This window comes from Centroberyx gerrardi, chromosome 6 (assembly GCF_048128805.1).
Source record: "Centroberyx gerrardi isolate f3 chromosome 6, fCenGer3.hap1.cur.20231027, whole genome shotgun sequence".
Lineage (NCBI taxonomy): Eukaryota > Metazoa > Chordata > Actinopteri > Beryciformes > Berycidae > Centroberyx > Centroberyx gerrardi.
This window is the reverse complement of record NC_136002.1, coordinates 17,839,368-17,983,546: the sequence shown is the minus strand read 5'-3', so window position 1 is coordinate 17,983,546 and position 144,179 is coordinate 17,839,368. Positions and strand designations below refer to the sequence as shown.

General features: G+C 43.5%; 5 protein-coding genes across 6 annotated transcripts; 1 reads left to right on the top strand and 4 right to left on the bottom strand.

The window, feature by feature from the left end:
• Positions 1-24,502: 24,502 nt before the first annotated feature.
• On the top strand, positions 24,503-34,420 carry LOC139912729 (septin-5-like). The gene is made up of 12 exons (XM_071900610.2): positions 24,503-24,628; positions 26,240-26,572; positions 27,125-27,221; positions 27,373-27,459; positions 27,627-27,750; positions 27,926-28,060; positions 29,167-29,284; positions 29,414-29,515; positions 30,633-30,729; positions 31,347-31,509; positions 32,035-32,134; positions 33,767-34,420. Exons 1-12 carry the CDS (start codon positions 24,503-24,505, stop codon positions 33,833-33,835), a joined length of 1,551 nt encoding a protein of 516 aa, XP_071756711.2. The 3' UTR covers positions 33,836-34,420.
• A 1,920-nt stretch (positions 34,421-36,340) lies between these two features.
• Positions 36,341-55,731, bottom strand: mnta (MAX network transcriptional repressor a). Of its 2 annotated transcripts, XR_013504947.1 has the most exons (7): positions 55,520-55,731; positions 50,404-51,037; positions 50,063-50,104; positions 49,583-49,694; positions 40,407-40,599; positions 38,805-39,955; positions 36,341-38,760 (listed from the first exon to the last, which is right to left on the bottom strand). XR_013504947.1 is itself a non-coding variant. In XM_078284366.1 (6 exons), exons 1-6 carry the CDS (start codon positions 55,590-55,592, stop codon positions 39,138-39,140), a joined length of 1,872 nt encoding a protein of 623 aa, XP_078140492.1. In that variant the 5' UTR covers positions 55,593-55,731; the 3' UTR covers positions 36,341-39,137. The 2 variants fall into 2 exon arrangements, 1 of the variants encoding a protein (XP_078140492.1); XM_078284366.1 differs by having other exon boundaries at positions 36,341-39,955.
• Positions 55,732-57,969: 2,238 nt separating this feature from the next.
• mettl16 (methyltransferase 16, N6-methyladenosine) lies at positions 57,970-81,444 on the bottom strand. Its single transcript, XM_071900670.2, has 10 exons — positions 81,314-81,444; positions 80,768-80,904; positions 71,921-72,108; positions 70,759-70,899; positions 70,402-70,517; positions 70,175-70,317; positions 67,852-67,921; positions 65,962-66,051; positions 59,752-59,925; positions 57,970-59,061 (listed from the first exon to the last, which is right to left on the bottom strand). Exons 2-10 carry the CDS (start codon positions 80,893-80,895, stop codon positions 58,357-58,359), a joined length of 1,755 nt encoding a protein of 584 aa, XP_071756771.1. The 5' UTR covers positions 80,896-80,904; positions 81,314-81,444; the 3' UTR covers positions 57,970-58,356.
• Positions 81,445-82,144: 700 nt separating this feature from the next.
• On the bottom strand, positions 82,145-119,737 carry LOC139912761 (lissencephaly-1 homolog A-like). The gene is made up of 11 exons (XM_071900659.2): positions 119,582-119,737; positions 110,382-110,691; positions 99,466-99,550; positions 95,899-95,973; positions 95,359-95,565; positions 91,925-92,093; positions 89,686-89,788; positions 89,334-89,562; positions 86,529-86,630; positions 86,184-86,340; positions 82,145-85,381 (listed from the first exon to the last, which is right to left on the bottom strand). Exons 2-11 carry the CDS (start codon positions 110,411-110,413, stop codon positions 85,308-85,310), a joined length of 1,233 nt encoding a protein of 410 aa, XP_071756760.1. The 5' UTR covers positions 110,414-110,691; positions 119,582-119,737; the 3' UTR covers positions 82,145-85,307.
• A 2,084-nt stretch (positions 119,738-121,821) lies between these two features.
• On the bottom strand, positions 121,822-142,175 carry cluha (CLUH binding protein of NUMT mRNA a). Its single transcript, XM_078284105.1, has 27 exons — positions 141,848-142,175; positions 135,469-135,662; positions 134,975-135,146; positions 134,085-134,228; positions 133,722-133,849; positions 132,977-133,131; positions 132,166-132,291; positions 131,495-131,642; positions 131,309-131,401; positions 130,039-130,473; positions 129,559-129,818; positions 128,998-129,458; positions 128,209-128,310; positions 127,748-127,848; positions 127,401-127,553; positions 126,981-127,043; positions 126,637-126,881; positions 126,296-126,380; positions 126,037-126,190; positions 125,667-125,806; positions 125,469-125,549; positions 125,238-125,363; positions 124,940-125,061; positions 124,759-124,852; positions 124,524-124,658; positions 124,350-124,423; positions 121,822-123,774 (listed from the first exon to the last, which is right to left on the bottom strand). Exons 1-27 carry the CDS (start codon positions 141,978-141,980, stop codon positions 123,648-123,650), a joined length of 4,251 nt encoding a protein of 1,416 aa, XP_078140231.1. The 5' UTR covers positions 141,981-142,175; the 3' UTR covers positions 121,822-123,647.
• Between the last annotated feature and the right edge of the window lie 2,004 nt (positions 142,176-144,179).

Sequence of the window (144,179 nt, the reverse complement as noted above, 5' to 3'; positions counted from 1 at the left end):
TTGGGAAGCATTCTCAGTGCATCTGATTTTTTTATTGAATAAGCTAAAGCTCTGACCATCGATGGTCCCTGCCCTGCTTAGCTGAACGCAGTGACCTAAATGTACATTTTTGTTAACTTTCTGGCTCACCTGCCAAGCTGGTAGACTAAAAAAAATACCTGCTAAGAAAACGATTAATTGGAATATGTCACCCTACTCTTCTTCAGTGCTATTTGAGATTAGAAGCTACCTTACTGCTTTGTGTAGAGCCAGAGAAACAGGCAGCCGATCAGTCTGCCAAAGACCAATTTTACCAGCATTTGGCGTTTGGTGGGTGTTAATTTCGGACCTTGGCCGAATGTTTTAATCATAGTTATTGCAGTAGTAGTACAGGCAAGCTGTGTGAGTGTGTGTGTGTGAGTTCATGTCCATGCATGTGCACACAGACATGCATAGCCCCCGCTGAGTTGGTTTCCCTTTCATCCATACTTATAGTCAACCTCATACTGTGCTGCTTGAAGAATCCCTAGAATTTGAAGTGTTTGAAAAAGCCCCTCAGGCTCCTGCAGTCTCCCACCGCAGAGCGGATTGTTCCGCTGGGCAGTAAACGAATGCCCCGAGCGTCTTATTGCAGGGATCGTAGCTGCCCTCCTCTTGTCCTTGCCCTTCCGCTCCACCTGTTCCACCGCTGCCATCGCCGCAGCAGACTGGCACCCGCCCTCTTGTGCCGTCTGTCTGCGATATTTATGTTACCTAGGAATGTGACATATTTTAAGAGTGCCCCGGAGGAGGTGGAAATGTCTATAACTTGTGATCAAATTACAATATGCATGCTGGGGACATAAAAAGTGGTTTGAAATGCCTGACCTTGTAAAAGGCTAGGGGCACAGTGACACTTTTTTTTTTTTAATGGGGTCTAAATATTGTGACTATGAATGTTTTTCGGTTATGACGTGGCCAAGAGTTTTACCAACTTGTGTATTTGAGGTTAGTCCATTGTCAAAGTTAAGTACAGTCGTTTTTTCTCATTTTCTTTCAAGACAATAGGAAGAAACATTGTAGGCGGACAATAAGATGTAGCTCTGAGACCACGTTTATCTAAAGTGACAGCTGTGGCCTTTTTTTCGCTCAACCACAATGGCTATGACATTGTTTTCATTGGGAAAATCTACAGCACGAGTGGGCCTGGAGAAAGAGATCCTGGCATTGCGTAACATCACAAGACAATGTGTGTCAACCCCGCAGCGCTTTAAAGAAAGCAAACTTCACACCAGCACATCACCAGAATTCCTGTGTGATACCAACAAGCTGAAACGGTTTTCATTTCTGTCACAGTGACGGAACACATGGAGACATATTTTATAGCATTGTGAAAGTTTGGCCTGCCCAAAGACACATGTCAGAAGTCTGACTCAAGTTGTTGTTGTTTAACTTTTTCTGGATTGCTATAGGCAAGTTTAACAGATTTACAACTAGCTTCTGTTAGTGTTGGAGCCACACTACACCACACTACTGACAGCGCTGTGAAGTTTTTCAGTGCCTGTGGAGACAAAAGCCCACTTCCCCCTCTCTGAATGAGCAGTCTGGTTGTGGCATAGCGGTGTCTCTATCTCGCATTGCTGCCCGGTTTCCCTGGGCACCGTGCCAAGAGGGGTGCCCCTTTCCCTGCAGCATTACCATGAGAGGGAAATGGTGAAGGCTCGTGCGTTGTCATGTTGTAAGCATACCATTCTGCTTAAGAAAGACACAGATTTGATCTCAGTGGAATTGCAGATAAAGATATCTCAGAATGTGCATGCCAAGGATATTGACTGAAACTCAATATCTTTGGCATGTATTGGACTTTTCCTAAACAATGCAGAATGATCGTGCTAAAACATATTGTCCAAAATCCTATGTGTATCCATTCAGCTCGATATCCAGCGGTCCCACTAAAGTCTGGACCTTATAATAAAACAGTAGCTGTTGCAGCATTCAGCTGGCGCTGTGAGGAGTTGAGAAGGCGAAGCAGCAGCATTGTTTTTCTTCCTAATCTACAGTCTAGTCCAGCTAGAGCCAGGCTAAAGCACGGCCTGGCGAGCGAGGTCTGCTCGCTGACTTAGGAGTCTTGCGTTAGCTGGTGTCTGGGCTATTAATAGAGCTAGCCTGAGAATTCAGACTAAGGTCAGCAATCAGATTCCTGCTCCCAACTAGTAGAAGGGAGCAAGTAGGAAAAGTCCCTCCCTGAAATTATGCATTTTTAACATTTCTATTCATGTATGTAAACTTCCACTCATGCAGGACTGTCTGTATAGGGGAGAGGTAGATGTATCCATTCCCACTTTTGCAATTTCCCTGCAGAAAGTACCAACTGTTGGTGTCCTGCTGCCTACATTAACTAGCTGCTCCAAGCTTTTTTTTGGTGTGATTCACACAGTGGAAAGTACTTTAGCCCATGTGATGTGTCCTCAAACGACTCAAATAAATCATTTAATTTATGAGGTGAAACTTTTGCAAGCACGTTGGAAGTGTGCTTCACTGTAGTCTGTGGAGAGGCTTAAAGGATGAGTGAAAATGTCAAAGTGGGAGAGATGTCGCTCCTGAAAGTAGTTATTTGCAAGTTGTCTAGTTTGGTGGCTTGGAACTGAAATGTGCTTGATTTAATGTATACTTTGAACAGTCTTAAATTGTCCCTTGCCTTAGTATGAGCTATTCCAAGGTTTTTGTTTCAAACTGCACACCCTTGATATTTCTCTGAGTGCATTGACACAATCAAGAATGATTTGAAATACCAACCAGCAAACTTTCTCTACAGCTAGGCAACATTAAAATTTGCCCAATGATCCAATATATAGTCTAAGTGAATTATCAGATGGTAGTGCTTAGTGACTTGTAGAAGTCTCTGTACTTTCCGATGTTTTATTGTAGGTAAACCTGACAGAGATCTGGATGCAAAAATACTTAATGTCAAAAAAATACTAAAACCAGCTTGTTAACATTGATTTATTTTAATAAGGGAAAGAAAAACACTCACAGACACCATCACAGTCTTAGAATTTTATTGCCGAGAAAGCAATTTTTTTAAAAAGTTAGAGGTAAGATGGTATTTCGTTTATTTCTCTCCTAAAATAGTTGTGGTCCTCTTTACATTACAGATGTGGCAGACTGGAATATTGCTCCGTCTCTTATTAACACAACACTGCTGCTGGCTAGACGAAGGCTGCTTTGTCAGCAATCTGTCCGCTCACGCAGACGGATAGATGAACACGCGAGCATCAGTGAACATAAACACACACACACACACACACACACACACACACACACACACACACTTAGAGTTAACAGCTTGACTCAGAGCCACACAGGCTCAACTATCGCACACTCATTTTAACAAATATGGACATGCACATACATACACTGACAACAGGGACCTCCCTAGTTTTTCTGCAGCTCTCTGATGACTGTTTACTGCATATAGGCCCTACCAGATTAAATCAGTCACTGACTCTCTCCCCCTATTGGTACAAGATATTTCACCCTCCCATTTGCAGCTTGCTTTGCAGATTACAAACCACTTAAAAACTACACTGCTGAAGAGTCAGATGTGATCGTCTGTTTGCATCAGATGATATTAGGCTACGTCACATTTGACCTCCTTATCTGTGCATTTTTAGCCCATGATTTACTAATATACTGTTGTGTAATAACATAGTTGGGATTTGTAATGCATGCTTGCAGGCTAACTGGTTTGTGGTCAAAATTTGTTTGAGTTGGGACCTTTTACATGAAATGCATGATAATATAACATATACTCTCCATATCAGTCATGCCATAGCATTTGTAGGTTCACCATCAGTTTATGACTGTATACAGCGACAGTAATGTTTTCAGGTCATTCTGGATCATGTATTGCTTTGGTCACTTTGTGTAAAATAAATCTGCTATTTTGGGTTGTGGAGATTATACTGTGAACATCTGGTCGATTGGCTTTTTGAGTACCACACTGTTGTAAAAACATTTTAGCTGGTGCTACTGCAACAGATGCAGCACCAAAAAGCTTTTTTAAAGTCACGAATGCCTTTTGCTATGTAAAGCTCAACCTCTTCTTTGCGAAGCAAAGTCTTAGAGGTTATTATATTACAGCCATATTCAACATTTTCAAATGGAGCAGACTTGAAGTGCAGCATCAGGGCCTTACTGTATATGCCTCTTACACTGCACTTCATAGGTAAGCTGATAGTTTCTCTGACGATAGATTGAGAAGAGCCAGAGAAAAACAAAAAACTCCCCCTGTGGATAGTTATGGGATGTTCTTTGGTTTCTGGGCCTCCATGTATCAGTCCTTACCTCGCTCAAAGCTTTCTCTCTCCTTTCTCGCTATCTATCTGCTGTCTTTAATTCCTCCTAACTCTCACTTTCCCCAGCCTCTCACCCCCACCCGTCTCTCCTCATCACTGTCATGCTGTGCCATGGTGGCTCACTGACTGCTATTCCCAGCAGGCATGAAGACCCAGGGCCTAATTCTGTGTAACATTGGAGTATATCACTCTATTGAGTTTGACTCGGGGAACCGAGAGTTTCCGACTGTGGCCCCCTTGAAGAGGCTTCTTACAGTCCCTGCTGAGTTGGAAAGTTTCTCTAGTGAAGAAGCTCTGTGCCACTTAGCGTTCTCTCCATGCCAGCTGTTTGATGGGGAGGTTACTTAGAGGCCAGGTCAAATTCAGTTTATCTCCAAACTCTGCAGCCATGCCAGGTTTGTATGTTTGGACTTGGCTGCAAAATAAAAGCAGCAAAGGAGTGTAAGAAACAGTTGACAGCCAAACAGAGGACTGGACTGAGGGAGGGAATGAGAGAATAAACTGCAGAGTTAAACAGAGTAGACAGAGTAAATAATGGATTTACTAAACTGTATTACAATCTGCTACTAAGTCAAATTTATTCATCCATCGTTATGAGAAATAGATTTCTGTCCCTGTGCACAGCAGATAAAAATCAATGTAATAGTCTGCATACCCTGTGTGTTTATTCAACACATTCATCCATGCTTACCACTTATTTTCTTTCGTACTTGATCTCAGTGACCGGCCTTGTCAAAGCTCACAGTTCTTTTCTGATGGTGCAATGACCCAATTTTACAATGCGGATAACTTTGGATTGTTTTCTAGTCTTGACTCTTGTTTCCACAGAAAGATTGCCATGACAGCTGCTGACGTACCCTTGGCAGGCAAATACGTAGCTCCTAGTAAAAGGGCTAGCTACTGCCTAGCATTTATCGCTCGAGCGTTTTTCACATCCGCAGAAGTCCCGGTATGAACCTCAGTCTGTCAGTACACCAAACCAGCGGAACGTCTGTCCACATCAAAATGTCGATGTTAAAACACTGTATTTCCTAGCAAAGACTTGGCAACTTTAGTCAGTTGCCAGTTTAGAGTCCAATACAATTTTAATGTTTACTGTTTTATGCACTCAAACCTATACATGAGAGTGCTGCAGCAGATGGCTGTATGTACATGTTGACTTCAACACCAACGGAAATAAATTGGAAAAAAACCCAGCAGAAATTACCTGTATAATATCTGAATTTTCTAATCTAACTTAATTGTTTTCCTTTATTGTACAATACATTGGCTTCACTGGATTAATAATGGCAGGGTTAAACGTCACGCTGGGTGACACCCTGCAGGATGCCAGGTGTCTCACTGAGCCTGTGCCATTTCCTTCTGACGCCCTTTTGACACCTCATTTACTTGAGGTGTGACTTGTGGTGACGCACACCATGTGCTATACATATTTAATGCTCTCTGAATGGGATTCAAGAATCGTGCAGCATCTTTCAGAAATCGGCAGCAGCAATCGTCTCACAGCCTGGTGTGCAGTCATGCTCTTTTTCTCTGGTTCATAGATAATTGAATAGTAGAGCTCAGTGGAAATGGTGACAGTGGATATTGAAGCTCAATGGAAGTGTCAACAGTGAATACCATCAACAAAGGAAAAGTACGCTCCGCACTGCTTTAGAGCTACAAGCCCAGTTAGACTTGGACAGTTGTGCTAACTTGGACACTGCAGCATCAAAGGCTGTCGTGCTCAGCCGTTCGCTACTGTGCTGTACATGTGTGAGTGAGGGGGCAGGCGATGCCCAGCCTAAATAAATATTATCATGCCCCACTGAATGTACCCAAACACACTCTACCCAGGGTGGCAGTTAGCTAAACAAACCAGAGGTGACAGCCCTTTGCTCAAATTTAAAACCATAGTGGCTAAAGCTGACGGTTGATGCTGTAGAAGGCTGCAGTGACCCCACTGCTGCAGAGCCTCCAGTTTATTATTCACTCAGGCTTTCAATAAACCATAAAACCACCTGCCATAGTTCAGAGGTGAATTACTTAAGATAAAAACAGTTTTTCAGCATGATTTGCAATCCATACATTTTATTGAATCTGTCAAAAGACATACAGTCAAGCCGTATTAGCTCTGTATGTGATGTTCTTGGCGTTTCTGGCTATTTCCAAGTGAAGCTATGCAATTCAAAATTTTATCGGTAGTGTCTGTGATATTTAGCATGACAGCACACAAACAAAAACCATACTCTACACTATACAAGCATTGGATAACATAATTTTAAATGATTAGCCCAAACAATAATGGCACCATGTGTGGGGAGGACATGTTTACTGTTGCCTTGTTTATTGTTTGACACTTGTTTTATTGTTTACTGATTCTAATTTTCTTACAGTTAAACCCTCTTGTAGCCGCTTTCTCTCCTTATTTCCACATCCTGAGCCCAGCTGTGCCTGGTGTTTAATATCCCAACTCCCACCTGTGTTTCCTGAAGTCTGTTGTACTAGTAAGTACGTGAGTAAGCTCGATCTCCTCTATCCAGAGCTTTTCCTTTCTGTCTCTCTGACCTTCACACTCCTCTAAATTCTCTCTCTCACGTTCTACAGCTCTGTCCTTTTCCCATAGTCCATGCTGCTCCTTCTGCAATAGCACCAGCCGTCGAGCCCAGGACGCAGCATGTGTCTGTGTGCTGCATAACACTATTAGTGTCTCGGTGAAAGACTGCGTATCTCTACTGGAGCTGGGGGCGCAGAGGGTTTGCCTGTAGAAAACCTGGAGCAGCTCGCTGTCCCCGTCCTCTACTCAGGCGTGTGTGTGTGTGTGTCTTGGCAGTCTGCAGAATGGTAAGTGTAGCGTGTCATCTGTCTTGTGATGAGAGGTGAGATAAGCTAGGCTGCACAGTACAAGCCTTATGTAGCCATTTAACCTCTCTTAGCTTGTAACGTGAAGGGCACCAGACGGAGCTGTGGCGTTTTCGTCAATCTGCCTTTTGTTTTTGACATCGACTTAGTCTGATGCTCCGATCAATTTATCACTGTGTCTGCCTGCCTGTTATATCCTCCATACCAATCAGAAGTCTTTGATAGAAAGAATGTACACATGACTGTCTGAATTCACTCAGTTTGTGTGCTCTATCTGGAACATGTGTGTCTTGAGAGTTTTATCTTCTTGGTGGCACAGGAGGTCAAAGGGATGGACTACTGACTGCAGCGGGTGGTTGTTGTCTGTTTGGGACCGCTGCTCTTAGGCCGATGTTGTTGTTGTTAATATGTGGTAGACAGGAGTGTGAATCCCATATGAATGGGGTACATAGAGTTTCTGCATGAGCTAGCACAACGTACGTTTGAATTTCATGTGTTAAAATCACTGGCATCACAGATGAGTCATTTGGCGAGGCATCCAAGCACCGGCCCACTGTGTCTGTGTGTGTGTGTGTGTGTGTGTGTGTGTTTATGGGTACATGTGTTGAGGTTTCCATGCTTTTTTTTGCTGTGCTGTGTTTTTATGTGGCTCTTGGTGTGTTTGGGCAGCGAGATTAGAGAAGCGGATTACATCCGGGAGGAGGAGAACAGATGGAAAGAGTAGGAGGAAGAGGACAATTATGTCTAGTTCACGTTGGAGCCCAGGCCAGCGAGGCCCCACCCCAGAAGTCACCATCGCCATCTGTTGAGGCTACAAGTCACACATTCAGCAGCATTATCTGAGTCCTTGTTAAGAGTTTGTACAAATTATTTACTTCACCATCTCTCTGGGTTTGTCATTCAAATTGTTTCCAGGTGTATCTGAAATGTTTCTCTTTTTATATATGAAAGAAAGCACAACGTGGATTTATAACCCACCTGTGTGACGAATGGGCCTACTGCTCAACTACTTGTTAGATATGAGAGATGTGATGCTGACTGCTGAGGCCACATGGTGGGAGTTTGGCTCTTCTTGGCTCATTCACAGGTGAAGCCCAGATGTAACGACCATGTTCCTCGATGAGGGCTTTGCAGTAGGGCTGAAACGATTCCTCGAGAAACTCGAGTAACTCGATTACTAAAAATCATCGATGCAAATTCTTTGCATCGAAGCTTCGTTTAATCCATATAACTATATACACGCTCAGTGTTTCGCACGGATGATTATTACTGTTGCACAACGCGCTGGAGAAAGAGAGAGAAAATAGCGAGGGGCGAAGAGAAGAGACAGGCCAGAGAAAACGACAGAAAGTGTCCAAAGTTTCGGATCCAGTGTTGCCAACTTAGCGACTTTGTCGCTAGACTTAGCGACTTTTCAGACCCCCCTGGCGACTTTATTTCTCAAAAGCGACTAGCGACAAATCTGCCGACTTTTTCTGACCATGGGAAGCAATGTTAATGTGTTGAATCCCAAAGCATTTGGCAATAAATTGGTTCGGCTGATGCCGGTTTTCTCTACTTGCTTGTCTAATCCAGAGAGGTCTGACGGTCACAGCGCTTCCCACACACAGCGTAGCTCCCTCCCTCCGCTGAGAGCAGGGACTGTAGGATAGGGTCCACTTGTAATTGCTACCGGCGTACGCCGAAACTGGCCCGGGTGGGTGGAGTCAGCACTTAATATTAAAACGGGATGAGATGAAGGCTAGTAAAGAATGCACGTTAATTATGGCTATATGTAATGGCTAGTTAAGAACGTAAATCAATATGGTGGCTAGTTATGATGTCCCTAAGTTAGCTAAGTTTTGCTCAAGAAAATAACCACAGAAAATAAAATGCTGCAGTCAATTTGTGAAAGCCTGAGCTTCATTCATGTTATTATTATGATAGTCACACACACATACACACACACACACACACACACACCCACACACACACACACACACACACCTACTGCCCTCACAGTGATGCATAAAATACCCCAGAAAGCAAAATATCAGGTGGTGTAAGTAGCAATTGGAGCCTAAAATGCACCAGTCCTATACAGCAGGTATATTCAGTTTAGTTTGATTGCAGTGAGTAGGGTCAGCAGGTGTAGGGCAACCCTTCAACATAGTAAATAAATGTACATTAGCCAGTCTTATGAACTTGTATGATATTTAGGCCTAGTAATAAATATCAATAATAATTATTATTTCACCTCGTTTTCAGTAAATCACAGTGTCGTATGGACAGCTTCGTGCGGACAGCTTTTCTCTTTTGTATATTTACTATTGCTCTTTAATAAAGCAAAAGTATTTCTTATCCGATTACTCGATTAATCGATGGAATAATCGGTAGAATACTCGATTACTAAAATAATCGATAGCTGCAGCCCTACTTTGCAGTCAAACAACCTCAAGTCTTTGCAGCAGCTTTGAGCCTCAGGGCGTCGAGACTTTTGAAAACTTTAGAGGTCAGCTGCAGACTGGACCTGAGCACTCCTGCTTATTATGCTAACAGCTTCCTAATAGTGAGCGCCCAGGGAATCCTCATGTGGTGTCTGGAGTGTCAATCACAGAGGCAGGGAGGCTCATTTTGAGCTCCTGCGTGTCACTCAATTATGCTGTTATGAACATAACAATCTTTCACTTTGGAGATAACCCCTAAACAGGTCGGTCTCTCGGGAGATGACCCCAGACGCCCCAGGAGGCACGGCAGGAAACCAGGGGGTCAGGGAGCAGGGTGGGTGAGCGACGAGCTCAAAACAAGACTGAGCATGGAGGATAAACATTAAGTCTTTGCACTTGACAAATATTTGAATTATGGGATCCAGATTTACTGTTGTTTGTTGAAGGATGAAATGTTTACGCAGTGTTTGTTTAAGGAAGAAATGTTTACCCAGTGTATATTTATCCCATTGGTCATCCGATACTTTATTTATGAAACTCACTAGAAGAAACCATGTCTGTTCAATAGATCTCTAAAATGGAGTTACGTCAGAAGACTCCAGCACAGAGGATTACATCCTGTTCAGTCACATTGAATTGGTGGTTTAGAGAAATTTAGCCCATTCAGACTTCTGGTTTGTTCTCACTTGAATAAACATTTTGTCATCAGCAGCTATGTGGTTTGAACTATTCTGTAATGGCTGGACTGTGAGGGACCGTGCATCGCTCTGTACCAAGGGTGTCTTAGACCATGCATCTGCTACTATTGGGTCTGGTGTGTGTGTGTGTGTGTGTGTGTGTGTGTGTGTGTTACTTGGTACTGTAAGCTCAAATATACATTGGCTTCTTATTAGAGGAAAAGGGGACTCAATTAAGCCAGATCTGCTGGCAAGCTCCTATTCTACAGACAATCACTATCAATATGTCCATAACTGATGCTGTATGTCTCCTCTTCATAAGTGAGTATACTAAGAGCAAATTCTGGACTAGGGTGCACTTCCTGAGAGATAATCTACTAATGGTTCAATTTAAATCTTTGAAATCCTACCCCAGGAGACAATCTGAGTTATTAAAGATGGTGGCGGTTTTCCTGTGAAAGGACACCATCATGAATATGTTCTGCTTGTGGATCATACATGTCTGCACTGTGTGATCATTTGCTGGGCAAAGAGCGTCATCATTGTCATAATAATGTCATAATATGTGTATCTAAGTAAATCCTGTATCCCCAAATGGCATGATGCAGAACACATAGACTATTGACCAAATCAATGTTAAGCCCACATCCTTTCAGTCACTGTAATTTTTTGTTCATGCCCTTTTCAAGACAACTTCTTAAAAATGAATAATGGACAGATTCGAATCCTTGTTAAGAGTTTGTACAAATTATTGACTTCACCATCTCTGTGGGTTTGTCATTCAAATTGTTTCCAGGTGTATCTGAAATGTTTCTCTTTTTATATATGAAAGAAAGCACAACATGTGGATTTCAAACCCACCTGCGTGAGGAATGGGCCTACTGCTCAACTACTTGTTAGATATGAGAGATGTGATGCTGGCTGCTGAGGCCACATGGTGGGAGTTTGGCTCTTCTTGGCTCATGAAATGGAAATGTGTTCTGCTTGTGGATCATACATGTGCGCACTATGATAATTTGCTGGGCAAAGAACGTTTGACAATTTGATCAAGGTTAGGGTAAGGTTTTGGTCGTGGTTAAATAAGAAAAACCTTTGCTAAAATCTCTGCTTCTCGGAATGATTTGGGAATTTAACCTGGTTTGCTGGAGTTTGCCCTTACTCACCATGTTATTTCAATGTCAAACTGCTGCCTGTTTCTAGTCTTGTCACTTTATCACAATCCTATAATATATTTCTCTCTATAATGGTATTTCTCTCACTTTTCGTGCACGGAGTACATGAATATCATGCTCACTGCACAAAATTTCAGGAGACCAGGCTCAAATTTTACATAATAGGATCATCTAGGCTATAGCGTTAATTTAGTTGATAACTAATTTAGTTCAGTTGTTAAATTTTACAGATCATCTAGATTTCCCCCAGGAGTGTGTTTTTGCCTTTAGTGCAAAGCAATATTTCTACTTGCCTTTTTTAGGATGCATATTGCATATGATGTAATGAACAGTCAACTCCAGCGCTGCCTGCCCCAGGGACAGCCGACTGAGGTTGCTAAATCTACTGTTGCAAAAGTAATGAATCTGGGAATAGCTTACTTTGTGTTCGTTTCCAGTCGATTGGCACCTTTGGCAAGACAGGAAGTCTAGTCCAGACGCTGACATCAATTCTCTTATTGAATCTGCTCAGCACACAATGCCAACACTGTCTCAGCACATCCATGGCTCTTCATTCTTCTCGGCCCTCCTCGGTAACATTTTGATAAGGCCGTGCAGGAGCCAGAAATCACACAAGGTGGGTTTGTTTTCATGTAATGTGGGAGATAGACAGGCTGGAATGCAGTGTTGCAGAAGTGAGGCCACACAACCCACTGACTTCCCTTTCACTGGGGCAAACAGAGTTCACCGCCCAACAGATGGTGGGCTTGTTTTGTCTGTCGTAGCTTTTCGTCTCTCAGGTGTTGGTTTTTCCCCGCTCTGTTTGCGTGCAACACACCAGCCTAAATAAACATTAACATCACCTTTCTAGACTGGATCAAAGGTAGGCGATTTGTTCTGCGGTTTGTTCGTCATTCAGCGCCAGTTTACACAGCGATGTCGGGGTCACTGAAAACCAATAGACATAATAATCCCTGTTTCTCATTTTAGGTAATGGCTGGGAATAAATGGCAAAGGTAGTTTAAACGTCCAGGTCTCTGCCAAAGGTGGAGGGATAAAGTGCATTTGCTGAGCTGAATGGAAAAACAGAGCCTTTGTTGTGGCTTCTGAAATAGAAGTAAAGTGTATTTTCAGCATCTTGTGAAGTCATTCTGGCGTGTGTCTGCAGCTGGTTTATTTGAACGGTGATTATATATCTGATAAGCTCTAAATCTGCTTGAAATTTTAAACCATTCTTTCTTAATTTGGGCAGGTTACATTACACTATCCATGCTTCTGCTAATGATGCAGTTCAGCCCTCTGTGCTGTTATCTTAACTGTAGAGTTGGAGCAGATTAGAAACGGAGCAGTACAAACACCCCAACATTATAATTCTTTTATAGCACTTATTATGAATACAGTTCTCATGGCCATAATTGCTCATGTTTTCTGCTGTTTTGCCTGTGACTCTTTGCTCATTCCTTTTGTAGCTCCCTCAAGAGGAGTCAGCAAAATGAAAATGCAGCTAAAATGAGCTCCAGACAGCTTTTAGCCTAGCTGGAAATCACGCTCTCTGCTGGGCCACGAGCACAGGGGTGTAGCTGGTGAGAGTCCATGTTCGTCAGTGACACACAGTCTTGTAAAGGCAGGACATGGATGACGACGTTCGTACTAACATACCGTTTGCAGTGACAGAGATGCCAGCCAAGGAACTGGTCTAGGAGGAGTCCTGCTTAGCTGTGATATAAAATAATTTAATTGTTTGTCTCTCAATAGAAAGATAGAAAGATCTTCGATGGCCTCTTGTTTTAAGGGCTTGATCCTATAGAGCTTAAATGTCATGTGGTACCGTTTTTTCTCCCATGTTAGCCAACCATTCAACATAATTCTATTTATGATAATTGCCAAACAGTATCAAGTAGGCTAATTCTCTTCTGCTGGGTAGGAAAACAATTCCCAGTTTCCCTGTTTGACTGTAATTGTCATTGATTATGAATGTTTCAACCTCAGGTGCTGACGTTTCCATGACAACTACTACAATACCCATAAGTCTAGCTAGCTCTCAACCAATCACACAATCAGAAGAGATCTGTGCCCTGTAATACCTGATTTAAAGCTAAGTTTTTGCTAATGACACTAGTGTCAAACCTCAAGGATGATGAAAAGTGTTAACATCAAAATCATTACAAATCTGGACATGTAGAGCAGTAGCGCTTGTTATATGTGGTGTAGAGGCTAGATAATGAACAAGCTAGCCAGGCTTGTTTGGTCCTCCAGCCAAAAATAACTTAATACATTGCAATCTGGTACAAAATATTGCACCATTGTTGTGCTGTGGCCCAAAATTATGGAACCTGTGGTCCAATTAAAGCAGGCACAAGTGTGCAGCTCTTCTTCCACTTCACCTGCTATATCGGTTAATCTCATTTTGATTGTTGATTTGATTGTGACTTTTGAGGCACGTGCCTCACTTTTGAATCATTTTCAGCAGAGCTCATACTGAATGAGGTCATTATGAGGCCACTGGTTGTGGACTTGAAGGCTACCCAGACTTTCATCAAGCCAGTCAAACCAACCCCAAATATGAAAAAATACTGGTCACTGTTAAACAGAATATGCACGGCATGATGAAAATGACTTGAACAATGGAATTCCTCACTCTTAATCTGGAATACCTTTTCCCTTTCTTCAGTCATCCAGAGGAAATACCCCCCGCTCCAGAACCACAGGAGCCATTGTTGCACCATGCCACCTTGTGAGGGGGAAAAAACAAAGTGAGGGAATGCTTTAGCTCCTTTCCAACAGGAATCTTTCTGTGTCAGATAAAGAGCCTTAATTGAATGGAGGAGGAAGTGTAGGAAGTGTAAGTTCAGCAGATCCAGCGGCTCCCCATTCCTCGCTATTGTGGAACAATATTTATGTTCCTGCAGAGGTGCTGGATATCTGCTTAAGGGGGAGTCGGTGTACACTGCATGTTACTGTATAGATGCTGCATCCAGTTTCTCAGACAGCTCCGGAGGAAATTTAGGTGTTTTTAATGCAACATTTCTGCATATTTTCTGTCTTTCACACCAATTTTTTTCATTCCAATTAGTTGTTTTTCCTCTGTTGGGTTTTCCTGCTGAGCGTTCACTCGCACAGTACAGCCTGCTGTAGACAAAGTCACATGACTGTCCATGCTTGGGGTGAAAGTTGTCCTTGTGTTCAGCGCTGGTATGTATGCATGTGCTCGCAGTAGGAGACCACGGCAAGACCAGTGTGTGAATTACAATAATTTGCCCAGCGTTATGTAATGAAGCTGTCATTAGAGGTCGCAGCCTGCTCACGGTGGTTTGCACAAGGCATCGGCACTGGGTTTTCTTTCATGACGTTTTATATCCGTCAGCATTCAGATCCTCCACTGTCCTTGTTTGTTGGATGTTATTGTCGCAAGTTGCACATAAGCATCGCACACACAGACTTTTCTGCACATGTGAGTCAAGCTGTTTCCAGTCTTGTCAGTAGATGGCACTACCCTCTCTCCAGTGTCTGGTCCCACGGGGAACATTTGCACTGCTGCATCCACCGCAATGAGCAAAATGAAATGCTGTACTGAGATAGTGCTGCCCCATAAACACGTACCACAGAGACACAAGGAGACGTGACCTCATGTACTGTCTTTGTTGACCGCTTTAGATGCAATTAGTACGGCAGATTCCCTTCTGGTCGCAGGGTGAAGCCTTTTTTTGGGGTCTTGAAACATTTTGGAATACCAGTGTTTGCCCTGGCTCCTGGTCTGTGTGCAATGGCTTTTATCAAGGAACTGGTTCCAGCCCCTCTGGCCCCGCGCCAGATGACCTTACAACATAAACAGGGACAAAGAGACATTTTAATTACGGCCTGGAATATGATCCTCAGAGGCCCAAAGACAGCACTTTATTGTCATGTCTAGTCTGTCCGAGCAGTGTGTGTGTGTGTGTGTGTGTGTGTGTGTGTGTGTGTGTGTGTGTGTGTGGTGCCTTCATAGAGTACGTGTGTGCGCACAGGTCTATATATAATGCATGTACGTGTGTGTGTGCACGTGCGCGTGTGCCTACAGTGTGTCTGTGTGTGTAAGTGTGTGTGTGTGTCTGCGTGCAGCATGTGTTTGTATATCAGAAGCCATCCCTCAGGCACCGTCAGCTCTTTCAGACTATCCATGATAATCACCCTCATGATGAGGGCCGACCGCAGAGGATTAAAGTGGACCTGAAGTCTTCTCCCCAGACACCATGTTTCCTAACAGGAACTAGTAGAAAAACGTCTCCTGTCTGTGAATCTGTTTTTTTCTTCTGCCCCCTCTCATCCAGGCCAATGCTGTACATTTGTCAGCTTTAAAGGGATTTCAGTGGGATTTGCCTACTGTGTGGCTGATTGGACTGCCACGGCTGTTGACCTGAGACTATTTGTGTATATTTTTGTTGCTCTCCGTCTACTACTTATGGTAGTTATTACTGTTGTATAAATTGGCACACTTGCAGCGAGGGCTATTAAGATTGGGATCGAGTTACGTTCAGTTCTTCCTCCCATAGGCAGAAAATGAATTCTCAGCTGAATTCTGCCTCTGTTTTTCCTCTCCTCTTCTCTCTCATGTTAAACTAAAATGCTAAGATTAGATCCCAACCCAGACACGAGTTGTGCCTTTCAAACTAGATCTCTGTCTTTGTAGCATAGACAGTGTAGGGCTACGGCAAGCCGGTGGGACTGTCAAAGTCCACTGGATGCAGGAACACAGATTCATGTAGTGCTTTGTTTCACTCCTGCTTGGCTTTTTACAAAAAAAACTGCAGCAACAGACGTTGCTAAGTCGAAGTCACTGAGCCCATTCACTTTACTTAAAGCAGACATTCTGTACAAGACCCAAAGGAATAGCATAATCACAAAATCCTAATTCCTTAAGAATGAGTGATTATTACAAGACTAGCAAAGCATAGTGATCCAGTCAGATTATGGGAAAAGCTTTGTACTGTGGCCCAGTTCAGAGGTTGTATGTGTGTGTGTGTGTGTGTGTGTGTGTGTGTGTGTGTGTGTGAGAGAGAGAGAGAAAAAGAGAGAGGATGAGAGAGAGAGAGAGAGAGAGAGTTTGTGTATGTATCAGATGAAAAGATTTTTTGTAGCGTGCAGGCCACATGTCATCTCTCCTCCCTTTCCCCCACACACACACACGCACCCACACACACACACACACACACACACACACAGGCAGGATTCTTCTTGCCTGCTGCGGTGCCACTCCGGCCCTGGTACTGCCAGCTGAGAGGCCTGGGGTGGATGTGACGGCCATTGTGAGGACTTGTGTCCATGTTGTTGTTTTTTTGTCGTTTCCCATCCTCAGATGGTCGGCCACTCAGAGCTAAATCAAGTCAAACCATCTAATCATAATTTATCTTATTATTCCAGTCATAGGCAATTCCAATTATTTCTGGATAGCTTGAGCAGTAGCTGTGCTGTGCGTGTTCGTTCATGCATGTGTGTGTTAGTGACCGAGATTGTGCCTGTGTGTGTGTGCGTGTGTGTGTGTGTGTGTGTGTGTGTGTGTTTGTGCGAGAGATCACAAATGCGTGGCTTTCAAGAATGAGGGCAACAGAGGCTTGTTTCAAGGCGACAGGGCAGATGTTGTCAAGCTCCCTGCAGAGCAGCATCTCTTCTGAAGTGCGGACGGCTCTGCAGACACGAGCTGCCACTGCTACAGCTGCCTCTCATCTGCATACCAGACACACATTGGCCAAAACGGAAGAAAGGGGCGGGGCTATCGATGTGCTCCACATGCAGAGTGGTTGAAACGGAGCCAGAAGGTGTATCTATTCCAAAAAAAAAAAGAAGTTCCCAGACCAAGTGGAGGGAACGTGGCTAGGCAAATTTGATGCCGTCTGATTGGAGAGGCAGGGGAAATAGGTGTGCATAAGTAATGAGGGGTGTCCTGAGGCTGACGAAGTGATACTCTGTCTGAGGAGCTGTTCAAGGCCTTTTCACCGGCACTCTGTTTGTCTTTTCTTTTGACTGGCTGGTGAAACTGAGGGGATACCACTGGTTCTAAAGGGATAATATGGCAGCAAATTCTGAAACAAACAGTGACTCAGAGGTATGTGTTTGCCGCTTTTCAGTCTTGCTGGCCCTGCTATTTGTGTGTGTGTGTGTGTGTGTGTGTGTGTGTGCATGTGTGTGTGGTAAGATAATTGCTTGCTGTATGATTTCTTCCCTCTAGCCTTCCATCACAGAGACAGGAGCGGGAATAAAGCCAGCTGTCTGTGGCTGCAGGTTTCTCTTGTGCATACAGAAAACGTATCTGGGAATGTTTAGATACTCTTCATGATGCAAGGCTGGGATAACACACATGATCGGTCTTTCATCTGAATGCATGTGACTTGGCTCCGTACTCAAACATGACTTTGCATCAGGAATGACATTTTCTCCTAAGCGTCTGAGAGGAACGTGAATACCTCGTTTCCTCAAGACTTATTAATGCAGTTGGTTTGATTGGTTTCTGAGCTTTCCCTGCTGCCCGTCTTTCTTTAAGAGGTTAAGACACATGTATTGATCAGGTGCGACAGCTTAATGCATTGAGATTGTGGTGAGTGCCTTTAGCCTCTGAAGGTAGCCAGCTGTTGTTGCTCTATAGTTGACATAGACAGGAATACTTTTGGGGCAGGGACGCACTTGTGTCGTGGTAGTTGCTGTGAAAGGACACTGGCACGCAAATCCTTGTGGTTTCAACTTCCTTGGACTGATATAACGGCAAAGTAGAGGAATCCGTTGTGGAGAATGACAGAAACTGTGAGTCTTAATAGTGTTTTCTGTTGTATTACATATGTAGAGTTGGTGCAGTGGAGTTTGTTTGCTTCAGTAAACTTGATTTCAGTTGTATGGCGGCAAATTTGTATGAGCTCTTTAGTTGTGTGTGCGGGGGGAGTGTTTGAATCATCTCTCTCTCTCTCTCCCTCTCTCTCTCTCTCTCTCTCTCTCTCTCTCTCCCTCTCTCTCCCTCTGTGTAGTGAGCCAGCCTCACACAGAGCCCTGCTATAACCATCCAAACAACCACAGCATTCACACAGAGCACACATGCTCACTTCACCACCTGCTACTGGCCTCGCCACAAGGGGAAACCTCACTGGTATTCAGCCTGTGCATTCCGCAGCGTTCACATCTTAAAGAGGAATAAAAAATTAAGCGGAGCCTCTGGTGCGAATGCTTTTGAAAAGCCACGTTTATGGGTTTTTCTTGAAAAATGGTCTAAAAATTCAAGTGGGGTTCAAGACCACCGTGTGCATGGATGGCCAATTATGCAACCCCCCCCCCCACCCTGTCTGCTTTTGCAAAATCTCTCACACTGTTCACTTCACTGACATTGTAAAGTAAGCATTTTCTGCCAAAAGGGGCAGGAAAATGCAGAGCTTGCCAAAGGAAAATGATTTAGCATTCATTGAATAATAGTGGCGTAATTATTGTAGCTGGAGTATAAATGGCTCTGTCGACTGAATTTTCCCCCCAAGTTGAAACCTGCTTTCATCATACCAGGTCAATAACAACACACTGCATGGTTTCTTTATGACTGTCGGCAGCTTCTGATTGCATTTCCCATGTCGTATGGAGAGCATTTGAAGTGGGCTTTCCCCCGAGAGCTGCATTTCTAGCTACAAATCATCATCCATCAGCACCGTGGCAGCCAAACCCACTGCCAGCATCCAACATTAACAAAAGCAGCATATTGTCAGCCACACAATTTGTTTATGTTGAATTGGGTTTCATGTCCTTCAATTGTTTCTCAGGGACTGCCTGGGCTTAACCATAAACTTTTTAGTCCCATCATAAAACAAGTCCCTCCTCTCTCTGACATCCTGAAGAGCTTCCTTTTATTTATTCTACTGAGCTGATGCTAGCCACAGTGCTCTTCCTGATATGCTTCAGTTGAAAGACTGTGGAGGTTCGCATTTGCTTCAGTAATCATGGACCAACCCGCCACTTGCCCTTCAAACTGCTTATTCATTAAAGATTATTAGATTCCTTTTTGTATATGGTCTACACTGTGTATGCAATAAACCGCTCTGTGGTCAAATTGTTGCTTTACCTCCGCTTACTCATTACTCATGACAAACAGGACATTCCACGCCAACAGCTCTGCTAGGTTGGAGATCTTAGATTTGGCCACTAGCTGAAGTTCAGCATGTGGGTCCTGTCTGTTTGGAGGCATCGACACACAGCTTGAATTCCCTGCATGGGCTTTTCAGTGTTGCAGAAAATGCCAAAAAAGAGGCTATGGACAAAGGAAGATATGTGGTCAGTACTGTAATATTCAAATAATATTCCTGCTTTCCATGTACTGCAGTTTAATTTTACCTGTCTCATTTGTTTGGCAATACTGTAGTAGTGAATCTGTAGAAGTGAGTGTGTCCATACTGTAGTAGTGAACCTGTAGTGTGAGTGTATCCTTTTGTAAGTAATGTGAATAATTCTTTAAAAGACTTGCGCTGTGCTATAAGAAGGCTTATTTTGTCACATATTGTTCTTCAGCTGCTGCGTTGCTTTAGCAGCAAGCTTGTCTGAGGCGTTTCCACTCATGTGTGTCGCTCGAGGGCCGCAGCTGCTGCGTATGCCACCTTGGACCTGAACCAGCCACCATCTGGTTTCATCTGGTCTGAAGCATCCAAGTGACCTGCTCATTTATTTCTTCACGACATCACTGACAGACTTTGACAACGACAGCATCACTAATGTTAAAGGCTGCCTGTCAGTCATGATGAACTCACCCTCAAGATGAACCGAAATGTCAGTTTGGCCAGTTATGGAAATTGTAATTGGTGCAGGTCTCAGCTGAGACCCGCTCCCATGGGAGACTCACTGTGAAATGGTTGCCTAATAAAAATGTGTGGAATTGATGTCAGAGCCCACTAGGTTAAACTCTAGTTATAGAAGATTGTTTTCAAATGTAATTGGGATTGAAGAATAAGGATAAGGGGCCATTTTTGTGAGTCTTACATGAAGTTAGACTTGTTTATTGGTCCACTTTCCAATTATTTAAAGAAAACAACACATTTTCATGGACTAACCTGAAATACTGTGCTGGTATTCATGTTACAGTTCCCTCTGAAAAACAGAGAGATTGAGATTGCTGGCTGTGGTGTTTCATCAAGGCCCAGTGGAGGAAGTTGCCAAATTCTTGATAATGAGTCTTTCTAATGGGCCTTTTTGCTGCTCTGAGACACATACAGTACATATTGTAAAAACCAATAGACCGGGAACAGGGACAAAGACATTCACCCATATTCTAACATTCTACATGTGACACTTGATCAGGTCAAATCATTCTGTCCTGCAATTTTATGATGTAATTCTATTTTTTGTTATAACTTTTTGAAGAGTTGAAGAGTTAGAATGTGAGACCCTGCGTAGTCGGACTGCTACCTCAAAGTTAAGCCCGGCCTGAACTGCCTGAATTGCATTGAATCTTTGGAAAAAGTGGGGTTTGGTGGGTGTGGCTGACATGCAATTCAGGGGATTGGATCCAGGCGAAGGATCTAGTGCTACTGCTTTTGTCTGGCGGGAGAAACTCATATGGCTTAAGAACGTTGGGATAGATGGTAGCGGAAAAGTTTGTATGTGGAAAAATTGCAAACAGTAAAATCTGATGCTCTCTGCTCTGTTGAACTGCCATGATTATTGAAGAGCAATAACTCTCCAGTCGCCCCTTTCCCTGCTCTGAAGCAGGGAGCGGCAAGACGGGACGCTAAACCCGAGGTTTGCCTACTTCAGAGGGTGGTGTGCCAGGCATACCAAGTAGCTCCGATTAGATGGTCTGTCCGGCTGGAAAGGATGATGTCATCGATATAACTACTCTCCATTACAAATGCTTTTGTTCTTGAGCTGTTTTAAGCTCTGTTCTGTCTGGTGTATCTGCTTTCTTTTGAGATCCATTTCATCTACTTTCTCTTTTTCCCTCCAGCTTACTGTCATAATATCAAATAAAGAGCTCAAGAGAAGAGTAGTGTTGTGTTTTTGGCAAGTCAGGCAGCCATGCAGTCATTTGAAAAAGGAGAGAGATCCCATCTACAATGAAATTCCTTCCTTTCTTGTATGCCTTAAATCCTTTTCAGCTGTGGCTGTGGTTTTACCTAAGACTTTAATATCAACGATAATCACACCATGGAGTGATAGCCTGATTGGTGCAGTGGGAGAGGAAAAAAGCTGTGCTGTGTTCCAGTTTCGATTTTGTCAATTCACTTTACCAAAGCTGCTTTTAGGGTGCTTAGTGGAAAGTGAGTCTAGTACCTACCTGCACACAGCAATGCCTGCCTCATCACTTAGGTTTAAAGATGGTGTAACCAGATATGTGTGGCTTAGAGAAGAAAGCTGCGCTCCAGCTCAAAAGGTGGGGTCAGCATTCGGGAATGGCACTGAGGGAAAGTGTGCGGATTTCTGAATTTGGTGAAAATTATTGAGACATGTTCCACAAGAAGGTAATATATTATGTAAGTTTATTACACATAATAAACGAATTAGAAGAACTCTTAAGAGGGCTGCCCAAATATTAGATCTGGTGAGGCCGTTTTAGCATTTACATCATTTTCTGTGTCGTATTATGTTCCACCAACGTGGTACATGCTGCCATCTGTGTGTCGACACATTATTTTGAACACAATAACTCAAGAACAATACATGATAGAGACGTCATACTTATAGCACAGGTTCTCCCTCTAGAGTAGATGATCTGATCTGATTTTGGAGCACCTTGCTGCATGCATTTGCATATTAATGAGGAAAAACTGGGAACTCTGTAAGATACGAGTTCATATTAATCCTGACCATGTGTTATGTGAAGACAAGTATGTTGGCATAGAATTGGTGATTATGGTGGGACATTAGGCAGCTCAAGTGTCTCTTGTCTCATGGTGTGATTGACATGATGGATGTGCCGACAATACAGTTTGATCTGCACTTTTCTGTTATAGCCCAACTGTTAGTATTGTTGCATTGAGCCATGGATGTTACAGCATGTTGAGTGGGTAGTGCATGGTCACAACTGAGATCACCAAAACAAGAGAATCATGGGTGTATATGGCGTATATTGTGTGTGGTTGTTGTCACGTCTGAAACATACCTTGCTCTATGGCTCAAAATGTTAAGTTGACACACCAACAGAGTAGATTCACCACTGGAGCATGTACCTACTGTGTGGATTCTGCTGTAGGTTCAGGGTCGGGCTGTAGCCGGTGAGCGGTGACGTGCAGCTTGTCGATGCTGCTGATAAGGGCCCTGGGGCGCCGGGTAGCTCGATGGGGCTGAAGGACGCAGTGTCCTCTGGGATGGAGGCGTATAAAGGCAGGAGCTGCTGCTCTCTGTTCCTGGCTGGAGGCTGGACTCGGCACGAAGAGAAGCTTTTACAGAGGCAGGAAGACGAGGCTTTTTGTTCTCGTAAAGAGTACCACAGGTGAGGCGCTGCAAGAGAGGAGGTGAGGCTTCGTCTGGACGGTGGGGTTTTGTGTTTCTGAAAGTTATGGTTTTATTTTTAATCAGGTTAGTTAGAAGTGATGCAACTGGTATCAACTTTGCTGAGGAACAGTGGGTTTGTGTTTTAATGTCCTTTCTCCATAAGCTGGAGTTGTTGGACTTTTTGTAACAGATTGCATCCTAGATTGCTGAAGGCCCGTTTCTCAAGCTTTTCAACACCAATGGGCAAAATGTAGCAATATGTATTAATGTGAATGAGCAACATGACTACATCTGTGCTCCTAAATTGTCAAAGGGTTGCTATTGACCAGCTCTCCTATGTAGGTCACAGGACCTACCATGTTGAAGAGGCAATTGGACATTGATCCATGTGGTTTGGCTGTAGCAAAGGAAAACAGGTCACTGGCCTCCTAAGCTGTGAAACTATCAATTTCTTCTCTGCCCCTAAGCTCCAAATCCCAGTGTGATTAAAACGGTAGGCCATGGATGGATGGCATAGAAAACCTTACAGGGATGACATAGAAACATTTTTTAGGATTACATAAGAAGCCTTTTTAACTGTGGCAGAAGGTAGCAATGATGGAAAGATGTGAAATGTAAAATGTCAAAAAAGTATAGCATATTGCATCAGACTCTGAACCTAAATCCAGTGAGGATATGAAGAAATAAGGCAGCAAACCAAGTACTGACATTAAGATACAAGTAAATCCAACAGGGACAGTAAGCAATGATCATGCAAAATAATGTTTTCTTTTTTGTATTTCTATCACACAGAAATAATGTTGCACACACAATATATGTTGGATTAAAGTTAACAGTTTTGCCAATATGGCTCTTCTAACATGGACAGCCAAGACCCCAAAAAGTTTCTATCATGATACATGGGTTTTGTTTTCTTTGTTACAGTGATTTCCTGTATTTAAGAAAAATGGATGCCTTTTAGGTCTGAATATGTGTGCACTGACTCCAGTGTGGCTCTACAGATAAGTGAAGTCTGTTTGGGCAGAGGTGCGTGTCGGTGCGCTCTGCGTCAGTGTTCCAATTTTCATCAAACTTTCAATGACTCTGCATTATGTAACTCCGGCCGGGCCAGATAATCTCATCCGCTGGCACCGACATCGTCTAGAGTGGTGCGTTTTTTGGAAGCACTGAATGGGACGATATCAGAGGATGTTAAACTAAGTGCACTGGCACAAAACAAATAACATTAGGCAGCGCTGTGATGGCAGACGTCCAGATCGGACCAACGTGACATTTGGAGACTGTGGAAACGACTGTCCTGCAAATGCCATTAGGCCTATGTGTAGTTCAATCATCCTGCTGATTACTCAACTACACAATCTTGTTTCCTACTTTGGCATCTGCAATCATGCCATTTCCAGTAGTCTCGTGTCTTATTACTTTGCCTTTATTTAATCATTTCATGTTTTTTTTCTTCATCTACCTTGTCGTCTTCATCTGTTCTTCGTGAACCCTGAACGCGACGCTCTCCTCTTGTCACACCGTCCCCCATTCCTCCACCCCTCCATGCACCAAATCTTCCCATGGCGGATTCTCTCTGGGTCTTGCTCCTTCCTTTCCTTCCCTGATGCGTCTGTTCCTTGCCCCGCTGAACCTCCGTTTTCCACATTCATGCTACTTCCTGGTTGGAGATGGCAGAGTGCACTGTAGCCCCAGTTGCGATGGAGGACAGTGACCACGAGGCTAACTCTTCCTCAGATGAGCAGCACTCCGGCCCCGCTTCCCCTGACCACAGCAGGGACCATGAAGCTGAACAGGTACTGGTGACAATACGAAGAACTCCCCGCCCAACTCCCCCTCAGTCTCAGTCTTTAATTATACATGATGAGTATCGCTGCCGTCAGCAAACGCTTAATTGATTCACCAGTAACAAGCATACTCTCCAGTTATCTGTTGAACCACATGCAGTAGAAGGTAAATCTAAGGTTCATGCTAACCAGGGAAGACAAATCCTCCTCCTCATGGTCAAAGCATCCTTTCCAGTTCAACTTAAACTACCTGTCGAGCCGCAAGTATTGGTGAGGGTTTTTCTACTGAAAACAAATAAAGTAATAACGTAAAGTAAATAAAATTTGTTTTTTCACTCGGCCCCAAAGCTCTATCCTGGCTGGTTTTGCCCCACTTTAATCATTCTACTCTTGCATGTTCTCTCAGCTGGTGTAGACTGCATAAACATAACATCAATACGGATTCACAGTATGGGCCTACAAGCAGAGTTAAATGGCCTCATTGCCCTCTCAGTGCCACTGCATAATTTATCTTTGTGCTAGCTTTGCCTGGGAGGTTTTTAGTCTCTCTGGGGCCGGGAGAGCTTTGGTAATCGGAGTACAGAAAACACACAGCAGCCTGAACTTCTGGAGCATATCCTCTTACAGGTACGGCTACGCACCAGAGTTCACTTTTATGTTAGCGGTGGCTTCTTGGCTGGTTGGATTGAAGGATGAAGGATGTGATGTAACGGCAGAAACAAGTTGTAGTGTCAGAACATGGAAGGTAAATTGGCAAAAAAACAGCAAAGGTTTGGTTTTGATTGAGCCCTTGACCTAACCTTGATTGACACAGCCATAGGAAAAGTCTATTGGCACACAGTAGCTCCCAAAATTCATCCATTGGTCAGGGGGATTTATCATCCATGATGGTGGAAAAAGTGATTTCAGATCACTCCCTGCCTCTAGGAATGTACAGTGAAAGTGATGTCATCGTATTGCAGTCTCATTCTGTATCAATTTTCTAGCAATCAAATAACATACAAATCCACTTTAACTGAATGAACTCTATTTACTCAGTTGTACAAGATGATGATTTGCCTCCAACAAGGTCTTTCATCAATAATGATGAGGAGTAATTGCCACCTGACATGTATCCCACATGTTGCATTGTGTCTCGTTCATCAGTATTCAGTGCTGAGCAAGAATAATCCTTTTTAGTAAAATCAATTTCCAACAAGTTTGGGAAGGTTGTTACTAATATGAGAGTGCATCTGCTTAAGTGGAATATCCTCTGACATCTAGATCATATTTTGAGCTTAACATCAGAAACGGTTAATAGCATGTTCTCTGACGTTGGAAGTGAACGCTCAATATTTCCTTGTTGACGGCCTTTCAAGGATTTCTTCCTCTTTGACTTCAGAATTTTGCCCATCTGCGTTAGGCTCAATATTCACCGTCCCTGAAACGTTTTTCAACATTGTTACTTTGCTTCTGCGACCCATTCTAAAAACTCTCTTAATCTCTAATACTGACCTTGTATATCGGCACCTCACCTTTCCTCTACCTATCTTTGCCTCCCAACCGCTCTCTCTCTTTCTCCGCTCTACCTGTTCCTCTGCACCGCCTCATCCATCCCCTTCAACCTTGGCCTCTCCTTAGCATTCAAGCCATTCAGATGACTCAGAGCTGGAGAACATTATGCAAGACCCTCACCACCATGGAGGGCACCAGCACCACCACCATGACCATGACCACAAGCACCACCCTCATGGCCACGATCCCCGTGAAGCAGACAGGGAAGCTGAGGGCGAAGACCGCCCCCACACCCCGTCTTATTTGCGGCCCCCTGTGGCGGGTAGGGCGCAGTCGGATTTGGGCTCAGATCCCAGGTTGCCGCTGAACAGTGCGGTGGAATTTGACTTTCCGCCCCCCATCAGCCCCACCAGGTCCAAGAGCCCCTGGGGTCGATTTGACCCCTACGACGCTACCGAGGTAACTCCAGGGGGGACAGCCAGGAGAACCAGAGAGGCATTACAGCATCTCTGTCTGTGGGTTAGGCTGAGACAAGGCGGCGTGGTTTGTGTGCTGTAGCATGTCGAACTGTGTAAACTGTGCATCTGCAGAGACGGACTGATACAGTTCAAAAGCAGTGCCAGAGCTTGTAAAGATTATACTAGTTAGATTCAGAAATAATACGTTGTTTATTCTGGTAAAACGGGTAATTTGTGTTCATGTTCCTCTGGTGGTATGGGTTGTGATAGGTGCTCTGTGTTGATATCTAGGTGGCCTTGCTTTGTGCTTTTTTGTTTACACTGGATTTTACTTGTATTTAGGTGCCGAAATACAGAAAAAATACAGTTGAGATTGCCTAATGATACATACTGTATATTGTACTGTGTCAGTGTGAGTGGGACAACCAAATCTTTTGAGTGGCTGATTACAGCATTGAAAAATAATTTTTACATAGCCAAATGCACAATGCATAACTTATTATGCTTTCCTGATGTATTGAGTGACCTTCCCTTCTTTTTAATGTGTTTTTAGGACCAGGATAAGGAATACGTGGGTTTCGCCACACTGCCAAACCAGGTGCACCGCAAATCAGTCAAGAAGGGATTTGACTTCACCCTTATGGTGGCAGGTGAGTTTGCATATTAGTGGACATTTGATCTTACATCTTTACGGGATTGCAAGCTAGTAAGCCCACTTATGACTTTGAAGAGATTACTGACGACCCTAACTGTAACCCGAACCACATCACGGCCTTAACCTCACTCATTCTTTGTTTCAAGGGGAGTCTGGTCTGGGCAAGTCCACCCTGGTCAACAGCCTCTTTCTCACAGATCTTTACAAGGACAGGAAGCTGCTCAATGCTGAAGGTGAGGAGGCCACAGCTTTTCATGTAGTTTTGTTCATTGTCTGAAAGCAAGATTGTCACAGTCTATTACTTGTGACTTTTCTTGCTTGCTTTTCTATAATACGTCTTTCAAGCACTGAATATTGAAATGTTTACATTAAAAACAATGTTTCGTGTCCCTCCTCCCAGAGCGAATCACTCAAACAGTAGAAATCACCAAGCACACGGTGGATATAGAGGAGAAAGGCGTCAAACTGAAGCTCACCATCGTGGACACGCCTGGCTTCGGGGATGCTGTTAACAACACCGAATGGTACATGTCAAAAAAAACCCTCCTGAATAAAAATGACCTCAAAATGAAGCTGTTAATCTTCACAGAGCACAACCGGATTAAAACTTAATTTGAATTCTGTTGTCGTTGAAAAGTCATGCGTAACAGTTTAGCTGTTGTACAGTCTCCATTGTTTCCCTGCGTGTTTCTGCTCCAGCTGGAAGTCCGTGGCCGACTACATCGACCAGCAGTTTGAGCAGTACTTCAGAGACGAGAGCGGCCTGAACCGCAAGAACATCCAGGACAACCGTGTGCACTGCTGCCTCTATTTCATCTCACCCTTCGGACACGGGTATGACGCAGTCCTCTTCTATTGCCTCCTTTGCCTTCTCTCTCTCTTTCACTACTACTGATGGTGGGGAGAATGAATACTTGTCTGTGATGCCTATGCTTGATATTTGCATCAGATCAGCCACCAGTAAAGGAAGGGAAAAAAGCAGAGGAAGCTAGTTTTTTGTATTTAGACAAGACCACAGGCCCATTACCTTCACTCCCCCCCCCAAAAAAACGATAACACAGCACCTTAAATTCTCATGCACCCTTATAAAAACATTCTGTCATCAGCTTTTGTCCTCTCGCAGCCACCGGAGTAATTGGGATTTACAGTAAATGTCTAGTGTACCAGTATTTACTAGCAGTGCATTCAGCCCCATAAATTCTTAATGCACAGGCCGTTCTGCCCTGCCTTCAGGAAAAGTTACATCTGGTGCAATGCTTAAGCGCCCCACCAATCCTTTGTACTGAGTGCTGAGGTGGGACTTTTCAGTGCATTTGTGTGTGTGTGTGGTGGGCATGTGTTCTGTTTCACATCATTGTGCTCATTGTGGAAGAAATGTCCCATAAACTTAGTGCTGCAGTGCATCCTCAAAGTCACAATGATAGGGAAACTGCTCCCTCTGTTGACCAGCCTTAGGCATTACCCAAGATGGGGAAACTTCATCAACTCAGCATCTTTCCTATCACTTAAATTTTAGGTGAAATTGATGTTGTGACCCTGCAGTCATACCCCTAAGATTTTGAAGTCTTTATCTCCATTTGTTTCATATGGCTAAAAAAAAACGATCATCTAATGGAAGAAATCCCATATTCATATCACCACCAAAATCTAATCAATTGTTCCTTGGCCTGACGCCGATCTGTCCAGCAAATTAAATGGAAATCCCTTCATAAGTTTTTGAGTCATCCTGCTGACAGACAGACTAAAGGATGGAAAGATAACTTCCTTGGCAGAGGTAATTCTAGTCATAGTAATGCAACAGATCCAATAAAAAACGACATATTTCAATCATGCTGAAAGCCTGCAAGACTGTGGGTATTGATTGGGCGTATGCACTTTTCTAGATTGAGAGTGTGTTGTGTCTCGGTGCGTTGCATATGTATGTGTTGTATCTCCTCCAGCCTGCGGCCTCTGGATGTGGAATTCATGAAAGCTCTGCATGAGAAGGTCAACATCGTCCCCATCCTCGCCAAGGCGGACACACTCACCCCGACCGAGGTCAAGAAAAAGAAATTCAAGGCAAGACTGGTCCCGATCAATATACTGTTGATCTGTTCATGCATTTCATTGCATAAATGAATGAATGATCACGGCAAATGTGTGTTTTTGGGTCCATCAGTCTATACGCTCTCCTCCCTGTCCCTGCAGATCCGAGAGGAGATTGAGCAGTATGGGATCAAGATCTACCAGTTCCCTGACTGTGACTCTGATGAGGATGAAGATTTCAAGCAGCAGGACCATGAGCTGAAAGTGAGAGCCGGAGCTCCCAAACATGAGTCTTTCCTACAGTAGGCACAAACAGTCTGGGGATAGGTCGCTGTCGAAGCTGACATCGCTCTTTGTAGAAATGTACATGTTCTTACTTTTCTGTGAACAACCAGCTAAAAGTCTCCTTGCATCTATGCTTTTGCGAAGCTGAGAGGGTGAAAGGTGTAGCATCAGTCCCCTTTTTGTCAAATATGCCACAATATTTGTTGTCAGATTGGAAAACAACAATTGCAAACAGTACAGTGACATGCATTCCCCCAAAAACAAACAAGAAAAAAACAAACTACTTAAATTACAAGAAAATGTTGCACTCTCTGAATCTTTTACACCAGAAAACCGGCTGCTCAAATGAATCATTCAACATTCAGGTTTACTCCATGTGGACATTAAAAGAGAAAATTAAAAGAGGGATAACACTGAAATTAAGGGAAAATGCCTTTCATATAAGATTTAAAATATAGATTTTTTTCATTTTATTTTTCAGGATTCTGTTTTTAGACACTAAACACTAATTAATTTCTGTTGAAGATTCCCATTTTCCTGCTTTTTTGGCCATTTTTCTTTTTTGTTGTCCTGATCACACCCCTGAAGATGAGCCAGTAAATATTATATACTGATGATCATATAAACATGCAGACCGTACAGCATGACCTTGACACCTTACAGCCCACCACTGACTACATAAGTCTTGAAGAGTCAACAGCGTGCCAGTATACTGTATCTCTCTTCACCTCTGTCGCCTCAGATAACCATGATGAAGAAATAAAGAATGGGAATAAAAGAATGAAGAATGGGAAGGGTAGAAAACTGTCTGGGTAACAGATGGATAGACAGAATGCATGTGAAAAAAAGGATCTGAAAATGAGGAAGAATGAGGATGAAAAGGAAAGACATTGAGGGTACAGGGAGAAGACACTAAGGAGGCAGGTGGGGAAAGATGAAAACAACACAACCATTAAACAGATCTGCACTGCACCACTCAGTACTGCACTGCTCTATCCTTAACAACCCATTAACACCCTCCCCCTGCCCCACCCAGATCTGTCTGAGACATTATTATTTTAATTTTTCTACCCTTTTTCTCTTCTCCCCCCACAAGGAAAGCATCCCTTTCGCCGTAATCGGCAGCAACACGGTGGTGGAGGCCAAAGGGAAGAGGGTGCGAGGCCGTCTGTACCCCTGGGGCATCGTAGAAGGTAAAACTTTCCCCTTTTCTCATCCATCCAAAGGGAAACTGGTTTGTCTTGTGGTGCCAGAATGTGTCTGGGAAACCAGTTCTACAAGTTATTGCTGGTTCAGTTCTACCAGTTATTGTTGGTTGTAAAGTAAATTTTATTTTATTTTTTTGTTGTATTATGAACTGGAACGTAATGTCTAGTTTTGGGGTGCCAGTTTTGTCTTTCTGCCTGGTATTGTATGATTGCATCCTATAATTCCTTTTACCCCCTTTCCATCAATGACCACAGTGGAAATACGCTCACCAGCTTCATTGTGTTATCCTTGACAAAACTGTACATGGTTTTCCCGTGCTCTATGTTTCTTTTAATTGTCTAATAAATCAAATCAAATCAAAATCAAGTCATTTGTAGAATCTAAAAGTCTTCAGAGTCTTGAGCTGCATCTGTGTCTTCTGGTGCTGCAGTTTGCCCTTCAAATTATGAATTGACTCTATTTACTCTTCCACATATCGGGGTACGTTCAGAAAACTCGCCAGTGATGGTGCTCATTTAGGGTCATTGATAGATTCTGAGATGCTTGAAAAACGCTCTTGACTGTATTTCTGAAAGCCTTCTGTGTGTGTTGTGGTTGACAGTGGAGAACTCGGCGCACTGTGACTTTGTGAAGCTGCGGAACATGTTAGTACGCACCCACATGCAGGACCTGAAGGACGTGACGCGGGAGACCCACTACGAGAACTACCGGGCCCAGTGCATCCAGAGCATGACCCGCATGGTGGTGAAGGAGCGCAACCGCAAGTACGCTCACACCGAAGCCGGGAACACACACACTGACCTAGATAATACTAATATTTGTGGATATTTGTGCATATTGTATTGCCGTCCATTGTGTGCCAGCATCAAATATAGATATTTAAAGTACACATTTTGGCATATATACATTTGTTTATCTATTTTCCTATTTTCTGATGGATCCAAAAGACTCATTGAATCATACAGAGCAGTTTTCCTTCACAGCTCCCTGGTGTCCGACTGGAACCTGTCGAACCCTCAACAACCATGATGATTAGCCAATCACATGTCAGAGTCTGTGGTCAGACCCACCAAGCATTTTAGCAACGGCCTTCTCATTATAATGTTGGAGCAGTAAAACAGCAGCATCAAAGAATACGCACATCACTTGATACTAGCTGCTTGGCTTGAAAACGACATGAAAAATTAAATAGCACACTGAAATGCTCCAACGTACTGTTTATTGCCATTTCGAGCCCTTTCGTAAAATAAATTATAAATATTAAATGTTGAACCTGTTTCTCTCTGCAGTAAGCTGACCAGGGAGAGTGGAACGGACTTCCCCATCCCCATGGTGCCGGGGGTGGCGGACAGCGAGACAGAGAAACTCATCCGAGAGAAAGACGAGGAGGTACGGCACGCCGACCCCGAGCCGGACTCGCACCACCATGATCACAACCACGATCATGAGCACGAGCCCGAACACACTTCAGACCACCATGAGCACTCAGAGCCCCAGCCCAACCCAGAGGCACACCCAGATCAGAGCCATGAAGCCTCCTGAGTCTCGTTAGCTGTCAATCACTAACGCACACGTACAGATTTTGTGTACCCAGAATCCCTCACAGCACAGTCAGGTCATGTTTGCTGGGCTGAACCATGGATGACCTCATGAAACACAAATTGTCAAGTAATGATTCACTCAAACCCGAACTCCTCTGTCCTCACACGTCCTCTGGAGCTTTGGGTTGGGGGTTGAAACAGAGTTTGCAAGATCAAACCCTTGTGCAAATATTTAAGGCATGATTAGATTTGAGCAAGACAGACAATAGTAGCATTGTGTATGTTGTGTCATCTAGAATTGGACCTTCGTCTAGGGAGCAGGGGCAAGGCCGAGGTTTTGGACAGAGCTTAATATCCTTTTGTTGGGACAAAAGATACAATTCTGCATCTCCTTAGTGAAGAGTAGAAAGTCCTGGGATCCTTGCCTACATTTACAGACTCCTGCAGGAACACTGTGTAAGCTAGATCAGCATTGGATAGAGGAAATTTCTTAAATGAAAGCAAACCTTCCTTGCCAAAGATATGGCACAATACGGTTTTGCCATTTTAATACTGTAGATATGAGCCATTGATCCCTAGTCACTGTAATTATTTTAGAATTACAGTTAAAGTAATTGAAAATGGACTGAACAGTCATTCATAATTACCATACATTACCATAAACACCTTAATCGAATTAGCTTGATCATTATTTATAATAAATAAATGAGTCTATTTCAGCCTCAGAACAAACTACTGATGCTGCATCTGTCTATCTATCAAACCCCTTGTGTTTCAAGTCCCCTCCTCCCCCAGTTAGTCATGAGAAATCTATTTATTTCATCAAATAAACTGAATGGTTTTTCCTCATGTGGTTTTTATTTTCTGTGTGGAATGTGGAGATAAGTAGATAAAGATTTTGTCAATGGATGCTATATTTGACAATCACAATCACATCATAGCATGTACAACACATCAGCAGACTAAAATTAGCCACCAGTAAAGACTGACTTCACGTTTTCCAGTTTCCAACAGATGTTATGAAATGCATTGTTCTTGTGAGTTTGACAGGACAGGACTTATGACTGCCCCTAAGAATAAAACCTCAATATAACTCGCATAAGACAAAGTGTGTTTTAGGACTATCAGCTGCTGTTTTTCTTAATACTCAATATTCTTGAGTATGGGTGAAGAGGCGGTCCCATGAGCCGGTGATTCCCCGCAGTCGTCAGCACAGGTCACGTGATCTAGAGCGAGTAGACTGACCTCCCGAGTGATATTGACGTGTTGCATGTGATCACATTGTCAGCGGACACGGCTCTGTTGTCTGTGCAGTCATCTGTGAGCAGTTTGCTTGTATAAGAGGCTGCACAGCCTGTTAACATTTCCACACCTCACACTGCCGCAAATGTGATAGGACAAATAAAAAAAAAACTTGATATCTTGTGGATGCATCACTGCCCAACACTGACATTTTTGTCTCCTCTCTCACATCTCACAGTTGCGGCGGATGCAGGAGATGCTGCAGAAGATCCAGGAACAAATGCACACTCAGAAAGAAGCCTATTAACGCAGGCCGCCAGTCGCCCCGCACCCATGTACACGTCTCTCTTTAAACTTGGGGGGGGGGGGGGGAGAAGCACCCAGAAAAACCTTTCTTCCACTCTAGGACGCTGTGACATCCCAGCGTCTCCACCCAACCACTACTCACCTCATCGACAGCAACACGCTCCATCTGCATCAGGCAGCGGAGGCAGGAGGCTCGGATGGGATGGTAAGACGTTCTGACATCGCGGTTTAACAACTCTCTGCCCTCTTCTCTCCACAAACTCAGACGTTACGGCACAAACACTTTACCCTCCACTCTGTTGTTTTCTTTCAGTCTTGTCAAAAGTAAAAAAAAAAACGGTCATGAACGGTCTCTAGTTTGATGCTTTGTGTTGTCAACTGTAACGGTGTAATGAGTGGAATAGGAGCTTAGGGTGCGTTCTGACTTTTCATATATCTGAATTTTATTTTGTAACATGGTTACAGGTTGTTGTTTGTTTTTTTTACCACATAAGATCTGATATAAGGTTTACATGCAAGTGATTGGTTGACTGGTGACCTGCCCAGATTTTTTTTAAGCACATTTTTCTCCCACAAGTGTTTTTTTTTAATCATTATTTCTGTAGGTCAACTTGCATATATACTGTAATAATTTAATTTTATATGATATTACATTTGTAAACATTTTTCGCTATCAATTTACATCTGTTATGTGTTTTTGGATTTCTTTGACCACACAATAGTAAACTGCTTGTCTTAGTGCTCTAGGCTAATGTATGAATGGATGTGTGCTTTCTTTGTGTAGATTTTCCTTCAGCAAAGGTTCCTGTTGGTAAATTTGGTTTAATCTTCATGTGAGGGTTGTTTAGTTTTATTTAAACTCTGTCTTATCAATATCTGCATGTTTATCATCACCAGTTATCCACCCTCAAATGCCTGATAGTGTGGATGTTAGCAGCTCTGCTCAATGTTGGTCAGTCTTGGTCTTAACTTGCATAAGAAACCACTGCTCACTGATTGCTATATCAATATTTAAGATAAACTTTACTTTTTTAATGAAAGGAGTATAGATTTGTTATGTGGAGAGTTTCCCAAAGCAGAGTTGTTTCAAAGTCTGAGTCAGATGCTGTTCATCTCATCATGATAAAACGCTTCCACCAACACAGAACAGATTTGACAGCATTCATCTGATGATACTTGCTAGTTGTTAGATGTCTGATTGGGATTTTGGTAAGACAAGACCCTTATGTTGCATGAGGCGAGTGTGTAAGGGACGGGTCGCATCAGAAGCCATGCAGTGTGTGCATGCATTTATTTTTGCATGTGTTGTGAAGGTTACTCAGACTGCAGAATGATCAATTTGTTGATTATGAGGTTCTTTATGGACAATGAAAATACGTATCTAAATTATCTTTGGATGAAAGACATATTGAGATGAATAGATTTTTATTTTTATTTTGGTGTGGTTATGACATGACCTCAATTCAAGGGAACTAATATCTTGGACATGTGCTTTAAACAAGGACATAACCTTGAATATTTATCATATAACCAAAGCCAATAATGACAAACTTAATTTGTACTGAGTTTTGGATTTTCCCTTTGCAAAGTTCACATAAATCATTTTACATTGTAAGTGTGAATTTTGTATCCATCCCAACCTATGGAGATGTTATTGAGAGAGAGAATTTAGTTTTGGAATAACATGAAAGCTAAGAATAATGATCAAAATTATTGAATGAATTTAGGTTTCTTTTTTGTTTTGCACCTCAGTTGCTTTCTCTTGCAAAGCATTCGTGTGGCAAGATACACACTTGTTTTTGGTGCTTGAGATGACTCTGCCATGTTTTATTTCTAGGGCCCATTGATAAGGTTTTTGTTGTTTTTGTTTTGTTTTTTTACATTCCCTGAGCTTTTCACCCAGCTTTCAGAGACGATCAAAAACAAGCATCAGAGTCAGGTATTTCTTTTGTTTCTTGTTTCTTAATTTGTTTGTTTTATATGGAATTTGTCTTTTGTTGTCATTCTACTTTTTGGAATATATTTATGTAATAAATTTATAAATGTGATGTGGATGGAGAGGACAATATGTACAAATTCTAATATTGTAATAAAAGAGAAATATAATTTCATGTCTCCTTCATTAGAGATAGATAGATATTTATGTACATGGCTTGTAGTCAGTTAAATGAAATGGGGCAGGACCAGTGTAAGTAGTGTTGGAGGAGGCGAGCGCCTTCCAGTGGACACTCGGGGAACCAATGTCCTTCTGTCCAGAGGTGTGTCACAGAACTCAGTCTGAATTAAGAAAATTGAATGTGAATTGGGAAAACCAAATTTTAAATTCCACATTCATTTTTAAGCCATTGTATTCAATTTCAATTTGTGCCTTACATTTAAAATTTTCTGAATTCATGTATTGAACTAAACGGTTCAATATGAGCATGACAAATTATACAATCCTACATTTTTCACTGCCACTCATTCTTTCTGTGATCAGCAACTGCAGTCCAGAGCAAAGTACTTCACCTTTACTTCTGCGTCTGTGAGGTGCTTCAAACAGCAAACTGACATGATGTCTAAAACTTATGCTAGAACACAAAAGTAAAGGTCACAAAAAAGTGTCTCAAGACATTTGTAAACATAATACAATTTATTCTTTAAGCATCTTTAGTCCCCCCCCTCCCCTCATCTTCTTACATAATGGACAATTAGATCTAAATGCAGCCCAAAATTTACAGGCAATATACAACTTAAACTTTCTCCATAGGGAAAACACAATTATATAGTTGCTTCATCAAGTATTTCAATCCATTAACTTTTATATGTTTTGTTTTGCTACAATATGATTTCAAAATGCATTTATTCAGCATAATTTGCATAAAATCTGAAAAAAAAAAATGCTGACAAAAGTGTTACTTGAATGATATAGATTCACCTGAAATCTTTCCACTTTAACAGACCACTAAGTGCCTGTTGTAATCATACTGCAGCACAACAAAACACAAAAAATGAAGGGAGTGAAAACTTTCCAAAGTGACTGTATGTGATATCAATGTGGAAAGAGGTCTGTAGTAGTCACCCCCTGATATACAGTACTGTACATGGTCCCAGACAAAAAAAAAAAAAAAGCTATATTATAAAATTTACACTGAACAGAAGAAATTATTCTACAGATGAAACAGGCAACAGTCAATCTTAAAAATACAAAATCTGTTTTGAATGTGTACATACCGTTTACATACACATTATACTTTAATAAAGTAATCGTATTTTTCTTAAAAACCAGGGCTTAACAACTTGTGATGAGTGCGCTACTCTGTCCTTTCACAGATCGATACATTCAGATTAAGTTAGGAGAGCATAGCTTATTGCTGTTCCAGCAAGTGCTATGCACAATTGTAAACCAGGTTTGCTGCTCATTGGGACTATTAGAAACTCAGTATCACAGTGCTTGAATTGGAAAGGGTAATCTCGAAAAAACATACATGGACTGGTTTTACGCCAGCTGTCGCAATCATTTCGTTCGTATAAAAGGTGCTGGCACACTTAGCATCTTGGGTAAGATAAATGTACCGGATCCCCACCAAAGGTTATGGATGGCAGAGCTACAGGATGACATAGCTTTGATTTTCTGCCAATCACCCTTACAATCTCATTACTACTGCAACATGTGAAAGTCTGCCGGCCTACACTATCTACTAAAGCACAACAGATTGTACTGCCATGGGTCCTCAGTTTCAAAATGATCACTAATGTAACACAATCATGGCATGCAATCACAGCATGCAAACACACATCCTACTACCATTTGCCCTACATGACAGTATAGACACACGTTTCACTATACTTTCTGGACCTATTATGGATTCACATTCAAAATCCAATTTTCCCTAAACACGCGGCTCCCTAAACTTGCAGGATCAGACCGACGGAGCTTTTCCCTCATCTCCGATATCCTCTCCGGACATTCAGCACCTGGACATCGGCAGAAACGCCCATTCATTCTGATATGGGTTTAGCTGTGTCATTTCCACCTAGATGGCATGTCCAAGTAGAAGCTGATCCCATGCCACACCGTTCTTCTGTAAACACAATGTAAGCATCCATACTAGACAACAAACAAGAAAACTATTTGCAAAAATAAAATATCCATGCAAACATTAACTGGTCTCTTGAGCCCGTTTCAGATGCTGTTTCAGAACTGGATTAGAATCAGCAGCAGCTGTGAGAGAAGCACAACCTCATCCTAAAATACTGACTTGTAGTTGTGCTCAAACAATCAACAGTAGCCAGTATGTTTAAAGGGCAGGCAAATATTGGAGATGAGGAAAACACTCCATAACAATGTGATTGTCCTTTAATCCCAACCCTAAACCTGACAAAACCACATATTCCAACCCTTACTTTAATAAGGGTTGGAACTCTTAATGGCCCCTTGTTTGAATGACATCCATTAGCAACCTTAGAGGAGGATTTTTCGGTGTTACAAGGATATAAATACTACAATAACCACACAAACCAGCAGGGGGAGCTAGTGCTGTACGCAACATCACTGGTAACTACAGCTCCACAGCAGGAGGGTAGTTCAGTCCGTGGTTTTGCTCTCTCCCTGCAGCCATGTGCCTCTGCTGGAGAGGAGGAGGGCCTTGAAATCACATTCTCAATGTGCTCCTTATGGCGGGTTGAGCACTCTGATCCTACGCTGTCACGGCTCTCAATACCCAGTGCAGCTTCTTGAGCACACCATCTACTATTGGATAATCAAACAATCATTGCGGCGATAACATGGAGTCTAGCCACCAATTTGTCTTCCTTTATGAATTTCCATAAAGCGAAGCGTCAACAAGTCTTGTGTGAAAATACACAAATCTGACTCACTCATTCTGAACTAGTGCTCCAGTATCTGCAATAATGGATGGGAAGTGAGGGGCTAAAGCTGCACATCTGCCCACTGGATTCTTTCCACTGCACTGTATACTGCCACACACAACCAACATGATCACCATGAACAACACAAGCAGCATGGCATATCCCAACTTCAGGATCAAGATTGCATTCACCTTACATGATACCATGGTAGACAAACATTATTGAAACAGGTTTGCAGTTTCTTTTTGGAATGTTCCAAGTTGCTTTTAAATAGTTGTAATGCTTCTCAATTGTAATGCAATTCTGTGGATCAGCGAGGCGTCTAGCAACTATCTTCCCTCACTGTGGGCTTGTTGATGGCTTGGTCTGAGGCCTGTGGTTCTCCGTATCCGGAGGCGTCTCCGCCTGCCCGCCTCTGCGGCCCGTCTGCGGCTCGGTCCCGGTGGCGGCGTTCAGGCCAGCTTCAGAGTGCTGACGGGGAAGGAGGGCATGGTCACCATTGTCACAGGGTTGAGCACCGTCTGGCCCACCAGCTGCGGGTGGTGGGTCACCACTTGGGCACCTACTGCTGTCTGCTTGCCCACAATGGTGGCAGTTGGCTGGTTAGGCGCGGTGCCGTTCAGCTGGGTGTGGGCGTGGGTGAGGGTGTGGGCGATGTGACCGACCATGGTGGGCTGCGTGACGGCCACCGGCTGGGGGTACAGCGCAGGTAGATGCTGGCCCAGGTGGGCCACCGGGTGCACGGTGATGTGGCCGATGGGCTGGTGGCCGGGGGCCAACTGAACAGAGCTAGTGGTAGTGGAGGGAGCCAGGTGGGCGATATGTTTGGGGCCGCCCGCCTGGATGACGTGGTTGACCGCTTGGATGACGGAAGCGTGGGAAGCTGAAGCGTGGGCAATAACTGTGGGATGCAGGCTGGAGGCGGTGACCATTTGTGTCTGGGTGGGGAGTAAGGCCTGAATGGGGGTGGTGGGAGTGTTGGGTGCTGTGGCTGTAAGTGTAGACGGGACTGTGGGCTTGGACATGGGCTGCTGAAGAGTCATTGCCTGGGGATGGAGATGGGGCTGGAGCTGCGCCGGGTGCAGCGGGGCCGTGTGCTGGATGGAGATGTGCTGGGTGATGAGGGAGGTGGTGGTGGGTGTCAGGGTCAGGGTGGGGGTTACAGTCTTGCGCAGCTCAGGCTGCATGGTTTGAGGCACGGTGGGTAAGGCAGTCGGTGCTCTGGGCACCGTCTCATCGTCTAGGTCGTCATCCATGATGTCTTCACCCTCTGCAGCACCAACAGAGGAGAATTAACTCAGTAACATTTTAATACTGTTAATTCACACAGCTTCTAATAATCCTAATCCTAACAATTGGATAAAAACAATCTCCAAGAGTAGGTGGAATTTCTGGTTCTGTCTTTGTATGTTAGAACAGTGACAGATTCTCATAGGATTTACATTTAATCACAATCCACACATACCAACCAAAAGAAAGTGGTTTAGTTCAGAATACCCAAAAGTAAGTGAGAATATACAACCAACTTCAGAACTGTCTGACAGAAGACATTTCATTTCATTTCAGATACCAAATAGTTTCTTATTCAAGGTTCATAAACTGAAGTCAAATTGATTTCTGCAATGTTGACCATTACAGTAAATATATGCAAACTCTTTATGTGGGGGCTGTATTGCAGAGGCCCGACCAGTCACCCTTCCCTGACTTGATGTATAGCGTACCTGAGGCAGTTGAGGTTGAGGCCTGGTCCTCCTCCGGCTGTACTGTCTGTCGGAGCACGCGATCGATCTCCATCACATCCATCCACTGGCTCAGCTCATTTTTCAGCTCTGCCAACCGCTGCTGCGTGGCTATTTTCTCTCGGGCCAGCCGCTCCATCTCGTGCTCGTACTCCTTCTCCTTCCGCTTCAGAGTCTGAATGGAGAAAGCAGAAGATGGTTAAGGGCCTCCTCCCATGATGCCGTCATCAGATTAATACTTCTGTGCCTCCCTGAACACAGTCTCAAAAACGTTTGATCCAAATGAGGTTCCGGTTTGCAGAAGGGGAATCAGGGTGGGGATGTGCCGTGTCTTTTTTCAATAGGAAGGAAATAATTGTAACCCTACTTTGCTTTGTAAACCTGAATTGTTTGCAAGGCTTGTGTGCATATTTACAAAATGTTTGCAAAGTCAGTCGAGGGGCTTTGACTGCACTAATGACAAAGTAATCTTCTCATCACAGTTCACAAATCTTAATCCTCAACAGAGCTTGTACAAGTGAGTGGCTCTAGGATGCTGTGAGCTGCCGCCAGCAGATGTAATTCACAACACTCCTTATTCCTTACTACTTTATGGATTAGGACTTGACCAGCAGCCCTGGAATGCTTGGGCAAAAATAATCACTTTCATCCCCCATTTATATTTCATGTGTAATCACTAGTCTACTTCCAGACCTTACATGCATTGTTAAAATCTAGAAAATCTGATCAATGTGTCAACAGCCCCGTGATTTTGCTCTCATACCGACCTGCTTACTACCTAAATTTCTGTTATTTATTTTAAGTTATACTATAATACATCTATTACATTGTTCATCATTTGTACAATGTCATGACAGATCGGACTTCAAATGCTCCACTGAAAATTAGAGTTATATCAGCTTCCTCATATACACAAGTAATCCCGGACAATTCAACATAAAGCTTCAAGAGTGAGTGAGTCCCGCTGATTTGGGCCAACAGCAACCGCCACTAGATTCCTAGAGACCAGGGAACGACCTCCGAGGAAAAACTGCAGTGTGTGTGTGTAGTGTCAAACTTGGTGCTCAACACCAAAAATCACAACACTTCAAGAACCTGGGCATCTGTCTGATTAGCTAGTTACCTTCATAAACTTCAACAAATAGCCTGCACGACACCCAAGTTGTGCTTTTGACTACTAAGCAGGAATATATCCAACAAAAGATGTATCAGAGTAAAACTAAGACCCGTGCATGTGCTGGAGGAAAGTAACAGGCCCAGAGACACGCGGGAGGGAGGGAGAGAGACGGGAGGGAAAGAGGAGGGAGGAGCTGAATATGGAAAGTGGGAGGTCCTTCCAGGCAATGGCTCTCTGTGACCCAATTTCCCTTAACCGGTCAGCTGACAAGAGAAAACTAAACAAACCGAGGTGGACTTCCCCACTACAGAGCAACAGGGATAAAAGTATGGGAGATGAAGTTCAAAACATTCTGAAAACTGAACAGAACTTTAACAAATGGCAAACTACTGCATAAGTATTATCCATACGCATAAACAAGCGCCAAACACTTAAAAACTATAAAGCTACGATTTTCATTCCCAAATGATCAGTTGCCCTCAAAAACTGACAACGTTTCTGTCAAAGTGACTGCTGGCTATGATTTTCTTCCACAATACCAACAGGATGGAGTTTTGCCATTAGGGATTAGTGTTCTGAAATTAAACACTTCATGTAATTACATGCGTCAACATATTCCATCAAGAGGAGCAGGTATGTCTCAACAGCTTGAAACAAGCTGTCCAACACACTCTGTAGCCTTAGTGGGTGAAGCTCAGGGAAGTGAGACTGTGGGAAATCAACGCACTCTCAATCTGTTACCAGCAACCTGATGAGTCAGGATCATAAAGCCATTTGCCCAAAGAGTGAACTTCCTGTTAGTGCTCATGCCACCATGTGAGAGGCATCTGTGTGTGTGAATGTATTTGTGCGAGTCATCTGTGTGTGAGTGAGAGACAGAGAGAAGGGTATCTGTGTGTATGTGTAAGAAAGAGAGTTATTGTGTATGTGGGATACATGTGTAAGTGTGAGAGAGGTTTGTGTGTGTGCTGGTGCATGCGTGTGTATCTACAACAGAATATACATGTATAAATAGCTAAGGGGGACAAAAGGCGGGCCTTGTCTAATTCTGCACCTGTCTCCAGTCCTTATCCAGGATTAGAACGGCGTGCTGTCTGTGCAAAAGCCAAGCCTGGGCTCCTTCCCGCTGGGGGAGATGTCAATCACTCACTCAGACATCGCACACATTACCGCAACTGCTAAAATCTTACAAAAGCATTATAATTATTACCAGTTTGCATCCATAACATAAACAGGCCATTAGAAATTGCACTTTTACGATGCATCCCAAAATCTGGACCAAAACAGATGTGTGTAGAACCAAAATTACCTCAAGTCACCACTGTTTAAAAATAAATAAATATTAATATAAACATTTCCCCCTCCCTTACCCAATGGTGTGAAACTCAATAGTGATAGAGTGGTTCTGCAAAGCCTCAAGTATAGCACCATTTCTCAAACCACTGTTTCTCCAATCAGTCACAAATACTGGTACTCTGCTTGACTTTGACGTGGTGTTGCACAGTTTTATTGTCTTTTCATAGCTACACGGAAACTGTGGATAGAAAAAGGCTAATATTGTTAACATGCACTTTTAGAGCTTGGCGTGCAGGACAAATCATACGCTCCACTAACTAATGAGGTACATGTGTTCCCTACCATGAACTCAAACATCTGGACAGACTTCTGACTCATGTGATTGGACATTAACAGTTCTCAGAGATAACCGATAGTCCTCTCTTCCAATCACAAGAGCTTGGGGATATACTTCGGTCTGTACATGGTAACATATCTTTGGTCTCAATAAATGAAGTACTGAAGTGCCCTCTTTAGTTGTCATGGAAACAGCTGAAACCCTATGAAGGTTTCCTCGGTAACCTGAGAGACCATGAGCACCTTTATGCGCCAATGGTACCATTTAGTTTTCTTGAAATCATTGACACTATGTTTCATCATCAAAACAATGTTTGGAAAAGTCTTCCCTCTGATCATGCTGAGTGTAGTGATGAAAACACTTGACTGACATGCATGGGGAGAAGCTGTGGTGTAACCAGCCTCAACATTCCACACATACTGAGCGCCCATCTAAGAAGGACTTGTCATTAGGGCAAAATGACAATGTAGAAAACACACGACAAAACCTGTGGAACATGTGGACTGTGTTGATGTTTGATGGACAAAGAGACCGACTTATTCTGCACACTTAACACTGCTCCCCTTTTGCCCACACGCAACAGCAGGCAGCACTTAAGAGAGTGGCGCCACAGCTGTGCATGCCACAAACTGAGTCACCGAGAGAGAGAGAGAGAGAAAGGGAGAGAGGGAGAACGTGCTCCACAAGCGCCAAGACCCAGTGAACTCGCACTGTTACAGTGTTTATGGTGGACAGAGCCGACGCGATGCTTGTTGCTTTAGCAATGTGCTGCTGGATTTGATGATAGGGAAAGGAGAAATCTAACTTCTCAACCCCATTCAAGGGCAGTGAACAAAACAGCAGCTAGTCTTACATTAACCATGTAAACCTGATAACCAAGTCCAGAGCAGATGGGTCGCACATGACCGTCATCCTCAAGTCACGCAACCAGGTCTTTCTCATCTGCCACATTGATTCCGGCAAGCAATCCCCTTTACAAAAGCAACACTGCAGCTAATGTTGTCATAGCAGTCAACGGCATGAAAAAGGGGGGAGGTGGAGGTTGGGGGCTTTTGTTTCCTTGCACATGACCGCACCCCCCCCAACCCCCCAAACCTCCTCCTTCCATTTGCAGAGAGACAAGGCCCCGCCTAGGCCTTGTTTGTGCGTGTGAAAAAAAAAGTAGATCAGCGCAGGGACAGACTGCATCGTGCGTGTGTGTGTGTGGAAGGTAAACACTGCTCAAGCGCCGTCACAAGCAATGCGAGTGCTGAGCACATGGCCCCACAGAGAATGAGAGAGGGAGGGAGGGCGGGAGATAGCGGGGGATTGAAAGAGAGCAGTACAAGCTGTACTCACTGACTCACTTTTGCAGCAGCCGGAGACAGACTGCACTAGGCTGGGCTTTCTTAAAGGGCCAGGAGCACAGGAGGCCACGTTGCAGACGTGCTACTCTGCCTGGCTGACTGATCAGGCTTCTGTGCGGCGGTCTTGTGACCGTGTTGTAACCATAAACCCTTGTCTTACTGTGCCTTCAAGCTGGAACAGAGACCTTCACGTGGCGCCTGACTCAACAATAAAAGGCTTGTCAGAAGAAAAAGGCAAATACCTACTTTTGCAAACCATTTCTCATGTGCAAGCTGGTGCTGGTCAGAACTGGCCTAATTACCTCATCTTGGCAAGTAACTGATCATACAGCCATCGATCCAGACCATGCTGCATTAGAGTCACCAGGAATATTTTACGTGGCTGTTCATTTTGAGAAGTCCTTAATGTAGCCGTGCTGTAGTGCTCCTTACACGCACAAATACAACATGATTGGGCAGCAATATTATGATCACCAATCTGCTGATACAGATTAGCCCGCTCATCATAGCAGAAGAGAAAGACAAACCTAAGTCACACACCAAACAACCCATACACAGACCCACTGACACAGAACCACAACTCAATTGTTGAAAGAAATGCATAACCTAACTCACTTTTAACCAAGCAAGGTGACCCATTTCACTGAGGCTAAGCTGGGGACTGGAAAGCTGGAAAATTTAACAACAATGACCCTGATTCTCAAAGGAATGTGTAGGATAACAAAATAGGTCTTGATTTTAACTTGCAAGGGAAGATTTTTTTGAATAAATAAGAAAATGTCAAAGCAATCAGAGAAACTGGGCCTTCAGGAAAGGCTTTGAAGGAACCAGACTATTACGTACATGGACCTAGTTCTTTCCAAAGGCAATGATGGGACTTCAAGACAAGGAACACACAAACTGTGTTTGATGGACCATAGTCAAGCTTCAATCAGATGTCATAATCAAACCTTAATAGAACATTGACATCTGGACACAGAAAAGAATAGAAAAGAATAGTGTGTCCAAGCAACCTTATCTAGGAGCAGTTTCCCCACCAGATGGCAGAACACATTTCAAACTGGCAATCAGGAGCTAGCACTGGAAGAACAAGTTCAGTCAGCTTTGAGGGGAAATCAAGCGCGAGCTGAGTAAACCGAGCCTTGTGTTTACCACTCCATGTTCCCTCCCTCCTGTTGGCAGCCAAGCCCGATGGTACGGCCAGCCCAGCCTGTTGCGGGGCTGGGCTGGGGCCCAGCACGGGGGGGTGACGTCACGCGGCTCAGGCTAGCCATGTGCTTGCTGCTCATGTGGCCTTAAAAGCTCAGAGCAAGGCAAGATGGGAGGGAGGGAGGGGGAGTAGCAAGGAGGAGCTCCGATACATCAGGGTGTATTTTACGCTCTCAGCTTTAGCAGTGCCACTACAGGCTCGAGGGAAAAGCCTTTTGGAACAACAGTTTTGTCTGCCAAAGGTAAATACATTTGACGTGAAAACCCAAACCCACTTCCAAGATGTTAAGATGTCCAACATATACAAATAAATAAAACTGAAAATAGTCACGATCTGAAAGCAAAATAATCTGTACAAAAATGCAGCCTGCAGACCTTGAAACACAGACAGGAAAAACTGCGACAGCAGTGGGAAAATAACCCATTTTCTTGCTTGTTAGGCATGTAGGTTTTTGGTCATAGATAATCACTTGCTGAGTCACTTGCTTCTATGCAGCAAAGAAGAAATGAAATGAGGAAGTGGGACTTATCAGACCGTGTAGCTGTTGGCCAAGCTAGTGACTTTCGGGGGGGAAACTGATAAAGTCCAGGCACGGCGGCCACTTCACTGACACACAGATAACAACTCTACTCGCTCCCAGATGAACGCTGGAGATAGAGGGAAAGATGAATCAAATGAAATGGAATCCTCAGCCTAAAGCCTCTTATTTGAACCTCTCCTGTGCTCATTGGTCCTGCGTGCAGACTGCCTCTCTGCTGCCAGCCCAAACGAAGGCGAGGATAGGGGGGAGGGGGAGGGGAGGGGGGAGTAGGGAGCATGCAGGGAGAGAGGGGCATGCAGTCAGGACACGCGTGCCTGTACCCTCCATGTCAGGATGACAGTGTACACGATGTGCTTGGCTTTTTTTTTTTTTACCTCCCTGTATCCCAAAGTTCCCTTCCTTTATTTCCAACCCCCAATGCAACAACACTGGCCTGACCAATAACAGAAAGGGAAACCAGCTTGTGGCAAAGAGATACTCATAATAAGACTTATCAAGGAACTAGACTGTTCTGACCTAGAGGCAAATTGTGTAGATACATACAGTACCCAGACACATAAACTTTCATTCACTTTCATTGCTAAATATTCACCTTTGTTTTGCTGAAAAGTTGTCAAATTGATTGCTTTCACAGCTCACGTGTTCTGCTCACTTTGTCAGCACACAAGTTAACAAATGTTTACAGCTAAAGGAGGCTGTAATGGTCGACAATACAGCAAAATGGCATCAGCCCTGGTTGCTTGTTTGTTTCTCGGCCCATGTGCTTTAAATACATCCTAAGTCCGGCTCAGCTGTTGATAGGGGGAGAAGAAAGGCAGGTCAGTCTGCCAGTCGAGCACAACACACTGAACACCGTGTTGCTTAATCACACAGAGAGGGGGCAGAGGGAGGGAGATTGGGTGACATGAGCTCTGCACCCACGCTGTCCTAGTTTCTCTCAGTATCCACGCGCAGAGAGGAATAACCAGACTGCTGCTACTGAGAGCACCAAATCAGCGGCACAGAGTCCTCTTCAAATTTTGCTGAACTTACGCCAGTGTTATGTAATAACAATAATTAGGATGCAAATAAGGCAACACAAAAAAAGCTGGAAGCATTATTATTGCGTAATATTGTCCGTAATTAGTGACTGGGCAGCTGCCCTCTTTTTTTCTAGAACTGATAAATGGGCTAATTACCAAATAATTCGTAAATTACAATGTAGCCCTAATAACATGCTATTGAGGTGTTGAGTCTGCAGTCACCAGTGCAACAGATCGTGACTTAAGAAGATTACTCTTTCTAGCTCTAAAAGATACGACCCTCTACTGTTTCCTTCACATTCATTTAGCTGCGGTGCCTCCCCACAACTGGAAAATCCCACCCACAGCTAGAAAAATGTAAATACAACAACCCATCTGCCGGCCTTAATGCAATAATAATATGCATTGTGCTTAATGTTACAATAACAGCACAACAGTCCATATATTGGGGCATAAATAACCAATAAGAGACATTCCTCAACTGAAACACCTGATCCTGAATCGCTCTCAGAAACAAATTCTACAAAATGAAAAAAAAGGAAAAAAAACAACAAAAAACAAAGACTACAGGGAACACTGGCACTCCCAAGAGGTACGCATGAGGCAAATTAGGCCAGCGGTGGACCTTTGTACCAGCTGTTTACAACTAGGTTACTCTCAGAGTTCATGATACAGAGCACACCTCAAATGCATGAGTCATTTGCGAACATGGCACACATCCAAAATATTACACACCTAGTCCCTCAAAAATGGTCTGACTGATGAAGTGAGGATATAAGCAGAGCAACGCATAAAGGCAGGTAATAATGCAATAAAGAGTAGAACATGACTCTCTAGAAAAAAATATCCTGATATTATATGACTTTTTATATGTTGTTTCATAGAGTCGCCACAAACTTGTAGTCCTGATGCAAATACTATATTTTATTTAAAGCTGCACTAGACAACTTTGCATGTTGCATGAGGTAACCATTTGAATTTGTTTTTACTTCAAAACCCAGAGAACTGTCCACTCCTCGGACCTAAACGTCTTCCTCTTAGTGGCTGGTGGGGGAGGAGGTGGATGAAGAGGTTCAGACATCGTTAGTGAGTCCAGCTTTCTCTGGACGGTGTGCTCGCTTGCTGCTGTTTTAGTTTTGTATTTTGCTCTAAAGATTTCTTTCCAGTGACCATACCTGGTCCTACAATGTCATCTGGGAAAATAGGATATATATGGTGTGTCAGACCCTGGCAAGCGGAGCTATGAATGTGCACAAACTCCTTATGGGACTAACTAAAAAAACTGCTCTCCTTAACCAAGAAAAAAAGAAAGATCAAATCGAGTAGTGTAGATGTTAGTGTTAGTGTTGTGGGACGTCCCAACCTGGAGGCAGTGGAGCAGACCAAACGGCCTAAAGACCAAACGACCAAACGGCCTAAAGTTCAACCCGTTTAACCTGACTGGACACTACTGTGGGACGTGTCTTCTGCCTTAAAATCCAACACAATGTCCAACTCTCTCCCTGCGATGCCTTGGCTTGTGCCCTTTCAAATCAACTCTCTCTCAAAATAACCATAGCAACTTATACTACAACAAACAGGGACATTATTGAGATAAGCAAAACAAACATGACTACATAATGTGAATAACTAGGCCTGTTTATTTTTTTTTATAACAATACATTGCAAATGTATGTTTTGGATTCAAAATTGATTCTACGAATCCTGATATCGATACTTGTAAACAGTTTTGCTACAGCGAGGCAGGATTTGTTTTTCGTATTTATAAAGACCTCTGTTCCTGTAGGTGTCACACCAGTGCTCATTTTGCTGCAGCTTCAAGAAGAACAGACAACTCACTAGAGCACAAAGAATTGTGCATTCTCAAAGTGGACGTTATTACAGTTATTTCAGTGCACGACAACACACAGAAGTGTGCCTTGTTTACAATCATAACCCCAATTTGCCTAATTGACAAATTAAACTATCAAAATCAGTTTTTTGCTCAATCTGTCCCCTCCATATCAATGGTGGACATAATCATATACCACAATAGTAAAAAAGATACCATGTATCATATCAATTCACAGCAAATTTCAGCTATATATACTGTATATAACATTGATTCCATACAACCGTAGCATATAATAACCCATAGTACCAAAACCATATCGGAAGGTCCATGACTATACCCAGCTCTATGAGGAACCCAACTCACTTTTGATCCCATGAGAACTTGCTTGCTGAAAAGTTCACATATTGAGGGGCTTAGAAGTGGTCCGAATCAAACGTCAGAAACCACCAGCTTACCTGAATGTATCGCAGGGCGCTTCTCAGCACACTCAGATTGGAGGTCTTCTTCTCGTCTACGTTGGGGATGTTCTTCTTCAGCGTCTCAAAGCACTCCTTCAAGTGTGCTCGTCTGGCAGACACAAGGCACAGAAAGGGGACTTGAGTAGGGCCAGACTTGGCTTTACTTTAGCCATCTTCAAGACTGTGGATTTCTATTCAAGGCTGAGCATAAGTAACAAAGCTGATGACGCAACACTATTTCTAAATAGGTCTCGACTAAAAAGATCATAGCATTTAACCTTGGAATGGAGAATAAGAACAGCTACGAAAAACCAAGACATCTCAGTCAATTTCAGAGGGAAATTTGCTCTAAGAAACAGAACCCGTTGGGGAAAAAACAGACAATGAATAAATATGTACACTTAATCTCAAATCCATAGTGCAAAAAACTCAAATCTCCACTTTGAGGTGGCCCCATGCTAGACAGGCTGAACCCACCTGTTTTTCTCAAGCTTGTTATGCACTTCTCTTGTGCCTGCCCTGTAAAAGCACAAATTAGAGCAAATTAAGAATTTGGTGTCCAAAGGGGCAACGCAACAAGAATAAAATCAACCAATGAAACGTACTCAAGCTCCATTGCTTCATCAACATATCTGCAGGCAGATAAATTAGTCACAATATTCTGTTTCGGACGTCCAACTCAAAGTAGAGTTTTTAATCTCTGCATAACTTCAGTCATAATGACAATTTAGTAATACATAGTTACAACAAACATCCAAAAGCATAACTCAAATTAAGTTCGTTTCAACCAAGTAATAGGGACAAACCATTAGACTTACCCTCCAGGTCGCTTCTTATTGTCCAGGTGGCGCCCGTCGTCAGGGGGGCTCCCCCGGCTGATGGGGCTGTTCTGCAGGTTGGCCTGCGGAGGCGGAGGGCCCGGCTGGGGGAGTAAGGCGTGCTGCTGGGGGGGCGAGACGATGGAGCCTGGGTAGCGTTGAACCAGCTGCTGGGGCGGCTGCTGCTGCAGTTTAGTGTTGCTAGATTGGGCGATGAGCTGCGGGTGATGGTGGTGATTCTGTTGCGGCTGCTTGTGGTTGGCGGCCAGCACCGAGGACGGGTGCTCAGATTTGGGCTGCGGAGAGAGAGGCAGAGCGGCGGCACTCTGCTCCGGAGGGGAATGAGGGTCCCTCCTGGGAGAGGCTAGGTGCGGGGCTGCAGGAGGGGAGAGCGTGGCAGTCGGCAGCGCGGGTGAGCCTGTATGGTTGGGGGTGACCACGGGGATGGGGATGACTGTAATGGGCATGGAGGGGGGAGGCAGCGGGGGCGGTACGGGGGCCGGGCGGCACTCGATGCGGAGATCCTCTGCTTTGGCCACATTGTTGATGTGGATGGGTGAGGTGTAGTTGACGTCAGAGTGCCTTTGCTCTGTCAACTGCTCCAGACGCAGCTTCTCCCTTAATTCATTCTCCTCTGTGGAAGAAACAAGGCATCAGATCAGGGAAACAGAACAAATACCACTGTTTCCTCCACACCCACTCCAGGTGCTATAAACCACTGTTACACCTCAAAGTACAGTGCCACCAGACAAAGTATGAATAGGCCACTACATGTATTAAAAGACAGAGAAACATTCACCAATTAATAATAGAACGGTAACTTTGATTAAGCTATACAGGAGACTGTGTGACAGGAAATCAATAGGCCTATTTTCACTCGCTCTGCCCTCATGGAACTTTTGCTGGCTAAAAATGAATACAAAAAAACTGACAAAACGATTGACAAACCATTAGGAAATCTTTGGTACCAAGGCAGCAGTAATACACACACCAACATTGACTATCCACTGCAAGAACACTGCAAATAAAGCACGGCCAAGGAGCAAAATATCAACCAAGAAACACTTCTAGAGCTTGTTTTCCACTCTTACCAGTGTCCTATGACAGAAAGGTAAAATAATAATGGTATAGTCTTGCAGTGTACTCTGTTCTGTGTTACTGTTCCGTTGTAAAGGCCTGAATGGAAATATGATGCCATACCCCCCCAATCCAACACACACGCAACTCCAGACTTTGTCCCTCTTTGATGGATCTCTGATGGCTTGACAAGAACCCATGTATAATGCAATACAAGTGCTTGAGACGGACTACAATATCCTGCACCTTCCATTAAGCAGAGCTTGTATCGGAGCAAATATGCAATTATTGGCCTTCCGTTTATTTCACTCTTTTTGTCTATGCCACTGTTGTGGAAGCTTCCCACAGCACAATCCAACAAAGAGGCAATTGGGCCAGTTTTGATCGTTTTATGACCAACTCACTCCACTATATTATACTTATCTGCAAGGCAGGATGAATCAGTGTTTCCCACAGGTTCTTAGGTTATTTGTGGTGGATCCAAACTAGATCAGACAAGATACAGCCAAGCGATGGTAAGGACTGTCTGTGTGCATCCAACGCAAGGAAGATTGTTGACATGTTATTCTAGCAGTATGGGACAGCTGAAAACGTACGTAATGTGACAAAGGTAATTGCCTGGACATGCTGGAGACAAAGAAACACACTCGATAATGTGTGCATACATTTCGGCGAAAAGGAGGGGGCAGAATCTCCGAGATCCATCAGCTTTGTGCCGTCCAATCATATGCGAGAGTCACCACCCCCTAACAACGTGTGGTTCCCACCGCCACCCATGTGTGGATGCCGGAGGAAGGGGCTGTCCAGTTGCTATGGCAGCTGTGATGTTAGAGTCGTCAGAGACAAGCAGCAGTCTTTTGCATCAACAAGGGGTGGAGCAGGGCCATTTCAGCATGCTACACAATGGTCCCTCGCCTGCAGTCCTCAAGATTCAATTCAGCAGCAGACGTAACTAAATTCGGGGGAGTTTATTAAGAGCCAGGTCAATCTAATGTCAATCTTAAGGATTATAGAAAAGGGAAATAGGTACCTGCAAACATAAAAGGAAGCTCTGACACTCAAGTCTAATAACAATGCAGCTGCTTGTCCCCAAGGACAAGGCCATGACACAATGTAAAATATCAAGGCCGTAAAGATGAACAGACAAAATGGCAAAATGTACGTATTGTAAGTCGCTTTGAACAAAAGTGTCTGCTAAATGACATACTGTAATAACATGGGAAGATCGTCCTCTACGGCCACTACATGTCATTTCTTGGGGAGGCGGTGGAAAAAACTACTCTCACTAGCGCCAGCTTGCAGCTCGGAGGAAGAGCACCACGACAGAGATCCACCTCAGTCTAAACAGCGTCTCAGATATGAAGCAGACTGAACGTTGCATTGGGAATTCCAATATCTCTGCCTTGAAAGGTAGCCAATGATTTTACGAGCTCAGCAAAGAGCCAGCACTCAATGCTGGTGATTCAGGTTCAAGTTAACCTCTTGTAAATTCTTAACCTTTCCAGGTGACGCTTAATATTTTCTCCAGTGGGAACTATAGTTAGTCCGCCACAAAATTACAATCTACCACAACGATTTGCAACCTCGGGCAGCTAAGAGTTCAAAGTTCAGAAGCAGTTTGGTAAGAGTTATTATGCTTTTACACTCCTCCCATGAGCAAACATGGCCTTAATCGCCTGCACTAAGGCTTTGTCTAACTGCAGGAGAATAATTCTGGTGAAATGAAGTGCAAACATGCTACATGAGGCAGAATTATATTTAATATTCATACAAAAAAAATTTTGTGTGCTCCAGGTTGTCACTTTTTGAACAAGGTCTACAATCAACTGGTAAATTCCTGCAGGTCTTCATCTTCTCAAAATTGAACAGGAAGCTTAAATAATATAACCAACACTACATTTATTGTTATACTGAGATTTTATTATACTGAGAGTTTAAGCAGAATTACTGATATACTGTGTAAAAAAAAGCCAAGAATGAAATCATCTGAAGGAGGAGGGAATGAAGCGACATCTCCAGCTTTTAACAAGATTGTTTTACCGGGATCTGACTGTATTTTGTTACATTTTGTAGTGGTGCATCCGAAACAAAATGTGTAGTGTTGTATTTCATATCACAGGAAACCACCACCTTTTCTTCAAAGTAAAAAAAAAAGAAAAAAAGAAAAAAGCACTATGGACAGAGTGTCCTGGTTGTTGTGCTCTGCAGCAGACCGCTTCTTTCCACTGATAAACCAAATGGCTGATATATTTAGTACACGCGAAACTGGGGGGTCTCTTCGCTGAGAGGAAAACATGTGAAACGCTCACAAAAAACAAGAGGGGTTTCTTCTGCCGTTATATAACTGCAGCAGCACATAGCAGAGAAACACTGGCCTAGTTTCCTCCACACAGTGACCTGCTCTAGAGTAGCAGGGAGGAGGGAGGGGGCCGCTGCTCTCCCCATGCAGTAGGGCAGGAGGAGCAAAGAGGAGGGAGAAGCAAGAGCTCTCACTCTGCCATCAGTCTCGGGTACGACAAATGTCATCACGAAGTGCAGAGGATTGGGAAAAGGTTTCGGGATATGTTATCTTCCATTAAACATATCAGGTTTGGAGCTTTTTTACTGCATACAAACCAAAAGCACTGAGAAAATCCAGAGCATTTATGATTTTGTGAGTTGTAGTTTTTAAGAAAAGGAACTTCGAGGTCTGCACTTGATCGGTCGCTATGGTAACGGCTATGCTTATGCCGTCTTTGAATTAGACGAGGAGGGAGCATGTGTGGATGTAATGTTTATCTTTCCATCATTGTTCCACTAAATTGGTCGGTACGCTCGTATCCCGTCTCCAACCAAGGTCCTTATCTCACTGCCACCCACCATTATGGCTATGTCTTTGTTTTTGCCGCTGTACTCTTATCAACTGTTGCCTTGGTTCTGTGTCATGTAGTCTTGATAGTGAAGCGCTTTGAAAGCTCTGTTTTAGAAAAGTAATGCACAAATCAAGTTATAAGCATATTACTTTTGCAGAGCGGGTGATGGGCAAATTTGTCTTTGAGCTATTGAGTGGCTCGTCTTCTTAATACACAATCTTTGGGGAGGAGTGCCCAGCACGCACGTGGTGGAAAGGGCGGTCCCTCCCCGCTGTTACAGAGACTGGGCGTGGCTCTGTGGTACACGTCATCGACAGACACTCAAAAGACTGAAGCTGTCCAGCGTCTGAAGCACCAGGGAGTTTGTATTATCACGTTACAACGAACAAGCAAACAAACAAAACAAACATCTAGGTGTACGAAGTTCTAATAACATATCACTCTGAAATGTCACGGATCGACGTGACTGAGAAGCACATGCGTAAAAAGGGGGGGAAGCCTGAGAGCGAGCGTCATTTGATACCCCGGCGGTGTCAGGTCATTATGTAAAACGAGCTCGGCATTCCCTCCGCCACCGCCCTTTATTCCTCAGATATCTTGTGTTTGTGGTTTTAAAATGTTTTGTAGCAGTATGCACAATGGCAAATAGATTCTGGCACAAAAGCGACGGTGTGGGCCGTTACGAGAACTTTACAACATAACTCATTTATACCATTGTTGCAAATGACCATCCCTGTACGTGTCTATGCAGTGGGTTTCAATGCAGTAATTCCCGAAGCTGCAGTGGCCAGTGTTTAATATTTTGTATAAAAATGATAAGGCTACTTTCAGAAGAGATGTGAGCCAATGGAAGAGTCGAAAAAAATCTGCAGCGCGTCTGCAGCTACCTAAATGAATATGAAACTAACACTATCACATCCTTGATTGAAAGTGAAACACATTTATTTCAGTATAGTTAAAACATCCAATACAAAAGCAATGAAACAGCGATGTGCAAATTAGAATTTTTCATTCAACAGCGTTTAAAGATCAAACAACGTTAAACGGGGGATCACCTTAGACTCAGACAGGAAGATTTTTTTTTCCAGAGACACATTTAACTGATTTGCAGAGTACAGTACGGTTATCACTAGTTTCCAATTTTGGAAATACATAAACATAATTATTTATTATAAAACTCAACTTACCACGTGCTTTCTGTTGTTGCTGGGCTTGCAATTCCAAAAACTTGGCCGCTTCTAAAAGCGTTTCGATGCTCATTTCTTTCCCTTTGGAGAGACTGTGACTTTTTATTCAGAGAAAAACGATGAAGCAAATGCGATATGCGGTTATCTATTTAGGGAGAGGTTCCCAGTCTATGAAGCTGGAAAAAGGGTAATCGGATACCCCTCAGTAGAAACTCTTCCACATACGTAGAAGAGTTGCAACAAGATGGCGCTGAAAGTAGTAGGAAACAAATAAGGTTTGTGAACCACGCACCATTTGTAACCGCCCACAGACACATTCCCTCCCCATGCACATTAGTGGGGAAAATGGCAAAACGTGGAACATGACTTGGATGGGATTACATTACAAAAACAATTTACAATTTAATAAAAACCGATAGCCCCGGTCCTCGGGTCTTCTGGGCTGAGTCACGTCCGTCATCGTTGTAAAAACACCCAAATACTCATCTGTGACCGCCGTAAATTTAGATATTAATACGCTAACCGAAACTCACTACTCACACAGCTACGTACGTGTCGCTTAGCAACCACTTCAGCCGTTTACTTATCATGAACTGTTGCTGGCGGAAGAAAACATTCATTAACGACTAGATTTATTGAACACTTGCGTTTTTTTCCTTTTTTTGAATGGTGTGATAGCAACGTTTTCGCGTTGCATATCGCGCTGGACAACGCCTCTTCTCTGTTCAAAAGTGCCTGTAGCGGCTTAATGCTTCCGCAATTTACAAGTAACCATGACTGCAGTAGATTTACATCTCATTAACATATCTCATTGCTCATCCACCAATCACCGCGAAGAACAACAAGGTATGGCGCTTGCACACATGGACACAAGCAATGCAGTAGATTTTCGTATCATTCTCCCGCCTCCTCAGCGCAAAGGCAATTTGCCCGTAAATGCTGCAGGTAAAGTGATACTGAACAAAGACAGTCGACTTCAATTCATGTTTGATCGCGGCAGGATAGGTCATAAGAAATCTAATTAATAATAATGAATACGAGATAAGGGAGGGGATAGGGAAAGCATTTACATCAATGGAGGATATCCATTGTTATGCTATGTTGACTTGCATCCTCTGTTGACTTGCATCCTCTGCAGCCTATCTGTCCAGCTAAGACTTTGCATTTCCATGCCCGTTTTAAACATTTAGCTGATACTTTTTATCCAAAGTGACCTACAATGAGTGCAACAGTGGAATAAGCTTGAGTTCCTAGATAACCAAAATTACAAGCAAAAACATAAATGCAAAGGTAAGTGTGGTGAGCCTGCCATTTCGATATTAATCCATTCTGAAATATTCTAAACCAAGCACAATTCTATTTTGAGGGAAGTGTGAATCATGAATAACTATAGGTGTGCTATATAACCTCCCACAAGATTTATTACTGACATTAGGCTCATTACATCAGCCCACACTTCCAGCAGCGGCCTGGCTGTAGCTAGACTGATTCAAAATGTCAAAGTCCCCCGGTGACTGCCTGCCCTTGGAGGAGACTTCCTCTTCTTGTGTAAGCAACCAGGCAGCATGTTCAGCACAAATATCTCCAAGTAGGTAGAAATGAGTCAGCCAAAACTAATCAATAATGTGACCATAACCATTATTTCATTTGTGTTGTTTGCCCCTGATGGATCAGAACAGTATCAAAGTGCGTGTTATTACCAGCACCGTTGTAACAGAACAATTATTTGTAACAAATCTAGAGACAGTAGAGCCTGTTGTTAGCATGCTGTTGCTCTACTCCCCCCCCCCCCCAACTCTCACATGATTCTCACACACACACAAGCTGGTGAAGTCATGGCGTAACCCAGGGACAGCTTTCAGAACAACTAGTACGAGCAGGAAGCGAGTCTTTTTAGCTTGTGAAACACACACACACACACACACACACACACACACACTTCGCCGACAATGAATTTGCCTGTGCATACACATGGCCCTGGGTATTTACGTCCCTTTTCCTGTTATTCACTCAACTCTAATCAGGAAGTATGTCAGCCGCAACCTAATAATAACAATAGATGGGCCACAATAGTAAATGTTCTCGAGGCACAGGAAAGACTGAGGGAGTCCAGGAACATCCTGCGTTACACAGGCTGCAGTTTTGGCTCGAGTGTAAATGAGTGGAAAAAGATAAGCATCAGTGAAACCACACCGGGATCAACTGTCACCACAAAGCCATTCACAAAGACAATTTGTATTGAAGGGCTAATTGAGGGGCTTTATCTAAATATCACAGATAATGACAGGGATAAGACCTATGAACGAGAAAGACAGATGTACTCTGCCCTCTTGTGGCCATTTGAAGGAACTGCAATCTAGACATCCTACAATGCCTTGACTCCATTTAACCTGGCTACTGCAAGGGACAAAACAGCTCAAGAATATGAAAGATGGACACATGAGAAAATATGTTACTAAAATGTACATTTATTACAAATGCTTTGTTGACAAGTTTGAGCTGGAAGTACCAGCTTGTGTGCTGCCTAAAGGAAAACTGCCTGGCCCAAGAAAGTCAGCTGATTTGAACTGAAGTAAAGGTCAGACTATGTGATGATCCACAGGTATGAACACTCCCAGTAGTTACACTGGAGTCAACAGTACAGTTTCCAGTCTTCTCACGAGCAACAGCTGACTGTTGTGCACAATTGAATGGGCTGAATTGTCCAAAACAACAACAACAAAAAACTTCCCAACAGGCTGGCAATCAAGCCTATTCTCTAAAAAGAAATAGCATTTTTCAGGTCTCTATTCACTGTACTGTTTGGAAAAAAAAAAAAAAAAAAAGTTTCTTGCCATTTACGGTTTGCCCACAGTCTTTAGCAGTGTGTTCTTCAGGTAGGTACACAGCTGGTTCATCAGGTCTTTATTCTGGCCCTCGACCCAGTGCATCTCAATCCCCACATCGCGCTCCTCCAGCATCACATTCAGCAGACACTTGAAGAGGAAATGCTGATCTGCACCGGGGCTCACGGGCCGATTTGAGGGCGCCACTTCCTGTGAGGTGCGTTTCACTTCATGTGCTGCAGCAGGTTCTTCCTTTGGGCCAGTGTCCTGTCCTGTAGCTGGTGGTGACAGCGCGGGGGGTTCTGTGGAAGTGGGAGACTCCATGTCCACATCTTCGCCCGTTACATTTTCCGAGACCTCTTTTTGTTCCTCAGTCGGATTTTGTAGTTCTTCTTTGATCTTCTCGTTCGAGGCGCCGCCGTTGGGCGTTTGCTCTGCCGGCTCCTGTGTGGTAGTAGCTTGGTTCTGAGTGCTGTTCTGGGTGTTGCTGTTTTGCGCGGAGGAGGGCTGGGTCTGGGAGGATGGGGCAGTAGCGGGGACAGCTGCAGTCAAAGTGGTTTGAGAGCCGGCTCCAGCACTGGTGGGCGCTCTGGGAAGCTCTCGTAACTGACGGGTCTGCTCGCGTCGTTTCTGTCGTCCGTGGATCCAGGTGTTCTCCACAGCGGTCAGAAAGAGGCTCTGCTGCTGCTTTCTGCATGGGACACGTTTGTGCAGCACCTGCAGTGTCACACAAAGTAGAAGGAACAGACACACATATTGAGGTGACATGGTAGCAGGGTGTGTGATGTACCGATTCTGATCCATTACTTTCACTCAATTTAAACTCTGATATTATGTAGCAATCATTTTGTGCAACGAACCTAAACTAATGGTCAAATATGCTTCTGTGTGTCACTTTGCCTTGATTTCTGAATTGTTGCTCATATTGTGAGCAATTGGATTTTAATCAAATGAAAAGGTTGCAACCCAAAGTGCTTTACAAACATGATGTAGAAAAACAATATAAAAAAAGAGAACACTTGAAAGTTTAAGTATAAAAATTACAAAAGAAGTATAAAAGTATAAGTATAATAAAAAAAGAATGGATCCTGTGGGACACCGCACATAATGGTAACTTTCCTAGAAGAGTAATCACCAAGGGCACAAAAAAAACTCCCAGTCAGATAAGGCCAGACCAGAGAAGCCCACCCACTTCTCAAAACTGTCCAACATGGTGTCACGATCAACCAGATCAAATGCCGCACTCAGGTCAAGGAGCACAGAGGACCTGACAGAGAGCATACTGGAATCGGGAATGTCTCTCATTGGCCACTTTAACAAGCACCATGTTGGGGAAATTCTCCGATATAGATAACCTTTTTAAAGAACAATATCTTAGAACTGTATCCCTGCAACCCTAACACTTACCCGCAGGTCAGTGAGCGTCTTCTCCAGCAGAGCGGTGATGCTGTCCACAGGGCCGCGGGCGCTGCAGCCCACAGCCGAGGCTTTAGCCTGGAGCTCCTTCAGACCGGCCTCCGGCAGGGTGAACGACAGCGGCTTCCGTGCTTTCTCCAGCTTACGCCTCTTACTGGGAGGAGACTGAGGCAGAAGAGGGACAGCCAGAATTAACCACAGATCTGCACAGGAGACTCTTCTAGACAAGTAAAACAAAATGGTGTAAAATTATAACAGTTTCTCTTTTTCTATAAAATATATATTTAATAAAAAGAGATTGAGTGGCAGAGACAGATGAACCCGGAGAGGAGGGTTGCAGGGTGGGGGGTGGGTTGGAGAGAGAGAAAGAGATTTGTTATGGAGCAATTATTTTTGTATATTCTCCAAATGCATCATCAGAAATATGCCTCTGCATAAATTACATACTAACAATCAATCACAACAGACAGCAGCAGCGAATCTGCTTCCAATAAGAAAGCAGTATACATTCTGAAGATTTGAGATCACTAGAGTCCTGCCCCTATAATCTGTAAATATTTCCAACAATTTGTCATTGTTCCTGTCCAACTGTCTGTCTGTTTCTGTTTTGTGTGTTTTCCCATTTCATTTATTTTGTACATATATTATTGCATTCATTATGTTATGTTCTTTATTTTGTTTCTGTTGTCACGTTTCTGTTTTTTTGTGTTTTAAATAGTTCTGTGTTGTGGCACTGTTGTGTGTAATGTAATTTTAATTAATTTGATGAAGATAGCAGGTTGTGAAAAGTGAAAGATCATACCCAGTAAATCTGACACAGCTACATTCTCAGACGTCTGCATCACATACTGGAACGACCGACTGAGTGCACTAAACTTGGCATTTAGATCTCATTACAAGTATCCTGGTACACAAGTATGTGCAGAAGGCTGCCAGTAGGGGGCAGTGAACAGCAGCGGTTCACACTGCACAAGCTGGAAGGAAGAGGGTTCTTTCATTTACAACAAACTACTGAAGGCCACATTAAAAAAAAACTATTAATGTTCAAGCTGGATTATAATAAAGTGCTGATACTGATACTTGTCATTAGGACAATATCTGAAGTGATGCAAAGTCATCAGAGACTACATTTCATCACACTATTAGACAACACTGTCTGGGGTCTGGTTGTGTCTGATTAGCAGTACTATCACGCACTATTTGATCTGTATAATAGGTTTAAACCTCTAAGTGCTAGATAGAAAGATATGCAAGTTTTAAGTTTTAATCTATGACCAGGCTGAACTTTGGTAGATTAAACCATTCCTATATGGCCAACTCAGAAATCTGTTAAAGGATAAACTTGTCTTCTGATAGCTAGTGGGTTTGAAAATAGACTCATAAAATAACAATGCACTTCTTTCCTCACTTTCCTATTTCCCTTCTTTATAACAATCAGGAAAATAAATGGGACACTTAAAGGGGAAAATCAATACATGTTATTACCGTAGTCTGGAACAGTCCAATCGATATTTGTGAAAAACAGCTTAAGCCAGAAACCCCAAAACTAAGACTCAAACCACAACTCAAACTCAGTGGTGTTATGAAACTGTAAAATTTTCACTGACAATGAATGAATGGTTTTATGGACCCAGTGAACATTTGAGTTTGTATAATTTATGTTTTATTGTATTGCAGTTGTTTTTTTCCACTGCACTAATGTGCCATACTGTACTGTAAAAGCTGTACAGTAAAAGCGTGCTGATACAACATCCTTATGTATCTGATACCAACCCGCTTTCAAAGGGTGCTGGCAGGTTTGTCATCGCCACACAAGTGATGCACAAGCAACACATGGTGCCTACTCCAGGGGGGCTATTCTGTATCTGACTGTGACCTCTGACCTCCCTGTGGAGGAGGCCAAACGAAAAGAGAGTCTCGTTCCCGGCACTATGAAATATCACATTATTATTTACTGTATTTTCCAATGTATTCTCTATGGAACAGCTCCAGTTTTTACATCTTGACAATACAATGGGTTCAGATCTTGGTGTTCTGGTTTCTGGCTTTGAGAGATAGAGTTGTATATATTCATGAATATTTTGATTTTCCTTTCCAAGACTATAGGCATCACATATATAAACTGCCCTGCCTCATGTCTTTAAAACAAAGCTGTCAGTCTGCTCCACGGCCCTGTGGCTGTTCTAAGGATAAACTTGTGTCCATGACTGTTTGTCCTGACGCTGCTCCTCCTGCATGCCTCCCATTCCCAACATAATTATGGCAGACTCACGAGTTTACACTGAACTCAACACAGACACACAAAGGCAAACACACACTAACAGACGTGATAGCACATATACTCAGAATAAGTATTCAGTATATCTCATTTTTACTCATCAACTCATAATAACAATTAAAGTATGAATTGTTGGGTAAAACACAAATCCATCTGAAAATATTATCATTAAAATTTAAATGGACAATAGTCTGCGAGGAGATCAGGACTGATGGTTTCTTATTGTCCTACCATGGGAAGCCTGGTTGGAAGGACTGGTGAGCATGTGGGGAGCAGGAGGGGGAGGGGGATAAAAAACAGACGGGTAACAAAGAGCTGGGAAGACAAATCACTCCTTCACTGTAAAAGTAAAGAAATAGTGACGACTACTGTGCCAAATCTGGATTGATGGAGTGAGAGAAATGGAGGCAAAGACAGGGAGTCACATGTTGCAGGAGATAATGACTCCCATGTCGTCAAATCACAGATGCGTCACTAATTGCATCTCTCTATCTTTCTACTTAGATCTCTGTCTGTATGACTACCTCTCTCTCTTCACTCCCAAATGACAGTGATCATGCTACTGTCAATAATTTGAAGTTTGAGAACAATGCAAGGATGTACTGATACTGGTATATACAGTATGTATATACACACACACATCACATTTAAAATTTTGAACTCCATATTTAAGTCAGCGATCGTGACTGCTTTTCTGTTTGTCTTTATCCCTGCTGAATACCATTACCTTTGCTGCTGCAACAACCTAATGTTCATCTTGTCTCATTATCTTGTGTGATATCAGGCCAGTAATAGGCTAAATTAGGGTACCATGTATCAAGGAAACTCCCCAAAATGTACATTTGATACCAAGAGTCATGTGCCTTTTTTATCTATGATTCCAAGTTAATGGTCTATTATTCAGTTAAAGTAATGTATCACTACTCAATATGAGCTGATGCTTGGAATTAGTACTGGTGGCATCAGTGCATGCCTAGAGAAAGGAGAAATTGACATAAGATGGCAGGAGAGGGCAAGTCTCGACACACACCACTAGAGGGAGCCCAATCCATTTCAGCTCTGCCTGGACCTGCAGTGAATTGGGCATCGCCGCTCACTTCTGATCCCCCACTAATGTCATGCTGTAATGGCGGAAAAGGTCATTATCCAACCGTGTCCGTGCACAGCAGCCGCTCTGCAGCGCTCTTCTCCTACACGTCCACAGCAGCTAATAAGTGAAGCTGCACCTGCAAGTCGGCGCAGGCCCAGTGAGAGGCAGGGAGCAGACAGCAGGGGGTCTGCAGTCAGAAAGTACAGTGACATTGCAGACAGCGTGGCCAACTGACCTACAAACAGCACAGAGGAGGAGCAGACTGTGACCTTCATGCTGCTGCGCTGACCTAGGAGTCGAGTTTCAATTAAGCTTTTATTCATCTTCCCTGTGTCTTCTTATTCATCACTATTGGAGAAAAAAAAGATTCTAGATGGGTTTTTCAGCCTTGGTCACTAGGTTTTTTTAAGTTAAAATCATGATCCATGTAGATACATCTTTAGAAGAGGTCGCCATATTTAATTGTGTTTGCTGGGGTTGTCTGGTAGCTTATTAACGCTGCTTCATTTGTTTGTTTCTCAGCACCTCTCTCTCTCTCTCTGTCTGCTCTGAAAGCCCTTCGGCTCACAGGAGAAGAAAAAGAAATCAATAAAATCCATCAAGGAAAACCTGTCTGTTCGTACGGTACGGAGCATCCTTGACATAGATATTTGCACTAATACATTGGTACACACACACACACACACACCCACACAGTCAACATGCACAGACACATAGATTCACAGACAAAGGGCATCTAACCTACATAACCCACGTGTGCAATTTTAGGTACAGCCCTCTCCACTGAATCACATCCTCGTCTGCGACTCTGCCGCTCTTTCACTCCATTATTTATCTGACTTACCCACTCTCACCTCACTGCATGCTCTCTCTCTCTCTCTCTGACACACACACACACACACACGATAGCCTTTTACATCAACAGCCAACTCTTCTGTTCTGTGGGTAATGAGAACCACCCCCCTAATTTTGAAAACCGGGGACAGTAAAAGCCTCTGAGTCCAACAAAAGCTGCTCTTTCCAGATCAAGTGTCATTAAATCATGTATTTTCCCCCCTTACATGCATCCACACACACACAAAAAAAACGCAAAAAAAAATAAAAAAACCTTCAGGCATAGACTGCAAAGCCTACTCTGATCACCCCTCTCCTCCCAACCCCCCAAACCCCACATGGCCTCTGCATCTCTGGTGCCTTCCTGAACCTTGAACCCACCTTAACCCTCTCCTGCCAGCGGCCCTGTCTGAGTCACATGATGCTCCGATGGACCACTAGCAGCAGCATCAGCATCAACAACAACGAGCCTCGGGGCTGTGAGAAACATTCTTTGGCAGTCTATTCTATCTGCTATTTCTATTCACCCTACGTCTGCACCCTAATCTCACTCTCCTTTGTCTCTATCCTCTCCTTTTGTCTGCGTTTGGTAATTTTTTTTGCCTGCCTCTCTCTTGTTTTGCCTCCCTCCACTCCATCTGTTTCTCCCTTCGATATCCTCCACATCTCTCCCTCCCAGTAATGAGGAGCCATAATGGAAATAAGCTTCAATTGTTCCACTCGTAAAAGTGGAACACAATGCTGAATATGTTCTTCGTTCATTTTCAAATTGATCAAGCTCAATCAATTAAGCCATTTAGACAAAGGATTGTTTTGAAGACAACATCCTGGATTAGATGCCAGAGATATTGATCAGTTCATTACATATGTTGTAGTCCTCAAAGAGTTGAATTTCCTTTTGAATTTTCCTGTCCTTGTAAAGGAGAATTTGTCCTGTCATCTGCCTGTTTAAATATAGGTTAAAACAAACCAATGTATGGAGTGGAGGAGAGAGAAAAAGCAAAAAATTACAGGAGAGGAGAGAAGGTGTTGGCGAGGGATTTGGGCAGGGCCACTCTCCTGCTATGAAGGGGTTAAGTAGGTCACCGTTGCATGCATGTCACATATACTATAGGTTATATGTAACATTAATGAACACCCCCATGCACACATACATACATCCATATGAACACACACGCAGGCAGAATTAGGCGGTCATCCATGCATGGAATTACACATACATAAACTCTCACATATAAACATGCGCACACACACACACACACACTAGAGGGGTCTGCCTGGTAATGATGCTGAGCAGCTCCCGTGTGTAAAGAACTGTGGACAGGAGTGAAGGAGGAGGAGGAGGAGGAGGGAGAGAGGCGGCAGTAGAAAATGTAGGCCAATCTTTCTGCTCAACTGCTTTTATGTTGAAAAGCAACAGAGACTAGAGGAATCCAGCAAAAGAGAGACTGCAACAGTCCTCAAAATACCTCTCCTCTTGCACCTGGTAACCACCTCCGCCCATTTCCATTATCCCCCTTTGTTCTCTCTCTCTCTCTCTCTTTCTCTCTCACACCGCTGCAACATTTTCTCTATGATGCTTTTTACTATTTTTACCATTTCTCTCTCTGTTCCCGCTTTCTTTTTATCTCCATTGCCCCTCTCTCACTGCCCGGAGAGCATGATGGCATGGCATATGCGCACACTCCTACCCTGGCAACTGTTGCCTGGCTACAGCACATTAAAGACACATAAACATCTCCCCAGAGGGCGGCATAAGTGCGTCTAATGGAATGGGCTGGAAGGAAGAAGGACGCAGGGCTGGGGAGGGGGAAGACAGAACGGGACACAGAGGGAGTGCATTATTGAGGAGGAGGCTTTGGGGTTTGGGAAACGTCCTGCAGCAGGTGGGAAGCAGTCCAAGCAACCAGAATGACCACAGAACAATCTGCGGAGCCTAAGAGGGCAGTATGGTTGGAAATCTTCAAGCGGACAACACTACCGATCTGCACCAGCTTACCGGAACGATCACATCGTCATAGAAACTCCAGGCCAGTGCCCAGCGCATGGTGCGTCCCTGGTAGAACTCTGTGTGGGTCACTTTGGGCACCTGAAAACACACAACAAACACTGAGTCAGACATAAATATAACACTCCGAGGGCAGCTGCAGACCAGACGCTATTTCACAAGAACGGTTTACCTCCATTCATTATCTATGAGAAGTGAGAAATCGTGGGCACACATGATGGGATAGGTGCTGATGCAAGCCAGGTCCACAATGTGATGAGCAAAAGCTGACAAAGTTTATTATGCAAAAGAGCATGATGGTCGTGGCACAGAAACCAAACATCTAGTTCTCAAATTCTCCCAGTCATTAAATCATTCATCTTTCATCCTAGTTCCCCTCGTCTTTGAATATTAGATGGAAGACACTCTACGGCTGTGTCTGGCTTGCCAAGTTACATGACCCATCTCTCAAGATCTTGACAAACAAAATAATGCAGGGAGGAAAGTGGCAAAGATTGTTTGTCTTCCTGGCTTGTAACATTACCTGAAGTAGTCTCAAATATTTTAGCTGCTAACTTTTCTTTTGGTAGGCTAAACAACTAATGTTAACTTGCTGGAGTGAAGCATAATATCAAGATTACATTTTCCAGACACATGATTCTGGCAAAATTAAGAAAATGCTACAAAATAAGTCTACATAAACAAATGATGTCAAGCAAACAGAATTTGCTCTGACGCTTCACCCCAGAACACACTCAGTCAAACGCCTATTCAATGACTTTTGAAAGAGCGAAGTGATGCAAAGCGAAGTGGTCGTGCTCAGTGTGTGTATACGGTTAAGGCAAGCGCACTAACAATGTAAACGGACATTATTCTCACTGTGACTGCTGGCTTCAACGAGCTCCACATCTCTAATCGTGGGTGAGAAAAAAAAAATGTTATGTGAAAAGGACACATTCACACATATGGTGCGAAAGCCCGTGTGAAAATAGAACAGTTTGTACCACTTCAAATTGTCTCCCAGGGATGTTTCAGTAAATAAGAGGAGGGGGAAGTGTCACTAAGATAAAGGCCAGAGGTCAAGAGCACTGTATCAGAGAGACGGGGGGCTTTCATGAGTAGCCCAGCTTAACATTTGCTAAATTAAAAAGGCAACGAGAGACAAGGAGACGACTGGAGTGACGGACAAAAATGAGGGACGGGTGCACAAAACATTAGCATATTAACTAGGCTAGGTTTCTTTTTACACACACTTTAAAATGAGGCAACGTCCTCGTCCCTGGATGATAGCCAAGGCTGCACTCATGCTGATGAGCAGTGACAGCACCCTAAAACCTCTGGAGGGGGCAAGGTTTGAGGGGTGGTAGGCTGGGGGGGACCATGGACAATTTGGGATGACTGACAGAGGTTTTACCAAAGTCTGCTGATGCCAGTCTGTTTTTTTTGTACATGTGGGTGAAGTGGCTGGTGTACAACTAGAGGCCTATAACAGTCAGGAGTCATGTGCTAGGATATTAGTTAGGCTAATGATGCTAATGCATGCTAGCTACAAAATGCCATGCGATTCAGTCATGCACCACTAATAGAAATCAGGTCATTCATGACTGGTTTGTGACATTGCTTAGCTGGCATATTAGATAGGGTTGATCTGTTATGGTTCAATAGGTCCCCCCCCCTTCTAACATCAACTTACAGTCCCAAAAGAGCTTGGTGGGAGATGGGAGGCAAAGCACTGTTTAAACAAGCCATTATCCAAGCTTGCCCTTGGGGCATGTTGCCGCATGCACAAACGGAGTTCAAGAAACTATGACTGCTTTGTAATATTTATTGATTGTATTGGATGTACATGCTTGTGTGTGTTTGGGATCCATGCCTTTGTTCTGGGTCTCGCTGGCTACTCACCCCTTGCTTTCTCAGCTCCTCCTTCAAAGGTGCCAAGCTGCATTTCTTCCCCAACATGCAGCTGTACCACCTGCAGGAGAAACAGTCTGTATTAGCCAGCTGTGTGTCTTTGTGGATGTGTCAGAGGCTGCTGGCCCAGGCATGAACTCCCAGACAGAGATCAAATGAACCGAGGTGGGCTTATGGGGGACCACAAAGACTAAAGTAAAACACGCGAGCCAGAAAAACAACCGGGTCTGTCTGGTCCACAGCAGAGGAAAAGCTGCTTTGAAGTTGTCCCACAGAGGAGGCTCAATCAATAATCTCTGCTGTGCAATAAAGAGATGAGGCTGTTCTTGATCAATAAGCAACCTATAGAGAGTCCGGCCAAGGAAAATGGAGGAAAGATAAACACATCAGGGAGTCAGTCTCGGAGGAAAACTGACCAATTTTCACAAATCTGGTCAGGGTGTTTAGTTCTTACTAGATATTTTGTAAGGCTAATGGTCTTTATGTATCAGCCATAGCTTAAAAAAAACAGAAACATAAAAGGATTTTACCACAGGGCAAAGTAAAGATCTTGCATAAATTGCACATAAATTGTGATAATATACACACACACAGTACATATAGGCATATTTGTATTTACAACCATATCCCTAAATCTAGCTTAGATACAAAGCTACAGCCACGCCCAACTAGACAAATTACATTCTTTAAATCTGTTTGATATTTAACTTGTGAATGATTGTAAGGACACAGAGTTAACCAGGTCAGGGAGGCATGAAGATGCGTGCTTGGAGAAGCGCCCAGAGGGGTGAAGGGCTGGGGGGGGCACAGCGTCCGCCTCAGGTGACACAATGAAATATTAAACAGCTCTAATATCCACAGATGTTTCCCAAGCAGAGGGGGGAAGACTCAAAATGCGTGTTAACGCCCATGACAGATCCCTGGCTTCCCTCTTCCAACAAGGCCCTTTCAGATGTCCCAAAGCGTGCAGCTGGATTAAGATCCCAACCGTATTAATGCTTCTCTCTTCACATGAGGCCTTCTGAAGCACAGACGTATCATTACAATCTTATCACCAGAGATGGTAATTTTCATATCAATGGCAGTGAACACTTAGCAAGTTGAATAGGCAGTATCATCTACTTCTCCTAACTGTGGTTTTGGGCACTGTGACATGTGTGTGTCTATGTGTGTGTGTGTGTGCGTATGTATATGTTATATTGGTAACCAAGGTGGCTCGCCCCCATCTGGCAGTAATTACAGTTTAGTGTTGTTGGAAAGAAGAGCTGGGCGGGGGGGTGGGGTGTCTCAAAGGACCAATCAGAAAAGCTGGCTGGGTTTCCATGGACACCTGGTGGCTCTGGTGTCCCAGCATGCTTTTGGGAGTGACAGCCGGCTCCGGCTGGCTTGGCCCAAACCCCAAACCTGACACGGCAGGGGAAGAGACAGCCGAGGAGATAAGAAGAAGAGGAGCGGAAGAGAGGGAGACCAGGGGTTGTCTCTCGGTGGCGGCCTCTCCTCGACAGAGAAGTGCAACGCACGGCTACACAAGAGCACACAGGTGTTAACATGCAGGCAAACGGAGCCCCTCTGAGGGCCACTCATCTTTCCACTGGAGCGTATGCAAACACACAGCACTGCATACAGCACACAGACACTCTTGTGCATAGTAATCATAATTCTGCACATACACACACACACTACAGTCCCTCTAGGGGGGCATGCAGGTGTGGCATGTCTAATCAGCTTTAATGGCACCTCTCCGTTCCTCCCTGCATCCGTGTCTCACTCTGCTGCGCCAGTGACAGGCCTGGTAACGGGGGGGAGGGGGTACAGTGACGGGTTTGGAGACACCCCAGCCACCCAAACACAGCTGTTCCCTGTGGGCACCCGGATACTGCACAGGGTGAGTGTGTGCCAAATCATTAAACCAACTCTGGGTGACAGCTCCATCGCTGCACTGCATCCCATCTGCCCCTTTCCCCTCTTGGTGTCTCCCCATCACTGGTGCTCTCATCTCCCATCTAAACCTCTTCTTAAATTGATCAAAGACTCTCCAAACGGACAAAACTGCAATGCTTTTGTGCCACCATCTGCCAGTGTAAATGCCGTTTCATGTGAAGCTGTGTAATCCTAAATGCTTACCATTTCTGAAGATGAATTCTCACTTAGGAATGAATTTCTCATTTAGGGAGGTTTGGTTCAGGCTCAGATTCAAGCTTTAGGCTAGGTTTGGTTTCACAAAAAGCTACACCCCCTGGAATGGGTTTGGGTAAAAAAATCAGGTCTGAGTCAGGCTGAAATTTTCAGGCCCAAGTTAAGCCCTATTCCTCACCGGAGGCGTCTCTTGAGCTGCAGGCTGTCATGAATGATCCTCTTGACGAACTCCAGTTCACCGCCCTCCGCCATGATCTCTGTCACTCCGCCTGTGTTTACTGAACTGGGAGGAGGTCGCCGTGAGTTCCTCGAGTTCACACCCTGGAGAGAGGAAAAAGAGACAGAGGTAGACATAAAATCCTATTGGAAGGACCAGCAAAATATTCAGGGCAAGACAAGTCATACCTTAGCCTCGAGCTGGTTGGCAAAAAAAGGAGGGTTGCACATGCAGAAGTCGTACACGATGGCCGTCTCTTCTTTCAAGGCGTCCATCAGTAAGGTCTTCTGGGGAACTTTGACAACTGGGAAAATGCACAGAACACAGAAAACTAATCATAAGACAGATCTTGGGATAATTACAAATAAGAAATAAGGCCAAGGCAGGCAAGTTGAGGATATTAGTCTATGACAACATATGTATATAAACAAACATGGGTTGGAAAAAGAGACATGTCATAGTACTGTACTGAAAAACTGCCGTTTTAAGATAGTGAGCTAATTTCTTAAAATATATTGGTTGATTGGTGAGTGGACTACACGTACCTTTAATGAGGTCAGAGAGGTTGTTCTGCTCCACGTTTTTCGTAGCATAGTCAAAGCAGATGTCATCTACCTCTGTGGCAAGGAAGTACCAGCCATTCATAGTGGCTCCCAGCAAGGGGTAGATACAAGACGCTCCAGTGCCTGGGAAAAACAAACACACATAAACACACACGTTTTGGCAGCTCAACAAAAATGTGTGTATGCTTTAGGATGATGAATGGGTATGATTTTCAGTGAACGATATGTAAATATGCTGTGAAGCTATTTTAAGTAAATGACTGTGTAATTGAGATAATGAGCATCTAATGCATTCCTTTTCGCTTATTGGGCGTAATGGATAATAAAATACAATTCCAGCAACTATTATCAAATCATTCAGGCCTAACAAAGACCAAGCCCTACATTATATAGTCTATCCAGGCTTAGAGAGACGTCCACTGGGGAGTGGAGTGGCGTCCGTTAGCTAAAGACGGGGGGAAATTATATGCCCAGTGGCGATCCATCAGGGAGCAGACAGCTCCAATCTGCTTACAGAATGGGTCGGGGTCACCAATCAGTAACCCAAGGCTCTAAGGAGCTATGGAGACACACACACACACACAATCATAATACGAGACAGTTGTATTTCTGATGGATAGAGCAGCAAACAAGCTGTGACATGTGGATGGGAATTTGGCTGATAAGTGCTAGGTACACAGGAAATGGATGGGCTGGTGTGTACCAGCTGGAAGCGCCAACAGGCGTTCGCTCTTTGCCGATCTGTGCCACTGGCAGCCAGTTTCTCTGGGGATGTGGGACAGACCTGAGCCAGACGCACAGAGATGAGCTTTGCTCCAAGATAATCTAGAGGAATCCCCCTATGTCCACACAAACATGATTACTAATTGAACACCTTTAACATTCATTACAAATGTTTGTATTGAACTTCATTTAGCTATTGACTATAATTGTAAGTATACAATTATGGAGTAAATCACTGTGGGCTGGACTGAAAACGACTTCAGGAAATGTCTAAGCTAAACGGCAGGAATGAGTAATTGGGTAATTATGTCACCTTGATTCATTTGTGACGCCAAAGCCCAGATGTGAGGAAAGTGATAATACACACAGCTAATGACATGAGTGGTGTGACATGAATAGAAAGAGGGTCACAGGACGCTACCAATGTCAATGCCCTTGCGTGGCTGGCCCTGGCCATCTATCAGGTCCTCCACCCAGTGGATGTAGTTGAGGCGCAGGGGGACGGTGGGTATGAGGCGCTCCAGAGGGATCTCGATGGTCAAACCAAAGTCCTCCTTCAGCAGGGTGCAGGTCAGCGCACGCACCGCCTCCGGCTCTTTGAAATTCACTCTAGAAGAAAACCAAATATGGCCGCTTGAGTCCATCACACCACACTCAACAACAACAACACTCCAGCATTTTGTAATCCTAGAGCAACACATTCTTTGGGCTAAGAAAGGCAGGGATATTACACTTAAAATTGAAAACGTATTACCTCTAACCAAAAATGTATCTGATGATGATTAAGAATTAGTAATGATTTCAATTTTGTGACTTGCTATGCTGGTTCTCTTGCTTTACCAATGAGGCCGCCTGTCACTGACAGCACTTTACCAGACCGCTCTTAACACAGAACTCCATTAACCCCCTGCTACTCCAGCCTGGTAGCTCTCTGCATTGCCCTCCATTACTTCTCCTCACAGACACACACTGTGATAAGAACAATAGTGAGATAAGCAGCCCATCCCTTGCTAATGAAATTGAAATTCACATTTTCGACATTACTAGACCTCCCACTTATTCGCCAATTCCCAGTCACACACATCCAGCTCTCCCACCCTCTCCTTTCGACATGTTTAATGATTTCAGCTGTCACCAAAGCAGGCATGGGTAGGGGAGACTAAGTGAGTGGGCGAGATAGGTATAATTAAAGCTTCTGTGAGCGCATTCGCACCTCGGCAGATGTAATTAGACACTTCCCGGTGACGGGAGCGTCTGGCGCCTCAGAAGTTTGGTGTGAGCATATTTTCTCTATTGTGAAGACAAGAAAGACTACTGCTGATGAAGATGAAGCTATGACTCTGAGATCCACTGCCTTCAAAATTAGCAAATAAAACCACAAAAATTCTGTTTTCACTTTGTCATTATGGTGTATTTTGTGTAGATTATTTTACTTTGATTGCTGTTGCAAAACAATGTATTGATCTTGTTCTTCCAGGTCTGTCTGATGACCAAACTTCACCAACATGACTCCAACAACTAGATTTGTATCAGGGGGAATCCCTTCTCATCTCAGTTGCATTTCATAAGAAAGATTGATTGCAAAATGGGGGAAAAACCTGCCTCAGTCTTTGTGACCAAGACTCTGTTCACTATGGTCTAATCTCCAAATCCTGCCTGCATCTTCATTCAGGAGTGATAACAAAGACAAATGACTCTCCACCAGTCAGGTGTGGGATGGATACAAATGAGAAGCGCTCACCAAGTGTCCCTAGTACAACTAACGATCATATTAGGTTAATGGTCCAGTTTAATCAACTGCTGCTGCGACCTTTAGTGCCAGGAGAAACACGAACACCTGGCTGCTTCGGGGACGCACTGCACATCTTCAAAAGACGAACCAGTAAAGACATTTAAAGATTAAAAATTGGCAAAGGTTAGGATGAATTAAGCTAATGAGGGAAAAGTGATGTATCAGCATAAAGCGCTTCCTTTCCAAATGACGGCATGCTTCTCTCATCTATCTGATTTTTAAAAATATTCTGCCCTCTATTCCATTTCTCCTCCGAGGCGTCGCTGGATAAGGATCAATATACAGAGGGAGGCCGTTCAGAGCGGGCATGCCAGGCCTCTATTTTTAGCCCCTTGATGAGTGTGTGTGTGTGTGTGTGTGTATATGCCGGTGTGTGTGTGCAATGCAGACCAATCACTCCCATCAGCGGCACTGCAAATGCTGCGTCTCCATAGCAACCCCACCTACTGCACAGATGAGGAGAGCACGCAAATCCGGCCACGCTGGAGCAATGGCTGATGCCAGATAGAGCGTGAGCGTGCCCGGGATTTACGTTTCTGCCTCTGCGTAGGTGCGTCGACACGTGGGTACGCCGTTATCGTGGCTGACGGCATTCGGGATAGGACAAACCAGTGTCAGAAAGTTGTTGACAAAAAAAATTTGACAAAAATATACCTATGTAAGACAACAGTAAAGACAAAAGGGAGGAATCTGAATAGGAACCCTATTACTGCAGTTATTAGGCTTATAAAAGCCAAAACACTATTCCTAGTAATTTTCGGTAAAGACCTTGAATCTATCACCACCGGACCAGGTAAGGAGGAGCAGAGGGAGGTGTGTACTGTGAGTCATGGAGAAGACAGCGGACAATTACACAGGAGGTTCGTTCTACCTGTGGACCCCAAACCTGGCAGAGGGGTGATATATAGAGAGGAACAAAGAGACGAGAGAGAAAGGAGGAGAAATGCGGTGAAAATATATATATATTGTGTGTGTGTGTGTGTGTGTGTGTGTGGAGGGGGGCATATCAGCAAAGGAAAGGGTGAACAAGAGAGGTGTGGAGGACAAGAGCCGGAGATGTTCATGATGCAGGTGAAGAAACAAAAAAACAAGGTGAAAGTGCTGAGCAGCAGAACAGTCCCGGGTTCAGGTTCAGATAGATGAACAAGAGCAGCTAGTTAATCCGGAGGGAAGCTTCCTGCTGAGAAAGACAGGAGACCACAGCCCAGTCTCACCTCCACCGCCCCGCTGGCACACTACATGATCAGCATGAAAGCACACACACACACACACACACACACACACACACACACACACACACACACACACACACACACACACACACACTCTTTCTGTCTCTCTCTGCAGAGAGGTGACCTTCAAGGCACACCTACTTTATTCTGAATGTGCTGGGTAAAATTTTGTGCTGATTAGCAGCAACTTCTTCTCCCACGTTACGTCTGTCTCAACACATTCTGACTGCTCAGAAGAGGAGTGATGAGAGCGTCGCTTAAAACTATATGTGGATTTAACGCCAATCTGGTTATTTGTCTCTGTGCTTCACACATTTGAGTTATTTTGCAATTCAGCAAATACGCTGATGCTGAGATGGGAGCCAATTAGGATTCCCATAACAAACAGATGTGCGCCTAACTGCAGGACTGCACTTATGGCTGAAATGATAATCAAGATGATTTTTATTATTATTATTATGGTCAGAATTACTAATCATTTTTAGGATTCATGATTTGAGGAACAAAATTATTTCATTGCCCTTTTTAGATTTAGGCTTTTTAGGCTAAATGATCTAAATGAAATGAAATGTTTCAATATTGCCGATATGTCAATAGAATTTATTAATTGTGCAGCTCTACATTATTGTACTGTGCATTGTCATTTTTAGTTTAGTGACGGCAGGTGGCAGGAATACTTTAATCTAGGATGATAATATCACCTCATCAGGGAGGAGGTCAGGCTGTTTGAAGTTTATTCATCTGCCAACATCAAATTAACCAAATCACATACGTTCTTATAATCAGATCAGTTCATGTCAGCACAAGAAAGCTGATTGGAGCTGCTTACCAGAAACCCTGTGGCCAGCCCCAACACGACCCAAATTATAATTCCAATTTAATTGGTTTTCAGATAAATCAGGTGGGGTACAGTAATGTTCTACCTAGCTATCAAGGGGGCTTTGGAGAAACCACACAGCTGACAATGGCCCCTTCACAGCGATGGTATTAAAAAGTGAAATATGTAAAGGCGATGTCCTACCTAGGGCCAAGACTTTCCCTGTCATCATCTCCATCAGATAGTGAAGGGACAGATGTATGGTAATGGCTCTGCTTAGCTTTCCAGTGGGATTTGGAGAAGAGCTGTGGCTGACCGTTGCAGGTTTACATTTATCAATTTAAAACGTGGCGTACATGAGGGCATCGCCCTACCAGGGGTCATAATTATTCCTTCCCCTCTTCTCTATTGCTAAGAACATGTTTAATAATATATCTCTCTCGAGGAACGTAGTGTGAAAATTGAACATTCCATTAATTACGGAAGTGAAAAGCCTTCCACAGACGATCGTCTCCCAGTCCATGAAAAATATGACTTCCAAATTAAATGTCACCCAGGCTGTTGCATTTTTAAAACCCATTCATACTTCCTCATCCCATCCTTCTATCTGCCTGATCCCCCTCCCCCCCTTAAAAAAAAGTATGACTGCAACAAGCCAACATTCAGACTGTTTAGGGGAATTACCGTTCCTTACTTCCACTTTAATTCCAATCACATCCTCTTGCCCTGCTGCCTCTGGTTTGCGTTCCCTGCCTCTACCCATCGCTATCAGTCTTCTCCAGTGAGGATCCCAAAATGAGGGGAGACGTATCTCCCCCGAGGATTGAGCGGGTGTCTCCCCGAGATTACTCACATCCTCTAAGTGACTGCTTAAATACTAAAAAACCCAGTAGATGAATTAATCCGGAAATACAAAACCACGCTAATCCCCCCACTAACGGAATGACAGACTGGGAGGAAGGGAGGGAGGAAGACTCGCTGGCAAGGAGAGAGAGAGCGAGCCAAATCTCTGCCAGCCGGAGCAGATACCATACCACAAAGTGACTAATCTTGGACCTCCATTGAAGTTTTAGGGAAGGAGTCTGGGCTGGCAACTCTCTCCCGCCTGTTCACCCGTCTTGAGTGAATAGTGGGTCTTATCAGAGTACAATGTGCTGAGTAAGGAAACCGTGAACTGGCATGTTGCTGAGCAGATACACAACAAGAGCATGCAGCCTGCTTTACCACTAGTGACCTGTGTGTATTTTCACATTTTTTCTGCTGTCTAAAAAATGACACATATAGTTAAAGGATAAGGCCGGTGTTTTTTAATGCATTGCTTACCGTCAACAAATCCTATGAAAATAACAAAATCAACAATGCGTTTGCTCTACTCCCGTTACTTTCTGACTTCCCACGTACCGTTTTTAGCCGTCAACCCGGAAGTCATTCACTGGCTCCAATTGTAAGCTAAAAACCTTGAAATACAGCTCAGAAATACCCTTTTTACAGCAAAATTAGCGCGTACATGCGGTAGTTGAAAAATTGCTAACTGTTACCACGAAAAGTCAGGCTGTTGTAGTTATTACCAAATCAAATTCAAATGGGAACAAATTCTTCATTACGCCGGGGACTATTTTCGGTGCTACGGAACTACTTTCCTGAGATCGCAAAGTGATTACAGCCGGCTTATTAAGTTGTTTGAGGAAAAAGTCGGCTGGCCCGGTGCATCGTGATGATGAAATATGTTGCCCAGAGCAACGGCATGGCTCTTTGACGTGTTTTTAATCGTTTTTTTTAATACAATGGAGTTCTATGGGTGCTGGGACATGGCTGCATTGGGCACCGGCTACATGGACGAGACTTGCTGGCAAAACAAAATCATTGCTGATTTTGTTATTTTCATAGGATTTGTTGACGGTAAGCAATGCATTAAAAAACACCAGCCTTATCCTTTAAAAGAGGGAAATTACCTAATTGGCTAATTCCTATTCCCATGCTAAGTATCTAGCCCAAACACTGACAGGCTGTTTGTCATCTGTCTGCCTGTTGGTCTGTCTGTCAGCGAGTAAGAGACAGAAAGATGCCACATAATGAAGCTCTATAATTAACACCTGTCACAGATGGACATCAAGTTCAGTTTTACAGCGAGCCCACACATTCACGCCTGGTTGCCAAAAAGACGACTGACTGGCCACCGCACAACCGCAAAAGATCAGCCCACACCAATATGTTCACAGCGGCACACAGATGTTCACGCTTGCTAGCGATACGCTGTCTGCATTCATCTGCATAACACAAAGTTATTTCCTCGCCGAGTCGACCTGGTGCCCGTTTCACCTGACAAGGGAAAGAAGGGGGAGGCAAGAGTCCTGGTCCTGGTAGATAAAAAACCCTCTAACCCAACAACTGGTTCTGCCAGGACAAACCCAAACCCACAAATGCAATGTTTCAAGCTGCAGAGTGCAAACAATTTTCAAAATACAACATCCCGCAAAAACTGTCAATGCACACATTCACTGGGAGTCAGGTTTGATTGTGGAGAACTTTGTACTGATTAAAATAATGACAAAAATAAACATGTTATGGCTATAATGACTACAACCACCTTAAAATACAACTGTGCTTAATTGGTAAATTGCATGGAAACAGAAGTTGCACCAAATAGGCGTGGGTTGCACAACAGCAAAATACAGTGATGCAATTTTACAAGACTCAGTTCAGCAAAAAGACGTTTGAGACGAAATTTACATATCAATAAGACATTTCAAGATCAGATCACATCTGACTTCACCGTCTCCTCACTGGATATTATTACAGCAGTTTTGCTATTATTGCTAAAGAATTCAAAATATGTGATGGCAAAATATTGAAAATTGTGAGCCTATTCACTATTTTCTTTGTATGAAATTTTGACTATTGGATGTAGTTGTTATTTTCTGACTAAATGTGTGAAAAGACAGTTGTCAATAGAAATCTCAGGATTAAAAATCCTTCTCTTCCTCGTCTCCTGCCATTTCTCTACATCTCCCGTTCATGACTGAATCGGTTTGTTAGCTGGAAATCAAGTGGAAATAAAAGCTTTCACTTGGATTCACCTGTTCTGTTTATTTATTTGAAAGAGCAGGTGTTACTCATATTTACACAGTCAATGCATATGCATGTGTCAAACTGGAGAGGAGTGAAGGGGCTGGCAGCTGAAATCAAAGGGAGAGGCTATTGACTACACAGGACACTTTATATCCTGCAGCCACAACAGCCTCCAGTGCCACACAGTGATAACAGAGGTGGCGCATGCAGAGGAAAGGAGACAGAAAAAGGAGGAATGGATGGAAACGGAGAGAAAAAAGAGAGAGACACCATCTACTATGCTTCATCGTGCTTCACAAAAACCCTCACAGTAGCAATCATGAGCTTGCACTGGTTGACGTCAACACCACTAATCCCACCAGACACATTTTTCCTTTGTTCTCCTGCCTGGACTTTCTCACAAGATGACTTCTCAGCAGTATGTTGGTGAGAAGGACATTGGTAGTGTTACAGTCCAAGTCCAACCCTGGGTCAATTTGTGATGTTTGAGTACGGAGTGAAACAAAGGGTAATTTGCCTGGCAATCTTTGGTCACCGTGCAATATCTGGAATATTGGGGGTTAGATTTAGTAGTCAGTCTCATAAAGCAAGAGACCAACAAACATGTAGACAGACAGGATGGGTGGAGAAGGGAAAGAACCACAAATCTGTTGATAGTGCATGCATTAATCATTTGTCCTCCTGCTGTTGCTGAAAGCTGAACGAGCAGGAAAGATGGCAATTGAGTCAAGTGGGATATGAATAACGATGGTGAAGGCTGTGTGTGTGTGTGTACGCACACACACATATGTACCTGAGGGCTTATGAGTTAGGTTGGCATGTTGGTGAGAGGGTGTTTGTGTACACTGCTTAATTAAATATCTGCAAGAGATCTTCTGTGTTGTACATAATAAATTACATTTATTCAATGTAATTTTGCCATAAAGTTTGATTATCAAAATTCTATGTTGATGCAATGACAAAAAGCTATGACCATGAAACATAACTCGAGATTGGCATGCATAAAGACACTTTCCTGTCAGGAAGCTCAGCATAAGAGTGCAGACACTTCATGAACTACATTAGTCAGTAATTCACATCTTGCCAGGAGGCCTGTTTTGTGTTTAGACGGCCCTTGATGCTCCTCCCTATTGCGGGCCCAGACATCACCCTGCACCCGCAGGATCCACACGAGTGTGCGAGTCCATTTCAGATTTACACAGTTTACAAGATATAGAAAACCAATCAGCATCCAGGCTCATAGCAGAGAATTCTCTTTGGTGTCTGTCTGCCTCTATATTTGAGAGATCCAAAAGGCCATTTCTGTTTTTTGGATGGTTGACAACACACCTGGTCATTTCATGGCCATTTATTTATGTATCAGCTACACTGCATTTCAAAAAACACCAAAGGCATGCCTCTCCACTGTGGAGCACAAGAGGAAAACCTGAAGGCACAAACACATTCTTGGATATAATAGACAGGTCATTTGAATGGCAAACCTACATTGAGCACCATGAGTATTGGGGAAAACAACATATTGTTTGATGTTTCCATATTTGTATTACTTTAGATGTGAAATAATACAGTCAGTGATTATGAGGTGAAAGTGCAGACTGTCAGCTTTGAGGTTTTTCTCAGCTATGTTGAATGAAAATAACAGCCTCTTTTGTTTGTTGTTTCCTCATTTCAGACTGCCCAACAATATTTGGACAGATCAGGTCCATACAATATATTAACTGTAATCTTTTTTTTTTCTGAAAAAAATCTATGCTGACATCCTTGCATTGACGCCTACATCTAATTATAGAACAAACATTTAGCCTAGGTGCTGATTCATATTAGCTTTGCTTTTAAAATTGCTCTGATAACTCAATCACACTGAGATGGCATTTTCACGATACTGATGTTGGCAGAAAATAGCTTAAAATAATTCCAAATTTGGTTAGGGTTTGGGTTCAACCAGCCTCCTAGTCAGCAGGTACCAGACCATGTGATGAAGACTTCAAACACTCAGACAGATCTCTTCACAAGCCTTACCATATACAGACTTATTTGTGGTGGTGCAACACAAATAGATTTCCCAAAACAATTAATACATCTGGCTTGCACACAATCCTTTCCACTGTGTATTTTCCCCCTGCCAGCTTATAGGGCTTACTACTTTCAATAAACATGTACATTTTCCAGTCAACCACACTACAATTCATGACTTCAGCAACAGTACCATGTCATATCAGGTGAACTTGAGCAGCAGCTTGTCATTAACTGAACTGTAAAATCACTGCTTGCAACATTGTATATTATATTGATGCAATCTTAGTGACTAATATGAAACACACAAAGTTACACCCACTCTGTGCAGTCTCATTTACTCACACAGGTCGGCCGGTGAGGCTGGTGTGCACGTGCTGCTGGAAGTCTGGATACTTGGACGCCAAGTAGGCAAAGTCCGGCGGCTTGTCTTTGTATCGGTTCCGGGGATGCATGGATTTGTTCAGAGCCATGTTTCCTGCCTTGAGCGGGGAAATCATTTGGGAAATCATGAGTATGAACAAGCTTGGAGAAACAGGCACAGACACATACCAAATATTGGTCTATGAAATGCAAACGTTATCACAACAAACTGATGAGGCTGAAGGGGAAGTTGTACCAGCTAACGGTGGAAATCTGCACATTATCGACACGTTGTCTGCCAACGTGTGCATTTGCTTCTGGTGCTGCTGTTTATATAGTGAATTGCTGCTAAATTCTGCCTAAGCTACCATTTCAGTTACATCATTTACACAGACTGTCTCTTAATCACTATGCTTCGTCACGATATTTCATCAGATTTGATATGGATCAAAAACTACTGATTCTCAACCTCAACTTATAGGAGCAGCTGGCTAGCAGAAGCTAATGCTAACAGTTGCGTCTGCCTACCTTTTAAGAGATATTTTCTTGTGGTGACTGAAGCTTTTAATACTGGTGGCTGTCGCTGACTTTATTAGACTCATACACAGAGAAGGAGAAGACTTCACGTTGTTCTAACGTTTTTTTACTTTTCGCAGTCTCTTCCGATATATGCGTGACGTCAGACCTGTGCGCCGATGCGGGTTGACGTCGACATCAAGCGCCTCGTTGTCGTGTAAACAACCATATTCTGCGCCTCGTTTGTCTCCAAGGTTAACCTCAGGGTGTGTCTATAAACAGTTAATTTTCCATCTATTACACCCATGTTCAAAACTATAAATCACTATTATGTAATGTAGTTTGTCAAGACTATGATGCCGCGTGGCCAAATACACACTACTGCATAAATAAACCACCCATCTAAACAACCCCAAACAAATGACAAGGACAACAAAGCTGCAGTTTTCTTTTATTATGTCGCAAACAATAATGACATCCAGATATATTGTTAACAATTTGCTGTGTGAAGAGTGAGACCATAGTAGCGAAAACATGAACTCCTGTTCGAGCTTGTGAAGTCTGAAGCCCTCAATCTATTCACAAGGCAGGTTACAGCAGACAGGTGGACCTCCGGCCGGCGGGAGGACCCACAGACAGGCCGAGCTTGTCTGTCAGTCCCTTTGCGCGCCAAGCCAGTGCAGCATAGGGATTGCTTGGGACCTGCGAATGGTAAAAGGGATTTCTTCAACAGGGCACCAGGCTGCGTTGTGGCTTTTTCACCCACTCTTTACAGGAAACATCATCCTGACCTTTGATTAAACCGTCTTCCTTGCCTAAAACAAGGAAGGGCAAGCTGTGTTCGACAGTCAAGAGCAATTTCCGTTTTATGGCCTGGTTTAGAGTTGGTGTGTGATAGTGTAATCCTGAAGTCAGCCAATTGCAAAGGGGAGAAGCATCATTTTCCAAAGGTCAGTCACTTAGTCTTGTACCAACAAGACACAAAAAGAGTCAGAGGAGTCTGAATTCTCAAGCTAAACCAGATTGTACTAAGAACTCTCTCCATTTTTGGCTTCAGCTAAAACATTTAACACCTTGGCATTTTCATTACCATGCCAAGGTGTACTACAAGGGACCGGTAAAAGGAATAATAGAATCAGTGCCGATTCTCCACCCACAGTCTCTGACTAGGAAGTTATGACAGCTTGTAGAAAACAGACCTTTATATGGGGGCACCAAAGGGAGACATTAGTGGTATTCCCTGAAGGAGGAGGGAAGAGGGAGGGAGGTGGGTAGGTGGGGTTGGGGGGGGGAGGTTCTCCTTTGGGACATCCTAGTCTGCCGCAATCCCATCACATTTACAGAAGGAGGCAGCTAATCTGAAGGTCTGGCCTCCTTCAAATAGCATCACACACAAACACACAACCAGTCTTTCTACAACCACATCACAGAGCTGTCTGAGATCATCAAGCCAGCCGACCTGTCTGGTAGGGGAGTCTTTCTGGTAAAAAACCAAAGGAATCGGCTCAGTGCACAACATACAGTACGCACACCGGCCTACTCGCCAATCAGACCAATTAGCATCGAGTCAGTGACACGATGCATGGAAAGAGTTATTGTTCTGCTGTACTAAGAACATCAGCGTGAACCGGTTGGCCCCACCAGACAGCTCTTCCTCTGGTCCAGGTTTACATGCAGCAGTGCTAGATCAACAGGTCACATTAGGTCACACTAGCCACTAGCAGGAGGTTGAGCAGCAGATAGCCACATCCAGTACACACAGGAACAGGAAAACTTGGCAAAGAAGCTAGATAAGAAGATCAGTTAAGCAGTGGAATTCTTTATTATCAAAGAACTGCATCGGAATGAAAAGGCTAATCAAAAATTGATGTCCGTTTAATGCATTTATCAACGTCCGTCTTTAAATTTTTGTCTTGTCTTTGATCGTAAAGGACCAAAGATATAATGAAAGCAGGGATGTGCAAGATAAATGAATCGTCTTGCCAGCCACAGAGTTAAAAGCAAGATGTTCCATTTTTTTTTTCCTCCAAGGGGAATGGAATGGTTGGTTTCTATAGTAAGGACTGGATAACAATTTTCCATTATCTCCAAAATCTTCCCGTTTTCCAAATTCCAGATCCAAAAATGAACATCTGAAGAAAGCCACTCAGGAGACATTTGTACATGTGTGAGACGGTCTGCGGGGTTTGCCTGTAGAGATCCTCACTGCTCAGGCTTTCGCGCTCTCCCATGCACAAACCCTGTCCGGTCCAGAACCAAAGCCACGGCTGATCTGCGGCAGGGGAGCTGCGCTGCCTTTCACGGTGAAGAGCCCTTTACAATAAAAGCCAACCTCAGCATCAGACCGCTCTGCAGAGAACACAGTCTACACAGTCACTTCGTCTGCTGCTAGCATTTCCTCACTATTCCTGAATTACAATCCAGTTCATCCTTTTGGGCGATGATACACATTTCGCCACATCTCTCCTTAAGCTAATTTTACATTTCATATTTTCACAGAAAACTGATTTGTTACTCAAAACCATTTTTATTATGCAGAACATATATTTAACCCCTCAGTAATTAGAGATCTTTGCACATCCCAGATATCAAACCCAGGGGGCTCACTTTGACTCCTTGTCATGCCTTTGTTTCTCTTTGACTGGTGTATTTCATGCAAGGCTAAGGCTCGTCCGCCCTTGTGTTTGTAGCCTACAGAGGCGCCACATGGGACGACCGAGCATCTCTTGACTTTACATAATTCCTGTGGTACACAGAAGGTAAAACCTTTCCAGGAACTGATCAGTCAGGAGACTAGAGACAGAGAGAGGATTCAGCTCAACAGAAGTCTGACCTGCAACATCATAGTGCACCATCTCACAAAGGGAGACACACCTAAGGTCCTTATCAAGTGCTAGAGATTAGAAGAGGTAATCCCTGAAGTCTGCCAGGGCCCGGGTGCTACTGAAAGCTGCGGCACTCTCCAACAGCAACAGCCAAACAGATAGGGGGCAGCATCCGAGGTAGGAACACCTCGCGCTTCCAGCCACACCAAAGTTAAGCCTACATGCTCGCTAAATTGGGCATCTGGAGTATAGCTTCGCACGGCTATCCAGAATGCCAGTGGAAAACATTTCAACATTTGATTCTTGACTGCAAAGCAGAATTTATTAATGGGATAATTTATCTAAAGCCTAGCAGTGGTTTCCTGCTCATTTAGGATGTACCACCATGACAAGAGTACAAAGCTGTTTTTCACCCCCCAAGGTCCAAAGACAACAGTTTGAAACATTCGTATATACAGCCATTAAAATATTATCTAGTTCCACATGAAGAGAAATGGTATGCACACTTCAGAAGTGATGTTACGAAGCTACAGATTATTCCAATAACAAAGCCCCACAGACAATCATATCTCCATTAGGGGATTACACTTTTCCTTTTCTTGCCTTTCCTCTCTCAAAAGTTCACCAAGCTAGGCACCAACAGACTACGACAGTGAAAGGAGAAGAGAAATAACAGAGAAAAAAAAAAAATCCTAAATAAAAAAATAGACAAAAATAAATCTTACACATAAAGACACTGTCATTTCTTAAATTATCGGTTTTTAGTGCCCTACATTTTACACCCAGTCAAAAACATCTGCCTTCGGTTGGTCGGTAAGGCTGCGTGACAGACGGCCAGCCCCGTGTTAAACCTATGGTACTTCTAGACAACGTTATGTAAATTTACAGTATACAATTTTGGATTACCATGCAAGAATACTTTTTTGTGTAACATTTAATAGCTCGATCTACATCCAGGAATAATTTACATAGAAGGACAATAGTTATTGGACCAGAGAGCGCAATGGGTAAATAACCATGGTGGGTGAGTGCAGCCGGAGGAGATGAAGATGTGTGGGTGGGGTTTGGGTGGGGGGTGGAATGAAGGAGGAGGGTGGGGGGGTAGGATGGCAGGAGGGGAGGTGGGGTCCAGAGGAGCGCTTGGGTAATTGGGATGGTGGTCCAATCCTCCAAGGTCCAAATCAGCGGCACTCCCACACTTTTACTGTTTGATCTACACTCCCAGTGACCACGTAGGGAGCAGCCTTGTGGAAATCTGAGGAAGAAACAGACAAAAGGTATCATGACAAAGCAAAAGTAAAGGAAACAAACTGCTTACACTGAAGATGGTAAAGGACTCGATGCATCTCTACTATTGCGCATGACATTTAAGGACATTAACCAACTAATGTTATAAAGCATTTTCAGAAGCACAATGGCAATGCAACTCTTAAACAGTTTAATTTGGGAAGGTTCAGAAGTGGGGCAAAGCACTTGGTATTGTATGTGCATACGACACAATACATTGAGAGGGAAAAAACAACACGTTTTTTCAGAGATCTTAAACAAAAGGTGCTTTGTCTTTTCCAAACAGCTCCAGAATTCATTACATCAATAGCTTACGGCAATATCCCCTCTCTGGTTGGGGCAGGATTTAAGAGGACTGGGTTTCAAACGGCTTGCCAAGGAAAGCTGGCTGGAGAACTAGGAAGGCTCCTCAAGAGAGTTCCCAAGCCTTGATCTGCTAAAAAGCCGCAGATATGGGGAGGGGGGAGGTGGGAAAATCCTGGAGCGTTTGTCTACCTCTTAAACCCCCAGCTGCCAGCAACCCCCAGGACGCTGAACAAATCGCCGTTGGAGACGCTGGGGCTCCTTCCCTCTACCAGCACTCAACCTTTCTCTAAGGCGGATTTGCACAACCCCTGCTCCACTAAGAGGAACTCCTAGCAAAATCTACCTGAGGGTGGAATAGGGAGGTTCCTATCTTCCTCAGGAGACCGAGTGGTAAAACAAAGAAAAGGCCGGAGCTTTTTATTTTCCCTGAAACTGCAGTGGAGTCGGGTGGAGGAGCTGCTTACCCAGAGAGGTAACAAAGTGTTCGTGGGCACACAGGGTCTTCATGCAGCGCTTGTTCTTGTAGTCCCAGATCCTTAGGGTCTTGTCATCTGCACAAGTCACAATGAACTTGCCTCCAGGGTGAACGAGCACCCCGCGCACCCAGTTGTCGTGGCCAACCTGTGTGACAGATTGGTAAAGGCTATTGCTCAGGCCAATTGCAACCCAATTCATTTCAGTCATCTAACTGTTTTCAGATTAGATATTTTACAAAAACAAAAAAAATGCAGAAAAACTTTGCTTTTAGGCCATCAGCTGCACTGAAATGGTGGATTAGTTGATATGGGATAATTTTATACACTACTCACCAGCGTCATAAGGCACATGCCAATGCTAACATCCCACATCTTGATGGTTTTGTCTCTGGAGCCAGACAGCAGGAAGGGGCCTGGCTTGCCACTCTTCTTGATCTGGTAGATGTACAAAAGGGGAAAATACAATGAGTTCAACTTCAAATCGGTAATGACGCAAAACCAATACAGCATAAATGCAATTATTACTTTTTGCATACGGCATTATGAAGTACAGTCAGGTCCTGAATTATTGGCACCCTTGATAAAAGTGAAGAAAAAGAGCTGTACAAAATAACATATAAAGAGCTATATTTTATGTTCAAACATTGAATATAGACATAGAAAATACTATACTTTTATTCCAATACATATGATTGATAGTTGTTGATCATCACAAATCAGGTAATTGCTTAAAATAATACATAAATATAAGTTTTAAAAAAACTGTTTTAGGAAGAGGATACCAGTGCAGAATTACAAAATGTCTCAGTAATTGTTATTTTCTGCATTATTTTTTTGTGCAGCTTGAAGGGTGCCAATAATTCTGGACCTGACTGTAGATGATCATGTCCAGGATGCACAAGTTGTCAAATATAAAGCTGTTTTTGACACTTGATCCATCTTCAGTCCAAAGGGTTCTACTGAAGACCATGGCAGGTTCTTTATAAACCAGCTATCTGTGTCTGCAGTGAATACAGTGTCTTGTTTGATGCTTTTCCTTTGATAGACCATGCATCACCATAAGCAAATTAGACAACAAACAGAATACTAAGAATGATAGCATCGCCACATCAGGAGATGGGCTACTATTGCAAGGATGTTTTCAAGTGTGGGACACTCTAATCACTGGCGCCAGACAACGTTCTGGAGCAACTCAACCGGCTGTAAAAAAGGCAGACATCAAGTCTGTACAATAGTCAATAGATTATCATTTCTGAACACTGTTATAAAACAAATTGTGCAGTGTTAAGAAAAAAAATTGTACATATTTCTGCTCCATTCTGCCCAGCTCGGCAACAAGATGAAATCAGGGGGGGGGGGGGGGGGAATCCAAAAAAATCAGAGGAGCATTTCTTTTGTCCGCAAAATGACAATTTTTTTCTTGGGTGCTAACCAAACAAAGCATCCGCCTCCCACTGTGTGGGTTTGTGTAATAGGCACACTGGAAACAAAAGTCATTACATGCCTAATAGTTTTGACTGCATCAGGGGAGGGCATGTTCAAACAGTTAGGCTGGCAGGCGCATCTAAGCACTAACAACAGAACCTGTAAATGAGCTGCGTTTCGCTGCTTTGGTCTGTAAACTGTTTTAGTGTAAATGATGTCCGTAGAAATCCTGCAATCACTCTACCTGAACATGTTCTGCTATATGAACGACAAGTTGACATCTTCGAAGCAGCAGAACACCCGAAATACCTGGGAGTGTGTGTGCACTAGTCAGTTTTACTTTTCTGGCAGCTAATGTGAGTGCACATGTGCAAACATTTGTCTGTCAGCAGCTTTCTCTCTGGCTTGAGATCTGTCCAAGTTCAACAATTCCATCAGTCCCTTTACCTGGCTATCATCTACCACTTATTGTGAATGTTTAAACACAGAGGCAGTTCAGAAATAAAAGAACATCAAAGACAGCTTCTGTGCAAGAGGAGCACTCTTTTTCATTGCACCAGGGTGGGGCTTTTGCTGCGAGGACAAATATTGTTTTAATTGGAAGAGGCTGGAATTGGACACACTTGATCACAAGGCATGGGGAGGGAGTCTGGGCTGACCCTAGGCCATGGCACTGCTGACACTGTGTGTATACATGCATACACTCTTCATTTCAAGCTCTGGTCTGTGCGCATGGCTGTCAGCCTGTGAGCTGGTGTGTGTGAGCCCCACTAACATGGCTATGCATGTGGAAAAGGAACATCTGATAGCGTGAACAAATAGCATTTGTCACAATGTGAACAGATGGGCAAATCAAACTCTGTATGCCTATTTGTTTGCTACATAACCAAGGGTTTACCTACTAGTCCTGCTTTTACCCAAGAAAGCACATGAGCATATCACCACCCTTTGCTTGTGTGTGAGATTTGCAGTGCAGAGCTCGAGAATAAGGATTGCCCGATGGCTGCTGACAACCTGTACCGCTTGTCACCAATTTCTGAGTAAACAGGATTGAGCCGCCTTACATACTTTTTTAAAAAGCCACCAAAAATTAGCGCAAATACACACTCGATGCTCACAACAAGAGCTGGCAGCAGCAAGTCTGTATGTTGGCAAAGTGGCGAGCTGAAAGTCCCACATCAGATTCCATTAATGCGAGACAGATGAACTGAGCAACTTACTGGCTTCATGAATCTGCCCTTTGTTTTGTTGTTATCAGGTTACTGCTGGTTTCATTTAAGGAAACGCTTCTATTAGTAGGTTATGATGGCCTATCCGTGAACGAGGGCCAATTTTTGTTAAAAATCACACATTTAAAATTTATGCACATCTATTGATTATATCCTTTTTGTTCTTTATTTTTATTAATTTTGGTTCTGTATATTCAGAACTGTCAATATGCATTCTACAGTAATAAATTATGTAGATGTATGAAAAAAATGGTTATTTTCATTTTTGCCTGCTGGGCCAGTGAGGCAACTCTTAACTACTGGCCCGACCAGGCAATTGGAAAAAAATTCCTAACAAACTCTGCAGTGTAACCTCAGCATAAGCAGACCAATGTGAATCCACCCCTGTAGGTGTAGCCTATGTAAACCAACTGGCCTGACTTCTTGCTAGGTGACAGGAAGATGTTAGATTCGGGGATGGCAGGGTGTCAAATCAGCGCTTTACCTCGGAGCCTGTGGCCTCTAGGATGGTGGGGTGGGCGCTCTCTGGCGCCCAGGAGATGCACTCCACCACGTGCTCATGCTCCCGCAGTTCGGCCTTGCACTCTTTGGAAGCCACCACCCACACACGCACCGTCTGGTCGTTGGAGCAGCTGGCAATCAGTGTGCCGTCCTGGTTGGGCCGCACCATACGGACCCACTCCCTGTGGCCTGTGAAGGTCTTCACACAGTAGCTGATGGGCAGAAAGATGAAGAGGTGTCATCATGTTGTCATAACAGATGCAAAAACTGAAACATTATACCGTGTTGACGAGAAACTTGGTGGTTTGAACAAAGTTTGGATGGAAGTTGCATACCCAGTTGCCACTTCCCACATTTTTATGGTTTTGTCCCTCGAGGCAGACACTATGTGATCTCCGTTAGGCATGATGGCTACAGACGAAACATTGTGGTCATGTCCTGGAAAACAAAAACACAAAAGCCAATGACATTTAGGCTACAACTCATCAAGAGCCAAAAACCAATATATGGCTTTGTGAGCAATGTAACCCAACTTAACTGACATTTTATCTTGGTGTAAAATGCAAATACTTGCAGTAATAATGACGGTCAAACACAGTCCCTTTAACCTTTCCATTTGACAGAGGAATTACAAACAAAATTCACTTGCCAGCCATGTTTTTTACGTGTCTTCAGTTACCAACAGTGCCAAAAAAAGATGGGTTTGGGCCTAATTAGCCAATTAAGTGACAAGTGAGGCGGCCAATTTGCTGGGGCTTACTTTGTTCCGGAGAGAATAAGAGATGCCTAATTACCTAGACGCAAGGACATATTTAAGCTGCTAAACAGATGAAGACAACGGTAAGTATGCTCTGAAAGGCCAGCTTAACTGTGTATATGTGTGTGTGTGTGTGTGTGTGTGTGTGTGTGTGTGTGTGTGTGTGTGCATGCATGCATGCATATGTCTGTGTGCCACCAGGCTATAATAATGGGTGGCAGCTACACAGAAAAATGCTATCTGGTGCTGAAGAGGATAATTAAACTGCTGTCCAAATCGGCACTTATCTACTCCACCATATCAGCTCGTCTCGTGAGTTCTTTTTTGTTTGATTTTTTTTGGAGACACAAGGGGAGAAAAGAGGAGTGGAAGAAAAAGGGAGAAAGGTTGAGTAGGATGGACAGGGGTATAAAGAGGGATAGAGGGGGAAAAGGAATGGGAAGGAGCGTAGAATAAGACAGCGGGCTCAATTTAATAGAAGGCGTTAGATTGAGTGATCGCTGCACTTGATGTTTTTTCTGCACAGTGTGAACACAGCCTGTCTGTTTGAGGGAAGTGTGCCAGCGCCCACTGACTTAGTGTGCCAGCTCCCACCCCCATAAAAAAAAAAAAAAAAAAAAAAAAAGACTGGCAACTAGTAAAATCTGTTGCTCACATGCACAAAATGCAGGATTTACAACCCCAACATGGACTTAAGTATGACTGAGTGCTACTTGTCTGGCGGCTGGATAGGCTTATTTATTTCATTCATATTCATTCATGTCTGCTTCACTGGCAGACAATTTGGGGGAATTATAGTAGAGGTTTGAAGAGGAGAACAAAATGTCAAATGCTGAGGCTGTATATGGTTTTGGCTGGTGGTGGTGATGCTGGTGTGTGTGTGTGTGTGTGTGTGTGTGTGTGTGTGTGTGTGTGTATGTATGTGTGTGGGGGGTTGGGTTCGTCTCCAGACAGTTCCAATGAGGAGAGGAGAGAAAATAAAAAAATAAAATCACTCTTATGGTGGTCCCTAAATCAGTAGGGCCTGAGGGCACATGTAGACTACGCTGCTGCAATTTACTCGGCAATTAGGTTTTAAAAGGGGGGGGGGTTGGGGGGTACTGTCTAAGGACGGCCTCAATGATGACATGACCAATGGCAAACTAGATACTCAGATGAGAAAAATAATAGATCGGCTTCTCAAAAAAAAAAAAAAAAAAAAAATTCAAACTCTTTACTATTAAACGTTGCAAATTAATAGATTCCAAAGATAGTTGGACCCGAGCGCCTGTAGGATTAAACTGGGGGAGGATGTTAAGAGAAACAAGACTGCTACCACTGAAGCCTGTTTGACAGAATTGGCCGTGAAGCTCAGCATGGGTAGCTGTGAATTAGAGCGGATTGAGCCTCGCCTGCGACATCAAATGTGATAATGAACAGCATCTGTAGCACCTGAGCCCTGCGTACAATCATCACACAACCATCTATAACCCATGATTTGAGCTGTGACTACACCATACATAACCTAACAGTGCTCTCATTTTAATAGTTATATCTCAATGGGTTGTGGCAGATATGTTCAAACCCAAGCCAATCCATATTTATACAGCAATGAAATGGAAACCCTAACAAAGCATATCCACATAGATAACGCAAATGGCAGCAGCTGTGCTATGCAGCTGGGTTCTTAACAGCACCAATACGGAATCCACCTAAATATCCCAAAACCAACACTATGCTGTCTTTGCAGTCACTGCCAAATATCATCAGGTGTTATCCATTACAACAGGAGGGATGCTTCTGTAAAAATCAAAGTGCCAAGTCTTTTGTCTTCTCACCATGCATGGTCCTGATGCATTCAAAGCCCTGGAAGTCCCACAGCTTGATAGTCATGTCTGCAGAGCAGGATGCTAGCAGTTTGCCGGTCTGGTCGAAGGAGATGTCCTGCACGGAGTCCGTGTGGCCCTTCAGTGTCCGCTCAAAGTCTCCTGTCTCGTAGTCCCACACCTGATGGAAGACACAATGTTCAATAATTATCCTCAGACAAGCCTAAATATTAGACAACATACAAATATTGCTGATACACACACCTAACCACAGTCTATATATATCACACACAGATACACACACTTAGCCACAGTCTGTATCACACACACGCTCTCTTTAGCTTTATCTCAAATTGAATCCCTCCCAAACCCCAGCAAAGCCCCCAAATGCCACATCATCTGTGGCCCCATGTCACCCAGTTTCTTAGCCGAGCAGCCCGGCAGCCAAAACAAGCTTAGAGGGGACAAAGAGAGAAAACCAAGCTGAACCAGGGAAGTCATATTACTGTCACAACGAGACACATCAACTCACATTTTGGTAAAGTGGCAGACTGACTAAAAACGAGCCTACTGCACTGACGTTTGTCTTCAGAGCGCAGACACCCCATACATATTCAGTGAGTTCCAAGCCCTTGTATATCAAATTACGGCATCCGTAACACATTACTTTTGCTAATGGCAGTAATGCAAATGCTGGGATGCTGGTTAGGGTTAGGATGCTGCAGCTGATATAAGCCAAGAGAGAGTTTATTGTGCTGGCTACGGCGTTGCCAGTTGGAGTGCAGTCAGAACATGGAGGCAACAGTAGTACGTCTGATTTTCTAGCCTGGGAGAGCTGTTCTTCCTCTGGTTCTCAAGCAGACAGACGGTTTGTTGTGGAGGGATAAGCTCTCCTTTGAGTCCTCTCTTGGGGTGGGGGAATTCGGACAGACGGTGACAGGAGACCCCCACCTCCCCCCAATCCTTCTGGCTCCTCCCTAGGACGCTATAGACACAGTGCAGATGGCCACGAGGTACAAACTGCAGAGGGGTTTAGCCTGCAGCAGACCAATGTAGTTTATGTGTTTGGAACTATATAACATATAACAATCTACATACATCTAACAATGTTCAACAGCGCCATCAAAAACACACATAATCCATTAGTTTCATGTTACTCAATGGAATTAGAGTGATAATTGTCACAGGCACTTTCCCTGGGCGTTATTTAAGCAGCTGCGAAGGAACCTTGCCCCATTACATGATGATGAATAATTTACATTCTTTCAGGGAAAAATGTCTTGGGTGTTTGTCATTGAAAAGCCAAGTGTTAAGGGAAGAAATTCTTTGAATGCATCACTCTTGAGGTATAGCGATTGGTAAGTTGACGCTCAAGCTCTTTTGCCTAGTTTAAATTAACATGGCCTCTGGTTGGTATGTCTATTCTCCTGATCAAGAGTGAGCACAGCTCTGCTCTCAGAACCTGCTGATTTACATACTGTGAAGGGTGAGAGCTGACCTCAAGGTAACATCCAGCCATGCAAAGATCTGCCACGAGAGAAGAGAGGACAAGTGAAAAGAGAGAGGTAGAATGAGGGCCAGAGAATGGCAAAAACTAAAAGGGAGAGAGGGACAACACAAGCAGAGGAGTGACTAAGAAGAGAAGGGGGAAAAAGAAGTGTGGTTTGGGCACAGAAAGAAAAACCCTGTGACAATTATACCATGCATACTAATGAGAGGAGAGAAATAGCAGGAGGAGGAGTTTCTGACTAGAGGCAAAACACAGGCAGCCTCACTGGAATGTCAGAGGTGGGGAGACGACGAGCAAGTAAGCCGGTGACAGAGCGCAAGAGTGGGCCGAGTGCAAGATCTGCTCCGTCAGTAAAAGATTTAACAGAGCTGTTCAGGAGGAGAAAAGTAGGACACAGAGGGAGTCCAGGCCAGGCCACGGAGAGAGGAGAGGAGGCCAGGAACAGAGTGGGTAAGAAATGCTGGGCAGATTTGTAGATTTGGCTCCAGGCCTGGCTCCTCCTGAGGGATGGATGGGTGTGATGGTGGGTGGTCATGGTGGGGCAGCCGGCGCTTAAGCGGAAGATAAATGAAGCAGGAGGAAGCAGGATGCTGAGCGGGAGGGTGGGACAGGGAGGACGACAAATGGGGAGAGGAATCCCTACTGTGGGGGTGTAGCCAAAAAGGGGATGTACATGTGTCTCCGATTGTCTCATGAATAAAACATACAGAACAAACAGCTCAATAGAGGATTGGCATTGTGAAGTGAGGCATGGAGGTGGCGCTGCGGCAAAAAAAAATCCCAGAGAAAGATCATATGGAGTTTATATATGGAATCTAGGGATACTATATTGATGTACTGGGATACTGGGTGTGTCTTGAAAGAAGAGTTAGAGCAGTGGAGCAAATGCTGAATAGAGTGAGGGATGATGAGCATGATAAGGGAATAGATGGAAAGAGTAGGAGAGAGGCAGAGCTATAAACAGAGGGAGAGAGGGAGCAAAAGCTGTGTGTGGTAGTGCTGATGCCAGGCTGGCACTCAGGCTAAATTAATAGAAAGGGAGCGGAAGCATGTTGCGGTGGAAATGCTTTTTACCAAGCACCTTGCTCTCTAGTTTTTCCTCTTTTGTGCTCTTTCTTGTATGTTATGCTGAAAGTCAAAGGATGAGACAGGGGTCGTAAAAAAGGTCCCTGCCAGTTGATAATAAAGCCAAAAGGAGGGGTTGAGCCTGGGTGAACGCTGATGCATTTTCAATCGGTTTCAGAGTTCATTCGTGTAACCACGATGACCATCTAGGTCATGGTTGTGTACACTCAGCGTGTATAACATCTTGTCTTGTATGTCTAGATGTTATACACTAAAAATAAGACAAGGTCCTCAAGGAAAGATTGTCAATGTTTAATACTGTAAATCAAATTTGATCTACCTTTAAGTGGAAATAATCTGAAATAATGAAAAAGTACAATTTTATCTTTTATCATGCATGTTTTTAATCTGCTTATTATAACGCTTCATTTGAGCTATGACATGTCTTCAGTGAATAATGTATTAAAGCCCGATATATCAGATAAGCATGGCAGCGCCATTTCATCCCTTGAAAACTGAAATGTCTCATGCTCATCATGAGACTTATCATAAGGCTTATCATCCAGTTTTCCGTTACCTAGTGTGGTTTATTTTTAGAAACCTTGGAATGTACTTTCGTTTAAACTTGAGAGCTGAATGTGTGCAAAGCCTAGTTATGTGCCACTGGGTAAAAATGTCAATACCTGTACAGTATGTCAGGGGTCTCAAATCATGTGAAAAGCAGGTAGGTAGGTAGGTTTTCACTCCAACCAAAGACTGAGACATTGAAGAATTATTGTAACACCATCTCAAATCCAAATTTGGATATGAATATAATTTCTGCAACAAACCCATTGCCAAACCATCATGTCCACCATCCTGCACCACTGACCTTTATTGTGGCGTCCTCAGAAGCCGACACCATGACGCTGAAGACGGGGTGGAAGATGACACGGGTGACTGGGCTGCGGTGGCCGCTCAGCGCATACTTCTCTGGCGGGCGCGGGATCCACTCTTTGGGGTCACGCTTCTGACTGACGGGCCCGCCCAGGGTGATCTCCTCCTTGGCCTCATTCAGTTTGGATTCAAGTTCCATCACCTGACCAGGGCATCCAGGCACAGTGAGCAGCGTTATGGCAGAAAGTGAAATACATACAAATATACGCATTGTCTAGATCGGAATAGAGGCAGGGAAGACATAGATTCATAACACGTAGGTTCAATAAGCTTTTGAGGGGTTAAATTTGTGGAAATTTGTGTGTTTTAAAACAGGCCCTCATACAATAACAGCAGTGGTTAATGCTTTCAATTCCTTGGTAGCCTTTCAATCAGTGTAAATAGTGGATTCAGCAGTAGTGTCACGGACCATTCACAAGACTGCAATCCCCACAAGCATTCTTGCGGGAGGAAAAAAAACAAAAAAAACACAAACCTTCTTTTGTAATCTGATGACTGAGGTCCATTTCTTTTCCAAAAGACCAGCGTACTTCTTATCCAATTCTTCATTCTGTAGAGAAAGCAGGAGGAAAAAAGGAAATCAGACAAACGGGCAAAGAAAGCCAATCAAAGTCTTGGGCTTTGCATAATCGGTGAGGCCTAAAGGAGGCGGCCTGGGGGCCAGCTGGGGCGGCATGCTGGGTCTTTGGCTATAGTAATAAGGGACAGGGAATTATTTACACACCCCTCACAGGCCAACACTGACTGCCAGACACCACCAACCTACTGTACAACACACACACACACACACACACCCTAGTCCTAATCCCTCTCGCACAAGCTAATCTCCTGCAGACAAGAAAGGCTTAGGCAGCTTACAGCCACACAACCAGTACAGGAGGCAGCGGTGGAAGTTAACTTGTGGCAGTCTTGGCAGACAGAGGCCTGATTCCACCTGGAGAACGGTAGGCTAATGCCAGTGTCCGCTACCTTTTACATAAAGGCCTGCTGGGACTAAGCAGGGCGCAAAAGAAACTCCATGGAACATGCAGTCCATTTCTTGCTACCAAGATAGTACAGGTAAGAGGGGGAAAAGACATAAAAAACAAAACAGCCAAAGTGATGCCAACTGCAAACTGAATGATACAACAGTGCAAAAATGTAATGAACACTACATTTGTGAATGGTCTCTAGCTTATCTTAAGAGTTGTTAAATACTGATTAACTGTTAAATATCCAAGGGGTTGATGTGCAGATTCTGATTTTGTTTTAATAAAGTGATAATAATTAAACAGAAATACCATCAAAATAACAAAGGCTATTTTTTGGCACTTAAGAGACATTTCAGAAGCTTTGCAGACACTCAGGTGTGTATGTGTGAGTGTGTGTTTAATGCCCACATGTACGTGTGTTGCAGCAGAGCCATGTGGGATATGGAGCCCACCCAATGGTGTTGAAATAGACTTGGCCTACACTTGCAGCTGAGCTCCACACCTGCCTCAAGCTGAAATCCGGGATTTCCCCAATTTCCCCGCTTCGTCTCCCCCTCTGGTGGCGGAAAGTATTTGAAATGATGTTCGGATTACAACCAAGGAAGTATTATATTATCAATTATATTATCAAAGATAATAGAAGCCAGTGTCACTTGTGTACCGTCAGCTCACCAGTAAACAGTTCCCAGTTCCCATCCCAGTAAAAATGGTCCCAGACCAGGTAATTCGACTTTCAATGACTGTAACTTTTGTAATTAATTAGGCAATAACATTGCTTATGATGGTGTAAATATTGCAACTTGACAGCAGCCTACAGTGTGTGCTGCGAGAATATCAGTCATTGAAAAATTATTTTCATTGTAAGCTCTTTGGGTAGACTACTCTACTACAGTTAGCAGACTTTCGTCCAACCTAGTTCAAATTTCAATAGCAGTCTCCAACAATGGTAATAATGCCAATTGGTATTGTGTAACCCGACTTCATGGTCCAGATGGATAATTTATTACTGGAAAAAGTCCCCGATTCCAGCTTTAAGCAAACTACCATTCTAATATCTATTACCTCTCTCAACATGCTCACACACCAAAAAAAGGTTTTCACTACTCCTACAATATGTCAAAATACACATTCGCCCATGCCCACACAATTTCTGTGAACTATGCATAGATGCAGCCAGCCATAAAAAGGGATGTAGAATGTCTGCATATTTCATTTTCAAGTAATTGTATTTTTGGAATTGGGGCACGATGGAAAAAAAAAAAAAAAAAAAGAGGTGTGTGTGTGTGCGTGCACAGGCCTGCTTATTCTACACCCCCACTACACCAGTCTTGGTGGCACTGTGTTTAACCATGCCTTGGGGCTGTCACTAACTAGCAAAGCATCAAAAACCCAGATTGACAGGCAACCATGGGTGTCAGTGAGGGAGAAAATGAGCTTTGCGCTCCAATTTCACAGATAGCTCCTCAGCCGCTTCTGGAAACAAAAGTAGACAATATAGAGGTGTGGAAAGCTGCGGGCATCAACAGCCAAAAGCTACACCACTACTCCTTGGCAAAAGGTGCTCCCTAAAAGAAATATGAGGTGTACAAAACAACACAGGGACGTGGTCCTGGGGTGTTAAAGGAGAAGGGGAAGAGGAAGTAAAAGAGAAGAAGAGCAGGGAACGCAGGTTGGACAAATCTGCCATGGTCTGATCTGCCATCTGCCTGGACACTCTGCCCATGGCATCAACACACACGCTCAATAAGTGCAGAGAAGACACACATGCATGCACACACACACACACCATGAGCAGTGCCAGACTTCACTGCAACCTGCCAGTCAATTGGCAGCGAGTATTGAACATGTATGTGTGTGTATATGTGCGTGTGTGCCAGGCAAAGGCAAGACTAGAGCATGACCCCTATCAATTATTCCTTCTACTCTGCAAATCTGCTAGCGCACGCAGCCTCACGTTGCATTACCTTAAACTGCTACCCAAAACCCTACCAAGGGCCAAGGGAAAGGAAATAAAATTCGCACTGCACAAAATCTAGCCACCTCTTCATCATAACGGCATAGAGTACTAAATGGGTAGGTAATGAAAGCCCTATAATGGGGCCATAGGGAAAAGGTGTTAAAAATCACTTGATTTTTAGCAAGGTGCTGCCAGGGTGTGCCTGGCTGAGCACTATAACCCAATAGGGTGCACCTTTCGCTCTGTGCCATTCATCCATTATTCAGCCTGCTTCTGCAGGGCTGCCACAGAGAAAGTGACTGGGAGACGAACGAATCAAGAGAAGGAGGAGGGCTGGGGGTGGGGTGTGAGGTGGAAGACGCAAGGTGAAGGAAGAGAGGTGCTACAGAGAGGGAGAAGGGTGAATAGAGGTTCAAGTATGGATCAGAGAAGACATGACTGACAGGGCTCTGCAGTAATATTTTCCCCAAGGAGTACAGGAATTAAATTTAGGAGCATGATATTATCATGATAATAAAAAAGTCCCCACCTCTAATTTTTGAATTTCCTAGGATGCTTAGGTTTGTTTTGGGGATCATATGCTACTAAAATGGTTTCACTGTAAAAACCCTGACTGAGAGAAAAGGAAAGGTACAAGGAAAGAGGAAAGATAGGAAAGATACAAAAAGAGTATGGCCCAGATTAAGCAAGACAGAATGCAGCTGTATTCTGCTGTTGTGCAGAAAATTTAAGGTGAGAGAAAATCGTTTATTATATTCAAACCCAACAAATCCTCTGCATTTCATTTTCACCAAAACTTTTGATGCATCCTGTCAAGTGCATAAAAAGAAATGATGTACAAAAAAACTGTACGCATCATAATTTATATAGTACAATATTCACAAAGAACAAAAAAAAATCTCAGAGTTTTTCTCAAAAACATTTAGTATTAGCATTATGTAGCAAAGACACCATAATTAGATAGACCACCATAATTAGGTGCAGGTGCTGCGAGTCACACTTGCGAACATGTCGACTAAAACCTGTAATAAAGTGGAAATCAAGGCATATTGTTTGGATAAATTGGTCTGATTGGCTGTGCCAGCGTGGATGTTTCCATCATTAATCTACTCACCATATCTAATTCCGCCTCTTTCTTGAAAGTGGAATATGCCTCTTCATATCCATTGGAACGTAGATAATCGGCTATCGCTCGATTTCTGAAACAGACAAAAAGGACAGACAATTAGTTCTCCTGATTAGCAGTCAAGATAGTGGTCTAAGTACCAAGAGAAAGGGCCTGAGTAATGGAGTTGTTCTAAATGGAGTAAAACAAAGACAGAAAATTGAGCATGTCCAAGAGGCGTGTCAGACAAAGGGACTTAAATTTTACATGCTTTTCACACATTCAGATGAAGTTATCGCGCTCCTACCCACATAATAAAAAACGCTAGGCATGCATAAAGTCAGTCTCACACATAGCATTGACTAAAACACTACGCTCACACTCTCCTGCTCTCACTCACACACACACCCATCTCTGCCCATTTGACACAGATCGAGAGCACATCTGTCTGCACTCTATAATGAGCTCTTGTTGCTGTGGGCAAATAATGGGAAGGGATGACTCCCCATGGTGTAGATACTGGGGAAAATGAGAGGCAGTGTACAGCCCACCAACACCTACATACACACAGAGACAGACAACGAGACATGGAGACGTAGGATAATCCCTCTGTATTGAACCGAATAAGCTGCTGGCTAGTGATATTTTCCTCCCATTCATCTCCTTCTAATACATAAGCAAGCAGACAAACACAAGGAACATACAGTAGCTATTCAAAGACACCACAGTTTTCATAAAGCTACATCGATGGTAGGGATAGTGGCACGAGAACCACAGCAGCTTTTAATTGTCCTAGTTAAAATTTGTGGAGATATCTAGATAGGATAGACAATGGGCTAGACAGGCAGAGAAGAAAAAGAGAAGAGAAGCTACCCTCGCTCTTCCTGTCTTTGTCTCCTGGGCTGCCATACGGGAAACCCACACTAACCCACACACTTCCAATACACACAAACACCCCATCATACACACACACACAGATCTGGTTTACGACTGCAGCCTCAGCAGCAGTTAAATTTACCAAGAGTTATTTAGGAGGTTCAGTCACTCAGTCTGAATAGTTTAGGCTTGTATTCTCGGTCCAATTATATTCTCATGAGGGAGCAGAAATGTGAATTATTTATTTAACCATTATTTTACCAGGAAGTCCCACTGAGAACAAGTTTCTCTTTTACAAGGGAGACCTGGCCAAGAGGCAGAATGTTGGCTGGATGATGCCTCATGAAGAAGACTACTGACCAAAGAAAGTGATAAGAAAATGACCTATAGAGCACAAAGACACTGTATTCATGGATGCCTGATATTCAACAAGTCAGTGATATTTTCCTTTAATAGAAATACAATATTTCCTCAACTCATGTCCTCCTGTGAATGCTCTGCCACAGTGAACCCCAACATTAAAGCCAAAAGAAGTCAGCCAAGCTGTCAGGCAGGCAAGTCTTTGAGATGCCAATGTGAAGGGGAGGGGAAAGGGGGGGGGGGGACGCTACAATCTGTCAGCCCAGCCCATGCCCCCCGTGCCCTCTTGGTGTGGTGTGGAGTGCTGAATCCCCTTCTTCCTCTCCCCACCTGAATCCCCCTGACAACAGGAGCAGGCCTTATTACAGCTCAAGGTTAGCGGGAGGTTATCTACTCCTGTGACAGCCTGCCTGCCGTACGTCTTAGAAACTAGGGGGAGGGAGAGCTGGGGGGTGCGAGCATGTTTGAGAATGTGTATAAGTAGGTAAGGGATGTTGAGACAGAGAGGAAGCTTTGATGTAATGTGGGTGCGTTTGTACGGTGTGTGTGTGTGTGTGCTGGTGTGCTTCCACCCAGCACGACGTCACCAAGCCATACTGGCCATTTCCGGTCTTACTCAGAAGATGCAGCACCCTTCTGTCCACGACTGACCACACCCCAAGAATACCACGTTACTGCCGATACCAGTTCTGTGTACCAAACTCTAAACTCTCGCTACTAAAATGATCATGATCTGAAATTACTGGAATATAATTAATTGCTCTCCATATTAGACAAATCTAATGTCCTGTGCATGTACAAAAAAGGCAGGAAATCAAGCAAATCACATTATTATCTGAATTATCTGACCCCCTGTTTTAGCCTGATATCTGACAACACAATCAGAAACAGGTGCATTTACAGAAAAGCCCTGACACAATGCTTCCTCTCAGATTATGGCTGATGAATAGAACTAACAAAGGGTGTTGTGGGCACAGAGATATTACAGTAAGCACCAGAACAGCCCATACCCATGAAAGCAAGAGAGAGACTGACAGAAAGACAGAGACAACAAAGAGAGTGAGAGAAGACAAGTCTTTTCTTCAGTTATCTTTGTATCAACATCAAAGCTAAAAGGATTCAGCAATGTTGTAACAGGCAGCACACAACAGCACACAAAAGTCACCTTGTTGCAAGGTTTATACACAACTTTCCATGTTAGATCAGCATAATTATATTGCTGTGCGTGGTGGAGCGGTATATTTATGCAACTCCAGGGGATGAGGTGGTTATGGTGAATCGAACCAAATGCATTTTAAGTGTGTTTTACATGATACAAAAACAATAGAGCACACACAAACAAATACCAAGCACAAAACAGCGCAGCCACACAGCAAAGCAAGTGAACAAAATGGGGGATAATATTCATAAACACCACCTAAAAAGTGGTTTCTATTTTTGTGTGCATCCCTTTTAAAATAAATCCAAGCAAAAGCTTAGCCAAGTAGCAGTGGGCAACAAAATCAGAGTGGACATCTGTCAAGGTGCTGCAGCGCCGAATGCAGAGATCAAAACAGAGCACCCACCACCCAGTAAGCCCCTACTTCACCCAGTTTCCAATCCACCTCTGGGGTTTGGGCAAAGAGACAAAAAAAGAATACGTACACCAACATACGGTTTCACCATGTAGAAAGAGCCCCAAAATACAGGGAGGAAGGGAGACGGAGGGAAAAGAGGGAGATGCGGACTAATGTCGACAGAAGGAGAGCACACCGGCTGGTTTCCATGGTTACTGGCAGCCCACAGCTAGATGACGTGATAGGGAGATAGAGAGAAAGAGGGCAGGGCAGGTTGAATAAGTGGACAGAGGGGACGGGTAACAGAGAAAAAAGGAACAATAGATCATCTCAATCAAAGCTTGTACTTACTACACTTGGTGCGTTAAAAAAAAGGCTCCCTCAGTGAAGACTGACAACAAAACTATGATTATCAGCCAATAGGCTAACTACTGAAAAACTACACCGACAACATCTTGTTAAACTCACAATTGTCAGTTTGAGAAGAAGATGCTTTATTATTGAGCCAAACACCTCTGATATTGAATGTCATTCGATTAAGCCTATGCCAGGCCATAAAAGCCACGTGGGCTAAAATCAGTACTGTGGTCAGTCAGACCTTCAGCTGTCAAAGAAGCGCTCAGTACAATGCTGTTGTCTCATGGACGATAAACCCTTAACAGAGTGGGAGGGAAACAAGAGCCTGTGATACATAGAGAGAGAGACGGGGGAGAGACAGGGAGAGATGCATGACCTCATCCTTCTGAGAAGAAAGAGGAGCGTCAGCCAGCCTGTCTGCCAGTGACATCACTTCCTCCCATTCCCGCTCTGAGAACATCCACTTCCACATCAGTGTGCTGCAGAACTGAGCAACACTACCAACAGAGCCTCCACCCCTTCTCAGACTTAGGTAACATCTTATTATAGTGCATATACATATTTGAATAAATGATAAAAACATGCTTGTTTGATCTACTATAACTTGCAAGTGATGTCTCCAGATTTAAGCTGTTTTAGGTGTGCAAAATAAATCAAGCACAACTCACCCATGTTTGGTGTTTTTTTAGCATGGCTAATGGCACAGTTGCACAATACCAGAATAATACCCATAATCATGCCCAATCCACCTCTGATTTCTCTATGCTAGCTAAATCTAGCAAACTCTGCAAACAACCATTCGTTTAAACACTGCTAACCAAGATGGATAACATTAACATAAAAAAATGTACTGTATTTCACTGATAACCTGACCATTTTTACAACAGCCGCATTTCTGGCAATATTGATTTAGTAGTAAAAACTACACAAACAGCACAAACACCAAAACTTCTGTTTATGCTAAGCTAACATAGCCAGAAGACCCTCCTCTTGTTTCAGGCAGCAAGCCAGTGACGAAGCAGCACCTAAAACCTTTGCTGGATGAGCCATGCTTACAGGCATCACAGGCCAGGCTGGCACATGCGCATTTCAAAATGGTAAACATGGTTATCTTGGTCGCCTGTGAGACAGACCGTCTTGTTCTTGTCACCAGCTGTGGCTGTACCGCCTGCTGGCCCAGCCAAAACCTTGGCATATTGTAATCCATTTTTGACCAGGTCTGAACCCTATACAATGCTCACACACAGATGTGTCCAATAATTACAGATTTTTCCACTAGCTGAGTCTCTATAAAGACATAAATCAGGCAGCAATTGACCTAACAATATTCCCACGTCAATTAACACATTATTCTGCATTTCAGTAAGGACACATAGGGCTACCCCTTAAAAAAAGCGACATAAATGTTAAGAAAACACTGGTCCTTAGAATCTATGCAGCACTCCCAAGCTGTTGCCTACTGACAGCCCCTAACTGCTCTAATAAATCCAGTCTAGAAGAGGAAGGAGAGTTTTTTTTGCCTGGCCAGGCCATTGCCCTGTGCCATATATCTGTCTAAAGACACACACCTTACAATACAGCAGCTCTAGACTAGACAATGTATAGGCCTGTTCAATCTTTCAACACTGCTGATAAATGTTTTATAGGAAGAAGCTTAAGTTTGCACTCTGAAAGGTCCCTTGGTACATATAAAATTCACCTTTCTATGGATTATTTCTCAGGTATTTTCTGATGTGCCCTGATGACTTTTATAAAAGGTTGATACAGTGGAGCTGTTCCAATGCCTGGTCTGTGGAATGATAACCTGTGTAAACAGGTAGGGCAGTGTGGTGATGTAACCACTTTCTCTGCTAAGTACACATACTCAAACAGCAAGGCCACTACCTACCTAAGAATGCGTTGCAGTATTGCTACAGAAAAATAGAGTAATATGAGGAGAGAGCAAGGGTCAGCTAATTCAATATTTCCATTGCCTTTGTGTTAAGCCAAAGGCCATGTTAACTTAAAGTATGGGACTGTGGCTGCCTTGCTGGACTGAGGTTTGGCTGTCTGTGGTAAAATGGGTAAAATGTCTGCCAAGCAGTGAGGACACAGACACACTCAGTGGAAGAAAGTGGAAACTGGCTATAGAACAGTGGTAGGCCAGTTGAGAGCTACTGGGGGAGGGAAGAAAACTAAAGAATAAAGTGGGAAGGGGTAGTTTTCATAGATCCCACCCCAACCCCACTCCCCCAAGTCTGATAAAACCCAGAGCTAAGCCTATTCTTAACAGCTCTGTGGACTGAACAGCTGATAACATCTCAGGGAGAACTTGTTACCAGGAACATTCCAGAAAAATCATATGACAGGATTATTCAATTGCCCACAGTTACAGTTGGATCTCCATGACAACTGTAACCAATCCACCAATTCTCCTACCTGACTGGTGAAGAGGGGCCCGTGGCCTTGGTTACTGAGACATGAAGCATGCCACCTGCAGTCATTCACCACCCAGGCTAACTAGCTAATTAATCCACCACATAATTTCAAATGGAGAAAAGAAGATGAAGGGAGAAAAAAAGGAATTCATCCGTATAAGTTTCTGCCCTTCATTTGATTTGCTGCTTTAAAAGCCTCTTAGAAGGGCGATTAGCATAATGCCGCTAATTTCACTGTGAAACAGGTAGGTTGAGCGGAAATGAAGCTGGGTGCTTTGGGATCAGTTAAGAGCATTGCAGTGGGGGTCGACCCTCAGGCCAGCAGAAAACTTCAGACGGCAAGCTCCCATTCTTTGAGGTCCACTGGACTCCACAGGAGAGGACTGCTCCAGTCCGTGGCCGTCTTTCTACTCCATCCAGACATAATAAAATCGTGACTATCCTTCATCATGGAGACTGTGTGTGTGTGTGTGTTAAATAGAAAGCAGCATGGGACTGAAAAGCCAGCTGTCAGGTCTACACACAAATCACGCAAAGCAGACAAACACTTTTACTAACACGGGCGTGGACCAAATATTAATACAAAACCCCACAAGCACACGTTCTCTATCACACAGTCATGATGGGATTTGGGGGACCGAGTTGAAGCCATACCTTTGTGGAGTCAAGAGTACATTGTTAAATCCCATCAGGCTTTGCATCACTCAAGCTCAGAAAAACAAGCTAACAGATAGAGCAGTTAGGAGACAAGGCTTCCCACCACACACGTACAAAGCAACTAGAAAGATCAAAGCAAGTAGTACAGCAAAATGCCTACTTCAGTTGAATTAGTCTGTCTGAACATAGCATTGTGTGATGCATCTGAAAAGAAAAGCTAAGCCGTTTCTTGAGGACTTCATTATGTTACAACACGAACAGGGTTCTATAGTAAATATGTGCAAAGGAATTCATGTTATGCTACCATGATGCTATGCTTCCTTGATATAAATGTACAGTATGATCTAAACACACAGTTGACTCAAACAGGTAGAGAAAGGTCTGTTCTACATGGCAGGGATGAATCAGGACAACACAAAAATGATTAACGGATGTTGTGTCCAATAATATCTAAAATAAAAAAAAATAAAAAAAATCTGAAATAGCCAATACAAAAGCACACAGATACGCAAGTTGAAAAAAAATCAACTAAGATGAACAAAGCACAATTTCAGAAGCACTCCAGCCAGCCAACATTGGCAAACCCTTCACACAGACTAATGTTCATATCCAATTCCAGGCCTTTACATCAGCTGGACTGTTCCTCTTCCTAAAAACAAGTTATTTTTAATGTGAGGACTGGGAATGGTTGATATGGGATAATGGGCCCAGAACAGAAAGACTGTTACCATGCCCATCCATCTGCCTGTCAGTCAGAAGGCGAGATCAGATCCATACTGCTGATAGACCCCCTGCTGATGCGCCCAGCCACGCTCAATACACAGAGCACCAAGAGCGAGGCTCAGGAACACGCCATGGGGAAGAGAGCATGTGCATGTGTGTGTGTTCAAGCAACAAATGTGTGTACGCAATCCCCCTCAGGAGCCACCTGTCACACCCAAGAACCAAGAACAGTGGGGCTAGACTAGACACATGGCTAGCACAGCATTGCACATACTGCATCTCTTGACCCAACTAGCACAGCATTAATACAGACACTACAATATGAGAACCCTTGAATCTAAAAAGGAATAAGCCTAGGCCGACGCTGGAGACACTTCAAACTGAATTTGAACTATTTTTATAATTATCCTGTGCTGTCACTTTTATTGTATTTTTATTGTTCTTATTTTATGAATGATCCTACTTTTTTTTTTTTTTACCATTTGTGTGGTACTTTGGCTGGGTTGATATGTTGATTTATGTCTTGTGTCGTCCTGTATTTGTTTTTAACCTGAGCTGCACCACAAATTCCTATCAACTTGACATGGCAATAAAGTATTGAACTTGAATCTGACAACATAATCACAGCTTCAAAGGGTGAGATGTGCAAACTATGGGCTAGCTAATTATAAAAGACGTGGAATCAATATCAATGGAGGAGTTATGCAACAATTCAAAGGCAAAAGGCCACTGAATTAAATAGATCTCCTTTGCCACTGCCAACGTCTGATCCCATCGGTTTGAATGGGTGCCTTCTACACTCCAGTCTGTCCTTAGTGCTTCCTTGTATCACTGCTTCAGTCACCTCAATGTCCTTTCAGTGGCAGAGGGTTTAGCATTCATTCTGTTATGTCATCACATTCACAGCCAGGGGACTATGGAAAAAGGAGAAAGTCACATGAACCATCTTTCAGCTAAAGACATAGAGAAGGCTGAGGGGAATTTCTTTGTAAGGCCATGAAAAACGGCTATAGCAAAAGCACATCTGCACATGGGTGCCTCTGGGTCTTTCAGGGGAGAGGCCAGTTTGTGTTCTGTATCTATTTTTACTATGAGCCTGGGGGGACGAATCCTCTGACCCTGGAAAGAAACACAAATGTGCTTTTCATTGGTTATGCTCATAAAAATAGAGTTGTTGTGAAGATGCTGCGCAATCACAGCATCTGACTGTGGTGCTGACAAAACAGCACCAGTTTAAGAGACAAAGAAAACTACTCTTTATGGAATATGGAGTTCGACAAGGGTCTAATAGAAACTTGTCAGCTTCTTGGGCATTGCCAAAGTGCATGTCAACATCTACTATAAAGTACAACAAGGGAAGATAAATTGCCTTCCCTAGTAGATCTGTTTTACCATTTAGATGTCATATCAACTGGCCAAAAAAACCTTCATGGCAAAAAACATTCTCTCTGATAGCACAGTAAAGTTACTGGAGGTTTGACAGATTCCCTGCAGAGTAATTTGCCTGCATCTGACAGTTGGAACTTAAAAACAGAGAGGGGGAAGAGGAGGCCTGAATGGAGCGGGAACAAGATCCATTTGTTTGCCTGATGGTAAACAAGTCAGTGACAAAGAAAGGAGGGGGCACAAAGAAAAATGACCGCGAACAGCCAGACAGTCAGCCGGTCACTGTTCCCATTTCCACCCTCTGATATATTGCCTGATTCAAAATGGCTGCTGGGTTTCCAACCAGGCTTCCCCCAAAGGGAGACTGCTGGTCGGGGAAATGACATCTTGGTCCCACGTTATTGTCAGGGGACTCGAGGAGAGCACCAACTGAGCCAACAGACATCTCCGATGGCTGGAATGCAACAGATGCCTGAACATGGCTCAAGTGGTGTGATGGTCCCATACTGGTTTCCTGTAAGCAATGGGGCCAGAAGCTTGTGCAACAGAGGAGAAAGAAGGGGGGGGGGAAACTGCTTGTTCTGAAAGGGGGAGAGCGTGGAAGATTAGCATTCCAATAGGCCTCTCCATACCAACAGGCCCAACCCACAGGGCTAATCTAAAAACACAGAGAGAAACATTGTCAAGAATGATAAGTGCCTTGTCATGTGAAAGCTGACGCATTTCTGACTGACAGTGGAAGAAGGGGACAGAAATCACAATCTATGGGGTCAGCTCATCTCAGAAGCAAATTAATCTTGATCTATATACATAATATGATTTCAGCACTATGCTGTCAATGTAAATCAATGACAAATTTCTTTTGACAGAGTGTTATTTAAATATGTGGCTTCAAACATGTTTACGCTCTCACTGCTTGGGTGCAGGGGATTACTATAGGGCTGGAGCTGAGCAAGATCATCCCATCTCCTCCTCGTCCCCATGTATCTGACATGAAGTTGCCTTAACCTTTTTATCCCCCACCTCAGGGGTTAATTACCGAGTTCACAGACTCAGCAGGGCCAAGTTACAGTTCACCCTGTTATCTCTTTCTCTCCCCTTTTCCCATTGCTCAATACATGCTGCACAGCACATGTGCGGATATTTCTTTGTCTGTATGCCACACTTCAGTGCCTCTGCCAGAAGATTTGTAGGCATATTTCAGACATCCTGGACACGTGGTTTCCCTGTGGAATTGCATTGTGTACTGACAGTGTGCATAAAGCCAGTCCTTGAAGCTTGGTATAAATAACACTCTGGATCCCTCTTGGTTTAGGGACAAGCAATGAATTTTTTTTCCCATAGATGTATTTTGGGGATTGCAGTTGGCATTATAAAAGCTTCTCCTTTCCTAAGGTCACAAAGGACAATTTCTGAATAATAAACATTTTCAGGGGCACGTAGGTGGAGGATCGATACATTTGGGCTGGAGACCTCAGGGGAGCTTAGGAACCCTCACCCATTTATTGATTCGTCCTCAGGGGCACTGAGGAGAAAAAAAATATATACAAAATTTCCCCATTTAAACTGATTCCAGTAATCAATGCACATCCTTGGCTGCGAGCAAACAGTTTCTTTAATTGGAACCCAGTCAAAGGAGGACAATCGTAACAATCATGCTTTCTAGACCTTTGAAATGGTTAACAGGGTATTGACGGTTTGTGGGTGGAGCAATTCCAGTATTCAAACATTCATCCTTTTGCTTGGGCACAGGTATAGAAATGGAGCTCATGGGAACAGCCTGGCTCATGGAATAAAGACAATCAGCAAGCTCTTTGATACTGTCATTGGTACTTGTGTCACTGGGCAGCTTTAAGGAACATCTGGTTCAGATCAACACGACAGCAGCTCAGCTCATTTGGCCCTCATATTTGATTAGAGGTAAGAGTCAGAATAACATGAGCTGACGCAGTGGGTGAGCTCAACATTTCAGCAAGCAGAAGCTGACAAGAATAAGCCAAAGCAAAGCAAATGACAAAAAGAGCACCTGAGAGACTCTGAGAGTTTGACCTGTAATCGCAGCACTCCCAATTTTGAAAATGCTGAGATGCAATGGTGGATTACAGGGCAACAGAAATGGCTTTACTAGTAGAATAAATTGTGTATATTAGCAAACACCTAGCCGAAAACATTAACATTACAGAAAGCTAGCATAAAATAAGATAAAACAATGTCTGGTTTAGGTGGAACATGCACTATCAGCACAAAAGTAATAGATCTGAATGAGGAATGCTCTTGTTCCTGTGGAGCTGCACAATGACAACAGAAGAATGTGGTTGTACTGGGCAGCTGTACAGGTGTGACTGTGTGTGTGAATGTGAAGCTGGTATATACTGGAAAAAAAAGCATGCATGTTTTGCAAAACCCTTCCCTGTTAAAATAAAACATTATAAAAAACAAGGCAGCCTTATTACAATGATGCAACAGTAACAGATATTTTGAACATCCCTTTGCCGAAGTGCAACCACAGTGTAAAAATACAACATTTTGAATCTCTGACATCTTGATACCTCAAGTCCAGCTCTAATATTGTGACAAGGTGGTGACAACTTACAGTTCATCTCGTTGCCGTTGTGACAGCACCATGGTGACGGGCGGTGTGGGCGGGACCGGGGGGGATCAGGTGGTAGAAGGTGAATCGTGTGCAGCTGCTGCGCTCTCCTCAGTCAGGAGATGAGCTGTGCTGATCCGGGCAACACGGGTGAGGATGCGCTGTGTACTCCTATGGCGGGCAGTTGGTTCGGTCCAGACAAAGACTTAGACTTAAGAGGGGAACGCAGGAATCTGCCCCCCAACTGGCTGGCTCCAGGGACAAGTAAAGTGGAGAGCCTGCAGACCAGTCACCAGCTAAGTCTACACTGCATCTGGAGAGGAGAGAGAAGGAAAGTCAGCATTAGGTATGCATGACAGATAACATGGGAGTGGGGAGTGGGGAGGGGATGAGAATGCTCATAGGCCAAAGGAGTACTGCATCAACGTCTGCACCAGTTCATGAGACACCCTGGCAGCTTTCCTTGAGAATAACAGCAATAGAAAACAAATGAGAGAACAATCAAAGAACAATGTGACAGGGTTCTCTACAAGTGAGAGAATGTAACTCTGCTATTAGGCCTTTGACAACACTTTGACATCCAGCCAATGTCAGATCATGTCACCAGTCTAGGTTGGGAGCCCTGGCCTGCTCCTACAGCAAATTCCATTCTCCATGCAGACACAAGAGCTGACCCACATTCTCCGAGCAGCCTACTTCACTTCCCACCTTGCCAACAGAAAAGAAAAACAGGAGACAGCAGAGCCGGGCTAGAGTAACGGCTGCTCTCTAGTCAAATTCCCCACCTCCACAACTGCTCCTCAACAGTTGGCTGGCCACGCTGATGGCACAACGCAATCACTTTGGTCGTTTTATGTCAACAAAAGCTGTATTACTGTTACAGTGTGAATATTAACTCAAGGTCAGGAGTGGAGTATTTAAATGATGAACAATGAAGGTATTCCTGAAAAGCACCTTACTAGACCAGTTACATACTACAATATTGAGGGTGAGCCACAGTAAGCCTCTTAGTCTACTGGGACCAGCCCGACTAAATCTCTGCCAGACCAGTAAACTACAAACAAAGCCAATTTACCCCCTCCTGGAGACCTGCAACAAACAGAAAAAACAACAAGGCACAGAGATTCAGAAACATGTAGAGGAAACGTGTTCAGCATGAGAGCTGCTGTATGGGAAGGGTCAGTTATGAACACAGCTATGAGTCTAGAGCAGGCCTGAAGACTGGAAACACCCCAGGAATCTGCAATGAAGAAACATTCAATCCATTCCTCATGTCAGTAAGTACAGGTAGGCAACACATAGGTGGGCACTAAGGTAAATTCCACCTTTTCACTTCTGCTGCTGTTTGCACAAAAGAAACAAAGAAACAGAAATGGAGCACCCACTAAAAGCAGCTTAGGGACCTAGTGTATATTCAAAACATGTACAGATGAAAGGTAGACCTAGCTGGCTGACAGAGTATATTCTATTCTATTCTATCTACTCTATCATAACAGTAACACAGATAGTGGTGTTTGCTTATTTATTTGCATATATGACACTTTGACATAGCAGCAGAACTGCTTAACAGAAAGTAAGCTGCCTTAGGCACAGGCTAACCTCTGGACCCTGATGTCACCATCTGACAGCAGTTCAAAACTCTGTGTACCTCTGACCATGTCCGGATTACGGAGTGCCAGGCCAGGGGTCTCAGGCCATCGCCCAACGATTCTGCTGTGGTTCAGGTTCGCAACAGCATAATTACAGAATAAAGCAATGGGACTAAATCAACTAATGCAGTAAAAATGGCTCCCCATATAAAGTATCCATGAATAGGCATATGCCATCTATTCTATTCCCATGCATTTCTTAACCTGTACCATGTGTGTAATGAGATCATCTTCCGTATTTTTATATTTCCCTCTGTACTGTTGGCAGCTGTCATCGCTGTGTGTATCCACTAATGTGTTAGACACCCCTCACTGTAAATCTCATTTGTGGCTTCAGTATTGGGCACAATGTCTACACAATCACATAATCAGGGTAATTGGCTCAGCACAAAATGTGGTCCCGGCTTGAATGAAGGGGGACTGGGCTGCAGCCCTGGTGCATCCATAAATCTGCCCATTGACGGTTAATAACGGTATGCATCTTCCTCCCATTGATTCTCTTGTCTTTGTGTACCAGAAAGAACTGTACAACAAAGAGTCCATTACAGAAATGGCACTGACTGCTTTGAGATTTGTCATGGAATTTCCTGAAGGGTGCTGCAGTGTTATTAATTATTTCTCATTACGACACCATTTTCACTGAATAACAGAAAATGTCCTCTGCCTCTTTCTGTCAGTTTAACAATGCAACAGCCGAGGGCCAAGTCAAGAATTGTAATGGCCCAGTGCGAGTGTCTGTGTGTGCACACATCCTCTGTTTTTAATGTAGTCAAGCATAATGCTGGAGGACTAGACCTAAATATTTCAAATATGGACCAACTCACATGAGATTTGGGTCAAAACACTCAACTGAAACCATGTAACTAAACAAGAAAACCGTGTTAGAAAACATCTGGGTTAAGTCATGTATCAGAAAATGTTTCAAAAAAAGAAGGAAAGCCCTCAACTACTCAGATAATTAGAGATGAACTATCAAAGACTTGATTTACAGTCAAGTTACATGTTACATTGTTCAAGCATATAATTTTAGGGGATCAAAAACAGCCAACTTTAATCGAGCATCTGGTCAAAATGTAAGATATCGGAGTAGGCAGCAGTAGTGTGACTCAACAGGCAAATATGACAGACAGGGCATGTACAGAATGTGTTTTGATAAACAACACCGCATTTCTCAGTCTTCCAGGTCTGTGAACAAAGAAATAGCAAAGCCCTCCTGCGGAATGCTATGCAAGAATAACAGAGCAAAGCACTACAGTTAGGTTAGTCTGTGCAATGTGTCCAGGACACACCAGCTGCACACAAAGCATAGGACTATGACAGCAAACTTAACAATATCACACTTTGACATTACCACAGCTAAGGGTCACTCAGTATCACCTCACTGTCACTTCTGATCATGACAGCTTGGACTTTGCTGCTGGCATCATGATGTCATCGACCCCTATCAGGAGCAGCTCAAGCAGCCTGGAATCTGGAGTGCCTTCATTTTCTGCTGCTGACGTAACCTCTAAGTTGCCTGACTCCCAGCAAAATGACATTAGTAGTCCCTGACCAGCTACTTTTACACAAAAATTACACAAAAATAACAGCAGAGAGTCAGCTTACATATGCCTTGTATCACTGAGTTGTACATGCATTTCACTGGTTATAATGTGTGGAGTCATTGTGTGGTGACATGAAAGTGCTCTCTATAAGCTGAACAAGCTAGACTCCAGCTCAACACAAAAGGCACAAAACACTCCAGCTCAATACAATGGGCAGACAACAGTCTTCTGTTCAAACACTGACTGTAATACCATTTTGAACCAAGGAAAGGAAATGACAATTCAAGTCCATTGGTATGTTCCCTTGTTTAAAACAGGCCTGGAGTTCAGAGAGAGCAAGCTGAGAAGCCTACACACACACACCAAAACATATGCAAATGGATGGTAGAATTGACATAACTCGGGTTCCTACTAACTTTTACCACTGGTAGCACTGTTGCCACTAACACTATTAAATCATTTGGTGGCACCAATATTTTCACCTGGAGACGGCTTCACACAGTAATTTACATTGTTGCCTATTAATATATTAATATGCCTAGAATGTGTCACAGTCAATTGGATGAACTGTATCAATTGGATAAACATGGATAATGTACTATAACAGGTAATTAATAACTAGGCAAGATTAGGCAGTTCATACCCTTTCTAACCCAGAATTTGCCATTAGCCTGTGCTGAAGATTTTAGAATTATCTCACTATCATGAAGTGAAATCTCATTTGTTTTTAACCAAAAAGGCCTAGGCTATCCCAGATAACCAAAGCAGAGTTGGAGCAGCAGGTCAGTAGCCTATACTCATGAACTGAATCAAAGTGGATACATACACAGCTGTCTCAAAAGAGCTTGATTTCCTACCAAGAGAGACCAACGGGCTTTAGGAAGGGCAGAGTGATAGCAGTTCTGAATGAACCAGCTCTGCTTTTCTAAAATCAGTCCCACCAGGATTTCGCGGAGTTCTTTTGTGATTATTGCGGCCAAAAATGCTTGATTTTGCTGCGGCTTTTCTCAAAAATTGAGATACAATTTGCGAGGTTTTATGTGCTCTTTTTGCGGTAAAATTGCGGGAATTGGGAAAAATTGCAAGCAAAGGAAAAAAAATGTTTTTCTCTCACTCTCATTCACTCACTCACACACACACACACACACACACACACACACACACACACACACACACACACACACACACACACACACACACACACACACACACACACACAGCCTCCCCCTATTCTCTCCCACTCTCCGTTTAAGCTATTAACTCTTCCAAGAGCTTGAATTTTGCACTCACCTCGATTCTTGCTGCTTTTGTTTTGTTTTGCACGGTCTATGGCAGTAATTTTTGTTGGCAGGTGAGCTTTGTTCATCTTCCACCTGAATGCGCGCTGCTATGATGTAAGTTACCACGACACCGAATGCGACAATTGGTCCAAATCACAAGCGGTCTGTTGATTTGGCCATTTCATGCGGAGAAGTTGCGGCAATTTAGCAAAACTGCAAGCTCTCGCAAATATTACGGAGATTTCTTGTATTTGCGTTAATTATTGCGATCGCAAAATTGCAAGTTCCTGGAGGGACTGTAAAATGGACCAACCTCCATCAGAAATCGCCTACATTCTTTGATAGCTTCAGAAAGTTGACAATTGAAGGAGTCTCAACAGGAAGGACATGGAGCCCCATCTTAAACTCTGCATGACTAACTTCCTCTATAGATTGGACTGCGAGGCTGGTTATTCTGTAAATCACGTCCAGCCAGCCATCAAGAACTGCAAGGTACCTTTGTCAGGTTATCTGGCTTGGTAATAATAATTAACTAACATTAAATTACACAGCTATTCACATACTATCTTTCTTCAGCAGCCAATAACAGGAGAGACTAGTTAGCACACGCCAAAACAGCAGCATCATGCGTACTCCACGCCCAGATGTTAGGATGTGTGTGAAGCCCAAACTCAAAGTTTCATCGTCTTGGCTGTTCCACCATTTATATTCAAGCAGCCTACTTTGCCAGATGGAAAAAAATACCCATCTCTCTAACTGGTAAGTGTAGGCTATGTGGCCAATTACATTGCAGGGCCATCATCTTCACTGTCAAGAGCCCCCTGATGGAAGAGGCCTGATTAGCAGATCAGAGCCCACATCCACTAAGGAAGGGCAAGCAACACAGAGAGGGGGCGAGTCTAAAGAGGGAGGAGGCATACAGGAGCAACATATCAATGACATGCCCGCCCCATACCAACCGCAGACACAAGTGAACACAATTGAGGCTATTTAGCCTACTTCATTCATCCATCCATGTATACAATTAACCATATAAGAAAAATTCAAATTGGCAGCCGAGCAAACAGGAAAAAAAATCCTTGTTCAACTCTGGCATCTTTGAATCTCTCCAAGGCATTCACATCTTGCCAACAAATTATTGGCTCAATTCACATTAACATACTACAGTCTGAGACTGAAATTAATATTAGCCATAAACCACGATTAAATGTGGCTGCTAAATCTGTCAGTTCTTCTTGACACTTTGGCAGACAGCAAACTTGTCTCAAATCCAGCTTTTCTATTCTACAAACTACTTTGGCAAATAATATAATTGGCTGCTAAAATTGAATTCAACAGCATCTTTTAATTAAACAGTGCGTCTAAGCAGTCTTTTGTAGGCTGACCGGCACTGACCAGAGCTGGAGGGCAGGGAGGGAGTGGTCGCTGCTGGCAGCAGGTCATTAATGACCAGTCAGCTAGCTGGTAGGCAGGGTGTCTGGAAGGTCAGCCTCTGCTCTACTGTCAACTCAGGGAAGGAGGAATAACGTCGGCATCTGCTCTCCTGCCCGCCACACTGACAGTGAGAAACAGCCTCTCACTCTCACCATTGTATTTTCAGTCAAAGTAAGAAAGAGCAAAACAGCTCACTCCTTTAGAGCTATAGTTTCAACAATGCTGCCAGTGTTTAATATTATATTTGTCTTACATTGTGATTATATACTCTGATTATACATCCAAAGTCAATAATCAGCACTGTTAAAAAACACATCTCCAGAAAAACTCACACCCCCGCCTTGAAAGTACCGTGGCTCACAATTCATTATGAAGATCCAGACGTTTGTTAAGATTATTCTACCAGTGTCAGCCATGTTTCAGCATTTAGAGCTTAAGTTAAAGCAGAGGTCAGCAAACAAGCTTAAGATCACTGTCCCAGTTTGAGAAAATTTGAGGAAAAGGACAAGCCATTGGCTGATAGCCTATTAAATGGAGAAGGATGAGCCTATTAAAAACAATTATGCTTCTATTCTGTCATTATGATGAGCCATTAATGGCAACACTGAGAAACCTTGCATTGTGCAGAGATGCTGAGCTTAGTCTGTCCCAAAATCTGTGGCAGCTGCTGTTAGGCTAGTTCATAAATGGGAATTTAATTCATGTATATTTTGACTTCACCTCTTAAATGAATTAATGAATATATAAATAAAAAAACAACAATCTCTGTTTCTCCTATATTTATTCAGCAGTGATGGGCCGCCACAACATAATTAACATGCCCATCACATTTATAATTAGCACTTAACTGTGATTCAATTATCCAAATAAGAATAGTGGTTGTGCTGCGGCCTGCACTAGCAACAAAACTGGAACCAGAAGATGGAACCCAAACCAAAATTACCCCCATCTACCATTATGGAAGAAACATTGCACGCTCTGTTACTCTATTTCTATCACTGTAGTGTTTTGCTGTTGAATTGTTCTCATTGGCAACAAGTGCATAAGTGCAGCACTGGCAATGGCCACAGTATTCTATTGCAGTTACATATAATTGGCCAGTCTGTATTGGTGTGTTTCCATTGCTGACAGCACTAAATGAAGATCTTGGGCTGCAGGAATACACTTATTCAAATCAACCAGAAAGATTATTGTCCATTTAAAATAATACTGTAATCTAATATATCTTGGGACTGACTAAGAATGGATTCAAGTATGACCACTGTTCAAGAAACATGGCATGTCTATATCTCATAGAAAACCTGAGATCTACTGCTCTCATATCAACTTCTTTTTCAAAATTGTGAACAGAAAACTGGGTCTGATCCAGGCCCAGGCAACACACAATATACATGTGTCTCATGTACTATGCACCATTTTTTGAACTTTGGAGCATTTCAACATCCTAGTCAGTCTGTGATGCTGACATTGTCTACTTTTCTGACATTGTATGAACCCCTCCAAATTGCAACTAATTCAATTTCTGTAATCCAAAGAAATAAGCACGTGCATTATTGTCACTTGAGTAGAACCAATTCAATAATTCGTTTGGGGGAATTATGTTAACATAATTGCTATATTCATAAAAGTTTCAATAATTATTGGGACTATTATAGCTGTCAAATTCTATATACATCTTGCATTAGGCATCATATTCCTCTTAAAATGGTTGCATTTGAGTCTGTTACTTTAAGTCACTTGTAATCGAAAACACACACACACACTCTCTTACCTGGGAACAGAGCGTGCAGTCAAAGACTAGGCTTTTTATCGATGCTTGACTATTTTCAAAAGATTAATCATTTCATCAATATCCCAGAACTCTAGCTGCATCCGCTGCAACGCAATCCTCACAGGCGTGGCCGGGAACTTCTCTGGCCATGGTACGAGTACATCAGGCAAGGATCCTGGCTTTTAATAATATCCAAAATCGCTGGCTACGGTTCTCAAAACTGATAAAGAGAATGATCTGTCTTTTTCAACCAACAGCCTTGCAAGCCTAAAAGGTCCGTCCTGCGATATGCACTACAGAGAAAAATTAAATTCGTCCCAATTTAAACCCTTAGTGCAAAAAAGCCTGACCCGAATCACTGAATCCTAAATAGACATGACGAGATAGAAAAGGGGTAAGACGGAAAACACAGCAGACACGAGTGCGTGCTAGTTGCAATTCATATAAACTCATCTGCTCCGATGTGCTCCACCCTGATTTTCTAATGCTGTACCAACAAACCGCATGAACAAGACCAAGTTGCAGTCATGATGTGAATGCCTCAGCTGAGCATGGCAGGAGGCTAGCCAAGGCTTCACTGAGCATCAACACCAGTGATGATACGGACAAACAGCAGCGGAGAGATAGAGTCGGGAATGTACAGACATGACAAACATGACATTGAAAAATTGCAACACGGCTGATCGAAACCCAATTGCAGGGCTATTAGCATAACTAGGCTAACATATCACACAAATCAGCTGACGCCAATATTAGCTTACGTTTACGCCCTTTTAAAAACGCCAACTGTGTGCACAATGATGTGGGGCTGTAGGGATTGCGCCGACATATAAAACACCCCCACGGCGATAGTGGTGAAATGAATTTACCAATATGTTGGAAGTAGTATGGGGTAAATGGCAGGAGCACGTCGTGACCTACATTTGATTCTGTTGGCGAGGTTTATGCAAGGTTGACAAGCACAGACCCCAAACTAACAGTTAGCTAACGTTGCTTCAAGCCATGTAAAATCACACTGATTGCCAACTTGGGATGATCACCAAATGTAAAGTGCAATTTATACGTTTTTCCTGTCTATGGTTGCTAACATTTTGGTTGACTAGACGACGTATCAGCCGGTAAGCTTGTCAGCTAACGGCGGCTAGCTCTGCCTAGCTACTGTTAGCTAAAGTTAACGTCAGCTGCTAGCTAACTTAGCTTCCCGGCGATGCAGTCGGAAAGTTAGTACGACATCTGTTCACTTTGGTCAGAATTCAGAAACATTACGTGCACCCAAGTGTAATTACATTGAGTTTTTATAGAAACGTTCGCCGACTAAAATATTTGTATCTGCACTTGTTTGCTCATTTGGGCAGTAGGTTAAACTCTGCTGACAAGCTACCTGCTGCTCCAAGCGGCCTATCCGCCATTTTGAGACATAAAAAGGAGGTGCAAAAAATTACAGCCACATCGTCATTTTCCCCCACCTAACGCCAGATTTCTTCGATACTGGCCAGCTTCTTAATTGAAAACTAGTTAAACTCACCCTATTGTTCGCTCCGTGAATATCCTCAGCCGTCTCTAACAGTAACACGACCCGACAGGGCGTGAAATTTTCGCTCCAAAATATGATCTTGTGATGTGGAGGTAAAGTATGCCCGTCTTGTCTCTCTAGCAATCCTTGCTTGTTTTTCGTACCGCATTCGCCTTCAGTCGGGCGTGCGCACGGGCTCGCGTTCACGATTTGACAGGGGCGCGCACGCCCTTGATAGCAGCAACTATTATGAGGTTTTGCAAAAGACTCAACAAAAACTATTCCACAATAAAGGTGCAATATTATGTTAATATATTACGCATTTTTTTCTCACCTATAATCGTTAACCAATTATATCTAGATTGCTGGTTAGTGTTACTGAACAATGCATTTGTAACTTTAGGAATCATTTAATTTAAATCGAACCAATTTAATTACGGTATTGGCATGACTGATTCAGAAACAAACTTGCCAATATTAGATCACTTCTAAAGAGTTTGCCCATGCAGTTAAGATAAGAAGCCTGATTAGATCAACAATGGCTTTTCTTAGCCTTTGCACTGAAAAGACTTACAAAATGCTGGGTGCAGTATGAGTAAGTTATCAAAAACCCAAACCAGATGTTATTTACTAGTTTTCCTTTATTCATTTTAATATAAAAGCATACTCAGACCAAAAAAATAATTAGATTGTTATTTTGTAAAGAGCAACAGACAAGTACCACACATTAGGGGAAGCGGGCTCCAAACAGTAGGCCTAAGAAGCCTATGTGCAGAGGAAATCTCATCAGTTGAGAAAACACAAAAGCTTCAGACAATCATCAATGAGTGTCACACAGAGACAATACAATATGACCAGTGGGCAGTAGAAAACTGTAACGTGCGTGGTGGGATATATTACACACATTTTTCCACAATAAAGACAATTTCTTCTTCCAAGAGGATGCCCCCCTCTTTGTGTATATATGATTTCTTTTAAGCTCTTAGCAACTTTGATCAAAGATGTATTAGGGGAACAGAACAGTCACTTTGGACAAGATTTGTAATAAGAGACCAAATCGAAACCTAAAAATTGTATAAGTAATCCTTGTAATCTGTATTTAGCAGACATTTCAGTCAACATTCAAGGTCCATACTTGCTTTGTGTGTGCGTTTCAGATGATTTTCAATGCAAAGAAAGGGCAAATGACATTGATATATTTGCAAATGAATTGATAACAGGATACACTTTCATCTTAGTTTTCTAAAGTAAACCATATACCTCATTGGACTCTTTCACTTCTGAAGCTTAACCAGTAATAAACATCTAATGGCATTAAATCACTTTCTCATGCACTTAAAAGATATCAGGAGGTATATAGCTAAACAATTCAAAACAAATGATATACAGCTGAACTCTAGTGGAGTAAAATCGGTGCCTCTGTAACTAAATACAAGCATTATGATGCAATGATCGATAAAAAGAGCAACGTATCTCAACAGACAAATAGTTTGATCACTCTCAACGAGTTTATTCTATATCAAACTGTCAAAGTCCCGAAACAACAGAATGATTTCTGTTGGGATTTCAACAAGTTCCAGACATGTTCAACAAGTAGCAGTCTTTGGAATTTTGGGCTATAACATCAATTTTCTGGACAAAAAAAAATAAAAAATCCCTCTCATTTTAATTCCTCAAAGTCAACTGAAGCATGTGTATAATTGTGTGCACCAGCACAGCAATGTCCCCTGTCATTTAGGTCATGGTTCCTAAAAAACACAAATGGAGAAAATTGCTTGAGTGCCACCCCATGGGCATTGGTGGTATGACAGTCGAGCAAGACTAGACGGATATTCAGGAAAGAGGAAGTCAAATTATTGGGGAGCAGGGATAAACATAATGTACCTCAAAAAGAAAGTCATTAGAGAAACAATGAAAAAGTGATGACAAAGAAACCAGAAGACCAAAATCAAGAGGCATATTTCACCTTTAAAAAGGGTAATGGTTTCATCTTTTACCACCCTGGTTCCATTCTGGAGCATAAATAATAGGCACAAATTACACACCACGTTCTGCTATTGATGTATCAAATTACGTTTCAGGAACGTGATCAAGAAAATCACTGTAGTAACTTCATTGCCCAGTTTCAGGAGCTCGCCTTTTTAATTTCCACAAGGCTTGCTCATTCGGAGGAAATTCAACCAGTACAGCAGTCCATCTTGCACACATTGTGCCAAGTGAAAAACTGCACTTCTAAAAACAATCAGTTCCAGCACCATCTCTATTGCTTTAATCACATACATTTAGACACGGCAACAATTAAGAAACAAAATGCCTTGGGAGGGACACATTGCATGTATACAAGCGCAAACAAACCTTTATCAGTCTTTTTTGGTACATTACATCGAAGCAGCCCTTCTTTGTCCACTTTTGGTGGTGCTGTGCATGTGTTCACACCCATACAGCACTAGAAAGTGCACTAAATACTGCTCAAGGAAAAGACGCTCCTGGCTGGTTTTGTCTCAATTACACTCGAGTAGATGACATGACCCAACAATGGAAAAAAATTCACCCGACGACGACAAATCAGTCACTATGGCCAATGTTGAGCATCCTGTCTAATGGTGAGAAGAGGTTCATCTCATAGCCAATTCATACATAAGCAGATTTACAACATTGCTGGCCATGAATGTTTTAAGAAAAGCAACATCAGCCATCCAACAAGTTTACTATGTGTAGAAAAATAAAACATTTGGAAAGCCATTGCTCACCTAACCTCTAGTGAAACTATGCAGCAGCAACAGTAGCATCCCTAAACCCCTGGCCAATAGATTTTCTGTTAGACTACACAAAGACACACACACACTGTCACACGTACAAACACACATGCACATATTCTTTCAAAGTGGAAAAATAGAAGATTGAACACAGCTAGTATATAGATAGATAAATCTACTGCTTAAGCTGGACGTTTTCAAATCTGCGTTTCCATTAACATTGATCAAGTACCTGTCTAAATCCAATAAAGATTTATACATCTTTTCCACTTTTATATATTTTCTATAAAACAGACATGGCTTAAATTAATTGATGATTAATAGGCCAAAAATGGCTTCTTAACCCTCGTGTGCGCTTTTACAAAAGGACAATCCATTATATTTACTGGGAAAAAAAAAAGTGTGCTGCAAATCAAATCAATCTAAACGATTGGCTGAAAGCTCACAAATGTGTCGCTGTGTGTCTGTTTGCAGAAATAGGAGCCATAGGACACAGCAGGCACCCACCCGGGATGACAGAAAGACAAATGATAGAACGATTTAATTAACCATCGGGGACACTTGAGAGTGACGGGCGATTGCTGGAGAGTGATTTCAAAGAAGCCAGTGAGAAGGGAATTTACATTCTGAAGCCCCACATGAAAAATCTCTAATTTAGCGACTGTTTTCTGGTCTTAGTGCACAGTAGAAATTACCCCTGAGTTCTAGGACAGGGTGAGTGCGTTATAATTTGAAGCACCACTGGGGGGTGGCCACAGTGAAAGGCTATGCCCTGGTGTCTTGGAGACTATTTAGGGAGCAGAGGGGCAAAGTGTGGTCCTGGGCAATGCTGTGGGGAGTGAGGGCTGAGCAGAAGCAGTATTGGGGGATATGGTGCAGTGGATAAGGCTCTGGTATACAATGTCATGGTCATCCTTGGTCTCCCTCCCCGGCTGCAATCACTCTTTCACACGCAACTGCGACCATATGGTAAGCAGCAGATACCGGAGTGACTTTTGCTCTGCTTCTTCACCACGTTCTTGGGCCGGGGATTTTCAGATTGCACATTACATTGATTCTATATTGTTTTTTTTAACTCTCTCCTCCCTCCCTTCCTACCTTGTAGGAAATTCCTGCTCTGTATTCCTTGTCCTTCTTTCCTCCCTTAACGCTGCCTACAGTTCATACAGATGTTCTCTTGCCTGCCCTGCCCCATCCCTCCCCCCTTTATTTCAATGCGGATTTAGACTGCTCAGTTTTTGGGTCCACAGGCTCAGTGACATGGCTGTTGCATCACGGCCGCCCCCCCTAGCAGAAAGTAGCTGTGTTGAGGGCTTTAGACATTAATCTATGGGAATTTTGTCCTCTAGTTCCAGTGGGCTGTCCTCCGTTTGCTCCTCAATCTTCCCCGACTCCTGCAGCTGCTGCCGCCTCTGGACCTCTGCCTTCAGGTTCTCCAGATCCTTTTGGCTGAAAGAGGGATAGCAAAAGGGATCAATACTGGGCTCTACTTTCTGCATGAAAAACAATTCAGCGGTAAATATTGGACTTTTCAATCCACAGTGCAATTGTTTGGCCACAAAACGCTGAACGAGCTGTTTGAGAAATTTGATGGCCATTTTATGCTTTTTTGGAGCTGTAAAACGATTGCAATTAACTTCAATAGTTTGGGAGAAGGCTGAGATGGAACTACAGGGGCTAACTTGCCGTGTGTTTGGTGGTCAAATGCACATGAATAGAGTTTCAACTTACATGGTGGTGAGTAGATAAGATAATGACAGACTTTTCATTTTGGGGTGAACTATTGCTTTAAGCTAATTTATGGGGTAGCTGATGATAAATAAATGCTTAATCTTTTCTCCCTTTTGATGCAAGAATGCATGAAGTAGTAACAGGCTCAAATTCAAAATGTCCAGGTATCCCTTTAACAGTCGGCAGATCATATTACATGAAACTATACCATCATCAATCATCAGGCTCATGTAATTCAGGGACTAAAAACCAATATGCAATTTTATGAGTGTAATGCTCTTTTCTCGCGTTACCTGAGAGGTATAAAGATGATGCCATTGATGATATTGAGCTGTTCCAGGACGCTGGCCATGCTGGGAGCGGTGAACTGGAAAACAGGAGGAATAACAGAAACATAGCATCACTGCAAAGCCTTGGGGCTGAATCAAAATGGCAGCACAATAAGACCTCTGATTCCAAGTGGTCACCTTGAGGGGCATGATGCTAGCATTGGAGCCGTTCTTGTAGATCTCATTCATGGTTCTCTGCAGAGCCACCGCCTGCTGGGTGAGGTACTTCAGGTACTCTGAGCTCTCCTTAGTTTTCTCATGGGCCTCACCCACCTGAGAAGAGCAACAAAATGATATTTAAGGTGTCATTTCATCGCAATGGAAGAAGAAAAACGTCTCAGCTACCAGCAGTGTTGAGTTTTGTGGGGCTGACCTGGTTCTTGTAAATGGTGTAGCCCTCCTTTTCATGCTGTAGTGCGGAGCGGAACTCAGCCTTGCTCTCATAAACCCTTGCAACCAAGTGATGACTGAAAAACAAGAGCGGATATGTGATGTAAATCAACAAGCAAGCTAGTATCTTAACCACTAAATGCACATGGATTATCTCTCCCCACCTGAGGGCCACTTTGAGGGACCGGGGCCCGTGGTATTTTGTGTTGATGGCCAAGGCATTCTCTAGGAATCTCAGAGACAGATCATACTCCATCACTCCATGCAGCACCAGCCCAATGTTACTCTGTGGAAGGAGACCCAGGACCAGATGGAAAACAAGCATCAATATTAATTCTATTAAAAGAGCACCTGTGCACCTAAATGAGTCTTACTGTTCTGGCAGACTGTATTATGACAGTGAGACTGAATCACTGAAGGAGGTACCAGTTTATATAAATTACTAGTAGAGACTGCACTCACATCCAGCAGTGCCATCTCTGGGTGGTCCTCCCCGCACACCAGCAGCATGAGGTAACGGGCTCGGTAAAGCAGCTTCAGGGCAGTGGACAGCTGGCCGTTGGCAAAGCAGTACAGAGCCAAGTGCATCTGGGAAATAGATGGAAGCAACCAGAAAATATATATTCAGTTAGAGGCATATTAAACATCTTCAGCATGAACTAAAAACTCCCTACAGTGGGCGTGATAACTTACATATTCTTGAATGGTGTTGGGATGCTCGATGCCCAGCACTCTTTCACTCATCAGAACGGCCTTTTGCTGGTTGCTGAGAGCCTGTGGGCAAATGCATGATTGTCATCCAGTGTCACAGAATCACTATGACTCTGACATATGCGGAGTTGACAGGTTTGTTTGTGTACGTGTGTGTGTGTGTTGTGAGAACAAGCCTACCTCAGGGTGGTCTCCCATGATGTAATTAAGGCGTGCCAGCAGGCGCAGACAGGCACAGATCTCCACATGCATGGCTCCATAAACGTTGTTAAAGAGGTTGAGGGCCTCGTTGATCAGCTCGCAGCCCTCCTTCAGAAAACCTGTAGGCCGGGCCGGGACACGGTAGGGGAGAGAGGGAAGGGAGACAACACTCAGCATTAAGCCCACTCAGAAGAACCAAAGAAGAAACGGCACTAGCTAGCTTGCTTCATAAATACTTTGATCATTTTATTTCAGCTCCACACACATTCAAAAGAGTTTACTTATTCGGTTCTGTAAATGATCATCGATATGTCCGACCCCATCCTTGAAGTAAACGTGCAGGTCTCACCTTGCTGCACCTTGGCCTGGCCACTCTGGAAGAAATGGAAGGCGTCCGAGGCTTTGGGGTTCACGTGCTTCACCACAGGGAAAATGTTCAGGATGTCCTCCTCTGTGAAGGCAGGCTTGTGGCGGCTGTCAAAGTTGTACTCCTTTATCAGAATCTAGAGGGTGACGGAAACAGATATTAGTCAAAAAGGGGAGGAAAGATTGTGATGGACATTTGGGAAAGTGGAGTCAGGGATCACTGTGGAATGAGTGGGTGTTACCTGGATGCCAGTTTTGACAGAGATTTCTCTGAGCAGAGTGGTTTTCTGAAGGCCGTATCTCTCCACCACCTGGTCCACACTTTCACTGCACAAGTAGAAATTTCAAGACAAGATATCTGTTGTCACCAACAGTCACACACCAATTTTAAATGCTAATGTGCAAAAGAAAATTTACTTACAGCTATCTCTATGTGTGCAAAACACAGCACACAGTGTTGTAGCACAGTTGACTTAAGCCAAGCAAACAGTGAGTCAATGTAAACACCAACTGTACAGTAGACAGGTTGACTTTTCACTCTACATGCTGACATGTAATTTCACTAAACAGATGCAGTCCTCACCACTGTATGGTGAAGTGATAGTAGCTCTGGGCCTCAGAGGCAATGTTCTTCCACAGCTCGCTGGGCGTCAGGCTGGCCCACGCCGTGTTGTCACCACCACCGGGGACCCTGTTGCGACGCTTGCGGTTCTTGCGGCGCGACACCAGCTCATCGGGAGGCAGGTGGGCGACAGCGTCAGGGAAGGAGCTCAGGAAGCAGTTGAGGAAATGGCTAACAGCAGCAGAGAGAGCAGACAGCTCCACACCCTGGAAGAGAAGGCAGTTTGTTGAAATGCATTTGTTCAAATAAATTCATGCTCCTGTCTTTTTCCCCATGGTAGATAAAACATGTCCAATGGTACAAACCTGGAGGTACGTCTTGAAGATATGTTTTGCACATCTTGTGATCAGCTCACTGATTCCTATTCTCTAAAGTACAGAAAAAGAAAATGTTAGAATGAAGACAAAACACATCTGCAGAAATTCAGGATGGTAAATTACTCTATTTGTGTGCAACCAAATAGTCTTTTCACCCTTGTAGCTTTGGCTATAGCTAATAGCTAGGACATTAAGTTTTAGAGAGATAATGCACATCTTTTAACATTTTTGTTTTGTTTATTTTCATTTTTATAATTTCCAATATGGTTTGATCTGACAAATTGGACTAAACAGGAGGTGTTCCTCAATATCACAACTTAATGTTGAAAGATAAAACTATCTTTGCATTTCATTGTTATTCTCTTGTGTTTTAGACATGTGATGGTCAGAGTCGGGGTTCAGGCTCACATAGAAATGCTCCAGCTGGGCCTTGGCGGGCGTCTTGTCCACAAACTCCATAACAGTGCCCAAATAGCGGACATTGATGCCCCGCTGGTGCAAGGCCTCTGTCAGTGTAGATCCATCCATGGGCAGGGCGCTGTGATCCAGGCAGTCTTTCACCTAGACAGATAACACACACACACACACGGCTTTACACAAGGACCAACCAGCAAATTCATCTACTATATCATATATAACATCATGAAAACAATCCATCACAACTTTAAAATAGTCAAAAGACACACACACACACACACAACTGAAATGCATGACAGCTAGTACTGGATGTGAGTGGGAGCAGCTGTGTCACTGACCAGTGAGGGGATCTGGCAGGACACCAGGAAGGAAGCGGCATCTTTAAGTAGCTGCTTCTGTTTCTGGACATCGTCTGCGCTGTCCTCTGGGAAACGCACTCCTGATAGAGCAACATAGCACACACTGTCACCTTTGTGCTCGCATTCATCTGAGACCTTGTGTCATTATTTGTCCTCTCCTATCACTCCAACTACACAAATTATGCATAATAGGAATGATACTGGTGGTGTAAGGGAGTGCTGCAGCAGTTGGCACCAAATAAGGGTTCATGTCTGAGAAACATAAGAATCACAATATTTTTCAACCTTGAAGGCTTCCACAATGCCAGTTTCTGTGCTACAAATACCAATGATTATTGTCATAATGGCAAATTGCTTGACCTGATCCTTGTTGCAAAGCTAGAAACCTTTTCAAACTTAGTCATAATCTATATAGCAATTCCCATCCTTTTTATACTTACCAGGGGAGAAGATGTCAGGGTTGAAGCGAATGTCGAATGAGGTGTTGCTGATTGAGCCTACTGCCTTGCAGGCATTGAGAACCACCTCACGGCTTTTGGGGTCTATTTGTGAACGAGACCAGATGCAGGAGAAAGGGGCAAAAAGAGGAAATTGAATGGTGACCCGACAACAATTGCTTGAAGAAACATCAAAACATGTCTGAAATGGATGATTTAGCAGAAAACCCACCACCATTTCAATGCTGTTGATCACAAATCATGACAAACACTTATTAGGTCAGTCTGTTTAACAGACAAGCAGATTACGATGACTTAGGATCAATTAAGGAGCATACAAATAATTGAATATCAGATTATTTTTCCATCCCAAAACACATTTGGATTAATGGACACAGCAACCGATTATTGGGTTTATTGGGTCATATCCCACAGCAATAACATTAGAATAGGAAGGAAAAGGGAGCGATGGGGTGATAGGGGGCTCATGCTCTTCCCCGCTGCAGGCTGAGGACTGGGCAGGGACAGCTAGCCAGGTGGAGAAAAGCCACTATGACTGCAGTACTTGATGCTCTAATGCCAATAGAGACACACACATACACACACACTTTGGAGAAGGTAATTCTTCTCCATCATGTACACACCTCCCAGTCAGACACAAGCTATTCTCAAGGAAGCCCATTTTTACTGAAAATCAATACTACTTTTCTCTATGCACTTATCCACCAAGGTAGCTCTCCCCGTTTTGTCCTGGCCTTGCTTCATTTTCACGGGGAGTATTTTTGGACGTACCAATACCAGATCCATCTTCGGCAACTAAGGACTCCGCCAGCTCTTTGGCCTGGGCTAACCCCGGGATACTTTCCTCAGGCTCCTTACCCTCCAGTGGGCTCTTGCATTCCCCATTCTGGGTGGCTGTGGGCTCCAACGGCCCGTTGGTGGCAGGCTTGGAGGAGTCTTCTGCGTTGGCAGTCGTTGCCGGTGAGTCAGCAGAGGTGCTGTCGTCTGTCTGGTCTGCCCCGTCTGTGGAAACCTCTGTGGCAGGTGGCTTAGGAGCGTCTGAAGAGGTTTTCTGCGTCTGAGTGGCGTCAGCACTGCTCTCTGTCAGCGTCTCTGTGGATGTTTCTGAGGAGCTTTCAGAGGTTTCTGTGTTGGGCAGAGCGGGTGCTTCAGAGGAGGGTGTCTTGTTAGTGTCCTTGTTTGCTTTCTGTTGCATGAGCTGTAACGCTGCCATCTTCATGAAGAGAAGATATCTGGAGTGGGATTGAATCGACAGTTAAGACACTCCATCCAGGCATGATTTAATAAACAACACATTAAGCTCATGCTGAAGCCGATATGATGCACGCATACCTGTGCTCGACAAAGGCCTCAATGAGCTCTTGGCGAAGACAAGCCAGGCGGTGGCGGTGCTGGCGGGGGAAGCCTTGGCGCTGGCTCTCTGGGGGCAGCTCCTCTCCCTCCACGGGCAGGAAGTTGAGATCAGGAGGGAAGGTACGAAGAAGGTCCAGAATATAGTGCCGTCCATCGTTTCCAATGATGCCCTTGCACTCCACCGAGGAGCACAGCTCCACTGCCTCGTTCTTCTCATTTAGCACACCGTGCCTCTGGACCTAAGATTTGTCCAGTATACGGCCATGTTATTTTGAGAGACACTGGCTCTGTGGCTTTGAATATTGTTCTGCGTTGGTGTTTGTCAATCTCAATATGATCGCTAAGATAGGCCCACAAGCTAAATTTATCACCGTCAGTCACAGCTAAATGAATACAGTTAGAGTTATTTGGAATAAGGCAAATGATTGCTAGTGCAGAGATAATTGTCCCGTTACTGACCTTGAGTGGCCTGCTGGTCTTCTCCAGCAGCTCCAGGTACTTGCTGTGGGACACGACCGTCTTCCCAAAGTCAATGGAGCCGTAGATGACACTCTGCTCCTGCTCGCGCTCCAGGATGCCTGGGATGATGGACTGGGCAGTGACGCGGTAGCCTCTGTAGTCCACCACCACTGTCCCCAGGGTGTACAGGCCCTCCACATCCACTGCACCATAAGCTCGCACACCATTCAGATCATTGGTGGGCGCCGCGTGGGCAGCGGCGTCCCCGCCCAGCTCGCGGTAGTGGTCACGTACATCGAAGCCCAAGCTGAAGAAGATGTTGTTCCAGATGAACATCTGCATGCGTGTTTCCTCACCCGGGTTGATGGCCATCACGTTGCCATCAATCACTGCCATGGCCCCGCGGGTCGCAGCTGCCGCAAAGTCACTGTGGACCTACAAGAGGAAAGAGGGAGGTGCGAGAGAGAAAACAAGACAAGTTTATGGGTATGAGAGCTTTGGAGCCAGATGTAGATGGAATATAAAAGGCTACACATCGACACATCACATTGGCCATTAGCAGAATGAGTCAGCAGTTTGGGCTGCTCAGCATCAGCTGGTCTCCATTGTTGAAATTTTGAGTGCCAAAGAGGTGATTTAACAAGTAGAGTTGCCATCAGTTATTGGTAAGCTCTGCACAGGGCACACAGATCAGAGTTATTTGACATTTCTGAACAGAATTTTAGGGCTAGCAAAGCAAAATATACTCTTTGAAAATGTTAGCAAATCAATTATTTACACTATGCTTTGTAGCATAGACTCAGAGCACTGTTGAATAGAGTAGGTTCTAGTCTGCTCCTGCCATCTGGAGGGGCACATCACCCCATTGACCCACATACATGAACTCCCATCTTGGGCAGTCTGTGTAGTGCATTTCCACGTTGAAGGCATACCTTGGGAATCTGAATTTTAGTCTTATGTTTCTTCAAAAAGCCCCTGTCACAGTATGGGGAAAGCTAGATTTATCTTTAAGCTACTCCTAGACACAGTTTGTTAGCATTTCTCATTCAAACCAATGTCTACCACTAGCTGCAAGCTAATGAGCTAGCCTAGCAGTACCCATTGGTGACAGTGAGGAGTGCTTACAATGCTAACATGCAGGTTAACATAATCACCTTGACAGAAACCTTTCCCCCACACTGTGACAGTTGTTTGGCAAAGTTAAAAATAACCGGCTGGGTAAAATGCAAAAAGTTATGGTATCTTGATGAAAACGCTTGTGAACCTGTACCTTGAATATGGCTCTCTCCCTCAGCAGGCGTTCAGGCAGGTTCTTGCGGGCGAGCTCCCTGGTGGTCTGGAGCTCCTCGTTCCAATCTCTGGTCTGGAGAGGCAGCAGCACAAATACTACTTATTTAGTACTTTTTCCCATGATACATTTTTTGCCTATTGTGTTGCTGTGTTCAGCCGTGCCCACCTGTCCAGGTATATGCTCCTCGTAACCCAGGCGAGAGGTGTAGGCGTCCTCGGCTCGAACACAGTCCATGGCGTGGTCCACCTGCGGGGCTGTCCAGCTGTACACCTGGAAAGGCGTGGCTATCCTCTCAAATGGATGTCTCTGGACCCTGTAGCGAATCCACCGCAAGAGAGAAAAGATGGGATCACTTGCTTGGTTCCTGCTTCAACTGTAAACATCGCTCTTCTTACATTTTAGGCAGTTAGCTGATGGTCTTATCCAGAACAACTTACACCGAATTCCTAGATAACCAAAAATTACAAGCAGCGAACAGTAATAAGTGCAAGGGTCAGAGCCATAGAGTCCTGACCATATTAGACCATACACTTAGAAGGATGATGTAAGAGAGAAGTACTAGAAAGACAAATGCAATAAGAGCTAAGGAGAGAAACACAATGGATTTTTTGAGTGCGATTTAGAGTGAGTGGAGGAGAGGGATATGATTCAGTAGGGAAAAGGCAATGTGAGCTACTTCTAGAAAAGATTACTTTTCATCCTACCACAGAAGACGGAAAGAGACTGTGCCGTTCTGACTTGCTCAAATGCAATCAAATCCTTCAGTGTCAAAGAATGTAAGCCCCTGACAGGAGAAAATAGATTCAGGGGAATTAAAGTCATAGAGAGGCTCTTGCCTTTTCTTCTGCAGGGCAGTGAAGTTCTTCTTGAAGGCAGGGCTGATCTGGCTCAGCAGCTCCACCAGAGAATGGCTCAGGAAGCTGGGATTGGCTGGCTTGGGGTTGAAAGTGTAGGTAGTCGATCTGGAATACACACACGCACCATCAACATTATAATTATTATAGCTTTAAAACTCTTTGAAAAATAACTTAAGTCACTGAATTTGTCAATGACAAAGGAAGAACTATATAAATGCAAGACAGCAGGCTGAGGGTAGCGAACTTATCAGTAGGCTACAATTCACTGCCATGAATGCCAACTAGTAGAGGTCGGGTTCTTATTACTGTAGATGATGGTAAAACAACTAAGAAAAACTGAGCAAGCCTGAAAGGAGAAGGGGAAGTACTCTTTCTGTAGTGAGGTAGCTTGGTGTGCCAAGCTTTCATGGATGCCGGTCTAGAATCTACAATGTACTAAAACCCTGTTATCAGAATAACATAAAGGCCGTGATCAAGCCTATGCAACCTTAGTAAGGTAACCCAGCACCAAATGCCACCGGATATTTCCTGATTGCGCTTTATCATCTAATCCATTTAGATCTCATTCATTTGTCTAAGGGTAAACTACGGGCACAGCACAGATTACAAAACCTACCAAGCCCTTGCTGGCATCAAAAGCAAATCCAAAATTAAGGGGCATGAAACTCTTAATAGACCACTGCGCCTGATGAGGCTTGTATCTCTATGGATGTACAGTATATTTAACAGGACTGCCAAACAATGTGAATATGGAGTTGCATGGAGATATGGGGTTGAAAGGTTGACTGACTGGTTGAGGTAGAAGCCGCGGGTGGAGGCAGTGACGCTGACATGACGCTCCTCCACGGTCACCATGTACAGGTACATGAGGTCGCCGTGCATCTTCCTGTTCCCTGGCGGGGGGTTCCAGCCACTCATGGTCAGGACCTTCAGGCACTGCATGGGCTGTTAGAAGGTTAAAAGCATTAGGCGAAGGAAAATCTTCAAGGGATACCCTGACATTTTAAATTGCAGTTGGTTATTTTTCTTCACCGACTACTGACTTTCCCAATAAATGGCTTGTTAGTGTTGTTAGCATTAATCACCAACTAGTGGCCAACAATGGCCTTTGGTTTCCATGACATCATGTCACTTTCAGGCTAAATTTAGGGCAAAATGTAGACTCCCCCACCCTAAACATGACAAGTTGTGGGGTAAGTAAATAATAAAATTCAAAATGTCCGAAAGTCATCCATCCAAAACCTTGTTTTGTGGGGCCATATCACAGTTTATTTTGGCTGTAGTTATAGCTAATATTATATTTAGCAACCCAAGATGCATTCCATTTTTCATTATTCCTTGGGGTGATTTTTCAAGATCAAATGGAATGTGTTATTTTTATATATTTTTACATTTATAAGAATACCAGTACACTGAGTAGACTCATAATATCATGGAGACCGATTGGACCAAACTCGCAGACCTACCTAGCGCACTCAAATAAGAAATCTACTGTAGCCTTTAGTCACAGATGTCAAGCCAAGCCTCCTCCTTACCTTCCAGTCCTTGTTCTGTGGCTGGAGGGGCACCAGGGGGCGCTCTTTGCTGCCAGGAAGGATGTGCTCTGGGGGGGTGCAGTCAATCTGCTCCAGCTCGTTGCCCTTTTTCTTTCGCTTACCACTATCTGCAAACACATGCCAAGGAGCAAGGTCAATGGATGCAGCCCACCTGCTTATCGCTACTCGGGACACACAAACGTACATGCATAATATATTAAAATGCATGATGCTCCAGATGGTTGAACATAGCTGTGCGGGAAATGGGCTTTATATTTACCCTTGCTCGCTAATAAACAGTCAACCACACAGGAGGTTGTTAGAGACAGGGACACACACACACACACACACACACACACACACCTCCGAGGTCTCCATCAGTGAAGATGCTAAGGAAAGAGAGGGAGTTGCAGTCCACTCCATTGTAGGCGTCTGAGGGGTCCAGGCTTTTCAGCAGGTCTCTGATGTGGCGCACGTGGATGCGGGCTTCACGCACCGTGTACGGCTCTGGAGCAAAGACCAAAAAAAAAAAAAAAAAAGACACCAATTATTCACATATTTACATATCTGACCGTGCTGATCTTGACTGAGAAAGGGTATAAATGGGCGAGGGAGCTTGATACAAACTTTGTGGATGTGTGTTATGACGGACGTAATAGATAAAGCTAGGAAACATCTCATTTTGTAATGAATTATGTCTCACTTCAATTTAATGTTTTCTAGCAACAACATAGCAGTAAATCTCATCCAGCAAAATATTGCCAGGCAGAAGAGGAAAAAATTTGGTATATACTCCAGAAATAGTCTTTTAATATTTTACTACATGTTGATCTTCATTACAACACTACTGACTGATAAAGGCTGCCCAACAAATAATGATGGAAATTAAACTCCAAAGGTCTGAATTTTTGGTAACTCATGCAGTCTGTATGAGGAAAATGACTGTGTATATCACTATATTAATCTAGGTTGACAAAAATGTGGCCATCATCTGCTAAAATGTCCACAACCAGCCTCTCAACCAGCTAGAATATTTTATATGCCTGGCTAAAGACAATGCAAGTATGTACAAACAATGTAAGCAAAATGATAATAGCTTCACCTTGCCATCTGGTAATCTGGCTCCACCATATTGCTTTCACTTTACTCTTTGTATCATGAGCATCCATAATACCGTTACAATGAAAACAGTTGGTGTCTCCACACCAATCACAAGACAAATTCCTGTGTGAATAAAAGTTTCTTAATCTGACCTTCCACTACTTTGAGCAGCGAGCCCTCCTGCAGACCCTCAATGGACTTGAGCTCAGCGAAGTTGTCCAGCACGTTGCCATCCAGCTGCAGGGAGAAGCAGGTGCGGTGGCAGGTGTCCTCACGGTCCATCAACACCTGATGGATCTCCTGCACCATCTCCTGCGGAGACACCTGATGGAGGAGAGGGGGGAGGTAGATAAGCACAGCTTGAGAACTAGCAGCAAGCATGCAAAACAACCGACTGCTTCGGTTTCAGTACTAGAATTGCTCTATATTTTCTTGTTTGAGAGAAAAACATTGCAGTGGGGGTTATTTTCCAGCAGTGAAGGGACTACCACAGGTGAATGTGAGGGCAACATTGATAATGGGTGGAAGGAGTTTGACTAACTGTGTTTTTTGTTTGTTTTTAACAACTAAGCTTTGCATTTCAGCAATGACAGACTGCCTGCGCTGCAGCATAATGCGCTGCCTGCTGCGCAGAGAGAGTCCGTACCTGGAGGTCAAACGGCTCTGTCCCAGGAGCCTGGATCTTAACAGTGAAGCCTGTGTCCTGGATCACTATCACTTCCTGCTCATTAGACTCCTCCCCTCCGTCCGCCTCACCACTCCCGTCCTGCTTGGATTCCACCTCCTCCGTGTGATCATGCGCCCCGCCGCCATTCATCATTGCTGTATCTGCACCGTGCCCTGTGATTGGAGAAACAAAGAAGTCATCAATTAACTTTGCATGTTCGAGTTAAAACTATTCAAATCAAACTGATAAAAAAGCAACAGTTTAAAAGAAACTAGGCTATTCAAACAACTTGTTACAAACTGAAGACACAATACAAGGTGTAGCGATGCGACCTAAAATCCTCTTGACTGACAGAAGTGTAGTGGAGAAGAAGCTCTGCTCAGTTAGATACTGTAGCTCCACAACACATGTCACTCCTCTCTGGCAGAGGTCACAACTGGCAACTCTGAAACTGCCATTACACAAGAACAATGGGATCAACTTGGATTGGAACATCAACCTCAGACAGACGGCCATGGAAGGCAAGGCATCCTGACAATATTACTCCCACATGAAAGAGCAGAGATGCAGCCAGGTCATACACAAAACACATACACCCAGAAGCTCGATGACCTTACCAACAACCTCATGAAATATTAATGAATGGCAGAACAGAGCCTACAAAGAGCAGCTATGCTGGTGCCATGGTGTTGTTCTCTCAAGTTCAAACACAAACACAGCACAAGACACAGTAAAAGGTTGATTAGACTTTTAAAAAAAAAGGATATAGCGACAGAAAAGGCATGATCACCTTCATCAATAAATCAACTCTATTGCCTTTTACACCAATTTCAAGCCAGAGCACACAGATCACCAATGATTTAATCCTGATTCTTGCAATACGTAACCTAGCATTCCAGCTAATCTAAAAGTACCTTTAGTTTCCAATTTCCAAAAACGACCTGCTAAATCCAACCATGTTGCAATACTGCTGGGGAGTTTAGCCTGGAGGCCCTGGGGGATTGAATACACAAGATTTCAACATTCACAAGGGGGATCTGAGGGGCCTCCCTTTCTCTCATATCATTGGCTGCCTGCATGGCTGATACTGGCCAATGCCACATCACCAGCGATAATTTAAGTCTGCAAGTAACCACTTCATAGCCATCATTCCTCCTTGAAGGGTCAATCCCTCCTATTACTGCATGCAACTACAGTCAAGTTCATCCGTCCAATTAGGTCAACTGCTGCAGATCTAAGCCCATCTGGGTTCTCAAGTGTCAATTATGGACCATTTCACCTAATAATGAGAATGACTCATCTTTGTAAAATTAGCACAAAGTGAAAACCCAATCCAATGAACTAAAGGGAAACGCAAAAACTATCAAACAAATTCTGCAAACATTTTATTTTCCCCCTTTGCTAGAGTAATTAACAGTTAAGAAGGAGAAGTTAGTGACATGAATAAGAATTGGGCTTGTTGCCAGCCAGGCAGGTACTTTAACTCAGATGAGGAGGGCCTAGTATGTGGGTGGGGGACAACTGTTTCCTCTCACTGGGAGACAACTGCTGCCAGCCAGTGTGTCCTTGATCACTGTCAAGGGTAACAGTGTCAGGGTTACTGAGGGGAAGGGGCTGGAGGTGGGGGTGGGGCTTAATAACTGGACCACAATGTTGGGTGGAGCGGGGGAGGAAGCAGGGGGTGGGCGCACAACAGAAGAGAGCGAGCAGCCACGCTCTGAATACCAAACACAACAGCCTTGGAGCGGACACACGAGTTAATAACGATACTAGACAAGAGAGAGCGAGGGCTTGCTTGGTGTCAAGTGTTCCAAGTGTAGAGTTCCTTCTTTTCAGAATGAGAAGAAATGCTGCCACCTTTTCTAGCCTTTCCGATCTGAGCTGCTGGACCCGCCATCTTTCTCTGAGATCGAAAAGGTGGTTGAGAAGGTGAACTGGACCTGAGGACTGACTGAAAGTGTTTAGGGACTAGAGGAGTGCGTGTGGATGCACCCTTCACTTTGCTAGTAGCCATCATCTTCCAGAGGCACGCAAGGTTTGACAGTGACAAGCCCAGCAGCTTCCCAGTTACCTACACTCCCGTCCCGAACATTCCAGTAATTGGCCTTGAGGACAGGCCAACACACAACAGGCCAAGCGTATGGATCTTTTGGGGGGCTCCTGCTCTGTGTAAACACACCTTGGTAGCTCCTTCTTTGAACAAATTTAGGTTCAATCATTAAGAACAAAATGCTAAGAAGGTGTTTGGTGAGGGGATATGACATGGGGAGGGTGACATAGTGGCCAGTTGCTACAACCATTCAGCACACAGAGAAGGTTGAGAGTACAAAGTGCCAGCAGCATTGTGATAGATGAGGCAATCCAGCAGCCTAAGAATTGCAAAACTGACCCATGTGGCCCTTCAGTAATGGAAGAAAGTCCAAAGGAAGTGGGGGTAATGGGTGAAGGAAACCCTGGGGCCACAGTCTGCCGCAGTGTTAACAATAGACAGGCCAGGTCTCACCTCTGTCATTGTTTTAGGAGGAAGGAAGTCTAAAGAGTGATGCACCTTCATTCATCTGCATGGATTTAAAGTCACAATGATACAGCATTTTGAGAGCATCTTGCTTCCTTAATTTGAGGTATTTTTCTGTTGACACAGGATGTTGGGACGGGACATAACACAGCAAGGGATCATTCAAAAGTGTAAACCAGTGGGATATCACTTAGGGAGAGAAAGGCAATTTTATTTGATGGGAGGGGCTGAGGGCGGATTGTCCAAAAAACTGTGATGGTTTTATTGGTTGGGATATTATGTATGCCTCCTGGTGCAGCATGATGTAACCATTAAAGATGTAATGTAATGGGACTGTGATGTAAAAATACAATAAAATAAAGATTATCTACATTTTTTGCCAATTATTGTTAAATAGGTGTATATTATGGCATGGAAAATTGGCTAACAAGGTTAAAAAATATTTTTCAATTAATTGTGACTTTAACTCTACCATGTTTCAATGATTTAAATCTATGGGTGATGAAAGAAACCATTCATGCCAAAATTAAATATGGTAATTTCACTCAAATATTATTTGAATGAGTCAAAATGAAAAAAGAAGATCATCTTTGTTTTATCTTATGACCTTACACCGTAAAAGGAAACGCAAGAATCAAATGACGCTTAAAACTTCTGTTTAGATATAAAAGCTATTTCCTCATTCTATTCTCCATCCTCCTTATCTCTGCTCATCGTATAAAATTTCAAATCCTAGTTAAACCAAATTATCCAGCTTGACTTGGGACCTAAACCATAGGCCAACTTTACATCAGTGGTTCTCAACTGCCAATTAAGTTTCAACCCAAGGTGTTAAATTACATTCATTCTTAATGCAGAAAATCTGTTAAAAACAAATGTCACAAGTCATTCTGTATCTGTATAATTTGTGGTGCTTACTTGTTGTAAAATGGAGGCAAAATTAATCGTGTATGTCCACAGCCCTTGTCCTTAGACTCACTTTGGGCTCATTACCAATAATTGTTCTATACAGTCCAGAAAAAAGCTAAATTATACAACCAAAGACACCTTAAACAGAGGGCCTATGGGAACTGGAAGCTTGTTATTTTAAAATATTTGAGTTGATGGAGCAGAATATTTACTATGTATTTTACAGTCATTGTATTTGCACTGCTAACTTGGGTCTCCTGAGGTTGCAGTGTTACCTCGCACTGCAGGGAGGAACCGTACAGCAGGGTCAAGGAGGGAGCAATCAGACAAACTGGAATTCCAACCATAGGAAGACAGAACAAGAATAGCAAAAAGAAACACAATGAAACAATACTGCAAGCAAGGTTTCCACTGTTACTGAACCGTTATCCTTCCCTCTAAACCTTTGTCTGAATCAAACTGCCAACTCAGAGAGCTAATCCAGGGAGCTGGCCATCTTATTTCGGCTACTGTGATATTTCTAAGCTGTTTTAGCTCTTCAGCAAGCTTTGGCCTAACAGCTCCAGCTCCAGCCAACTTCTCGCTTTGACAACAGATTAATTAATTCAGTGGCCAGCCATCTATCCTCTCTATGGACCTTGACATGAGGACTAGGGACCATGGCTGCTGCCATGGCAACATTACACAGCCTGAGACAACCCTGAGAAAACAACACACAAGGTCCTTTTGGAATCAGATTTGTTGCACCACAAGGTGGCATCCTCCTGTTGGACAGACAAAAGAGCAGACAGAACCTGACTGCAGAGTCATGCATCTGCATTAGGATTTCATAACCACAGCCACTGACTCTAAGGTTTGCTTGAGGTTTGCATTCTAAATGTATTACTAAACCATTGCCAACAATGAATGACAAGAATGTCAAACTTCAATTAAAAAATAAACAAATGAATGGAATGAGGGAAATGCGGTGCTATCTAAACAAAGTTGCAATGCATAAGAAAAGGCTACACTATTTTCAGAAATGTTGAAACTTGCACCCAAGCTAGGACATACATTTTATAAACATGCACAGGGAAAACATCATCCAGATGTTTGCCATGACCTATAGACAGGGAATCATGTAACCTTGAGTCTAGACTGATCAGGAAAACATCTAACCAGAGGAGCCAGCCAAGAGAGGTAGAGCCAGAGTGTCAATGATTCCTGGGATTAACTAGGTCACCCTTCACCCCACCGAAGCCTTAAGCACCTTAAAACCACTAGCAGCACCCCTCACCTCAAGCTGTCTGCTCTACCATGTGCTGCCTGTCACAACCAGGTCACAACACCTCGCTGACAGTCTGGCCTTGGTACTGGACCAACTTAAGACACTCATCACAAGTCTCTCAGAGTCTCTTAGAATTGAAAGACATACCTAAAAAGTGACAGTCCATTTGCTTTCAGATGACAAAATAACAAATGGAATATCCACTGCTTTCTTTATGGTTTAGGAGGGTCAATCCTCTGACAACAGTCAATATAAATGCAACAGCACAAAAGATCCACAAAGTACCACAAATGCTCAATTCATGAGAGCTGAATGAGTAAGATACTCCGCATCTGTTTTTCTGTGACATGAGGCTGTCGCACCCAAACCCAAGGCAAGGTTTGTGTGACGATTCAAGGTCCCACATGTGACAGAAAACGCAGTTGCTTTTTGAGGCTGAAGTTGTACAACATTAACTTCACTGGCTGACAATCTCCCTGGCCGGCCGAGATCACCATGTGCCCGTTTAATCACATATACTAGTAATCCTTCACTGCGAGACATTAACGCAACTTTTGCCAAATGGATACTTACCAGCTTGCCAGGCTCTTAATTTATCAAGTATAACCTTCTCTCACCGTGCATGCACCATGACTTTTCTACTACAACCCGCTTCCGCTTCCCGGTCGAGGAACACTCAACCTAATCCTCTCTGAAGGGGAGGGGGGCAGGGAAATGTGTAATGCCGACCGCCGGCCACATTACTGACTTAGCAACGTTGACAAGAGTTACTTGCATATTTAATAACACTACAATTAAGCAACAGACCCTTGACATAGTCTGAAGGACTTATATCCCATACAGCAAACCAAACTGAGTCCGTGAACCCCCTCTGTTCAGGCTAGCAGTGTGCAGCTCCACTGAAGGTGACCTTCAGTTCATTCCTCTACATGTCGTTTACCGAACATGTGCGTCAATACAGGGCTTTACACGTAGTGGAAGCAATGTGCCACGAACAGGAACAGTAATATGTCAAATCTCCGTTTTTAATGTCTAGACCAGTCAGTCGGTATGAAACGACAAACCAACACAAGAGCGGCTTCTTGCTAACTAGCCGGCGTTAGCCACTAGAGTCAGTCACGCGTCAGTATGAGTGGAAGCTAATGTTAGCTTGACAGCTAGCTTGTTTAGGTTAGCTTGAGTTGCTTGCAGTGTCAGTACGTACTGTCAGATTAGACAAATCCAGCTACTAATGAGTACAATCCATGGATGTCCAGATAGACTGTGTGAAGGTTGTTGAAATGCGTCATGCCATGTGTTATCATCTCAGTTTTAGTTCACATCAGTCGGCTATTAGCAGATGCTGATAGGTGCAAGGTGGAACCTTTGAAGAGGCTACCAAGAGGGGAGGGGGGCTGAAATATTGCAAACCCCATACCACCTAGGGTCTGAGGGCTTACAAACTCCCAAGCAGGGTGCGAAATGTCACTAACTTTACAGTAAACTCAATGCTGATTCTATTGCTGAGACACAATGTCACAAAGCACACACGACAAACCACAGTGTGACTGATAACTTGTCGCAGAACGATGCTGGCTATGTGGATGAAGTGTATCATCAAGCACAATCACTCCTGATATGAAGCGGCCAGTTTGTTGCTGGCCACGTATCACAGAGGCAGAGCTCACCGCAAGCGCAGGAATCCTTCAACGACGTCTTGGTGGTTTCTTTACTGTCCTGGGCTCCATCCCCTTCATCTGCAAGATCAACTGGGTTACAGTTAGGCACTGACGCCGGGATGTCATCTGTCTTGCTCACCATGGTCGGCGGTCAGTGTGGCAGCTAGCGAGGGAAGGAGGCAACAGAGATCCGTTGCTCGAAATTGCGACTCCGACGTGACTCTGAGAAAAGCGGCTTCTCCAGCTAACGGGCTAGCTAGCTACATGCAGAGGGTACGAGCTTACAAAAACAAGTCTACTGAGGAAGGACAGTGCTGTACATGGTAGTCACACGTGGTTTCTCCTCCCTCCTCTTGACCTCTTTGCCTTTGCTTTCCCTTCCCACCCCCTAAACGTCTCTCTACGGAAAGCGCAATATGCCAAATCTCTTTTTACAACGTGCGCTCGGTGCCACTGGTATTATATGTAAGCTTTACGTTGGGACAGGGCAGGTACCTCCTCAGTAGGACTATTACTAGGGAGAAATGGAGGGTAGGGTGGCTCTGTCGCCCCCCAGCCATGTATACATTATTATTAGTACATTATGTATATGATGTTGTATGGTATAAATTGATTTATGTAAGATAAGATTAAGATAAGATAAAATAGCACGTTATTAATCCCTTTGGGGACATTCAGGTGCCACAGCAGCAACTGGCAGAACAGTACCAAGGAAAACAAGTACAGATAGATAATAAAAACAGAAGAGGTACTAGGATAAAATAATGGGAATGTACATAACATAAACTATAGAGACTATAGAGCCAGTGCAAACAATGCAAATAAATGCAAATAATAATAATAAATGTGTGTGTGTATATATAGGTGTTGTTTTTTTGTTGTTTGTTTGTTTTTTAAATATATGTCTTATGTTTATGTTTGCCATTTGTGTTGACTGTAGTGTTGTGTAATGTTTTTAAATGTGGACCCCAGGAAGACTAGCTGTGCTTTAGGGCAAAGCTAATGGGGATCCTAACAAATAAACAAAAAAACAAACATATACACATAGTCAATGGTCAGGAGTTCAGTTATTAGTGCCGGTAAGGGAAGGGGCAGTCTCTCTAATGTCTATGATGCTATGTAAATACCTACTTAGTGCATTGGTCAATAAAGTATCACATTACTATTATTGAACTTATCACCACAAACCAAGAGAAGTCATTAACTCCCGTCTGACCTTTGTCAAACTAACATATATTTCATTGCTTCCCGTCAGTCACTCTGGTTGATCCCCCACACTGTGAGAGACATGGAACTGCAGTAGGAGGATGCTGATGTAGATACAGTGAATACACTTAGCCTGCATATGACTCCTATTTGATCTAAACAATTGGTATGGTTCCATGGTGGGAGCAGTTTCTCCCGGACCAAGCTCTCTGAGTGTCTAATGAAGTCCTATACTGAGGGATTCCTACAGGACCATGATCTTCACAGAGAGGTATGAGAGAAACCATATAAGTCAACTAATTCAGTATGTCAGCCTCTCAAATATACAAACCATCATTCCTATTATCAGAGTCAAAATGATAATATGAACATTTCCCAATGTCTTTTGTAAGTAGAATAATCATCAGATATAGATCAAATAAATTGGATTTTTATCTCTACATAAAAATGCATAATTCAGTGATCAGCTGCAGTACTGCGCTCTTATCAATCAAAAATGTATTAGCTTCTGCTCACACAAAATGGTACTGCAACAAATGCCCTGAATGCTTGAGCAGAAGGATCCTGAACGTTTTGTTTTTCTGAAACAACTAGTCATTAATCATTGTGGTTATTCATTCATTCATTAATAGGTAAATGGTACATCTCTATCTTGTCTGAATGGTATTTCATCAGGAACACTGTGCTCTTTGTGAGAAATAAGATCTTGTGAAAAGACCTTAGCTCTGATCTTTTTGTTTCAATATTTATGCAATATTTTGTGTCTCAACAATATATGAGTTACTTGTAATATGAATTATTCTTTATATAATACACACCAGATGAGGTTAGCCTGCTATAGGCTCCAACAACATCAAAGCATGTTAATTTTAACATGGGTTTTCCTATTACATGAAGGCTATTCCCAATGATTTAATCATATACAAAATGATTCACTCTCCTCTACTCAAATCGGGCTTTGATTGACAAATGAAGAAATAACAATGACAAACAGGCAACAGACTAGACAATCCTTCATTTTATTCAAATTATGTGTACAGTAGATCACTATAGGAAGCTAACACAGTATATGCGGTAAGTAATCAATCAATAGCTTATGCTTACCCAAGGGCCAAACCATACAACAGCCCAGAAC

Coding starts and splice junctions, on each gene's coding strand:
- mettl16 (XM_071900670.2), bottom strand. CDS start 80,895: ATGGCTCTGAACAAATCCATGCATCCCCGGAACCGATACAAAGACAAG. Junction 72,109..80,767: donor AGCCTCACCGGCCGACCTGT/GTGAGTAAATGA, acceptor GTTTTCTTCTAG/AGTGAATTTCAAAGAGCCGG. Junction 59,062..59,751: donor AGACGCTCACTGACCTGCGG/GTAAGTGTTAGG, acceptor GTGACACTGCAG/GTGCTGCACAAACGTGTCCC.
- LOC139912761 (XM_071900659.2), bottom strand. CDS start 110,413: ATGGTGCTGTCACAACGGCAACGAGATGAACT. Junction 95,974..99,465: donor AAGAGGCGGAATTAGATATG/GTGAGTAGATTA, acceptor CTTTCTCTACAG/AATGAAGAATTGGATAAGAA. Junction 92,094..95,358: donor CTGAGGACGCCACAATAAAG/GTCAGTGGTGCA, acceptor GTCTTCCATCAG/GTGTGGGACTACGAGACAGG.
- mnta (XM_078284366.1), bottom strand. CDS start 55,592: ATGAGCATCGAAACGCTTTTAGAAGCGGCCAAGTTTTTGGAATTGCAA. Junction 51,038..55,519: donor GCAACAACAGAAAGCACGTG/GTAAGTTGAGTT, acceptor TTTCTTCCACAG/AGGAGAATGAATTAAGGGAG. Junction 50,105..50,403: donor AATAAGAAGCGACCTGGAGG/GTAAGTCTAATG, acceptor GTGCTTTTACAG/GGCAGGCACAAGAGAAGTGC.
- cluha (XM_078284105.1), bottom strand. CDS start 141,980: ATGGTGAGCAAGACAGATGACATCCCGGCGTCAGTGCCTAACTGTAAC. Junction 125,364..125,468: donor CCAACACCATTCAAGAATAT/GTAAGTTATCAC, acceptor TCTATTTCCCAG/ATGCACTTGGCTCTGTACTG. Junction 124,853..124,939: donor TCCCTCAAAGTGGCCCTCAG/GTGGGGAGAGAT, acceptor CTTGTTTTTCAG/TCATCACTTGGTTGCAAGGG.
- LOC139912729 (XM_071900610.2), top strand. CDS start 24,503: ATGGCAGAGTGCACTGTAGCCCCAGTTGCGATGGAGGACAGTGACCAC. Junction 26,573..27,124: donor ACCCCTACGACGCTACCGAG/GTAACTCCAGGG, acceptor ATGTGTTTTTAG/GACCAGGATAAGGAATACGT. Junction 27,222..27,372: donor CTTCACCCTTATGGTGGCAG/GTGAGTTTGCAT, acceptor CTTTGTTTCAAG/GGGAGTCTGGTCTGGGCAAG.